The 143422-nt window shown below is 40.4% G+C and overlaps 6 protein-coding genes across 14 annotated transcripts in view; 3 read left to right on the top strand and 3 right to left on the bottom strand.

Annotated features, from left to right (window-relative positions):
* Positions 1–28012, top strand: part of mcf2la (mcf.2 cell line derived transforming sequence-like a) — a 47359-nt gene extending 19347 nt beyond the window's left edge. The window contains exons 2-33 of one of the 4 annotated variants that reach the window (XM_072397943.1): positions 2205–2288; positions 5605–5719; positions 7773–7863; positions 14439–14552; positions 14663–14779; positions 14866–15015; positions 15107–15231; positions 15343–15457; positions 15549–15668; positions 16968–17159; positions 17848–18039; positions 18151–18304; positions 18426–18478; positions 18660–18739; positions 18899–18965; positions 19078–19193; positions 19291–19360; positions 19492–19584; positions 19675–19767; positions 20171–20296; positions 20591–20812; positions 20892–20984; positions 21074–21152; positions 21233–21302; positions 21393–21499; positions 21699–21791; positions 22278–22352; positions 23076–23150; positions 23978–24087; positions 24205–24317; positions 25745–25848; positions 26031–28012. In XM_072397943.1, coding sequence (XP_072254044.1) covers positions 2205–2288; positions 5605–5719; positions 7773–7863; positions 14439–14552; positions 14663–14779; positions 14866–15015; positions 15107–15231; positions 15343–15457; positions 15549–15668; positions 16968–17159; positions 17848–18039; positions 18151–18304; positions 18426–18478; positions 18660–18739; positions 18899–18965; positions 19078–19193; positions 19291–19360; positions 19492–19584; positions 19675–19767; positions 20171–20296; positions 20591–20812; positions 20892–20984; positions 21074–21152; positions 21233–21302; positions 21393–21499; positions 21699–21791; positions 22278–22352; positions 23076–23150; positions 23978–24087; positions 24205–24317; positions 25745–25848; positions 26031–26110 — 3488 coding nt within the window. In that variant the 3' untranslated portion in view covers positions 26111–28012. The remainder of the gene's footprint in view (positions 1–2204; positions 2289–5604; positions 5720–7772; positions 7864–14438; positions 14553–14662; positions 14780–14865; positions 15016–15106; positions 15232–15342; positions 15458–15548; positions 15669–16967; positions 17160–17847; positions 18040–18150; positions 18305–18425; positions 18479–18659; positions 18740–18898; positions 18966–19077; positions 19194–19290; positions 19361–19491; positions 19585–19674; positions 19768–20170; positions 20297–20590; positions 20813–20891; positions 20985–21073; positions 21153–21232; positions 21303–21392; positions 21500–21698; positions 21792–22277; positions 22353–23075; positions 23151–23977; positions 24088–24204; positions 24318–25744; positions 25849–26030) is intronic. The other 3 variants (XM_072397940.1, XM_072397941.1, XM_072397942.1) reach the window with 3 other exon arrangements.
* Positions 28013–29101: 1089 nt separating this feature from the next.
* cab39l (calcium binding protein 39-like) lies at positions 29102–42653 on the top strand. The gene is made up of 9 exons (XM_072397939.1): positions 29102–29321; positions 35726–35856; positions 36121–36285; positions 36393–36511; positions 36595–36763; positions 37383–37442; positions 38601–38666; positions 38754–38897; positions 40143–42653. The coding sequence occupies exons 2-9, from the start codon at positions 35755–35757 to the stop codon at positions 40320–40322; spliced, it is 1005 nt and encodes a 334-aa protein (XP_072254040.1). The 5' UTR covers positions 29102–29321; positions 35726–35754; the 3' UTR covers positions 40323–42653.
* On the bottom strand, positions 42390–48815 carry cdadc1 (cytidine and dCMP deaminase domain containing 1). 2 transcript variants are annotated; one of them, XM_072397773.1, is made up of 11 exons: positions 48054–48815; positions 47492–47592; positions 47187–47370; positions 46514–46817; positions 45855–46061; positions 45674–45774; positions 45099–45148; positions 44417–44586; positions 44140–44329; positions 43939–43987; positions 42390–43756 (listed from the first exon to the last, which is right to left on the bottom strand). In XM_072397773.1, the coding sequence occupies exons 1-11, from the start codon at positions 48151–48153 to the stop codon at positions 43665–43667; spliced, it is 1548 nt and encodes a 515-aa protein (XP_072253874.1). In that variant the 5' UTR covers positions 48154–48815; the 3' UTR covers positions 42390–43664. The 2 variants fall into 2 exon arrangements, with proteins under 2 accessions (XP_072253874.1, XP_072253947.1); XM_072397846.1 differs by having other exon boundaries at positions 47187–47364; positions 48054–48813.
* Positions 48816–50600: 1785 nt separating this feature from the next.
* Positions 50601–57584, bottom strand: rcbtb1 (regulator of chromosome condensation (RCC1) and BTB (POZ) domain containing protein 1). 4 transcript variants are annotated; one of them, XM_072397431.1, is made up of 14 exons: positions 57525–57560; positions 57390–57419; positions 56177–56471; positions 55522–55672; positions 54405–54571; positions 53734–53892; positions 53543–53650; positions 53256–53398; positions 52864–52930; positions 52347–52473; positions 52074–52200; positions 51700–51851; positions 51469–51599; positions 50601–51106 (listed from the first exon to the last, which is right to left on the bottom strand). In XM_072397431.1, exons 2-14 carry the CDS (start codon positions 57404–57406, stop codon positions 50966–50968), a joined length of 1785 nt encoding a protein of 594 aa, XP_072253532.1. In that variant the 5' UTR covers positions 57407–57419; positions 57525–57560; the 3' UTR covers positions 50601–50965. The 4 variants fall into 4 exon arrangements, with proteins under 4 accessions (XP_072253532.1, XP_072253685.1, XP_072253453.1 ...); XM_072397584.1 differs by lacking the exon at positions 57390–57419 and having other exon boundaries at positions 57525–57584; XM_072397352.1 differs by lacking the exon at positions 57525–57560 and having other exon boundaries at positions 57390–57495.
* A 5313-nt stretch (positions 57585–62897) lies between these two features.
* Positions 62898–120282, top strand: LOC140319475 (fibroblast growth factor 14-like). 2 transcript variants are annotated; one of them, XM_072397159.1, is made up of 5 exons: positions 62898–64112; positions 94786–94896; positions 98716–98819; positions 112975–113173; positions 113303–120282. In XM_072397159.1, exons 1-5 carry the CDS (start codon positions 63461–63463, stop codon positions 113449–113451), a joined length of 1215 nt encoding a protein of 404 aa, XP_072253260.1. In that variant the 5' UTR covers positions 62898–63460; the 3' UTR covers positions 113452–120282. The 2 variants fall into 2 exon arrangements, with proteins under 2 accessions (XP_072253260.1, XP_072253335.1); XM_072397234.1 differs by lacking the exon at positions 62898–64112 and adding an exon at positions 85681–86360.
* A 19204-nt stretch (positions 120283–139486) lies between these two features.
* Positions 139487–143422, bottom strand: part of tubgcp3 (tubulin gamma complex component 3) — a 15553-nt gene continuing 11617 nt past the window's right edge. The window contains exons 19-23 of the mRNA XM_072397675.1: positions 142943–143074; positions 142711–142851; positions 142510–142626; positions 142320–142414; positions 139487–141805 (exon numbers count right to left, since the gene is read on the bottom strand). Coding sequence (XP_072253776.1) covers positions 141739–141805; positions 142320–142414; positions 142510–142626; positions 142711–142851; positions 142943–143074 — 552 coding nt within the window. The 3' untranslated portion in view covers positions 139487–141738. The remainder of the gene's footprint in view (positions 141806–142319; positions 142415–142509; positions 142627–142710; positions 142852–142942; positions 143075–143422) is intronic.

Here is a 143422-nt window from a genome sequence, read left to right as displayed (position 1 = left end):
ACTGAGTGTGGACTGGACATTATATTTATAGTGTGTAGTATGAGTCACTGTCTGGCCAATAGTATGCTGACACACTGTATGTAGCATTACTGAAGATCTAAGCTCTTAATCTGATGGGTTTCTTCATCATATAGAGTAGCTGCAGAGAAGCACAAAAGTGTCAGTATATGCATTTTTCAAGATTAAATAAATAAATCACATCCATTGTTTGGATAATAGTGCCTGAAAAACAATATTTATGATGGAGAATGCAAGCTGCATGATCCCTTGAAATGCTTTACAGTAGTTTGGGGCACCTGCTGAACTTAGATGACAAACACCAGATATGCTAAATATATCAACATTGTATTTGTATAAGTCTAGTAGCGTTAGGGAGTGGCTTGTGTGGCTGTGGACGTATTTACCTTTTGTTAATGTTGGATTTTAACAGGTTTCAAGTAAGGCCAGTCACACAGAAGACATGTCTGACAAGTCTTTATTATTGTGAATTCAGTCTGAGTTCTGCTTACCTAGCATTGTAAACATTTACAGTCAGAAAATGACAAAGAGATGCAAAATTGACTGGACAAAGAAGCAAAATTACAGCAAATGTGTAAAACTACAAAGTAGCACATATTGGCTGAAAAGAGATTTTGTCTTCACGGAGACAAAAAATGAAAAAAAAAGCAGATGTCCACAAGGATGCACAATTTGGCCAAAGACATTACACATTACCACAAAAGTAAGCAGAATTCCTGCAAAGAAACATCTGATTGCTTAAAATGACCAAAAAATGTATGCAAACTGAACACAAAAGGACAGAAAATGACCATAAATATATGCAAAATGAGCGCTATGTTCAAAAGGAGACACATTTGCAAAGAGAGATACAAAATTACCACAGAAAGACACAAAATTAAATTAAAAGATGCACAATCAAAAGAAGGAAGCTCATAGTGACTACAGAACAAGACCTAATGACTGCAAATTGACATGAAATGACTTTAAAGAGTGTCCCAAAGAGTTGCATTAGCTTCAAATGGACACAAAACAACCACCAAAAGACTCAACACATCTTGTCTGTTCTATACAAGTGGGAGGCTTTTTCCAAGTCTGTGTCCAGGGGCCTGTCGCCTCACAATCTGTCTGTGATTGTAATAAGGAATAAGATTTCAGCTGTCTAGTTACAGAGAAGGTTATGGGGCTTTTGAATCTGCACTGAACCCACCCTTTCATCTCTTGGGCTTTCAAACTCAAGAGAATCTCGGTGACATTTTAACTGGATGTCTTACAGTCACTCCTGTGGGATGATTTGAGGGGATGGCTCATCTTTTGAGTGTGAACAGTTTGTTTGGTTTGCACTTACATGATAATTAATGTCTCTTTCTGGCAGTTCCACCACTGTGTCTGGAAACCTTGCCACACTTGCTCACAGGACTGTCAGTGCCAGCCTTTGTCTACATGCACACACGCCTCATTGTGAGCCTCCATCATGCACACAAAGATGAGACGTTCTCAGTTTATATTCACAGATGCACATATGATTGTACACTATTGACGAACCAGTGCTTGTGTTTGGCATGCATGGGTCACACATGGCAACCAAATGAAAGGGGAGGGGGATGCTTTTTCTCTGCCTACATGTCTGAGCGGGCTAAATGAGATTACTGTAATCCAGCTAGACCAGAGAGAAGAGGAAATCCAAATGCTGTTTACTTCATCCACTCTCTACCTCACTTTCACCCCATATTCCCATTCTGCTCCACTCATTTCTCCCTTTTCCATACTTCCTTTTTACACTTACTTCCTATCCCTCTCCCATTGTTTATACCTGAGGAGGCTAAACATTTTACTGATGAATTAGACATATGAGTGCTAACTACCAAATGGGTTATGATGGATTATTGACTCCCTATCAGAATGTGGCCAGAGCACTCCCTGCTGTATGATTTCTTGTGCATATTTCTAATATTTTGTGGTCTCATCTAATCTGACCTTCTTAATGTTTGCCAGACGTCTTCATCCAACAGAATAAATGACACATTTACTTTCCATTTGCTTCAGTTGACACTGCTCAGCTCTGACTGCAATCAGCTGCCTGTAACAGCGAAGCGCTGAGATCTTCCAACAACAAGGCCACCAGCTGTGTATTATGCTAATGAGTGAAAAGGATATTTCTGTGTGCACTGAGACGTTCTAATATTTCTTTCTATTTCTTTGTCTAGATGACATCCTACAGAGAGAAGATGTTCCTCTGTGTGCAGCTGAAATTGGATCCGAACTTCAGAAACAGTTTGCCATCCTGCCAGGTTGGTTTGGTTTGTTTCTCCCCTGAGCGCAGCTCATGCACTGCTTTAAGAAGGGGTGAAGTCATACATTTAAGCAGATTGAAAAATTTAACTGAACTCCAAAAACATAAAAAATACATTGATTGATGCAATAAATCCTAATAAGTACAACATTGCAACTTTTTACATAATCATGTTTGTTTGCCTAAGCTAAAGAGGTGAAACTCAGGATGAACTAGTGACATCCAGATAGATTACATTAGATTTAACATTTCGGGTCGTCCCTGCAAAAAAATAAGTTACAAATTAAAAGGGAATTTAGTTGAAAATGGGGCAAATCAAGATTACCATAATGAAACAGCTCTACAAGCTTTAAAACTGCAGCTCTTCTGTGTGTCATTGTTTCTGTGCAGCCTTGTCCTATCAGAAGTCAGGATAAATCTGTTGAAATGTTCGCCTAATGGTAAAATGATAAAGAAATTAAATAATAAAACTGTGTGACAAGAAAACTAAAAGGACATGTAACACAGATTTGTCATCTGGACTCCAGAAATAGCTCCACATCTAAGTGCAGAGACTTAAAAGGCACTGTTTGAAAGGCTGTGGGTCTTTGGATATTTGTTTCTGTTTTTGTATGTGTTAGTCTGGATATTTTTGTCCTAAAATAATAAAATTCATGTGTACCTAACTCCTTGGTTTAAGCTTCAGTCTTAACTTAATAAACCAGTTGTTTACTAGAAAACCTAGCAAAATTACTAGTCTTGTGAAGAAAGATGACAGTATGAGGCTTTTTGCTGATGCTCATCATCCTTTTGAAAGGTCCGCTTCTGGTTCAACGTCAGAGCACCTCAAACTATCTTCAAACATTTATTGACACTGTATGACACAGAATCCCTGATTGAATTAATGTAGTTAAGCTGCCCGGCTCCTGCAGTAGTGAAGTAACCCTAAATCATAACACTTCCACTGCCGTGCATCATAGTCAGTATGAGATTCGTCTCCTGAAAAGCTGTTGTTATCCCAGAAATGTCTGCTATTACAGTTGTGTTCTTCTGTTCAGAGCACATAATTCCCAAAAGACAGAAAAACTGTGCATCTGCATTCTTTTTAGCGGATTTATAAAGTTGTGCATGCATGCGGACCTCCTTTATAAATCTACATCATTGTGAAAATGTACTCCTTTGCACAAGCCTGAATTCCTCTCCCATTTTAGGCCATGCGTAGATGCAGCCACTGCCCTAATTAGTACCTTGCATATAAAAACATTGTTTGCATCGCAAGTAAATCTGTTTTATTTTGAGCCAGCTATGTAAGATCAGATCAAACAACCCTTCAGAGGTGAAAAAAAAAAAAAAAAAAAGGTCAGATTTTAAATGTGAGGCCAAAACATGCATCAGTTCCCACAGGACATCATGTCAGGGCTACAGGTGGGGGACCGGCCACCCCTGCCTAATCTTCAACAGATTAAAGCATTTACAGTACACAGCCTTTCTAGGAGATGATCAGGAGGTCGGCAGAGAGAAATGTACAGATAAATCTCAGGATATGTGCTGTTTTCTGATACAGTCTTTGGTAACCGAAAGCAATTTATGCCAGCATTGTGCCAGAAAATCACAATGATTGGTAAATCCCTGTTCTCTTTTTAAATTCTCATTATCAAGGTCTTCCAGTCATCCTGACTCATGACTGTGATGCAGAGCTGCAGCTTTTTATAGCACCCACAATTAAGTAAGAGTACATAATGAGAAAAACACGTGTTTCTATCCTGTTCTTGTAAAATTGTTGGTTTTGCTTTATATTAAGTACATATTCGTCCTTTCTAACCACCTGTCATATGCATGATTTTTTGTGCATACACATCATTAATGCATCTGGCATCCTGTAGTTTGTCTCTGATGCTCATTTTGGACATAAGCTCTTCTTTGAGAATTGTTTTTGCCTCAGTTTGAATTCACTGGAGTGACCAGTGTTTGATATAAATGTAAAGAATGAATTTAAATCCATTTGAATGATTTTATTTTACATTGTATGGAGATCTTATAATACTTCTTGCCAAACTAATTGGTATTCACAACCTTTTTTGCATTGGCATACGTGTTAGTAACAAAGACAGCACCAGGTTCTAGATGGCTTTGACTGGGCAGGTTCCACCGTAAAGGGGTGGAATCAGTCATTGGAACTTAATCCTTCAATGCAAGTTAAATGTACTAACTTTTTTCATATTTTGTAGTTTTTTCTTTTCAGCTATATGTACTAGCTTTATCTATAGAGGCTGTTTCAAACGAGATCAATACATGTAGTCGATGGACCTGTTTATTTTAAGATTGTAAGTGATTTTTCAAGGCTTCTCATATTGAACTTCAGAGGTCTTTTTCTGTATTGTAAACATTTGAACTTTAAAAAAAAAAAAAAAAAAAATCATAAACAGTTTGTCATTACTACAGAGCACACAGCCTATCAAGCCACCACACCACATGGTTCAAGCTTCCAAAAAATCCAAAAAACATGCCTGAAAATCTCATTACTATCAAACATGATGGGATTGCCTGTGAATCCATGTGAAAAAGCACGTTTGTATGGTAACAAGTAATTTTTAAACTGTAAAACATCAAGGAAGAATCAGTCTGCGTGAAAAAGAGAGTTCAGCTTGGCCAGTTTTGGACATCTCTGTAGGAAAAGTTCCTCTTTCCTCAGTTCCCAATGACAAGCTTACTCAGACGGGAGACAGACAGACAGTCATGACCAACCACTTGCACAGAAAAGCACACAAGGCAACATAAGCATACACGTAGGACCATGTGTTGGGTTACCATGACAATCATGGCTGCTCAGTGAATAATTCATGCCAGCAATGATGTACTGTGCAACTTGACCCACCAGAGAAAGACAAGGCCAAGTGTGGGATTGCATGTGTTTGGACCCTTTTGGTTTTATAGCTGGGATACTTCCAACTATGGGTATGGGTCAGTATGTGACGGGATTTTTATGCAAGTAGAAAGTCAGGTTTGGTCCAGTTAACTTACACTATTGTCATGCAGCTCTGTTTTATTATCTGAGTCTATAATCCCAAGTTTATTCCCACAGAAAAATAATACAAAATGAAAATTAAGTCAAAGAAGAGTAACTCAAGATTAATTATAAGGAACTGGTACACTTACATCTACTGTATAATCTTTCTTACATTGTCCTGGTGACTTCTTAGAATTAGGATTCAGAGACGGTTAAGAAATTATCCATCCAGCTGTCAGCAGGTCAATAGAAAATCCACAGCACCAGGTTGACACCAAGCCTGATTGTCACCCTTGTGTGAACTGTTCCCTGACCTGTGTGTCTCTAGGGGGTCGTGGGATGAACGGCAGCCCCATCATCATCTTCCCAGAGTCCCCGGCTTTCAATGAGCTTGAAGAAGGAGAAATTCATAATGTGCTCGGCTACCTCACAAGTGTCCCCAGGTCAGTGTCACACACAAACACACATGCTCATGCACGTTTTCCACTATGTCCTTTGGTCTGGAAAGTGAAGTGAGGTGCAATACCATGTGGTGCCAACAGATGCCAGTACAATACTAAAGGGACACAAGGAAAGAGCCATAAAAGATTGAAAGAAATGCATTTAAATGAGAATGAAAGATTTTAAGACAAGAGAAAAAATATTGAGCTTGTTAAAGAAGAATTAAGATTGTATTCCTCCCATTGAAAATTTTCTGATCTTCAAGTAGATATAAATGGAATATAGACACAATTTGCAAATATTTTTTCTCATAAATGCTGCAGTGACCCTTCTGAAACAAAAGGTTTTGGTTTTTGCTTGAGGCTCTGTTGGTAGTTAATCCACACCTCCTCTCATCTATCTGTTCTTATCACACACTTTTTCTCCTTTCTCTCTATTCCTAATCACTCTCCCCTCCCTCCTTTCACCTTTCCTTTATCACTGAGCACCTCATTCCCCTCACACAAGCACGCTCTTCTACACATAATTAAGGGGAGGATAAAGCATGAGGATGCATCTGTATATCCATATGAGTGGGTCATGGCGGCTTTTTTTTGTGTAGCTCATCACCTTTTATATATAACACCCCCCTCCCCAACCCTCTGAGTCCCCTCCCTCTCTCCCCACCAGCTACTTGCACCATGCTGCCACTCAGCTGCACTCTGAGCTCTGATTGGCTATGGGCGAGCAGCAGGCTGCAGAGCTCAGCTGTAATTGGCAGGAGGTGGCTGGCGGAGGAGCAAAGAGAGGAGGAGAAGGAGGAGGGAGATGCTCTGCAAGGATGGGAACGGTCACCTCTCTCCATCTGCGAGCCACAAACACTGGATGAACACAGAAAAAGGAAGATTTAAGGATTCTTTTTGGATAACAGTGGAACATTGAAGAATTTTTGTATGTGTTTTTCTATCCTGGAATATCAAGATTTTCCTCAATTATTCAGTCACGAGGTTTGGATATTTTTTCCAGTAGATGGACTGAGGATCTGCTGTTGCAGCATTCACTCGGTACATCATCTTAGCGTCTCTGTGTGGATGTGTGCAATGATGAAAATTGGCATTTAATGACACCCAGATGGGCAAGATCAGCAGTATTTTTACGCTGGGCTCACAGTCTGTGTGTGTGTGTGCGTTTTGTTCTTGAATATTGAGCCTCAGTGTTTTTAGGTGTTAGGATACATGTCAGTTTGTCCAACAGGACCTTTGCTGAAAATGCTGCACCCCCCAGCACACACACACACACACACACACACACACACACACACACACACACACACGCACACCTATGCACAAACATTAGCTTAATGAGGCTGCTACATATGGCCCTGCCTGTGGAATGAATGGCAAGATTTTCACGAACACACTGATGCAGAGCCAAGGTTGCCATGGCAATCCTAATGATTGCAGATGACAAATGATGACTGCAGACACATCAGCAGTTGGCAGCAACATTTTAACCTTTTATTAGCACCCCTTTTGAATCACTGAACATGTATCCAATCAGAATCTCAAATTAAAGCACTAAAGACGCTCCAAAGCAATGTCAGTCAGTGAAAGCTTTAATATGTGCACTTTCAGGCATGAAAAATCTCCTCATGTGGCATAAAAATTAGGCTTTTAACATGTTTAAATCATATGAACTCTGCTGAAAATTACATAATACCTGCCACATCCCCCCGAGATCAGAGTAATGAGTGATGAAGATACATTTGAAGGTTTTTTTCAAGCTTACTATGCTCATTTGGATATCTTTTAGAGACTTACAAGAGCATGAGTCTGTAATTTGATCAAGTGGGCTCCTGTACATAGAGTCCACTGCCATGCAGGACACACATTCCCACATGCGGCATAAAGGCCCTCTGTCGGAATACTCTCTTTTCACGTGTTTTGATCTTTTTTCTAGACCCGACACTTGCAAGATGTTGACTTAAACAGTACACGCCCTCCCCTTATCTAACAGACACACACAAACCCAGAAAAGTGGTTTTCGTGGTGATAAGTGTGTGCTTTTCTCCTGCAGCGTTGCAGCATCAGGAGTGGGTTTCATCCTGGTCATCGATCGACGGCAGGACCGATGGGCCGCCGTCAAAGCCACCCTGCTTCGCATTGCAGTAAGATCCTGTTTTAACTGTGTGTGAGCTTGTGATTGTTGGACAGAGAGTGGAGAATCTGCCCCAGGTTTTTACTGGACCAGTTTGTTTGTGTGAATCATTTGCTGAAGAAATACCACTTACAACCACAAATAGCTGTTTTGGAGCGTGTGCATTAGTCTGCGTGTGTTAATGCTTGTTTTAACACAGGTCTGTGGTTGCTGTTGCTGGTGTCAGCTGTCCGTGGGTATAATTTGGTGTGTCACCACTAAGAATAATGACTGTTTTGGCATTTTTTCTGTGAGTTGGTAATTGCAGTAAGGGCTGTGTATTATTCATGAGGTGCATATTGAAGGGATATGTACTGGGAGTTCAGCAATATCTGTGTATCTTAGTTGATGTTGAAATGAAGAGGGGAGTTAAAAATAGTATATTACGCTGTAGTGGATGGTGGAGTCTAATACCCACATACATAGTACATTCACATGTTGTGAATGTACTATATATGTGGGTGTTCGTAATGAGATACACTCCTGTTGGGACAAAAAAACTATATTGAATCCTCACATTTTTAACCAGTAGTCTAATTCTGTAAATTTTTTTAACCACGAGCCTTGGATCTGTGTTCCATTAGCCTACTTTGTGGACAGTTTCAAACTTTCACTGGTGTCTTTGATACAGTGAGGGAGAGGGCTGGAAAGAGAGGGGATCAATGGATGGCTTAAAGGTGGAAGAAATTATGGTGTCTTGGCAGATTCCTCTGTGTAAACTTTGGTTATCAAATATGAATAAACATTAAAAACAAAAAAACAACAACTTTTTAATAGACTAGAGAGACAAGAAGCAAACTTATTCCATGCTCGATGTTCAACCCTTTTACTAACAAGGGATAAATAAAAGTAGACTGCAATGATAAGCTGAGGACTTAAATTAGGAAATAGTAGAAAACATATCAACTTATCAAACGAATAACTGGAATTTGACACCAGTTCCAAAAATGTCTATTTATTCCTCTGTGCTGCGGCACCTCTTATTTCAACATCACTCTGTAAGTCTTTGAAAACTGAGGCGATGGCGATGATGTTGTAATATGTGATGGATGTTGTTTGGTAGTTTGTCTGGATAGCAGCAACTGTTGCTCCAAAATGTTTGTATGCATATTTTTAGTTTCAATGGTGCCCTCACAGATATGGAAGTTACTTAAGTCAGGATTTCTAAAAAGTACATCTAAATTTTGATCAACACTTTTTCACTCTGCATTATTCCATCATATCAGAGTCCAGAGCAGGCAGCAGCATTTCTGCATTCTGGTTATGTTTTTTCTCTTTGTGTGGTTGAGTCTTAACTTGTATTTGTAGATCCAGCGTTTAACTGTGTTCAGACAATAGTGTTTAGAAATGTTCCTGAGCTCATGCTGTGACTTCCACCACAGAATTATGTCTGATGTCTGATCGTCTGAAGGCCAGTTTTCCAGTTCCTCTCTTTTACTGATATCAGTATTTGTACTAATTATGACATTCTAAATTCAGGTTTTCTCTTACATTTTTGAGTTACTCTTAAAATCTATTTGCCCAAAAACCTTCTTTGGAATGTGTTTTATACCCAATGATGTTCTCCCTGTGCTAGCTTTTTTGAGCTTTTTCTCATATATATATTAGAATTGTGACATTTTGAGCAAGAAAAGGCTGAAATAAAAGGATTTGTACATTTTAGACAACATCTCTATTTTTTTCAAACAAGGCTGTATATTATCTTTGCATTGTTAATCAGTAGCTAAGGCACATATTTATATAATCAATATAGTCAACACATTAACAGTGAATCACTGATAGTTGCAACCAAATAAGAAGCTTCTTCATTTTTTGGTGTTTTTGGTTTTTAACAGAAAATTTACAGTCTAATTGTCTAATTTAGTGAAAAACATTTTCACAAAATGATCTCTCTGGGGGACACTGAACTGTTTTACTTTGATTTTCAATGATGCTATCCATTAGATGTTTCACTGCTTCTTCTACAAATTCCTTAATTGATTTTTTTTTTCATTGTCTTCAATGCTTTTGAATACGATTTTGAATCATATTAACCAGCCCTGCCAGCAGGAGGATGGGGCTTCACCACACCCTTCACATCTGTTGTCTGGATGCTCATCTTGTATAACACCGTTTAGCATGTCCAATTTGTGCTAATTTATGCAAATGTATGCTAATTGGACACTGATTATCATTAGGCCTAATAGTTTTTCTACAGTATTTCAAAGAAACTATGCCCTCAGTGGCAGTAAGCCATTATGGGACTCTTTACTTTAGTAGCTGAAGTAATGTACTCAAAGAAAACATCTGCACACTTGAGACATTGGAATATTATAACAGCATTGAAAGGGACCCTGGTGGAAAGCATGGGTTTACTTGATTGGACAGGACGGATTAGTACTTGTCTTCTTGCTACTGGCTGTTACTGTAAAATCATGTGACACTGTGAGCAAAAGCTAATAAAGATACGAAGGAAGAGATGAGTTTTTTACCCCCTAGAAAATTATTAATGATGTAATTGGAGTCAGCATTACTATTGATGAAGAATACGTTTAGATCAGTGTCTGATTGACAAGTTATCACCATTCATTTGATGTAAATATAAATCATTAAATTAGATAGATGAGGAGATCAATACTACACTCTCAAAGCTGTCAGGGCGAGCAGCTAGTGAGCTTATTTTTGTACAACCAAGGAGAAGTATTGTTCTTCCTGTTTGTTTTACTCCAAAAGCAGCTAAATCCACCAACCACCGCCTGTGACAGATTATACATTATTTTTTATCTTCATAAAATTATAAATCCACGTTAAAACATAAATCTTGTGTCTGCAAGTTCCAACAATGTATGGAAACCATTGCTTTTCTTACACGTTTTACCTTTCTGTTCATTGCTCAGCCTTTATTCTCTCTGAATTCAACCAGCAAAAGATAATATTGATGAAACCATGATGATTTATGTCTCAACCTGAAACAACATAATTCAGAGTGGTAGTTGAGTTTATCAGCAGGGTAGCAGAAGCCTCTCTGCAGGATCTCTCCTCCTGCCTTTATCTCCTACTCTCATTACCTTTCTTCCCTCTTTTTTCCTTCCTTCCTTCCTTCCATCCATCACTTCACTCTTCTGTTCTGCTTTTGTGTTTCCACTCTCTCTATCCGTGCCCTCTGGGGTAATCCTCTTCACTTTTAAAAGGGAGTGTGTATTCCTTCTTTCAGCCATTTTTGTTTAAATGTTTCTCCTTGCAGTCTACCCTTAAAAACTGGTATAATGATGTGACAAACATAAATAAAGAAGATAATATGATTGGCTAATAAATCCAAAACAAATTGTTATTTAGAGTAAAACTTATGCAAACCAGCAGATTCAGTAGCTCGACATAGACACAATGCTACAGCTTTTATTCTCTTTCATGTTTTACGTAGAGAGAGCAGAACATTAAGTTCACAATCGTATTATAACTTAACCTGAAGGCATAAAGAGCAGGTGGGGGGAGGAGGTGCCTCATATCCTGTCCTTCTCAGGCCCCCTCACTGTTGGGGATGTCCCTGTTGGGCATGTCTGCTTTGTCCACCAGCCAATGACACTCAGTCTTACTGGAGGGTGAAGGTTGTTCATCCTCCCATGAGAAGCACTCTTCATCAAGGCCATTCAAGGGCACTTGCTGCCATTTGCTTCTCTGGCAGAAAGAATGGAAAAAATTGGCGTGGGCAGCATTGTCATGTAAAGCCAGAGATTAGAGTAAAACATGCGCACTGTGCTGCTCACAAGTCTAGTACTTTTTGTATTTCTAATACAGTTTAAATTAAGTTAAGTATTAGGCTTTCCTTCCTAAAATTAAATGAACCTCTTTAGATAATTTGGTTATATTTCCCCTGTATGTATCACTTATCAGGTTCAGTCAGTGACCAAAGAAAAGCATCGCTTCCCTGACCTAGAGAGCATAAATCCCTCTGGGTTATCACTCATGTTCATGGTGTCTTGTTCTCTATCTCATCTTTTGGTTGCTTGTCATCTGCTCCTTGTCTTTCTGCTTCAACAAAAGGCTCCAGATTTGCTGACTTTAGATACAACATTCAAATACTAGAATGTATGTCAACATGCCGTCTAGTAGAAAGTTTAAAAAGGGGAACACTTTTATCTCTGTTGCAGTCCATCTTAGCCTAATAAATAAACCGTCACTCAACTATATTGAATAATTGCTGCAGGGCGAAGAGGCAGATGGCTCTGTCATCTGCCGCAAACAAGAGGCCTGAATTCATTGCAACAAATAGTATCAGCTGAAATAGCTTGAGTGATGCTGAATTCAGGATTTAAACTGCAGTGGGATGTTCTTCATGTTCAAAAGCTGAAAGATAGGAGGGGGAGGTTTAAGCACATGAATGGAGGTGGTTTTAATATGGTGCCTGTCCAGCTCCCAGGAGAACAATGTGGATGTCATTAGAGGACATGCCAGCAGAGGTTTTCCCTGTCCACCCATCCTTCCTCCCTGCTTCCTCACCGACAGAATATGAATCAGCCCGGTCAACATTCTAATCCTTATCATTTATTAATGCATTCTTTTTATCTGTGAGAGTTGTATGCAAGCAGGTGTCCAGGGAAGCGTGTGCATATTTGCATATATCTGTGTTGGTGTGTCGGTGGGACGCACCGAGCAGCATGCACATTGTCATGTTAATGCGGGGTTACAAAGGAAACCAAGACCTCAGGGTTTATTGAATTTAATGACTTCCAGCATGAAAATATGAGATGTAATGCTCACTGAGCTTTGCTGGCGGAGGAACAACGTCAATAAAAACACTGCATTTAAAAACGAAGACACTGCATTTTCATGTTAGACATGCACTCTGACTTGTCAGCTTTTATCTTGATCTGCAAATGAAATTTGAAAGCACCAACTAACTTCAATTAGGAGGCTTGTGATGTTATTTTAAAAGTAGAATATTTCAACTTTGGGTTTATATTGAAGAACTTTCCGACCTGGCTGTTCTTCATCAACATCACAGCAAGCATAGTTTGTATTTGTGTGAGAGTGAGACAGAATTAAAGACTAGAAGAGAATAGCAGAGTTTTTTTTCTTTTTTCATGCTTGCAGATTTCTCTGTATCATCGCTCTCTGTTGCATCCTGTCATCCACTCTTTCTGCACATCTTCCTCTGTGTTTTCCAAGGAAAATGGTTTCCATGGCAATGCAGTACAGGGCATTTTGTGACCATGATGTATGCACCCCGTCCTCCTTCTAGACCATATTACAACCATGTAATGTATTTTCATAGAGAACTGATTCATTAAAACGCTTGTAGCGTATGTAATTCTGATGAATGTAGCACCAGTTACCTGATTTCATAGAGACTGGATGTTATTTCCTGACACCTGCTAGAACCAGTGTTCAAACCTAATTAAACATTAATGGAAAAAAGATATGTTATTGAAAATAACTATTTCAAAGTGACAGGAGCTCATTAACAGAAAAACCTGCCATGTCTGAGTTTTGAGAAGTGTATTGCAGCAATTAAAATGTCCTGCGCTTGTCTCACATGTCTGAGGCTGCCTCTGGTCTGGAGAGTGTGTGCACGTTTGTGTGCGTGTGTGTGTACATGTCAGCCTACAATGATTTATCACGTCTAACAGGGTGAAGCAATTCACTCAGGGTTTCAGAGGAAGCCATATCCGATAAAGTCTTTCAGCTGAGTGGCCTCTTGGGCCGTTGTTTGTCTTTGTAAAAGGCTCTGCTGGTTATCGTGGATGTAAAGAGATTAAAACTGCGGTAACTCCCAACGTAACATTACTACAATGAAATACAAAGATTTTAGACATTATAAACTAAGATTTTTATTTATTGTAAACCTTATGTCTCATACATTTACAGTACATTAAAAGCCCACTTTACTTTAGAGTGTACAAACTGTAACTTCTTTGGTAGACACTTTTATTTTTGATGTCTGTTGCAGTGACTTAATGTAAATGACTTATTAAACAGTATCTTCTATCCTAGAAGGACACACCAAACAACAAACAAACAAACAGACGTTACCTAAACGTAGACAACTGCCAAATTAAATGATTACAATAAGACATGGAAAGGATACAAAGAGATGAAAAATGAGTCATGTGAGACACATAATGCTGTGTGACACAAGTTAACTAAAATGACTGAAATCAGATACAGAATAGCTAGAATAGCTTTATTTCTTGACTGTCCGGGTTTTGTTGATAGGATAACTGCCCTTCTGAGTTTAGGGGCCAGTTTCATATCCATCCACAAGTCATGTTTCATAGGAATATGCTGACTAAGCAGATTGAATTGTGCACTGTAGAGTAAAACATGGCTCAGTATCCAAGAAACGTTGCGGTAATGACAAGATTTCTTTCTTTTTTTGCTTTTATGAATTTTTTGGGGGCACTAGACATTTGGATTTATTATTTGATAGTTTCTTGGCTCTTTATGCTCAGAAAAAATTGGTATTTCCAATTATCAACATTGGGGCAGATCGCTAATTCTTTCCACAGCTGACATACAATAGTAGCAGATGGACAAACACATTTCTGTCCCTCTCTTTTCGTCTTTCAGGGTTCATTTCCAGCGAACTTGCACTTGGTTTTGGTGTTACGTCCCACTACTTTGTTCCAGCGGACTCTCTCGGACTTACTGTTCAAGTTCAACAAGGATGAGTTCAAAATGAAGGTGCCGGTATGGCTTCTACTCTGCATGTGTTTGCACGTGTTTGGGATTACCTTAATAATAAGAAGAAAATGAATCATATAATCAACTCACTGTGTTGGTGTGTTTGTCAGGTGGTGATGCTGAGCTCAGTGACTGAGCTCCATGCGTATATCGACCCAGGGCAACTCACCACAGAACTCGGAGGCACACAGGAATACTGCCATGACAGCTGGATCTCACACCGTACTGTACGTACACCCACAATTTTTTTCTTTTTCTTTAATCGCACAATGCACCCTTTTCAAATGTATAAATTCCTTGATATTCCCCACAGGCCATTGAGGCTTTCGCTCTCATGGTGAAGACCACGGCTCAGACTCTGCAGGCATTTGGAACTGAGCTCGCAGAGACAGAGTTGCCCAACGATGCCGAGGCCACCACCAACCTGCTGCACGTGCACAATTTGAAGAAAGATAAGATGAAGGTAAAATACGCTAAACATGTGTTTAATGACAAAAACAGCTGAATGTTAGGAGATGCTGAGTATTTATTAAAATTATTCATTTAATTTCAAGGAGGACCTGCAGGTGGCGCTATCTCAAGGAAGACGCCTGTTAGACTGTATTAATGAGCCTCTACAGACAGATCCTGAGTACACCATGACACATGATGAAATGGAGAACTTAGCTACTGTACAGAGGTAGAGGAAAGGATTGATACATTCACATAGATGTTAGTTAAGCTGTCCGTGAACACATGAATGAGACTCTCTTCTCTTTTCATATGTCTCTCCTCCCCTCGTCCCCTTCAGACTCCTGGGTCAGCTTGATGAAACAGAGACAGCATTTGATGATTTCTGGGAGCGCCACAGCACCAAGCTGGAGCAGTGTTTGCAGCTCCGCCATTTTGAACATCACTTCCGTGAAGTGTGTTGAGTTTGATCACAAGCAATATTTTTCATTAATCTTCATTCCAAAATGTGAACATCAAGGTGTTACCCATCCCTGTGCTCTTTAGGTGCGAGCCCAGCTTGATGTGATGTCCGAGCGGTTGTCAAGTTTCTCTGAAGTCAGCGTAAGCCCCGCCCATGCTGAGCATGTCCTGCGAGAGCTCAGCAGCCATGAGGACAAGGCTTGTGTAAGCACTAACAAACAATAGTCCTGGTCACGTGGCTCAGAAAACACACACACTCTGACCTTTTGATGCATCCACATGCAGCTAATGATACAATCAATGCACTGATCCACCCTCCACTCACAGTGATATAAATCAAAGAGGATGTAAGAAATTCAGACGCTGATATATCAGAATTTTTTTCTTGTGAAAATTGGAAAATGTAAAGATGAGTTTTTGTTTGCGCAGAACATCATATCCATATTTTTATTAATTACTGATGCAGGATAAGTCTGTAGATCTATACAGGTCTTAAAAAAAAAACAAATAAGTCAACTGCCTTGTGTAATGTAGGAGTCTTACTCTGTCCAGCATCAAATAATGATCACTGTATTCTACATCTAGTCGAAGTTGGAGGCCTGATGATGCTTTGTTCCAACTCTGCCTACGTATGGGAATCAACTATCAGGCCATGACTTCCATTAAATCTGCAAAACTCAATCTTTTCCCTCACTTTTTGCTGTTAATAATTTGCCTTCTTTACATGTTTGTAACTTTTATGAAGGGTTAGAAAAACTAGTTTACCACTAGCTTGACAATGACATAGATTAACACCCTTTTAATATATTTTCAAGTAGAAAATTAAAAAGACAGGTTTACCCAACATTGGTACTGAATTGATGGGTCGCTGTGTAGGTATACATGCACCTAATTATCATATGGCTGGTGTCCCTAATTTTCAGAATATGCCTTTTAGTGTTCAATGTCAGGAAATGCATCTTTCCAATGGACGGACAGACACTTAACATTTATCAGAGATCACAGAGATTACCATAAGAATGAGTGCACTGCTAGCTGATTTACACATATACTCCACATATGAGGTTTTAATAGTTGTGCGTGTACGATATATGTATGCTTTTACCTGTCAGGCCTGGAGTACCGCACTTATTGCAAAATACCAGTAATTTACGATAAAAGCAGAAGTTTAACCCTCTCAAATGTTTTCTTTTAATATTTCCAGTATCCTCAGAGGCCAAGAAATAAAATGTTTTAAATATATCTCTCCTGTTTTATAGCAATTTTTAAACAAAGCCTGAAGACATAATTGGTTTTAGGCAAGTTTCCATTCTTTCATAAATACATACATTTCCTTACATACAGATTATGTATTATGGTTACTGAAAAAGTTGCATAGAAATGAAGTATGAAAAGGAAACTGATTAATATCGTCAGCCACTGATTAATGGTGTTCCATCTGGGGGCGTAAATTAACAATAGAGTGTATTATTAAGCTCATACCTCTCCATTGTGCTCCAATAGGACTTGGTGGACCTTGCCCTGTCCCTTGCTAGTGAAGGCGACAGGCTGATAGAAAATGCTCACTACGCAGAGGATTCCATCAGGCCAAAGTGCAGCGAGCTGAGAGGAGCTTGTGAGGAGATAAACTTTACTCTGAGGAGCAAGAAGAGCCTCCTGCTGAGGGCTTTGGAGCTCCACCGTGCTTTGGAGAAGGTAAGAGTGTGACTCAGGTCCCGGAAAAGTTTCTCCAAATGAAAATAAGTGGTATGTCCCTGTTGGGGCTTCTTGTTGAAAACACCCTCAAACCCAGCAATATTTAAGGTCACAGCATCAGGATGTTGAAGAGAAGAGCTTATGTCATGTACCATCAGTTACTTACAGCATGTTTACACATGCTACGAGTAACTGATGTTGATACCAACAGGATGGCCAGAAATCAGCCTCGCATAACAACCTGCCCCCTTTCTTTACACCATTTTTATATATATATATATATATGGGTTAGACTACCTTAATCAGTGAAGGGCTCTGACCCGGGTCTTAGGTACAAGTGAAACTACATTTTCAAGTGAGTTCTAAAACAGTACAGCCTGTACATGTACAATATAGATTCGACTAAATTAATTAGATGAATAATCAAAAGAAAATCGAAACAAAAAGGTCAAACTAAACAAAATACCTGCACACTCCCACCCCTCTCTACTGTGGCTTAATGGTTTGCCCAAACCAGGTGATGATCAGGCAATTCCCTTCAGCTTGAGACTTTGGGCTCATGTGTGCACTCCTTGAAAACAAAAAAATTAAGTTCCACAATGTATGTGCATTTTCACCTTAGTGAGAGGGATGGTGCATAGCACCCTCACAATCCCCTACAAGTACTAATAAGTGTTTTCCCCCACAGGCCTCTCGGTGGTGTGAGGATGGCATCTTCTTATTGGCTAGCCAGCCTGTGGACCGCTGTCAGTCTCAGGATGGAGCTGAAGCAGCTCTGCAAGAACTGGAGCGCTACCTTGATACGGCATCGCTTCACACCCTCACAGACCGCAGCGCCATCTACTGTCAGTACGAGGCAGTGCTCAACGCTCAGCTCAGGGTCAGCAAAAAGTGAATCTCATGAATTTAATGATTTGACTGAAAATGTGTTGATGGAAATTATCTTTATTTACCTACATGTAATAAAGGTTTGTTCTCCATCCTCCACCAGGACCAGATAGAGCGGGTTTTCCAGAAGCAGAGCTCTGTCCAGGAGATGTTTGAGAAGAGACGCATCAGTCTGAAGAAACTCGCCGCCAAGCAGACGAGGCCAGTCCAACCAGTAGCTCCAAGACCGGAGGTCAAGTCTCCTCTTTCCTCTCCCAGTAAGTATCAATAAATTTGTATTTGATAGAAAGATGGAGAGCAGAGTGTATCACAAAAAGAGGGCAAGTAGATTAAAGACAAGAGACAAAAGTAGATTAAGAGTGATATTTTCTTTTCCAGGTCAGGAGAGAAAAGAGAGGAGATACTCAGCAGATAGTGCCCTCTGCAAAAAGGTAAAAGCATGGTTATTGTTTGGTGAAAGGTTTTGCAGAATGACATCATTTAAAAAAAAAAAGATAGATTAGATTATGTTTCTGTATTTTTGGTGCTCAAAGTTTGGTTATATCTTAAAGACAAATCTTTGATCAAAGCTCAGTGATGTGGCTGCTGTGAGTAAAGATGTCTGGTTTCCAGGTGGAGTCTCCCATACATAATGGTGGCACAAGGCATGCTTCTCTTTCAGAAGAAGAGGAAAACCTGGCAGTACTTCGGCGGTAAGTGCTCAAAAGTCAAGGATCAGAAAGCTAATCATCTCTTAATAAACCCTGGCACCCAGATACTTCAGTTCTAAAGTAATGACTTTAAAAAGCAGCATGACAGCATTCAATCATTTCTGATGAAAGCTTAGTTTGTTTTGTTGTCGTGGTTTCCAGGCATGTGATGAACGAGCTGCTGGAGACGGAGAGAGCATATGTGGAGGAGCTCCTGTGTGTGCTGGAAGTGAGTGCTGTTATTCACTTACAGTCCAGTTAAGAGAGGCTGATCATCAGCTGAGTGCATGACCTATTCCAGTATTTAAGTTACAGCTCATTGGTTGATGTGTTGTCTGCAGGGCTATGCAGCAGAGATGGACAATCCTGCCATGGCTCCCCTCATGCCCAGCAGTCTGCTCAGCAAGAAGGACATCCTATTTGGCAACATGTCTGAAATCTACCAGTTTCATAAGAGGTATACCTAGGTGTTATTTTGGACAATTTTATGTTTCCAGACTTGTGGTCAGTTTTGTCAAATATATTTAATGTGAACACTTGTTGTTTGTCTGTAGGACATTTCTAAAGGAATTAGAAGCATACACTGACTGCCCAGAACTTGTGGGCCGCTGCTTTTTAGAACGGGTGAGTATCTCTTGCATTACTTTGTACATTATGGTCTGGACTTATTACCAAAAAGGATTTGCCTCAATAAACTGTTTCCATCAGCAAGCAGAGAACCAGCTAGCTGATTACACTTGCTGCTTTCTCTGCAGATGAAGGACCTGCAGATCTACGAGGCTTACTGTCAGAATAAACCTCGCTCTGAGAGCTTGTGGAGACAGTGCTCCGACTGTGCCTTCTTTCAGGTTGGCCTCGTGTCTCTAACAACACCCTCCTCTTCACATGGTTTACAAGAGCATTGCATTCTAGTGATGTATATTTGTTTTACAAACCAGGAGTGCCAGAAGAAGCTGGAACACAAACTTGGGTTGGACTCCTACCTCCTTAAACCTGTCCAGAGAATCACCAAGTACCAGCTACTGCTTAAAGTGAGCGCTGCACGTGTACTTAATGCATGCAGAAATTTCCAAGCCTGCTTTAAACTCATCTTGATTTAGTTCACATTCATCCTGCACACAATCCTCTAAAATAAAAGAGCTCATAGGAATGATCCTAAAAGCCTGCTATAGGCATGCATATCCCTATCCTAAATAAAGAAATGATCTAAGTATGGTGAAATATTTCAAGATATGTATCTCAAGAACTAGTAACAGAGGGAAGATGCACAAAAGTTTCATTTCTGAATGTTGTACCAAAGGGTCTGAATAAATATGGTAATGGAATATTTTAACTAAGCAACTTGCCTTTGCTTTACCGTTGCAGAGAATGATGGGTAATGTGGAGGAAGTGGACGTGTAAGACTGACTTTATTATCCACTATGATATTTTCAGGAGTTGTTGAAGTACAGTAAAGGCTGTGATGGCTGTGATGACCTACAGGAAGCTCTCTCCTCCATCCTGGGGATCCTGAAAGCTGTTAATGACTCCATGCACCTCATTGCCATCACAGGATACGAGGTCAGTGAAATTTCCCAGTGCAACTGATTCAGAGACAGGGGTAGTTGTGCATCTTGGTGGCTTGACGAAGGATAAATTGGCTCAGTAGAAACATGAATGCTAATTTCTTGAATGTATCAAGTTTTATCTTCTCCTATTTTGATGGTTTTGTTGGTGCTTGAATGCACAACTCATCCCCCCTCTATTTCAGGAAAAAATAAAAGGTCACATATGCAAGAATACATCTTTAAGATTGCTGAACGTGATGGTTGTGGCTACATTTGCAGACCATATTTAATGAATTGTTCTTTTTAGGGTAACCTGTCAGAACTGGGTCGTCTGCTGATGCAAGGCTCCTTCAGTGTGTGGACAGAGCACAAAAAAGGCCATGCCAAGGTGAAAGATCTGGCCAGGTTCAAGCCGATGCAGAGGCACTTGTTCCTGCATGAGAAGGCTCTGCTGTTCTGCAAGAGGAGGGAGGAGAATGGCGAGGGCTATGAGAAAGCTCCTTCTTACAGCTTCAAACACTCCCTGAGTGTAAGCCCATGGTGTAACATTTGAAAATGGCTCACGCGAGTGCAAAGTTTTATTAAGTTAAATGTCTCTCTTTGTTCAGATGAGTGCGGTGGGCATCACAGAGAATGCTAAAGGAGACAACAAGAAGTTTGAGATTTGGTGCAATTCCAGAGAAGAAGTTTTTATAGTCCAGGTAACATCACACAGCTTTATTTCTTTGATGCAGCACTCAATGTAACAGAGGAATAAACAAAGAAATAAATTGTTACTTTTTATATTAAGGCTCCAACACCAGAGATTAAAACAGCGTGGGTGAATGAGATCCGTAAAGTTCTGACTCGGCAGCTCAAAGCCTGCAGAGGTAGGCTTGTTTGATTGAATTTTTCCATCTTTTGAACAGCACAAACGCTTGACACTGTGGTAAACTGCTGTATGTTTCAGATGCAATCCAGCAGAAGAGCTCAGACACAGTTTCTCCAAGTCCCACCAGCAACACCTCCATCTCCCTCAGGTTGGTATCATGGACTTTATGTAAGGCTTGTTCACCCACTTATATCTCTGCTGCATTTATACTGATGTTTCTGATTTTGGTCTCTTCCAGTCCCTTCCGAAGCAGCGGTCAGAAGAACCAGAAGAAGCAGGAGGAGAAGAAGGCAGAGCCAAGCCCTACCTATGACACCAACTTGTGTTCCTCACCAAAACACAAAGGTGAATGTTTGAATCAATGCTGCATCTTCCAGCTGCTGTAGACTTTCAAGAGATTTATCTCTGTCCCACCTGAAAAGCTGCTCTGTCCACTCTCCCTAACATGGACTCCTCTTTTCTCCATTACCTTCATTGCCATGGTTCCCATGGTTTCCTGTCTTCTCCCTCCCCTGCCCCTCATTATCAAACCATTGACCCCTAGATGAAGCTGTGACCAGCCCAACCACTGACAGGTCCTCAGTGGCTAAAAAGCGTTTTACTTTGCAGGGCTTCAGCAATCTCAAGAGTCCGAAAGGTAACATTAGCAAACTTGAACGAGCTTAGTAAAACATAGTTAAAACATTTTTTTTTATAGTTTCAAAAAGTTGCATTCATTAGCTATTATTGAGTGCCTGTTAACTAGAGTAACTGATACCTGATTGAGGGGCTGATGGTGCGTTTCCAGCTTGTATGTTGGAGATAGTCTGCCTCCTGGTGGTAAAGTGCACCAATGCCACTGTTGTAAGGGCTTTTGTACTGGACACAATATCGCTTCCATGAAGTGTAAAACTTTGTCAGGCCATCATTGATGCTCCTTGCCTGAGCATAATCAATCAGCTGATCAGAATGTATTCTAAACCTGTTTTCTACCTTTTCAAAGACAGAAAGTCAAAGTTAACTCTTGTGCCTGTAAACCTCTGAGTTAAATTTTCTATAATGTGTTGAATTCTTGCGTCTCTGCTCCTGCTCCCCACCCTCACCGCTCTCTTCTTCTCCCCCCCCTCCTGCCTGCATTGCCCAGGCTCAGCTCTGAGCCCTGAGCACAGCTCCAAACGCCACACGGCCAAGAGTGACCCCACACCGTTTGGGTTCAAAGGTATATTCCTGTCCCATTAGGGTCAATTTGATTTTAAAGGCCATTGTTCACCTTCCCATCACTCACCATTAGAGTGTGCGCCAGTCTCGTGCCATCATTAAGTAGGTTTCACCTGTATCTCATGTAGAAGGATGAAACTGAATATGTGAACACTTTAACCCACCAATAGAAGCCTTGTTTTACACATTTGGAGAGAGATTTGTCCTAATATGTACAAATAATCAGTATCAGAGTATTTTCTTCATGTATTCCCTGGTCATTCTCAGCTCAACATGCATGATTAGGAATGAAATGTCTTTCTGGTGCATTCAGGTGCTTTGTGACATGTTTTTTTCATCTGAACACTGCAACTCCTATGTCCACTGCAACATGTTAACCTTCATCCACAGGTCATTGTTATCATCCTCATTTGTGAATTTCATGTTTGGTATGTTCGATATCTCTCTCTCCTTTTCATAGGGGACTATTTAGTTAAAGCATCTGGGTAAAAATGACCCATAAAGTAACAAAGAAACTCTATGAGTGCTTTACTAACACTTTCTCCTGATCAGCACGAGGAAACGATATAGATTGTGTAAAAATTGCAGCCTTGTCAGTATTCTTAGAAGCATAAAATGCAAAGAAATCCACTCGAAAGCTTCCCTTTACTGATTGACCAGCTCACCATTTGTCTACACTTCTGGCCGGCTGTCACTGATTTGCCAACTGTTTTTTCCCATTTAGAACCAGCTCCACACATCACTCTGAGCAGAGTAAAATGGATGAGTACCTCTAGTCTGTTGCAGAGCAAACGGCAAGGTACAGACCTGCTCTGAGGATCAGCCACAGTGGGTTTTTGCTGTTTTTTGTGGTGGAAATTATTGATTTTGCCATAGGTGGAGTGTAGCAAAAAATATCAACCTTTCCAAGTCATTCTGCCTTGTGTTGAGTCTTGAGAAACATTATAGAAAGATATTTAGTGAGACTCGCAATTATCCAAAAAGGGAATCCTACTCTTTTATGAAGTTTTAAGTCTCAATTCTTGGCAAATGACAGCGTCACGATAGCCGTTTCACCATAAATCAGTTATTCTCTTTTCTTCACTGGGTGTTTTTGGGTTGTTGTGTGGCCTGTCGCAGAAAACTGTCGCAGTACACGCCTTCAGCAACTAATTTCCAGCAATGTAATCTATATAAGCCGTAAAATTAATCCAAGTGATTCCAATCTTTGATCAAAATCTACTTTTATTTTATTATCAGGTATTTCCTTGCTGTGCTCTTTTTGCATCTGTTTACTACTACTCATTTTCTCTGGGAGTTTGGGCTGATCTTCGTGTTTTTCAGTGTGGATCAATTAGTCATGTTTTGACGGAAGTTGTTTTGTGCTCCTATTGGGAGATTTATGTGTGTCTGTGACATTCAGTTTGTTCCGTGACATTCAGTTTGTTCCTCACAACCATAAACACATCTTTTCTTTGATGATTATATCAAAGATCTCTCTATAGAGCTGCTTTTGAATACCTCAGAAAGCATTCTGATGTCACAGTCTGTGGGCGTGTGGTAAAGATTTGCTTCACTTTCCCTCCTTCTTTTCTTTGATTCTCTTTTTGCTATCCATAATTGACCACCTCCTCCACCCACCTACAGGCTGGAACAAAGCATCTCTCTCAGTGGATGCCTTAGAGGAGAATGATGGCTACTCCAGCGGCGAGGACCCCATGAACTCTGATACCGAGGAAGAAGTGGTAAAGAAGCTGGTGAGCCTAAGCATGAGGATTTTTACTCACAATATAAGATTTCCTATCAGTGCTTTTATTAATTTTGCTGCACTTGGTTAACAACTCACAGTGTGGTTGAAAAATTTGACCCTGTAGGCTCCAGGAAAGTACACTGTGGTAGCAGACTGCGAGAAGGCAGGATCTCAGGAGCTGTCTGTCAAGAGTGGAGACATGGTCCAGCTAATCAGGGAAGGAGAGGAGGGGCAATGGTAAAAATCTTCTTTTTTTATTTTGCCAAAAGCAATGTTTTAACATTATTATGATAGTTGTATCCAACAGATTTGACATAATTCTTATTGGCTGTAAAAATCCTTTTTCCTTAAAAGCTGGGAAGTTCTCCAAAATGGAGCAAAAGCTTTGATCCATAATTTGTTAATTAATTTGAATCTTTATTTGTTATACTAGAACAAAGAAAATGATAATCAAGGTTTTTGAGGAAAATATAAACAGATCTAGAATTTAATGCAGCAATACAGATTAAAAAAATGTTGAGAGAGCGGCAAAGGCAAACAGAGGTTTATAGAATTTACAAGTAACCTTGCTCAGGAATTTTCTATAGTTAAGAATGGTGAAGGTGTCAGGATTGGGCATAGAAACAGGCCTAGTCTTTCCAAGCAAGGATGAGTCATGGCTTACCATGTTTTTTGACAGTTTCTGTCAAAGAATCAAAGATCAATGTAAAAATCTTTTTTCCATATAAAAAACAGTAAAAAATTCATGATATTATGAAAATATTAAGGGACTCTGGGGAAGTCTCCATAGCGTGGAGGCCAAGGACAGAAGACACTGTTGGATGACCTTCGAGTGCTCATAGGGCACCTCACGAGAAGCCTTCATGCAACCACCATTAATATAGCCACATGGACTCAGAAGTACCTTGAAAAACAATTTTCACTCAACAAAGTCCACTGTTGCATCCAGAAATGTAACCTGTAATTGCGTTACACGAGTTGGAAGCCATGCATCAACTCTGTGCAGAAACACCGCTGAATCTTTTTGACATGAGCTCATCTCAGATGGACAGAAAGACATTGGACACCTGTGTTGTGGTCAGATGAGACCACATTTTAGCTGCTTTCGGGATAAACTGATGCCTCTTTGTTTTAAAGCAAAAACTGCAAAGGCACCTTTTGCTTTATAACAAAGACATATGCTACCTTCAAGGCGCCATTACCTGGGAGCACCTCAATGAATGAAAATGTCTAAAAGGAAGGGGGATTTAACACAATGGTAAACATTCCTCTTTCCTAACTTGCTTTGAATGTGGTGCTGACATTAATTTCTAGATTAGTTCTTTTTTTAGTTTATTCTGTTGTAATTCAGAAAACTTTTCTGGAAATCATGTTTGTGAAAATAAATGCAGACACTTTATGACGGGGAGTACATCCAAATGTTTCTGACACCTTACTTCATATAGCATGAAGGGTACATGCACAACATTAGGCAGACATTTTCAATGTTGTGATGAATCAGAGTAAATCTGGAAGGTAACTTGTAAGTCTAATATTTCAGACTATACGCACAGTAAAAGTCCTGCTTTTTATAGGTCAATCTTAGCATTAATGCCACCTCAAAGTCCTTTTTAAAAACGATTATGTGCCATGCCACATTGTTGAGTAAAGTTTAATCCTTACAGGTTTGTGAAGAACCTTCGCAGCAGTAAAGAGGGCTGGGTGGCAGCAGCAAACCTCCTCAGCCTCATCTCAGAGTCCAAGTCATCCCAATCTCTCAGCAGCTCGGGTAGGTTACATCAATTGGACGTATACACGTTTTGAATCTATTTAAATCTACCCTTCAGCACCCTACTGTGTGTCACGGGATGTTGCTACATTCCTCATCCATTCTTTATTGTGATTAAAGAGAATGAGTGAACAGTGGGATAATTAGGCCACTGTTGTTATTTGTGTGTGTTTGCCCTTCAGATGGCAGCGTCTCTGGAAATCTCAGCACTTCTTCCAGCTGCAGCGAGACATACACCAGCTTCTCCGACATCAAACCCTGACCTGAGATCACCGTCCAATCTCCATTGCTTTATCTAAAACTATTTCCAGGTGGAAAAAAAAGTTAAGACAGGACTGACAGGAGGACACAATCAGTGTTTTTTTTTTTATTTTGTTTCTTTAACACCACTTTGTTTGTTGGACCTTACCACCAAGGCGAGAAACCTCTTCGACTCATTCTAAAATTTCAAACTTCATTCTATTAGGGATCAATCATTCCTAATCATACACATTAAATGCATGTGATGTACCACCTCCTGCTAATCCAGCTTTAAAGATGCCAGGAGGCTAAATGTCATCAGCCTTTATTTACTGAATAGGTGTTCAGTGCCATAATGTGATTATGTAGCAAAGTGGACAGTGTTGAAGAACATCTGCACCAAATTCAACACCGCTGGTGTCGACCCATTTGAAACCCCTTCAAGCTGAGGACATTGCAGCATAGCAACATGATTCTTGTTTGGGGCACGCACAGATACTATCAGACAGGTATTTCACACGACACATCAGCTTTAGTGTCAGACATTGATTGTACACTGTGAAAAGTAGCAGGTGGCTGCAACAAGAGAAATGCTCTGTGTGTCTTGGAGCAAAGCTGAGCAGGTTGAGTGTTGCCACCTTTTTGTAAGTGACACACAAATGAGGGTGTGACAGTAGTGACACAATAAAGGTATAATCCTCCTAGATATCCTAATACAGGAAACACACTCAGATGTATCACCAACAGCGCTACCTGGTGGACACACACGCCTTGCACTTCTCTGCCTTCTGACTGGCAGCTTGGACATCTTTTGAACCTCTTTGTTTTCTAAAGAGGGATTCAATGACTCACCTCTGAACAGCTCTTCATTTACTTCTCAGGAAACCCAAGAAGTTGCGAGAGCAGGCAGGTGTGACTGCATACCTCCACGTGTTGGCTAAATGTCTTTGTGTGGGCGTATTCTTGAGTGTGTGTGTGTGCGTTTCAGAACAAATCCACCACACCAGAAAATGCATCGACACACAGACACAAGACCTTTTAGTTACCTTATAAAGCTGCTTTCCAGCTTTGTGGGATCATAAAAACAGTCTTCAAATCTAAATTTTCTGCATATGTGTTTGTTTTTGTGTCACTGTGCTCACCTATATTTGGTCTGCACAAAAGCGAGCTTTGTCCTCTCCCTCTGCTCTCAGCCCCATTCAGGCATGTGACAGTGGCCACTTTTCTACATGCAGGCCCAGCCAGGGCCCAGACCTGCTCAACATGTTTGCACCTCCAGCCTGAAAGTATCATTTGTTAACCTAACAACAAAATGTAGCTGATCGCAATCGAGTAAAAGAAAAAAGAATTGAAATAAATAGTGATAGAAGTCTGACTTTTTGTGGGATTTACACAACAGGGGTTGGTGAGTATACACACCTCTGAAGAACCCACTGCTGTTATGAACACTGAATGACACATTTTCTCTTCCGTGTTTTCTAAGAGTAAACATGCTTTTTATATACCAAGGTTTCTACTTTATCCACAGGGCGCTGTAAAACACTCTTCCTTTTTTTATCAGCCAGGAAAGTGCAGGACACTTTGAACTAAAACCAACCCCACCTGTTTATGACTTACGACCCATCAGCAAGCCCCACAATGCCACTTTAGTTTGTTGAATTGGAGCTTGGCTCTATTCACTGTCCTCCCTGTAAAGATGAAGAAAAAAGGAAAAAGATAGTTTGCAGGCCTTTCAGTGTCAAAACTGTGCGTTTCTGGTCTTATGTGTTCATAAATGTTACACTTGTATAAATGTCTTCTCTATACCTCACACTGTTTTCCTCAAGAGCATGTAAACTGTTTAGAGGATCATGGTTTTTGTGAGTCTCCTTGTCTCATCATCACTCTTTGTGGCATGTTATTCGCAGTTTAAATTTGAAACCTTCTAAACAAGGCAAGTATTTTCTACCTGTTGTAATATTGTGAGAGTTTATTTTCTGCCCTCTTAAGAAAGCTGACATGGGCACTAAACTTGTCAGTGTTTGATCGTGGTCACACAATAAAGCTTACTGAGTTATTTGTACTTTTTCGACTAAGGCAGGAGAAATGAGAAAGGGTTATATTTTTTTGTTTCTGTTTATGCAGCACATTGCAGCAACCACTGTCTTTATTTTCTTACTGTATATCTACTGAGTATGGTGGTGAAATTAAATATTATAATGAGACATGTCTGTATATTTGTAAATATGTAATTCTGACTTGTATGTAAAATGAAAAGCAGCTTTAATAAAGTCTGAGATGGTTTCTTCTACAGGATTTTGCCTTTATTGTGGGGAATTTAAACAATTGTATTTATTATCAGTCACATTTCTAATTAAAAAAAAAAAAAAAACTAAAAAAAAACGTGGAATTATTTCTCACAGAATCACTTGTTTATTTTGATGCGGATGCGTGATTTCAACCACGTGGTTTCTCGCCTCCAATGGGCCTTTACAGTTTAGACTGTTAGGAGTTGGCCTGGGGTGCGTTCAAATAAGTTCGCTGTCTGACCTTAACCTCATATCGCCTTTTAATGTCCTTGCTGGTTGACGAAGAACGTAAAATAAAAAAGTTAAAGTTGTCTTCACTAATAAGTATGATGAAAAGTATTTCACTCAAATTTAATCTGATAAACACAACACACTAATGCCGCAGGAAAGGTGGTAAGGAGGAATTTTAGTGAGAGGATGTGAACGAGATTCAGCTGCGGCTGGAAAGATACAGATTTGTCAAGTGAGCGAGAATGAGTCTTAGTCTTACCGGAAGTTGAGTTTTTTTGCACAGTAAAAAACGTTAGGCCTTGGTAACATCTGGTAACCATACGAGTGGGGAAATATTTTAATTGACGAACAACTTTAATCAAATTACTATTGGTATGGTTATTTCAATTGGCGCTCCAACAGTGGTTCCCCGTTTCAGCCCCGAAATATGGATTCCACTCGATTTTAATACGGAGGTTTACACCGGAAATCCTCGCCTTGGTTCGTTGTTGGAAGAACTTGGCGGAACACTGGAGAGCGACCAGATGGAATTCTGCACTGCCTTCTTAACAGATTCCTCACATTTTGAATTGTATCGCACACATTTTTAGCTGACTTTCCTGCTAACAAACAACCCTGGCGTGAACACAGACGCCTTCCTGTGAGGTTCGGCTGCGCTGTGAACTGGGACAGAAGCGGTGAAGACATTTTAAAGACAGCAAACATCTTCTCACTGTAAGTATCGTTCGTAGCTAATACTGTCGAAGAGCAATAGCTTCCAGTTAACCTTATGGTTCGATATTACTGCCCTTGAGAGTCTTCGTAACTTCGCCAGGGGTTGACACGTAGAAATGTCAGTTATGCTAATACTTGAGACCCCCTGCCAGGAGTTGTTTCTGCAATGATGCAGACAACTGTGGTTAGCTTTGGAAATCTGTCAAACAAAAAAGGGAGTTTGGCCGGAGGCGAGAGGGGTGTAGCCTTGTTAAATCACATTGTCTGGGATACTTAATGCGGCCTTATGCGTTGTTTGTGTCCGTTTGCGTTATTAGCTCATATTCTTCTCAATACTGTCGTTCGTGGGATCTTTAATTCTTCAGCAGCACATACACAGTGAGTGTATTTTGTTTTTGTTTTTTTCCCCCCCTCTCTTATGTTACTTTAGACGACCAGCATCAGGCTATCCTGAGAGAAGACTGTTCCGTTTCCGGTAAAGGCTTTCAAAACAAAAGCTTTTCAAAATGTACGTGTCGTGTAGCAATAGTATTTATGCAATTATCGAAGAAAATACTAAACGTTTTCAGTCTACATCTTTTAGATATGAGAGTTACAGTTACAGTCTTCTAAACGGATAAAGATACCTTTTAGAATTAAACGTGCATATGCACTATGTTAGTGATTATCAAATGGCACCTTTTTATGTTTGGGAATTTGCTAAACTGTTTATTTTTTTATTTTTTACGTTTTTAAAAAACGAAGTGGAAGAAACGAAAATAAATCAGAGGTTCATTGCCAATGAAAATAATCAGTCAGTTGAAGCCCTACACTGAATTTTGTGTGGCCATTGCTTTTTACTTTTTAAAAGACCTGTGAATGCATCAGTAGTGATATGAGCTAGACTTAAAAATTGATTTTACACTTGTTTTGCACTTGGTTTTAGTTTTAGTCAGTGATTTTGTTATCCTAGCCCATCCCACAGAGACAAACGAGACAATAAACAAAAGATGCAAATTTGATTCAGTTGTTTTGTTGGAAATATTGCAAAATAAATTTTGACGGAATGTGATCATCACACATAATTTATAATTTAATGTATATAATTTCTCTCAGTAACCAACAAACTTGATTTCAAAATGTTTTTTTTTTGGTTAACTAACAATCACTGCTGCTTGTAGCGACCATGTGTTAAGCTTTTAATTTGAATGTAAAATGATAATATATCCTGTGTTCCTGCGGTTATCTCAGATATTACCTTCATAGGAGAATCAGGGTAGAATACAGTAGGCTTTCATATCCTTGTAGGTTAGGCCTGTCTGACACTATATAAGAATATTAGCCGTAGTGACTCTGCACACAGCTTCTCCAACCTGCTGACTCACTTAAACTAGTGACCGTCTGTGTAACCAGATAAAGCTCTTGTACTTTATTTTGCTGTGCCAGCTCGCTGTTGAAGGACATAGATAATGGAACACATTACCTCTCAGTAGTAATTACTTAATGGGGTCATTGAATACTATGTAACTATGCATTTTAGCCATTTCTGTTAACTTGTCTTTCAGCTACAGACTTTTGTGTACTTTTGTTTGTTCATTTGACCAATCAAATACCTACGTTAGGATTAAAAGGTGCCTGGAACAGAAAAACATGATTTGGAAAGAAAAATCTGTCTGTGAGAGTCGACTATGGACACAGGAACTCAAGATATTAGCTGTAATTGTTTGTCTAGGTTTGCTGAATCTAGGTATACTTATGTACAAAATGTTCCACTGCCATGATGATGATTGTTGAAGCAACAAGTATTGGTTAGACTAAAGCAGCTAAAAGCACAGAGCTGTAACTGAATTTAAATAGAGGTGAGGCTGTGCTTCAGTGATGCGCATCAAATGCAGGTAAGCATCTCTCTGCATAGACATTTTTTGTTTGGGTAGTATTGTTTTTCTTCAAAGCGAAAAAAAGAACAGGCTTCGTCACATTATTGTCATTGCCAAAAATGAGCCAGTGGCAAAAATAAAGCAGAATTTACAGCAAACTGGTGTTTTGAGGACCTAAAAAAATCTTTCTGATTTTACCATTGCCGAAAAGCTCTCAGCTCCTGAAGGTTCTACGCTTGGCAGGGAACAACATGTACGTTGCTGTGCTGTAATTTAAAAGATTCTGCAGATTTTTGTCAGTTTTATTGTAGTTTACTGACGGTAATAATCTAGACTGAACGAGTGGGTGAAATATGCTTGTTACTCCCTGCCCAATACCTAAATTACTGTTCTGAGTCTTTACTGGAAAGCTACAGGAAGACATGTTTCTGCTCTAATTAAAAGGCAGTACATTCTTGCAGTTGTTAAACAACCTGGTAAGGTTTTAATGAAGTGTCAATCACCACGAGTGCTCAAACTACACTCACTGTTCCGGGTATTTATCTGCTTACACACCTCACATGGGGAGTTACACGTACATGTGATAAAGAATGTGGGACAGGAGTCTATTACTTCTGGTGCCTTTTACTTAGGAGCTATGAGTTTCTGCGATTCTCTCGCGTCCTTATGTGACCCCTGTTTTTTTATTAAAAGTCCTGAAATGACCCAACTTGTATTCCCAACTACTCCACACGAATGACATCTACAGTTCACTATCTCAACATCTCTCCAGCTCCTGCCTTGGATCGCTATCTTAGAATGTCATTGATTAGTCATCAGAGCCACTCGCTATCATGCAGTTAGTTTCAGTGGATATTACTGTCTGATGCTGCGATAGGTGACTGTGCTGTTTGATGATGACTGTGTTAGTCATTGGTCTGAATACGAAATTACATTAATAAATAAGAAATCTGTACTTTCATATTCTGAATGAGGAATGAACTTTAAATATGACAAATGTAATCTGCAGAGAAACGGTAATGTTTAAGTCCAAAAGCACAGGATGAATACAGTAGAAGGGCTTATCTATAACAGCCAGGCTAAAAAATATGCATGAACAGAGACACTGATGCATGCTTTATAGGACGGCCTGAGTTTCATGAAGTATGCCATCGGTTATGCTGGTAAAGTTGAATGTTGCAGGTGCTTCCTTGTAACTCTCTGCTTTGACGTTGAGCCTATATGCCAGCAGCGGAGGCCTTGCTCACACATAATCCAGGAGAAATCTGCTTACAGCTTAAATGTGTCGTCATTTTCTGCAACATGTACGCTGGGGTCAAGGGAACCGTCTGCAACTTTGGACAGCGAGGCTTCTGTCAAGTCCCAGCAGTGAGACTGTCTATGTACCTTAAAATGTCACAAGACAGGCAGCACCCTCACTGAAAATTCCTGTTTTGTTATGCTCAGAAGAATTAAAAGATTCAATATCTTCCGTAGACGTCTGATGGCCTCTCAGCATGTGGTATGAGATGAAATGGAAGCTAAACATGTAGTGAAATCAAACTTTGCAGAGTCGAGGCTCCAACATGGAAGAATTTATTACTTAATATTTGTATTATTATAATTTCTCTTTGGGATTGATACAGCTTTTTTCCACTTGATTTTTATCTCATAGTAGAATTTTATGAGCCATCATCTCAATTTTTTGCCATTTTAAATGACAAATCGAGGGACTGATGGTATGTTTTTGTTTTTCATCTGCTTGATCTTTTATGAATGAATCGCAATAGATTTTAACGCACCGTGTTGATGAGTGTATTTATTTTCAAATGAATGGTTTAAACATGTCACCCTGACATTTATCATTATTGACCAACAAGACGCCTGACATCAGAGCTGAAATCATCCACATTACTGTAGGCTTATTCTATTTTATGAAGATTACACCTTAAATAATACATTTGGGGCAACGTTGAAGCCCTCTGGTTCGATTATAGTTGAAGAGAGCAGCTAGCGGAGTGCGTTCAGGCCCAGCGAGCACCGGATTAATTCCATTACATAACATTTAGTCTGTTTAAGTTGGCAACAACTGGAAATGAAGGTTTCACAGTAACCAGCTGCTTAAGCTTTCCAGGGCTTAAGGACTTGTTATTAGGTGATTAAAATGGATCGTTTGGACATAATTCTTTACTAATTATTAACATTTAGAACAAAGCCAGACTGGAAATATTGAACTTCAGGGGCCAGATGAATAAAGCTGTGGGCACTGCCTTATTATTCAATATATTTTTAGGGATTTCTTTCATTTGTTACTCTTCTTTTTTTCTGTATAGGTTTTCTAAAGATGGTGCCCTTTTAAAAGCTGTACTTTTAACTCGCCTTTGACTGTGGAGTTGACATACCGTACTGGCAGAGATGCGTAATATGTGGAAAATGTGTCATTGCATTATCAACATTCAGCATCAGAGGTGTGTTTATAAGCTGTTGATACACCTGGTTCATCCCCTGTGTTTGGTGTGTTGTTTTTTTTATGCTTAAATGAGTCACAGGTCAGTGTTAGGCTGGAAAACATCCCTCTGAAAATGTTTGGTACAAGAACCGAATTGAGAATGAGTGCAATTTTGTGCAATTTGCTTCTTGTTGACTGCACATTGGAACTTTTCTTCATGTTGAGGGGCATCTCGCTTGTGATTTTGTGTGTCAAACAAACCTGTTGCTCAGCCAGGAGATACACCAGCGTGATTACAACCTAAAAGTCAGCCCTTTATGCCCAAACTAAAAGTCTGAACACTGAGGCTGCATTGAGAGAAGTGAATCCACTCAGCTGAGATTTTGTCTTTGTCCGGTGAAAAACTTGTGATTCTAATTTGTTTGCTTCTAGCGTCTTTAGCATTTCTACTAACTTTGTGAAATTTGATTCATGAGCATCATTTGATCCTATTTGGGCAACAGTACAGTATCGCTGGGTTTCAGTGCCATATACTGGGGTAATCGGATCATTCTTGCTTTTCACCGTACAGATAAACATAAAGACGGACCTTCTCGTGCAGTTTTCATTCTTAAACCACGTTTCCAGCTGTCTGGTAGTGCTTCTGTCCTCCCGGTGGTAATCGTGTTACTTTGGCTCTCGGGAAGCTGGACTTTGAGCTCATGTGCACGTTAAAACCAGCAGCTTGTGTCCAGTCTTAGTTAAGGCACGATTTGACTTATTTATGTTGAGTACTTGCCCTTATTAAGCAGCGACTGAGGAAGCAGGGAAATGAGGGAATTTAGAGGGAGCGGAAGTTGCCGAAATTAGTTTAAGCTTAAAGGATGGAGGGAGTGGAGGGAGTGCAGCAGATATGGATGGAGTGGATTGAAAGTGGGAGTTGGGGTGAAAGGGGGGAGGTTAATGCCCTTTTGCATTCCCAGAGGAGGATTAGCAGTCACAAGTTCCCTGGCTGTTCCTGACCTGACCTGCATTGTGAAGGCGACCACTTCCTCCTGAATCCTTTTCATATGTTCATGGACTCAGCAGCCAGAAACTTAGTGATAGATAGAATAATAATTTGTAAGTTTCTCTTGACATTTGAACTAAAGAAAAAACCTGCAGTTGCCAGCTAGATCTTTTTTAAATGCTGCAACAAAATACGAGATGTATAGATGTAGATCTTGACATTCTGGCAGTACGAGGGCAAAAAAACAACTGGAGTCGGCAGATATTATGATAATGTAATCTACGATAAGCCAGTACAGCCTGCCTGACTCCAGAAGGAGTCCGTACTGCCTCTCAGCTGATCCAGGCTCAAGATCTGAATCAAAGTGTAGTGAAGCTTCTGTTTGAGTTACCCCCCCGAAATCACCTCAAAGTCTTGAGTCACATGCGGTATGATATTACTGATATGCTAAAACTAATGTTTTAGTCCTGACTCAAAGACAGCTAATAGTTGGACATTGTATATGGAAAGAAGCATTATTGACTCTGTTTACCTAAAAAATAATCCTGAAAATAGAATTCAAGGCAAATTCAATCTGCTGGTTCCACTGTGATTATCTGAGACTGTAGTGTCAAGAGGCCTGTGCTCACATCGAGTTGAGATGACAGCGGAATGTGTCTCCGAGGTGTAATCCTGAAACACTAAGACACACACGCATGCATTCCTATTTCTCTCTCAGCAGCCTTTTGTTCGGTTGTCTTACCAGGTTGATGGAGACGGAGGAGTGTTAAAGGCAGTGAGACAGTCTGCCTCACAGAAACCACCGATGAGCCATCATCAGGCCCATATCCACACACGTTAAATTTGATTTAACAGTGCAAAAATAGTGGACTTGTGTCAGTGGAAATGTGCTCTTTTTAGATTAAATATAATTAGAAAGGAGTATATGTGTCACCAGGCAGGTTCACCTTAAGCTGTATAATGTCCATTTCACTATAAAATGATCACATTTAAAGCACGCTAATGTGAGAAATCCAAATTTGTGTGATTCGGGATAGCGTGTCATTAACTGTCTATAGGCCGTCTTGGCACATCCTTTCCCTCTAAAAGAGTCCAGCTTTGCACTGACTGCACCTTTTTTTGTGTTTCGCAGGTCCCAAGGCGTCTGTGTGTGTATTCATCATGCCGCTGTTTGGTAAATCGCACAAGAGTCCCACAGACATCGTCAGGACCCTGAAGGAAAACCTGGCCATCCTGGTCAAACATGATAAGAAGACAGATAAGGTAGGAAAGACCAGTGTCCTCCTGTGTGTATCTGTAAATGTCTTGGTGTCCCGGGGCCCAAGGGTGACAGCCGGCTGTGAAATTAGAACATGGAACAGCCTGGCCCTGTCATCTCCTGACACTTCACTGTCAAGATATTTTACTCTCTCACACACACATGCACACATAGAAACAACTCCGTGCACCTCCACGTTGTGCCCTCTAAAAGCCCGTTTACCCACTTGCCTCCTCAGATCATTGCAACTCTTCTTCTCTGTTCTCCAGGCATCTGAGGAGGTGTCAAAGTGCTTGGTGTCCATGAAGGAGATTTTGTATGGGAGCAACGATAAGGAGCCGCACACTGAGACTGTGGCCCAGCTGGCCCAGGAGCTGTACAACAGCGGCCTACTGATAGCACTGGTGGAAAACCTGCAGGTCATTGACTTTGAGGTAAGAAGAAATCCAAGAGACATATAAAAGGGAATGCTGCAGTGCGGTTGGAAAAAGTGATAAACTGCAGAATTGAACGATTCCGTTTGAACTCTGTTTCCTTCCAGGGGAAAAAGGACGTGTGTCAGATCTTTAACAACATCCTGAGGAGGCAGATCGGGACGAGGAGCCCCACTGTCGAATACTTCTGCTCCCACCAAGAGGTCCTCTTCATACTGCTGAAGGGGTGAGACGGGCACATACTGTTACTGTACTGTTAACCGCGTACAGAGGATGGTGATGCAATATGCTTTCTCTGTGTGTTTAAAGATACGAGACGCCCCAGGTCGCACTCAACTGTGGGATCATGCTGAGGGAGTGCATCCGCCACGAGCCACTCGGCAAAATAGTTCTTCATTCTGATCATTTCCACAGCTTCTTCAACTACGTGGAGATGTCTACTTTCGACATCGCCTCTGACGCCTTCGCTACCTTTAAGGTACCTGCATTGTTTTGGGTCTGAGCCGTTGAGTCACACCAGAATTACCCGCACTACGCCTACTCATCTGACTTTGTCTAATGTCGGCTTTTAAAAGCAGATATGTGTTTACACTGAGTCGTGTCTTATGTCAGTATCACTTGTTTTTCCCTAGATAAAGTTGGGTATTTTAAGTATTAAGCAGTGGGCAAATTTGGGTGGGTTTTAATTTTATTGATGTATTTATTAAGTGGAAATTATGAAACAAAAGTGAATCATGATCACGTGTTTCATTCTCAATCCTGTTCAGGGTTTTTGTTCTTTACTACATGCTTCAGACTTGGTTTTATTTTCAAATAACATGCAGTTTCTCCTGGTGTTACCTCACCTAACGCTCCCAGATAATTAAACAGACATTCTTATTTCCAAACGTCTACAAATGTTCAGTATGTCTGCAAAATTTCATGACTGTTGCAGTTCATTCTAAACCGCAGCTGTCGTTCATTTTCCATTGGATTGAGTTGGAATTTCTAACAAACATCCACAAAAGCCAGAAGATAACGAGTCCCTGAACGTTTGTCACTGAATGTCTCTCATTATGAACTGTATCATCTGAAATGCAATCTGTTTTTGTTCATAGGATCTTCTGACGAGACACAAAGTGCTTGTTGCCGAGTACCTCGAACAGAACTACGACGCTGTGAGTGATCTGACTTGCTAATGCTTTGGTTCCTCTGCAGCTCTTTCCCAAAGAGGAGTAGTTTGGAAAGCGGTCTGTGGACGACTGTAAGAGCTGCTGGACATGTTGATGCCAGTTTGCTTTTGATTTCCTCACATCTGCCACGACACACGTGGATCATCATCTCATCAGTCATGATTTGGAAACATAAACACAGTTCTCTATAGGAGTCTGAATAAGGACAAATGCACAGATGCATAACTAGATGATGACTACATGAGTCACTGCAGTGCTCAATAGTCCAGCCATGTCACACACAGGCCTTCACAAGGCTTTTGACAAATACACTTACAGAACTGAGAAAAGTCCATTTTAATATCAGTGTCTCCAGATACAAAGCTGTGCTTATGCTGCCTGCTTCCCTGGGCAGAGGGACCCTTTCACTCTGAGGGCCTCCAGGGGACTCGGCTGCAAGAGCCCCTGACAGAAAGGCCTTCTTCAGCAGCCATATTAACGGACATCTGTATGTTTCAGGACAAGTTGCAATGGACTCAATAGAGTCGATGCGGCTGAGCCAAAATACATTTCTTCGAGTAGTTCCTGGTGCAGTTCCAGACAGAGTTACAGCCACACAGGTTAGCCTAAAAAGCCGTGCGATATATTAAACATAATCTTATCATAATGGTACTTAATTATGTAAATTTAAACGCCTTTTACTCAGGATCTAGAGCCTTCATTTAGGATCATGTAGTTAAAGAATTTAATCCCACAGCTCAGGGACAAAGTTGCTAAGAGACATTAAACAAACAAACGCAAAACAAAAATCCATTTTGACATTAGTCACTAATGCCAAGACAAGGATCCAAAGGTCACACTGGCATGAAAACTCAAGGGCATGTTTGGACAGATTGAACATGGTTCCAGGAGAGTCTGGTTTCTGTTTGAAAGTTTGAAGAAGGTGGAGTAACAACTGAACAACTCCCGATTCATGCACTTCCTGTTTGTGATACGTTTAGCTTGGACTCTCCAGGCAGCTCGAGATGCTCACCGTAGTTTTCTTATAGGCAAATGGTCGAGTATCCTAGACGCAGCAATGAGTTGAACAACAAGCAAAAAGTCTCAAAGTCGGTCTCAGTCCGTTTCTAATTGCTAACAGGAGTGTTTGTCGTTTCATTGCAGGTGTTTGCAGATTATGAGAAGCTGCTGCACTCTGAGAACTACGTCACCAAGCGGCAGTCTCTGAAGGTTTGACTCTGATTTGTACATTCATTTGCACTAGACTTCTTTTAAACAGGTTCCTCGTCACAGTGTTGCAAATCATTTCTCCTCCAGCTTCTGGGCGAGCTATTATTGGACAGACATAACTTCACAGTGATGACGCGCTACATCAGCAAGCCTGAGAATCTCAAGTTAATGATGAATCTGCTCAGAGACAAGAGTCCCAACATCCAGTTTGAGGCCTTCCATGTCTTCAAGGTAAGAACAGCGTCCGTGCATTGAATTAGAGACACATAGACAGGGGTGCACACAAGATTTTCGGTCTTGTCTTGTCTCAGGGGAGAACTTAGGGTTGTTGCTTGGTCCTCGCATTTTACATGCATTTTTTCCTTAACCCACTTCATGGGAGGAACAAAATCGAGGGATCCGTGGATAATGTAAATGTCTGTTCTTTAAACCTATGCAATTTTCTAATAACATGACTGTGTTTCAAGCTCTGAAAACTAAATGTGCCAATATTTCTAACACCAAAAACCAAATGAAATGACAGCTTTTTAAGCACTCACAAGAGTTACTATTTTAAAGCACTGAAGGTTCTGTAGGATCCTACATTCTGTCGTCACCATCATCGCATCAGTTGCTTGAACTACTTTGTGGTGCTCTCTGCTATTGGCATGCTTATCAAAGCTGGATGCCTGTATAAACAGCATATTCTGCACCACATCTCTCATTTGCATTCATCATTTGTAAGAAGCCAGCTGACCTCCTGCAACCACTTTTCCTAGAACACATGCTTCTTTTGCCGTTCAGATTCAGTCCGGAGATTTCTTTGGAGGTGGAGGAACGTCAAAGTAATCGCTTAATGGAGCTTGCTTCTTTGACGACGTTCTAAAACAGTGGCTCATAGGCCTATCCTGCGCTACAGATTACAAAATGTTGGGTACGCAAAATGAGCGTTCCAACATTTCATTTGACGTGCATTTTTTGTTTTGGTCGCGCATGAGCACCACTTATGTGCACTGGAGACTTTCTTCATCCCGCTTCCGCTGAATTTCTGTCCACTCCCGCCCGCACCCGCAAAACTTTGAGAATTTCTGCCCGCACAATAATAAAAATGCATTGATTTGGTGTCTTCTCCCGTCCCAAATTGTTTTTATTTAGTTATTTTCTTAGTAAAGGCTGTAAGTAAAGACTGTTTCACATTCTATTCTCCTCTTCTGTATTTTATTTATTTTTCGCAAGGCTTCAGTGTTTTTTTTAAAAGAATTTTTAGTTTCTACCGCCCGCTCCCGCGATATTTGAGTTGGCGGGCCCCAATCCCAATGCAGCCCTCTAATGTGCACTTCTGCAAATAGATGCTCCTTGATGTCAGATGGACAGTTTGTGTATTTTTCTTCCTCAGTGGTTTTGTGGATGTAGTTAATCTCTGGATTGAATAACCTACTGGCATCTTAGCGAACTATCCCCGACAATCGCTGAATTCCTCTTTCTTTCCTCGTTCAGGTGTTCGTTGCGAACCCCAACAAGACGCAGCCTATCATCGACATTCTGCTCAAGAACCAGACCAAACTAATTGACTTCCTGAGCAACTTTCAGAAGGATCGCACAGACGACGAGCAGTTTAACGACGAGAAGACCTACCTAATCAAACAGATCAGGGATCTGAAGAAACCGGCCTCCTAGAGAAGCATCCTTCCCTTCCCTTGACCCCAACTTTTTAATCAACAGGAAGACATAGAAAAAGAAAAGAAAAAAAAAATCACATTAACAATAATGGTTATTCTATTTAAAAAAACAAAAAAAAACTTCAAGACATTATCGCCTTTTTTCCATCTTCGTTGGTTTATTAAAAACTTGTGCAAGAGTAGCTCTTAATCACTGAACTTTCTTTTGTATTTTTTTCTATAAAATCTACCCTTTTTTTTCTTCATTTGTAGCATGTAGAGCCACAACCACGTCGTGTTGGAGGCAGCTGATTTACTTTGTTAGGAGAACCAGCGGTTAAAAAAGCTTTGGCCAAAATGGTCCAATGGCTGATGTTTTTTTTTTTGCAGTTTCAGTCAGCATTTGCAGACCCTCTTGTTAGCCGCCGCCTCTGAGTTTACTTGTAACTTTTTAAATGAAGTAGCTGCCGATTAGTAAAATTATGAAGACCTTTTTTCTTTATTTTCTTTTCCTGGCACGTGTTCTCAGCTCGAAGTCTTGTTCTTGGTGACGGGCGAAAGCGTTTGCAAAAAGTCAAGACTTGTAGCCAAACATCTTGTTTTCCGTCGTATTGCCAAAGCCGATATATTTCTGTTTCTCTAAATACAATCTGAAATGCCATCGTGTCTCCACGGCAACTTTCTCCTCCCGCTTTACCTCTAAAGTGAGCAGTTGATTATTGGTGATGCGGCACACCTGATGAGTTTGCCAGCTCAACGAGGGGAAAGCTGAGCGTCAACCTGTGACATTTTAAGAAATCAGTCAGCTTTAGAGAGAGAACTTTTCCGTCACCGTTGACCAAAAATTGCCAACAAAACTTAATAATTGCAAGCATGTTTTACGAATCTTCAAAATGAAGGGCCTTTATTTTGGTTAAATTGTGACACTGGGCCGCTATCGGTACATTAAGCTTCAACTATGCTGATCACTGGTTCTCGGCTGGTGGCTAAAAGCACTTTCTGTATGATAAAATAATACGATCAAACATTTTAAGCTGATCAGTTTTCACACTGCTTGATTTTGTTTTTGTTTTATATATATATATATATATATATATAGAGAGAGAGAGAGAGTTTAATTTCTTGCCATGTACAGTTTATGGTTTGTACGCCTGAAGTGAGTGCCATTATGAGTGAGAACATGGACAGGAGGCACCTTGCTGTGTGAGGAGAAGCAGCGATAAAGATGGCTGTTTTTGTGTTTTTGTTTCACTCCTTTTCTTTCTGTACTGTAACGTGCATTTTGATCCGATTTGATTCCGATGTTGGTTTTAGGAAGGACGTAGTCGAAGATTCAGAGGTGCCTTTTTTGTTTAGGTGCGTTTTCCCTTCTTTTTCACTTCTGTTTGTATTTACCGTATCTTTCTAGGGGGAGCTTAATTGTTATGTTGATGAAAATATGCTCTAGATAGAACATATTTGTTTGATTAAGCGGTGAACCTCTTAACTCACTATATTTGAGTTACGCTGTCATTTTTGAAGTGTTTGAAACTTTTTTCTTGCCATAGTTTAACACGAAGTAGTGCCGGTTCAACATGTGAAGTGTAAACTGTCCACCACAAACTCATTTAAACTCGCAGAATGAAGCCAAAATCAAAGGACTTATTGGTGAAATGGGACTGTGAAGATCCACGTGGAGTTAAATGACCAGAAAATGGGTGAAAACAGTGCACAGAAAGCACAGCTTAAGCAGGGTCAGCTGTTCTTTAAATTTGACTTGCAAAGTAAATATGAGCACATCTTTTTTTTTTTTTTTTTCCCCAAAAAGAAAAACAATTTACTTTCTAAACAATATTTGATTTCCCTCCACAAAGCTTTGAGCTTTCCTCTAGATTAAGTTGTAATTAAACGATCTTGAACTAGAATTTAATCTTTAAGTGAAAAGCATAAAAGTAAACTTCAAATTCTGGTTCAACAGTTGCGTAAGAAAAGAAAGAAAAAGTGAACCCAAATAGAAATAAAGTCAGTCGCGGGGAAAGTAAATTGACCTCATTAATAGTAAACTTGTGAATTGCTACTCTGCAAAGTGGGAGAAAACATGTATTCTCCATGCTCGTCTTTCCCTTGACAAATAAATGTACCACCAGCTAGTTTGGACACTTTAAAGCTGTGACAGTGTTATAACATGAGATGCAAATGTAAAAAAAAAAAAATCAACCAGCTTTACATCTATATAGTCCATTGACACAAACTCAAATGAGCAATTTTGGTCAATAAAAACTTCCCGGAATCCTTTGTGAAAGCAGACACCTTGTTTTCCATGTTGATGCTATTGTACCACACTCACTACAAATAAAAGGATGGGAAAGCATTGCTTGTGTGCGCTCATTTGTTCACGTTTACAGAACGCTCGTGTACTAATACAGATGTAGTTTTTTTATTTAAAAAATGAAATGCTTTTTGTTTTTCTTGCATCTTGTTATTGTGTTTCTGGATAAGAAAGTTACAGGACTGTTTTAACAGCTTGTTGCAACAACAGGAAAATATACAGACAAAAGACAAACTGAACGGATGATTTATAGAAAATCAAAGCTGGAATTTAATTCTTCATCATTATGGATAAATCTTTTCTTTTGATGACACCAAAGTGAGCTGCTACATGGAGAATCACTCTTTATCTGAGCTTGTGATTAAAGGTAGCTTCCATCTTTGCTTCTCCGTCTGCGACAATGTTCGGTCCAAATAATGAAGGTGCGAGGGAAAAGGATGTAAGAAGTAAACATCACATTCTACTTAAGTTAAGTGCAATTTCGCTTCGATCCGGATAGCGTTAAAATGGAACACTTTGTAATATACTTCTACAGTTTGAAAGACTTGACCTTCAAATATTCTCACAGCAACAACCTGCAAGAACAAATAAAATAATTCCCAGACGCTGCAGCATCTGCAGCGGCACCTGGAAGTCTCTCACCAGACGATACTTTCAGTAAGTCCAACTCAGTCCTCATTTAGATAGAAAAATAAATCAAACATCTGTGTATTACAGCTAATATCACTACTTTAAATATATTGTTTTTGTCATATCCCTATTTCTTGCTTTAGCTCCTTATATTTTTAAATTGTCCATGCTTTTTTTTTTTTTTTAACCCTCTATCCTTTCTTAGAGGTGTCCCTTTAAAATGTGCCGTCTTGTCTCTCCAACCCATGTGCAGATATAAATGAACTTGTAAAAGACACCGATTAGTGAAATCACTTGTGGCAGAGGTTTGATAATCAGGGCAGAAATTAATAACATTTCGCTGCGGTGCAGCAACTAAAAAGATGTTTCTCTGGTGTTTTTTTTGTTTTTCTTCCCCCATATATGGATTTGTCCATTCATCCATCAACAGCTGACAGAAGGCGAGTCGCTGCACGGCTTTTTGTTTCTGTAGCTCTCCTGCTCACTCTGCCTGCTGCGCTTCCCAATGCAACCGTCTGCAACAAAAATAGATTTTTATTTCTAAACAAATATAGAGCCCCACTTGTGCCAACATGGGTCTTATCTTCCCGTGTGTTGGTCATGTGATACCCCTCATAAACAGAGCCCAGGATTCAGAATCGTGGAATCTTTTGTGACATTTTAAACAGCACATGAAGGATAATGAAGAGCAACTTACTGGCAATGGGAGGAGAAGGCACTGAGGAAGCTGGGGGGCTCATTTGCCACTGTGAGAAGAAAAATGTCAGACTTTTCAATATAGAGGAACCTTTGGACATATCTAAGTCTAATCAGGTTTGTTTAAATGCATCAGCAGAAAGACATCCCAAAGCCAACGCACCAGAGACAGAAAAGAAGACCGAAAATAACGTGCACTCACTATGAACTTGCTGATATCTTTCAGGCTGCTGAATCTCAGGTAGGAAATGTCCCCCTTATCCTTGTCCCTGTCCAGGTCTGAGGTGTAGATGTGTGTGATTCCAGCTCCTCTGATCAGAGGGACACACTCGTCACACGGACATTTGGTTACAAACAACATGGTGGCCTCCTCCGGTTTGATATCTCGCATCCTAAAAGCATCACAGGAACATCTAAGTACAGCGCAGGTGTCTTTTCATCGCTGCCATGCTTGACCGTGTACATGAGCAGGTTCTGACCTGAAGGTGAGGGCGTTCTGTTCTGCGTGGACGATGTATCTGTATTTGCGTCTCTGGCGGTCCTTCTGCTTGCTGTCCATTTGGGGGTATTCTGCATATTTTGAGCCTGCGGGATAAGCGTTGAACCCACAGCCCACCAGATGCAGGCACCCAGTTCCACTACAGCCAGCCTGGGACAAAAGAGCAGTTCAAAGCACTTCATCAACTATGACAAAAATCTAACCGTGTCTTGGATGTAGCTTTATGTTGAATAAATGTTTGCTGAACAAATGTTGCACCTAAAACAATGATTGGTTTTTGGATTGGAAAATGCGGAACATTAAAGAGCAGCATGGCAGCTGACCCTGTCAATGAAGGAGATCACAATTATTCTAATTTTCAGTCAGAACCATCATACCAAGAAAAATAACTGGGGATTTGTCACAAACTGTTAGCACAAACAGCCCACTGTATCCACCCACACACACACAAAACAAAAAACGTCAGTTCGTTAATACAGTCAACCAGAATCTAATCTATTTAATCCCATTTTGACTTTAAAAACCCTCTGCAAGAGGCAGATATCATTTTTGTCCTTTTAACCCCTCTGGAACCATCACACAGAGGGTAACGTCTCATCTCAATGAGGAACAAAATGTTATTCTTTTTCAATTCAATTCAAAGGGCAGAAAGGCAAGCTTACCAACTTTCCTTTGGCCCAGATGACAGCACCCACTCCCACCTTTGGGTCCTCTGGAATGAAAATGACAACTTTTTTTTTTTACATTGTATGGATGCATTGTATGCATTTCAACTGTAAGCCTATCACTCAGGAAAACATCCTACAGGCACGTGTCTGTTGCCTCCTGCGGATATTCACGCAAAGCTATTAAATGCGGTCTTTGGTTCTTTTAATCTAATAGTAATTATCAGGCTTTTTATCAGTCTGATCATTTCATAGTGACATAATCTAATCTTAACAGTAATAGGACCTTTATACAATCTAACAAAAACTAAACAGGCAACCTTTGCCCAACTTGATGAACACATTATGACTCATTATTTACTCTATCTGGTTAATATAATTCAGTTGTGTTTTTGTCTAATTTTTAATCACAGGTTATTTTTCAGCTTATATAGATGCAGTTTAGTATTTGTAACAAGAAGTATTTGATCCCACATTGTTCCCTCTGATATTCATCAGAATATGATCTGCTCTGCTACATTCAGCTCTAGTCTTTGGAGTTCTTTAATGACAGACAGATAAACCAAACACACCTGTCCTATAGGCCAGAAGCCTAGCCTGGATGACGCAGTGGCGAGCCACCTCTTGGGACACTTCCTCATCATGAGGAGGCAGTGAGGTTGCCAACTGTTCTCTGCATCACAGAGACAACATAATCAGCAACAAATAGCTGTGGTTGCAGTACATTCACATCTACATAGAAAATAAATGAACCTGTAGAAACCACAGTTTCTCTGTGGAACCCCAGCAGCCACTGCAGCGAGAACCTCCACCAGTTCCCTCATGTTGTGTCTCAGGTTGGAGAAGTAAGGCTCCGCACAGAAATTCTCCAGGCCCATGTGGGTCAAAATGTCCTTGTGCTGCTGACACGTTCCGACCAGGAACTGACTGGAGAAATCTTTCAGGTGCCTTCCGCGTTCGCTGTAAAGCACAAATACACACTATCCTGTTTGTCTCACATCAACTGAAACGCAGTCCATGAGTCATCGGATTTTTAAACCAATTTTACAAAATGACTTAATGATCAAAAACCAGATTGCAAGATTCTGTGTTGATGAACATGCCCACTGCAATAAGCTGTACAACCAGCATCTAGGGGTTTCTAGTGTTGTTTCTAGTGTTATCTTTTGCCTCGTGTACAGGCTCCTATCCACTGATGGATGAATGGGACAAAAACATCCCATAAGTCCTCATTTGTATATGCATACAACACAAACGAAGTCATTAAAAGAAGCAATGGTTAGGATTTAGGACCTAGCGTTGAAGTTGCAAGATCCACCTTAAATCTAGTTGTATTTAATGCTCACGAGCATCTACTTATGTACTCTCATAGTTATCTGAAAGTACAAAGATATGCAGGTACAATAGAGTACCTGTTGAAGAGTTCCTCTCGGTTCAGTAAACGGTCATAATAAACCATTTTCTCCATGAAATCACAATCTCGAGATGTCTCGTAAACAAACTGGCCCAGGCCAGGTGCCAGCGGCTGCAGTTGCACAAAGATGTGAGGACGGCTGTTAGATTTCAGCTGTTCTGTTGCAATCGCGTCCAGCGCAGCTTCTTTTGTGATGGCGTGAGGCGGGCTGTGGGAGATGGAGTTTGGATGGTTTGTCAACGTGGGCTTCAGCATGCTGATCTCAGGGGCTCCGGGCCAGAAGGAGATCTGTCTGACTCCAGCTGAATGAGAGAAAACAACAATCAGTCAGTTTCATTTCGAAGTCAGAGACATGATTCCAAAGTTCAGTTCATTCCTCATGTACTTTAAAACCTGATAAAGTCAGCATGACAATAACGTTCCTGCAGTCTACAATAGTATGAATTACCTGAGAAACACACGTGATATATATGTATGTATATATATATAGAGTGTGTGTGTTAAGTTGCATTGGAAGCTATAAAATACTCCCACTGTGCTGAGTCAATAAAACAACATCTCATGCTTGGTCGATCATTACAGTGTCACAAAGTAACATTCTCATCCTATCTGTTTAGAAGGACTGATTCTCATTTTCTTAAAATGTTTTAATGAGTCTCATCTCTCATCACCATTGATGATCATTTTAAGGCAAGTTGCACAAGGTCTCCTCGAGAAGTAAAGCTGACAGTCCGCCAGCCGGACACCATGTTGGATGATGGCCGTTTGTCCTGCGTGGAGCTCAGCTCCTGAACAATGGAGTCCCACCACCTTGCCTTCCTGCACCACCACCAGACCCACCGCCCGGATCTGAAACTTGGCAGATTCAAAACTATTACCTCACTGGGAGCGTGGACAGGTGTGGAAGCAGAGCCTGCAACCATTTACTGTATTGTATGCAAAATTCAAAATACATGAAGTCAACTTTTATACTGACCTGGCTATTGTCATCCTCTTCATGATTCTCCTGAGGGAACAACTCCATCCACAAGCTCAACAAAGTGAACAGATTTACCTTTGATAACCTGGGGCCATGACCTGGTAAAAGATGCAACAGAGACATTGAGTGAATGAAGAGTCGGTGTCCATACCTCTGCTGGCTGATGGGAGAATATATAGTGGCTTGAGTGTTAAGGTGAGCAGTGACTGGATTTTACTTCTCAGAAGCCACTCTAGGCTGCTTCAGTGTCTTATAACTAAAGTAATAATATATCAAATCAAAGCAGCAAAAGCAGACTCTTTTCCATTTAACGCAACGTTTTCAACAAGCAGTCTTTCATTTTTCTGACGGCAAATTAACCCCCAACTGTGCAAATCATTGATACTTTATGCATGAAAGCGTGATCATGAAATCATGATCATCAACACTGATCATGCAAAAACATAATTAGGTATAAACTGTAGGAAAGACAAATATCCAATGTCGCATATATATCTAATTATTGAGCTGTTTAGTGGCATCACAAGAAAGAAGCGAAAACAACCTCCATCTGGCTCACCTTGTATTTTGCTGTCAGTCTGGGTGCTGCTGTCTCTCGTTTCCTTGCACGGCCTGGACTGGCCCGGCCCGGTCCGATCCCATTTGTCACTATTTTCCATTCAGTTCACCAGCTAGAAATGAACATATGTCGTTCCAACGTCTAAATGTAAGTGTAAATGGACGATAAACGTAGCTCAAGGAGAATAAATATTGACCCGGTTTAGTGTTAAGTTGGATGGATAACGACTTTCCCGGTTATTGCTTTCAAAATAAAGGCTTTAAAGAGGCCCAATTTAATCACTTTTAAAAAATATACTTGTATTTTTAAGGGTTTAAACAGTAACGATGTGTCCCAATGATTAGTAAAACTGTAAAAGGATCTTTACACATTACGTCATTTGCTATGAATACTTGTAGGTGTCAAGCTTGTTGCTACCAGCATAGACACGTCTCTATGACTACCAGTATTTGTTGCCACGGTTTAGCTACAGGAGAGTACCGCGTGAGCTTAGGGCTGATTTTTGAGCCACGTTTCTAGAGTAAAATAAAAACCACTTTATAAAGTTCAAGTAAGATCTTGAAATATTTTTAATTCAGGTACAAGTGTTTCGCCAATGTATTGTCAAAAGTTTTATTCAATAGAATTTGAATACTTCCGTGACAGACCCGGCTAACGAGCGCTACCTTAACAGTTTACGATCATTTCCGCAAAAAGCTCCCGTAAGACGTCGTTGGAGGGCGGGTTCAGTTGTCCGGTTGAGAGATGACCATTTAAAGGAGCAGTGTGTAATAATTATGGTGATTTATTAGCAGAAATGGAATATAATACATATAACTATGTTGTTAGTGCTATATAGTCACTCTATCAAACGAGTGGTTACGTTTTTAATGCTTATGATTTTGAGGATAATGTCAGCCAGATACAACATGTTGACTGCTAATGCTATCCCTCAAACACACTAAATACAAACGCCTTTAGCCTTTACATAGCTTATATTAGCATGTAATGCAGAACTAACAGTGACATTCACTGTAAGTTATCTTTTCACAGAATATCTATTTCTAAAATTTACCTCAGAACTTGAGGTGGTTTCACTCTATGGAAAAGACATGACACATTTGAGCGATGGATGTGTTTAGTGGTGTGTGCTGCACGCGGTCCGTATTTACTCCGAAGCATGGCGTGTTGCGTTCACGTGCAATCGGAAGTTACAGAATCTGACATAACGTTGAAACGCACTCGGAAATTACTGAATCTCACGAACAGCGGAACTTCCACACTGCTCCTTCATATGAAAACGAAACTGATGCTTTTATGTGCTTTTTTCCTTTTTTTTTAATATCAGCTTCTTCAGCACAAAACGCTAAATATAATACAGAAGAAAAATCATTCAAAAAAATAACATTTGCATCCAATGTAAACAAAGCATACTTTCATTTTGTACATTTCCTTGAGACCAACATCCTAATAACTAAATAAGAAAACAAAATAAACATAATTACAGGTATGTAACAGCTGAGGATGTGTAAAACAAATCCCAATATTAAAGCGTTATAAGTTAACCATGTGCCATTAACAGTCAACCATCAGCTTTATAAACTAATCCTAAGTAAAGAAAAGATTTTTAAAAAGCATAACAAAATTATAATACAGTGCAGAAATTTAAATTATAGCAATTTTCATGTCCTTGTTTTCATTCTAAAATTTGAGGAAAACTGCAAACCCACATTGCTTTTATAATAAACCAATGTCCCACTCTCAAGCATTAGGGTGAGCCAAGAAAAGGAAACCTAACTCAGGAAACAGAAATCAGGTTTACAGCAGATGACCCGGCCAATAAATATGTTTTCCAATCACACCCAGTGATGCAGCAGAGAGTAAAAGCAAGGACCTAAAGGGAGTTTTGAATCAACGTTCCAAATCTTGCTACACTATTTGCTTCTTTGTAATCATCACAATGGAATTAACACGTGTGAAAAAAGCAGTTATAAAAAGTTTCAAGTGGCTTTTTAGGAAGAATAAAATAAAACAAAACAAAAAAATAATATAACATGTCTTCCATACATTTTTACAACTTATTCACTTGAAATGGAAAGAAAGAGCATATAAGATAACAGCACCTCAAACATTCACCGGAGCTTTTTGAAACATTTCCTGTGCAACATCCTTTGAGTCACTTTCCTGGTCTGTGCTTCCAGATTTTTAAATGTTTTCCACCATTTGTTTACTGAACAGAGCAAGCAAATAATATATATATATATATATATATATGAACTGCCACAGAGCAGAAGCAAGGCAGAGGAAGCTCATCAAAAGATAATGAAAATGAGAATATCCAAAAACAGTTCTGAACTACCAAACTTAACAGAACAGTTACAATAACAACCGCAGCGCTGCATAGGCTATGGGTCATTGGGTATATCATGAAGATTTTAAGTAATGCATATCCTCTTTATAAATTCAACATCTTAAAGACCTACAAACTCAAAAACTGCATTTTTAAAAGAAAAGCAACACAAAAGGTGCATTTCAGTCCAGTGGCACTTGGCCGGTGTGCATCAGACTAGTGCTCTCCCAGCTTTTTGGTGCATCCCACTTTATAATAAAGTGAAGGAGGAATGTAAGAACTGGTATAGAGAAAAAAAAAAAAAAAAAAAAAACCACAAAGCTTTGTAAATTCATCTGACAAAAATGGGCCGTGAATGTGCAGAGGGGCTCCACGAATATCGACCAAAGTGCTGATTTTAAAACCACAGACAATGCAGCTTCAGTTGCAGTTTAACAACCTGCGCAGCATGCCGTGTCCCTTAGTAGGTATACAAACGCATTCCAAAAGAGGGGATCCCCTTTTGTCATGGGCTGGATCAGTAGGAATGTGACCATTTTTTGCAACAATGACGCATGTAGTTATTTTGCAAGAAAAGCACAACTCAGTTCTTGAAGGCTCCGTAGCGGCTGGCTCTGCCGATAAACTCCTTGAGCATTGCTCCGTCTATTTGCCAGAAGGCTGCTGTCTGGGTCACCTGAGTCAGATGGTTCACACAAAACCTGAAACAGAACTTCTCAAGGTCCTGGAAAAACAAAAATGTCAAACGGCTTTAGAATACAATGAGATTCAATTGGACTTAGGCAAAAAAAGTTGACAAAAGGCATAAAGTCAGATATAAAGCAAATAAAGTTGTGATGTGGGGGCAGTTTTTAACAAAGGTGGCGAATATTATACTGCTCATGCAGTTCACTGCATACACACCAGATGTCACAAAAACGTTGCCAAGAGAAGTATTACTGTCAACAAGTGGCAACTGTGTGGGGGCATGAAAGGGTGACGGATGCATATACTGCATTCAGCCAATATGAAACCAAGATAAACTAGCAGGAACAACCTTAAACCTTAACCGTGGCAAGAGTGAAGAGCGTGATTGTACAACAGTACCTCTGCATCGTATCGTATGGCAGCACACAGCAGGGTGAAGGCATTTTCCACAGTGATTCCTCTCTTGATGATATGCTGACACAAACGTTTCAGGCGGTTTTCACAGTAGGAGGTGGCCAAGTCCAACAAGCCTGCAGCCAACATAAAGACATATCATAGAAAGACACACACACCTCCATGTATTCTGATTAAATAGATCACAGTATGTAAAAGAAATGAATGCATACTAACCGATGGCATCCTCAGGTGGAAGGTCAATAGTGTCCGTGTACAGAAACTGCAGGAAGGCTTTGTAGACTGGGTACGTGAACTGGCCGATTTCGATCACTTCCTGCTGGTCCTCTACCCACTGGGAGCGAAACATTGAGCGGAAATGCTCGCACCTGCTCGTTCAAAATACACGATTCAAGTCGAATACAACACTGAGTATTGATCGGCAATAAAAACAAAAACTATCAAAAGTTGTGTAGAGCATCAAGATTTCTTTTGGCAAGAGCTACTGTATGATTGACGTGTCAATTAAAAAAAATAGAAAAAGCAGCACCTCAACAAGTTTACTTGTAAAGTTCTCAATAACATACACTGAGAAAAGCGCACACACACACCTGATCTTCAGCACAGCTTTGTGAACATGAATGCATTTGCCTTCGACGCTGAACTTGAGGTCGGATGTTTCTGGGCTGTCAAACTCTTTCCTCAGAGCCTCGGTAACCGTCATGAAATCGTCTTGATCTAGAATGAAGCAGAATGCAACAAATACTTGAGCTTTCACCACTGAATTTACTAATTAATATTGCTGTAACACTTACAATAATGATGTACTATTTCATTGTTTTTTCCTCATTCTGCGAGGGGTTGACATCCTCACTTTCTCTCACCCAAAGATATTAAGCGCCACGTCACGGAAGGAGTGGCGAAGCAGGCGAAGACGTCATCAGTGTCGGTGAATTGTGTTAGATGGGGCAGAACGATGGATTGACCCCGACACTGACCCCACATGTACACCTAAAAGATAAGTATTTCATTAAGCATTTTAAGTTTGGAGAGGCACAGACTGGTAAGAGTTAATGATCCATTCGTTTCCACAAAGACACTTTTGTCATGTCATAAAGGGAAAACAATCTTTAGTTTCAGAGTCAAGGTTTTGTATTAAACAGATAATAATTTTGATATTTGGAAGTTAAGTACACTGCTGTGCAAAAAGGAGAAAACGACGAGCCAAATACAAAAAAAGATTGTATTTCTTTGTTTTTAGGCCTGCATGAGCCTTCATGACTGGTTCAAGATCCCAGATTTAAAGCAGGAGCCCCATTTATCATTCAATTTTGTGTAAATATTTGGAAATACTGCAAAGATAAATATATATATAAAAAAAAAAAAAAAACACGTGTATACCTCCCCGCTTTGAGTCTTGGCTGCTGAGGTATGTGTTGAATGGCATGCAGCAACCTCTACAACCCTGCTGAGTGAAACATGCGTTAATATGTGGATCATTTTATTTTATCAAGTACATACTGAAACACATTGTAGATACTGCTGTATTTTGCTTTGAGTGAATGCAAAACCTCGACACACTGGAGTGAACAGTGCTCTGCCGAGGCAGTATCTGGCCAATAGTCACTGTTAATAAAACTTCTTGAGCACAATGACAACAACTTACGACCAGCGGCAGGATGTGAAGTACAGAGAGAGGAAATAAGAGCAGCAAACAGAAGGGTTCAATCAGAACGGGATGGGGGAGAACCTTGTCTGTCACCAAACACAAAAGCCTCCCATCTCCACTATACCTGTCTTTGTCAGCCATAATTCGGACAGGACTGAGGTGGTTGCTCTTGTTGCCAGTTCCAAGTTGACCATAGGTATTAGCTCCCCAGGCGTACAGCAGACCTTCATCTGTTAGTGCCAGGCAGTGTCCATATCCCGATACAATCTGAAAAGCAGAGAATGATTTAAGAGTTAATGATCCTGCAGGCAACCATTCAATCTGTTCTAATAAACACCAACCACTGCATTCCTAAGAATGATCCAGCGAGTCAGTAAAATTAAATATGCCCTTATTTTAATCAACTCTCACCTGTTGGATGCACAGCCCCTGGAGTGTGGCAAGGCGGCAAGGAGTCATCTGATTTCCATTGTTGCCAAGACCCAGCTGCCCGTTTCCATTGTAGCCCCAGCCATACACCTGAACAGACAAAACAGCACCATTTACTGTGACAAGTTCAGCCTTCCAGCTGGGCTCGGTGAGAGTAAAAATGTTATCTTTACCTCTCCATTGTCAATCAGAGCCATGGAGGAGGTCTGACCACACGTGATGCCCACTGCATGCTTGCCCTGCAGGCAGCCGGTGACTCTCCTGGGGTAGGGCTGGTTGGCTGTAGAGCCTGAACCCACCTGACCACAGTTATTATAACCCCACGCAAACACCTACAGGGTGGATGGCAATGTGGTGAGAAATTAAACAGAAATATCTTCCAGCTCCATGTAGTGCTAAAAACAAAAATCTTTACACTCTTTAAAAGAGCCACAGTCAGGACAAACTTATCCGTATTTAATTTTTGGGCTGATGTGACATCTCATCATCTGCCCATACCAATGATGTGCTGATCACAATGTGCATGCCTAGACTAATACACACTACAGTATAGTAAGTGACATTTAACAGCTCTCCCTGCTTACTAGACAAACACTCATCCTAACAAGCCTTAATTCCTTTGGGTTAAAAATAAGCTGCTCAGTGTGACACGAGCAGGGAAGGAGATGGCTGATCAGGGTATTTCAGAGACCAATTCCAAACCAAACACAAAATGCCAAACACATGCAAAGATGTTCCAATTTAAAATGTATATGTATGTATATATATATGTATGTATATAAACTATACAGACATGTTTTAATACCAAGTGTCTTATTAACTCTTAAAAGAGGAACATACAAACCTCTCCGTCCGCACTACGGGCCATGGAGTGATGTGAGCCACATGCCACCTCGACAACTTTCTTGTTCTGCAGGTTAGAAGTGATCAACGCTGGGGACAGCCCTTGGGATGTCGTGCCATTCCCCAGCTGGCTGTAGCCATTGTGGCCCCACGCAAACAGCTGTCCATCTGCAATAAATCAGAGAGTTTGAATAAAGGTAATCTGTTTTTAGCCGGGGCTCTACCACTGTTTTAAAAAGTCAAATTCAATTACTTTTAAAGCATTTAACATTTCCAGCACCTCATGTCAGTGATGAACTGCACACACCTAAACAGTACCTATAAACTCGGAATGAAAATTCCTCTTCCTCATGATATGAAATCAGATATTATTGAGCTATAAAGACTCAAATTCATGTTTTGCGACATTCTACAGAAGGGTGATAAATAAAAGGGAAACATGAAAGTTTCAGTTTTAGAAAAAAAGTTCCACCTATATTCAAAAATACTTTTTCTGTAAAAACCTGCATGTCTGGCAAATCAATTCCAATTCATTCTTCTTTGAAAAAGTGAGAGAAATGAAAACAGAGTGAGGCGGGTGATCCATCAACTCTGAAACATTTTGAATAAAAAAAAAAAAAAAGAAGAAGAATCAAAACAAAAATCCCACAGTGCTTAAAAAAATAAATAAATCTGCCATTATCTTCCTGCTGCTCATCTTGAATCCTCAAACATACAGCCTGGATAACCAGGCTTCATTGATAACCATTGGGTTATGAATGAAGGCTCTTTGAAAGTCAAACTACCAATAACTTGGGTTGGTGCAATCAATCACCGTCTCTTTGAACTGAAAATGCACAACACTGCTCTGCCACATCTTACAGAGGCCACTCCCTGTTTCTCCATCATCCCTCAATGATCTAGTTGTCAGGACGCAGGCACAGGGCTCCATCCATTAAGTAATACTGACAAGTTGCAATGAAAGTTTGTATTCATGCAAGCATAATATGTGCTGCGCATATATTTCTTCATACAATAAATGGTATGAGGGCTAATGGGAAGGGACACAAAGGGTTCAGGTATTTGAGAAAGATTTACAAACTAAATGCTTTATACAGCTAGCAGGTGTAATAACTCACCATCTGTAGACAACAGGACGTGGGGTCCACTGCCATAGCTTAGACTGAAAACCTTCTTTCCATGCAAGAAATCCAGTTTCTTTGGAACAATGATGCTCACACTGTCTCCTGTCCCAAGGCAACCACTGCAGTTCAACCCTAACACAAACATCTGGACATGAAAGAAACAGAAACACTACTTAACAGTAGACAGATAAAATGGGGAGTAACCAAGGCCTTTATAACCGATTGACATGCAATAGGATGTTGCCCTATTGCACTTCGAGTCTGTTATCACCAACAAAAAGTACAAATCTTTCACAGAAAATCTCATCTACTTAATAAGTCTGGCTATCGTTTACGCAGCTCTAAGTAAAGTGTTCATTTCTGTTTTAATTAACTCAGCACCTTACACCAGCACACACGATGCAACCGCTGTACAAACCAATAGTTTTAGGAACTCTATCCATAGTGGCATGCTATCCATGACATTGCATCATGCAACAAAGCAATTTGAAAGACAAAATGACAAAGTATATCTGCACTGACAGAAGAAACTAAAGATGAAACAGATTAGTCTAAAGACACAACAATGCTACAAATTTAAATAAATTAGGACTTCTAAAAGATGAAAGCATCTACCAACATGCAGGTGTATTGAGCACGCAATGCTCACCTCATTTCCATGTGTGATGTATATGGCTTCATTAGCAGAGGTTCCAAATACACAGGCCTGTCGGACTGTCGCTTGTTGCTCGCTGCTCAGCAGCGAGAACAGAGGCCATTTACTGACATCTACCATGGCTCCTGCAAAAGTCCTCCTTCCTTGTTGACGAGGAGGAGGAGTCAGAGGTGAAGGGGCAGAGGCGGGTGGCACAGGAGGGGGGTTGCGAGGGAAAGGGAGGATGTTAGGAGAGGAAGGTGATGCTGGTGGAGGTGAGGAGCAAGGAGCAGGACCATCCCTGCTGACACTTCGGATGAAAAATAAGAGAAGAGATGGTTGTTGAAAGAAAAAGAAAAAAAGATTATAAAATCACTGTTTTGTCCTCCATTTTTTTCTTTCCTGTGAAAAAAAATGAAAAAAGGTATATGTTGTCTCCCTTTCTTATAATCTTCTGACCAGAATTTGGAGAAATAACTCTGACTGGCTGGACAGACATATACATGTATACATGCAAAAGCAAACTTTGGTTGTTAATATAGATGTCAGAAGCATAAAACTGTCGGGATAAACTGAGTTTCTTCAACTAAGAGAAAATAGGAGCATCCCTTACAGTTACAGTCACTATAACCAGAGTGAGGGATGGCATGCAGTCAAAGCACACAATGATAGATCACACAAGTGATCTATTATCATGTAACAGGTAATGCTTCATGTGCTGGCTGGCCTTAACACGAAATAAACGTCAATACAATCTATCCCAGCTTACAAACGAACATGCCGTTCAGCTGCCAAATTCAGTACTTCTTTCCTCCCGGCGGCAGAACAAATTGTAAAATAAAACCTTTTATGATTGTTGGGAAAAATATTAAAATTTCCGCTTAGAAAAACCAGAATTGTCTATGTGTAATACAAGACTAAGTCTAATGTTGAATAAGCCAATGAGTCATTGTGTTATTTGATATGTCCTGTATTGGACAAGTAAGGAACTCTTAAATTGGTTTAAATTTGGAGTGAAGTTCAGCGTCGCGTCCTCACCATCGGAGCCAGCCAAAACACGAGCATTATGAGCGAAATAAAACTGCATAAACTAATTAAAATGCTCCTCCTTAAAAACCAATGTAAAAACTATACATATTTTTTGCCAGTCTTGTCGGGCACCGCGTCAAGCTTAAGCCGGAGTGGGCAGCTATTAGCTTGGTTGGGTGCTTTCTAGTGCTTTTCCTACCTAAAGCATCGCTCCATAACAACGAGTCAGCTGTGAACAGATGGAGATACAGAGTGCAGCGACATTTTAGCATAATATTATTATCAAAAAAACACCCCAACTTTTATAAAACATAGGACAACCGTGACAAATTACCTTAATCAAAAAGCGTTTGTCCGGTGTTTTCAATAGAAGAGACTGCCCAGTTTGTTTTCTTCTTTTATTTTAAACATCCGGCAGGCTAAGCACTTACTCATTACAACACCGCCCCCTCTGGTTATCCAGTAAACTACAACTAAAATGATATGCTTAAAATTAATTTCTGCCAACAAATTGCATTCAGTTAAGAGTTAGGGAACTGTACTATACCTCGATCAGAAGTTAAAGATAATAATAAAAAAACATCGTAAACGTATAAGAAAAAATTTAAACAGATTATGTTAATTTGGAAATCTTTTATCTTATTTGTAATGAGGAGCGGTTTGACCAATTTTTCTCTGGAGTCATTTCTAGAAAATGGAATAGTCTCCTCAGAAAAATTGATTTAGGAAAGTTGGCTGATCTAAGGTCAGTATAATTATGGCTTGAGGATTATTCAAACTTCATGATGAGCTCTATAAATGTGCAAAGACTAAGCTATTGTGATCTAACCTCTTATCAGAAAGCAACAGAGCAGCATCCAAACAGATTGTTTCAGCACGCTGTTATTTGAAAACGAAACTGGCCATCTACCAGCAGCAATTTGGACTGTCTTGTCAGACGTGTAGGCCAGAAATTGGAGCGGCCAGAAACTTGAGATCCGACGTGTGTTAGTGATGCATGTTGCCAAGGCAATCGGAGAGCAAAAAATAAATAAATTTAGTGGATGACTGACAACTAATGACCAAGATATGTATTATTGGAATTTATACTATCTTTAAGGCCAACTTGGCCTATTTAAGGCCAAAATTATAGATATTGCTTCTTTTGACTTTGATTGAGAACATGGGGGCAACACCCATTTTTTTCCTGGTCATAACCAGCTAATTAGCAGCCAACAGGTGTGAGTAATTATCTTGCCAAGTGGAAACTAGAAAACGAGGGAACTGAAACAGACTTTGTCCTCAGCTTGGCTCATGAAGTCTGAACCCATTAGGATCATTGCCTGCTGCACTATGGCCTGCTTCGGACCAGTGAATCCGGTTCAAATGAGACAGGGAGTAAGTTCCATCTGCTTCCAGTTTAATAGTGAGTGTCTGCCTCCTCAAATGCAAGACTATATCGCCACTGGCTAATTGAGAACTGTACAGTCTGCCCGCCACGCGAAGTTAGGCTTTATTAGTTGTTAACATTATTATTAACAACTAATACATTAGTACTAGTATTACACTTATAAGGTTTTCTTCGACTATGAGTGCATGTTCTGTATGGGGTCTAAAAGTTCAGTATTTTATGGATATTAGGATGATTTTTAGATACCTTTATTATACATGTACATTTCAGGGTGAGGTGCAAAAGTGGAAAAACGGCGTCAAGTTAAATAAGTTTATTTCAATGAGGAAAAAAACAATAATAGTAATAATAATAAAAAAAATGTAAAAACAAAAAAGTTTGCAGTCGCTAAATCCATCAGAGATGCATGTAGTTATCACTTATGAACAGTAGGGGGAGTATTGCTACGTGGACTTGAGCACACCATAGTCGAGGCAGATGTGTAACCGTATCTGGCTGTTTGTGTGCAGATCGAGTTGCGTTCTCTGGGTGACAAATACATGTTTGAATTCAAGATGACAATGACCCCTCTAATTTCTTTTGGATCTCACATTACATAACTTTGGTAATGAGTGCCATTCAGATTTGATTTCTTTTTGTTGTAACCAATCATATTTTTCTGTTTTGGTTACAACTTTCTCCAACTAATGTCATCGAGTGGTTTGGAATTTAACTTCTCTTGAACATAATCTGCATTGGTATGTGGAGGTCTGTAACCCTTCGTTTAAAAACCCTACATCAGATTTTCACAAAGTTCTAAAAGTGAACCTAGTGAAACAAATATGACAAAATATTCTACGTCTTCATTTGTTGAAGAAAATAATCTAGTGTAAAAGTACAAAAGTGTAAAGCACCAAAAAAAGTTTGGAAAAAGCAGTTACTTTGAATGTTAAAATAAATCTGCTATGTTTTCAGCTGAGAGAATGCTAATCGGGCATGAATAGGTGTCCAGTTGTATTCAGAGTACAGTGATCTATTAAAGTTTGATATTGAGGACAAACGCTTGGATAAGAGTCATGGCACAAACCAAGTTGATAACCGAGGAACTCAGAAAATAGACTTGGAAAAAGTTGTGAAGCTATCTCTAAAGAGTTTGGACTCCACCAATCCACATTCAGATTGTGTACAAATGGTGGAAATTCTAGATCTTTGTTGAACTCTTTAACCATCCCCATGGGGGTAACGTCTACGCAACAAAAGGCTTCTCTTATACAGGCTCATTTTAATAAGTCCACTGTCAGGTGAACACTGAATTACTGTTTTCCATGTCAGGGCAACAAGGAGAAAGCCACTGCTGTCCAAAAAAGCCATTGCAGGTTGTCTATACTTTTCGACCTGGCATTATGGCATTACTCCAAGGTAAACATTAGGACATGTGTTGGAGAACAACCCAAAGTACACAAGTTGTTCTATCAAAGAATGGCAAAAGAAGTTTGTTTTTTTAAAATGGCCCAAAAGTCGAGGTTTAACCAAAAGAAATGCAATGTTTTGTGTTGTAAACCAGTTTGCAAAGAAAAAACTCAAGTATATCAAGCCTGCATCCAGCTATCGCTCTTATGAAAGTCATTTTACCAGAATTACTGTCAGATACAGTTGTCTGCCATACATCTGAAGTTTTCACTTTAAATGCCAGGTACAAATGAACTTCAGGTCAAATCACTCAACTTTCTGGAAAAAAACAAACAAAACAAAAAACCCCTGTTCTCAGCTGTCCTGCAGTCTTGAGTCCAAGATAACTGTCCTCACACAGGTTTGTTTACTACTCCTGTAGTATATTGTGATATTGGAACTGCTCTTAGAGATGAGCACATATGGTCATTTCCTCATGGATAGCTGACAACTGTCACATTTGTATTTGTTTATCTACTTATTCTTTACATTTTGCTCACAATTTGCAATGTTTATATGAGGTCAAGGACACAGTACAGATTGCTGTCAAAGTGTAAAAAGTCAGGAAGCTGCTTCAGCTCAGAGTGAAAGAGCTACAGCTGCATGTGTGTGCAGTACAGTATCTCCATTTGTATGCAGTACACGTACTCGGCAAGCAATGACACTGGAAAAGGAAGAGGGAAAAACAAAGAAGAAAAAGTGACAGGAGTGGGGATGCAGAAAAATCATCCTGCACTGCCACTGCGGTGACTCACAGCAGCTGTTGTAGCCGATTATATTGTATGCAAAATATTTGCCACCTAAAACACATCTCTGAACTGACAGCACTTTCTAAGTTTCAGGTTTATAGGCTGCAAGCCAGAGTTGGACAATATGATTTTGACAAGTGGGCTCATACTAAGCCTGCTGATGTATTGAACTGTTGACTCTGAGAAAGGAATCCCAGCCCACCCTGCAACCAGAGAATATCATATGGCCGCCAACCAAGCCACAACTGACTGCAACACAAGTACGGTTGGAGAAAAACCTAATTGGAAATGATGATCCTGTTTTGCAAGTCTTTTTTTTTTTTTTAAATCCGTACAAATCCTGACACTTATATGGACTTATCTCAGAATAGAGATGCCCCCCCTTTATGAATCAATTCAATTTTCCCGTCAGTGTATGATGGTGTTATTAAATCTGATTTTTTGTAGGGCTCCAGTGTGTTCATATCAAGCTTTATTTTTATCAACATCACTATTATTATTTTTTAATCTAAACTGCTTCTCTTTTGAATAGTGACTTCCTTACATGTTGAAATCTTTTCTCAGGGCCCAAACCTTCATTTTATGTCAGCTCTGGAAGAGAATTTATTCATACTGCAAACATCAAAAACATTTTATGTGCATAAAAGTCCTTCTTCTTTCCTCTGTGAAAGTGCTGTTTTAGGCTTAGGTTAATAAGCTGACTGAATCAAAGGCCAACTAGTCACTAGAGAAGGGTTGGTGTGTTTTAACTCATTCCTCACCGTAAAATATTGACCGTAATGATTTATACCTTGGATGCAATCCAATTTATAGCGGGTCAGTTTGTTTGATAGGTTACTGACACTATCACTGCGGCCCAGAGAGCTCACTTGCATGTCAATAGGATAATTGAGCTGTCGGCTGATGAGATTTCCCTGGCGTGTGCTCGTCAGTGTGATGCGAGTTTGACCAGCTTGTGTGGATTCAGCACTCTGGACAGCGCCAGCACTCTGGACAGCGCCAGCAACGGCTCTGAATTAAAAACCACTGCAGCACTCTGAGCTCAGCTTCATCCTGCAGTCTACGGCCAAAACAAGACATTCAATAAAACATCATCAAGGAGCTTTTTAATTCCGCAAAACAACATCACATATGTTCAAGAAATCGAAGATTTTTTTTAACCAGAAAACAAGCTTTACAGCAGCTTGAGTATAGCTACTCAGATTAAATGCTGTTTCGTATGGTTCATATACTGTATGTCAGCAGAAGAAAACACACTCCGGTTTGAAAGGACTCCGCAACAGGTGCGCACATATATCAACAGGAAACGTGGCATTAAGCTGGCGGATTCTGAACGGAGTTTGGTGCAGAGGCAATTTTGCGGGAGCAGGAAAAAAAGGTTTCTGCTTGTTTGGTAGACTCGTTGGTGATGCCACTTCGCAGTCGCCCCCCACCTTTCCAAAATGTTGGCAGTCAGATACCGACGGTGTGGGAAACACGTGTTTGCACTAACTGGAAACTGCTTCTCCGAGCAGGGCTGCAGCATGCTGCACAAGAAGATGGGAAGTTACCCTTTTTCCTACAGAATAAAAGTAATTTTAAGAGTTAACTGCTCGGAGCTGGATTACCAAAGACAACTACACAGTTAATGGATTTACAGATAAATTCATATACTTGATATGCCTTCTTTACTTAAAACTTATATGAGCGGTTCTGTAACATGCTCATTTTATTTAAGCTGTGGCAAAAGTCCACATTTATGGAACCAATATTCTATTTGTTTAGTATTGTAATTATGTTAAATTATATTTAAGCAGTATTCAACTGATCCTTAATTACCCAAATCTTTATTTCCTTGGGGCAGATAAAAACTCACAACAAATAGTGAAGGACAAAGACTAAGGCTGTTTTATTAGGGGGAAATGAGAACTAAGATACTCCAAACCGCGTCCAAACCATGTGAAAGAATAGAACTTGTTGGCTCAATCTATTATTTTGAAAATGCGGAGCGGAACAGATTTTTTATTTTTTTTTTTGTGAGACTGCTTTCACTTTGTTGCTGGTTGGATGTCTATAGTCAATGCACCTTCTCGCACTTAACCGGCTGTCGGTCGTCTCGAGAGCTGCTTAAAAAAAAAAAAGAAAAGCTGAAGCTCTGTATAAACCAGCGGGAGGGCCACGAGGCGGACCCAGTCTGCTGAGTCTTTTCCATCTAGTTTCTGGAGTAGTCTAGGCAGCGGAGCCACATTCCAGCAGCTTCTTTTTATTGCCAAGGTGAGGAAGAGTAGGAGGAGGAGGAGGAGAGAGGAGGGGAAGAGGAGACAGACTGGCAGACAGCAGCGGTGTCTTGGCGCATTGGAGCTTATGGATTATTGAGAAGTGAAGGCCGAAGCGCGGATCAAATATTCATAAGGACTTCTTGTAGAGGAAAACAGAGTGGGATAGTGCTGAGATTCCCTGCAGTGATTCACCTGCCCGGTCCGGCGCTGCGTGCGCACACACCGATCAGAGACCAATAGCAACGCTGCTGCTGGAAAAGGATTTTGCATCCAGCGAGTGCGTGTGTGAGTGTGTGTGTTTGGAAAGAAGCCCCCTGCTGCAGTACTTTCCTGCTGAACTGGTAGAGTGATGCCACCGAGTTGCTGACGGACTCCCAGTAGTTATCCACACCCCTCCCTTCCTCCTGGACGGACGGACGCATCGACCCCTGCGATCCCCACTAATATGCAATGGTTTTTTGTGCAGAAGCCGACAGCTGCCGCGTACCGCCGACTTCACTCTAGCGCCGCCGCATGCCTGTCAGTCGCTGCCGCTCCGCTCCCCGCGCCGCGCGGCAGACGACGCCATTTGAAGAGGAGCGCTCGGGGGCTTTTTACGCCGCGGCGGCCGGGCGGCAGCAGCAGTGACTGCTCCTCCACAGCTGAAGACCACCGGCCGCTGGGGCAGCCGGACTCTGAGATCGAGGAGTGCAGCGCCGCAGCGGTTGCTCTTTTCCTGCCGCACGAGGACGACGTCGACGCGGAATACGTGCGGTTGGTGGTCTCGGAGCTTGTGGAAAAAGCGGGCGAGAATCCGGGCTTCCTGCTCTTATTCTTGTCTATGGTGCAGATTGGGGGCGCGAAGCACCGCCGAACTGAGACCAACAGCTGGCCGGCTCTGCTGGCATGCAAACAGGGGGGTGTATCAGCCCCCATGCGATGGGTGAATTTTAGGCTGCCGCATCCGGAGCGCCTCTCGTCCCCCACCTCCTCTTCCTCCTCCTTTCCCGTCTCGGCCAAATCCATGCGGTTTATTTGGAACAACATTTTCAGCAAAGGATCGCATATGCTGCAGTGTCTTTGTGGCAAGAGCCTCAAGAAAAACAAGAACCCAACTGGTGAGTTTGTTGTGAGTGTGTATCTCTCTGTGTTCTTTAATTTTGTCTGTGTACATGTATATGTGGGGGGTGAGAGAAAAATACTTTTATTAGGTGTTTTGTGCTGTGAGAGTGAGTTGTGTGTGTGTGTTGCCTCTAGAGCCTGCACTGTTCGACTGGTTGCTGGTGTTTCTCTGCAATCGCAGTTGTGCAGCAAGTGAGAGCAATACAGGGAGGGCAGTGGGGTGGGGTGGGGGTGTATAATGGAAAGAGATGGGGAGGAGGTTAACTTATTAGCACGGAATACTGACTATACAGTGGCAGTATGTGCGAGTAGAAGCGTGTGTGCAGAAGAGATGCTGCTGAAAATCAAGTCTAATGCAGCACGCAGACCTGCTCTGGCTCCAGTAACCTGCATGATTAAACAGCACATGGCCTTATTCAGAGTTCCATATAGTGCTCACTATGAGATCAAGTGAAGATGGTCCACAAGTGTTTTTCATCTGCAGACATTTCAGCCACAGTGTGGTGAAAACCAACATCTCCTCCCATGAGACTGAAGTCTGATTGTGACACCACTCAGCAGAGCTTTTCTGTGCACCTTTACCACAGTGTTTATTGCAACTTTTTCGTTCACTTGAGCTGTTTGTTGTTTACCTCAAACATCATGCTTGACACACTCAGAGGCAACATCTTATACTCCGTTTTAAGTCACCAACAGGTCCAAGCAATGCTTTCAAGAGAACGCGTGACAGAAATGGATTTGCCAACATTTTCGATTAAACTGAAATGTCTTCTTTGTTCGCCACCAGATTTTCCACTTTCTGCTCTGCGTGACAGCATAGGAGAGATTGACACTGCCATCATGAAAATAATTGTTGACATTATTGGCATATTGACATTTGAGACCCACCCACTGTAACCCACGCACAGTATTTAGGGGGCAACGAGAGTGAAGCAGTGCTTTTTTTTTTTTTGGATGGAAAGGGAAGTTGTACAAGAACATGCTTCCACTATATTTTATAAATGGGTTTTTTATTTAATTCTTTATCATTAGTTCTGCCAGACGATTTCTGACAAATGTCTGTTACCAGATTGAGATATCTGTATCTGTTGGTGTCATTTCTCTTCTTCCTTTTTACCTTTAGTTAAAAACCGGTCACTGCTTCATTTGGCACTAACAACACAACTCAGGAGGCCTGGGCAGTGCAGATGAGCTGCCACTGAAAGGGAGATTGAGACACATGATGCAGAAAGATGTGAAGTTTAAAAAGTTTTTCAAAAGTTCTGCCCCACTCTGTCCTCCTACAAAGCACCACGCAAACTAAATGAACACTTCCCTTTAGCAGATAGTAATGTAAAGTTTCCACTAAGTAGGGGCTCTCATCTGTCCACAAGTCCTTTGCAAGTTAGGAAGGGAGAACTTCTGAGTCATCAGAGAAAAGAGCCAAATTAAAAAGTATCTTAATGCTAGTATCTCTTTCCAGCGCAATATAAAAATTCTTTATCAACAAATTTTAGGGAAAAAGGTATATTTCTTTAAAAACAATAAAGCACTTTGTGCTTGGCACCAGATAAACCACAAATCTTCCAGATTAACAGTGAAAACAAACTTTGGCACAGGTGAAAGGATCAGTTTGAAGATGCAGCTGGTCAGTTGTGCTAGCTGCAAAATTCTCACAGCTCTTTTCCTTTCAGCTTACAATTTGCAGTGTCTCATGAGTGCTAATGTTATTTTTCCTCTGGGCTCTGTCTTAATTCCTTTTTTTTGTGATGCGTTTCTTTTTGCTCAGTTGATTAACTTGAAGCTTAAAGCTAGACTTGTTGGATTTATGAGAGAAAATGTGTGCTGCACTTTGATACATAAGCAGAGACTTTTACAGCAGTATTCCTAAATCACAGATGTATTTTCAACTTACCCCCAACGCACTACTACATTTGTACTGGTTAATCATAGCTAATCATACCCACCTTAAACTTTTATTGCTTTAGATTGATAATTCTCTGCAAAAAAGAGAGACGATTTTCACTACTTGATATGACCCCTCAAGTCATCGTGTCTTGGTTAAAATGACCGACTTGTTAAGCTTTCTGTCAGTATCATCTGTTGCCACGCCAACCACAGCTTGGTACAAATAATTGAAATGGAAATGACTGCAAACAGGAGCTCAGCAAAACTTGGCTTTTGCATGTGTGGTTCTGTCATGTTTGCAGATTAACTGATGAAATATTATGTCACCCACCCACATTCACAGTAACAAACACCATCTCAAAGAGACAAGTTCTAACCAGCGTCCTGCAGTTCAGCTCGTAGATTTACAGCAGCCAGCAGAGTTCAGCTGTTGCTTTATTTCTTAAAAATTAAAGATGGCATATGAACTCCATCTCTCCGCTTGTTGGTGTGTGTGTGTTTAGGTACATGTAGCATTTCATGGTGAAGGGAAGAGTAAAGGAGTTTTTGCTTACTCAGCATCTATTGATGTATTTTTATTTCTATCTTAATTACACCATTCAGTGAGCGTCCATCAGCCGAGCAGAGACACTGTCTTGGTTAGCATGTAACTACATGCATGGATGTGTGTGCTGTATGTACTGTAAGATACAAGTTGAAAGTTCTGGTTTCTTTCTTACAATGGCACACTCACTGCTGCAAGATTGCTGTGTCAGACAATGATTGATGCTGATTTAGCCGTTTGGTGGCATTTGAATCCAACCTGTGGCATCAAGGCCACAGAATAAGTTTCCACAAAATGAGATCGGTGATTGGGTTCGGTCAACTGAAAACGAATGGAGTGCGAGTATTGTCAATAGGACTTCTTCTGTTTCCTCCAGCTGATTTTAGTCATTGTTAAAAGCAATAAGGTACTGTGTTACTCAATGTTTTTCATCCCAGGTGGTGTGGCCCAGATAGAAAGATTCACCTTATATAGCACATGTAGACAACAACAAAGATGTGAGACAGGCCTCAACTCTGACAACATTCACATCCAAAACAGTTCTTTTTAGCAGTGCATATGACAACTGAAAGTACTTTGTCTGCACTGTTTGCTTTTAATTGAATTAAGTAATGACTGTTTTATGGAATGATTTTTATTTGCCTTCTTGGGATTTTATATAGCTGTAAAGCACTTTGAATTGCCTTGTGTACGAATTGTGCTCTACAAATAAACTTGCCTTGCCATTCCCATGCATGCACTGACATACACACTTACCTGCCCATAGTCTTTGGAGAATTTCCATTCGGGCATCATACTTTATATCTTATTTAAACTCTGGTGGATAGCAGTGGGGGGGGTTGTGCCACCTCAGATCTTTTTCTGAAAGTGAAAGGCTCACATACAGACTTGCACATACAATTACATTATACGATTTGTGCTTGTTTCCCTCTCTGTCAATCTTTGTTCAAAGAGGATGAGTTGACAAAACAGTGGCAGCCATGGTGATGTCTGTCCTCTGAAGTCAACCCATGGGGTTTTGGTTTGGACGTGTGTGTGAGTGTGCTTATTAGTTCATGGCCTCATTGTCCAAACACACTGAGTCTGCAGAAAGACAGATGACTTTGCTGGTCTGATCTACTCTTGCCATGAATTCATCATGTACGGCACACGGCACAAGAAAAACTGTACAGTCACACAGTTCATCTCATCTGGCTGGGAAGAGAAAAACAAAAGTTAAAACTTTGCCTTACGTGCCAGCATTTCTTATATGATGCTCAAAGAGGTACATTTACAAGATTTTTGTTTGTCTTTTATGCACAAGCTAGTCATTTAGGGAGACTCACCATAGCCACATTATAAACTAATATACAATGCTGTCTCCAGAAAGGTTCAAATGGTCGTAAAATACTGTCAAAGATACAGTTTGTTGCTGAATACATACATGGAGGTTAAACATGACATATATATAAAATGCCTACATTAAGCAGCTACATTAAACAGGAAAGGGAAAAACGTTTTTTTTTAAACTGCAGTTGGTGGTCCCTTCGGTCCCCAAACACTTAGTCAACTAATACGGTGATGCAATACAGTGGTAAACATGCCCATTTTGCAATGAAATTTCTCAATTATTCCCTTGCCTCTGTGCTACTTTCTGTTAAACATAGGGTTTAAACTATATGCAAAGCATTGGCTTTTGTTTTAAGTTAGATTTTAGTTGCAGTTCAAAGCTTGACATCGATGCACAGCTCCTCTAAAACATGAACAAAATAGACTGCACTAAGAAAACAGTCTGTCAGACACTTGTGTTAAAACACTGACATTTAAAATAAATTGTTATTCTAATTGATTTGACAGAACAGACTTTTTTTGAGGGAGCTGTCAGAGGGTCAAATCAAAAGAATATATTAGAAAATGTATCTTAAAAAACATCGTTAGAGATATATTTGAACCTGACATGTAATGTAATTGTTTTTTTGTTTTTTTTACTGGCGAGCTTGTATCCAAACAGCTGGCGAAAGATAAGCTTTCATAAAGTTGCTTATGCCAGTCAAGTGTCATACTATCCGAATTCTTAAAAAAAAAATGGGACGCTCTTTTGAGATGTCTCGCTGTTTTTCATGAAATTGGATAAATTAATTACATTTTTGTCGTTCAGCGTGTGATAGGTTTTCTTTTTTATTTTGGAGAAGAAAGCTATTGGTTTGTGAGGTTTGCAAATCTGTGTTTTTATTCACATTTTTTTCTGCATACCAACTTTTTTTGGAATTGGGTTTTATTATGTTTGTTTTTTTTTGTCTCTTTTACTGTCCTGAAATGCAAATTGATGGATGAAGTCCGAACTAATCATTGCACGTGGAACAATTTTACACACTGTGATAGCAGAACTTGTGACGGCACCATCAGTGTCAATAGGTGCGTTTCCATCAGCCTGTTTAGATGCGCATCGAGAAGTATCGCATCGGAAAATTATGATGGAAATGCCATAATTCGAATTAAAATTAGATTCGCACAAATGAAAATACGCTCGCTGGAGCCGGGTTTTGGTTGATTCGAAAGGGATGGAAACCGCTGTGTTCGCATCAAGTTTGACTTAACGCACTTTCACCCCAACTGCTTCCGGTGTTTACGGCTCACTCACAAGACAACAAACATGGCGCACAACGGAAGGTTTGTGTGGACGGAGGAAGTAGTTGTGGCGTTTTTTACTTTAATTAAGGAGAAACAAATAACCGCTATCATTGACAGTAAACAGCAGAGAAATGGCAGCATGCCCCATTTTTGGTTCTCTGGTTTTAGAAGACAGTCCAGGTATAGAGTTAGATAAAATGAGTTATTGCAGAGTGTCCAATGAATAGTAAACAAAAGAAGGAAAGAAAAAAACCATGAATGTTCAGTGGTGGAAACACTATCATTTTGAAATTTCAGCAGAAAAGTGGGCGTGTGTTTGTGTATGGACATGTGTGTGTTTGGACAGCTCTAGCTCCAGGTATCTGCCATGAGAAGGTAAGTGCTGAGTGCTATTTTTCCAAGTGCACTTAGAAAACAGCAGGGCATCAAAGGCTCCACTGAGAAGTGTTTTCACAGACTGACTGATAAGAAGCGGAGAGACACTTGACGACAAAACTGTTTTTTTTTTTCCTGACTGCGTCATGAGTCTCCAGATTCAGGTGTTTGTCCTTCTGTGTCACTTTTCCCTCCCATGTGTATTGTTTGCATTGTGTTCCCTCCCTGTGTGGGGGTGGGTGTGGCTGTTGCTCTGCTCTGGCAGGTTCCCCGGGTGAAGCTTTCTCCCATCAGTTCATCAGCCCTCAGCATATCTACCCCAGTCTTACCTCCACTCGTGCCAGATCGTCGTGTTAACCACAGTCGTATATCCGGCCATTACCTTGTAGCAATTCTAATGCTGATCTTGTTGGCTTGTTTAAGCAACTTATCTATGTTTTTTTTTTAGAAAACTTGTTGGAACAACCGGCAAATACGAATTCAAACACCGATCAGACTTTTGCCAGTAGTAAGACCTCTGTGATCTATCGCCTACTGAGCCACGCCTGCACCCTCACAGTCCCGGTGTGTATGTCGACTGATTAATATCTGCCCAGAAGAAAGGAATTCCCTTCAAACCACTAGATCATTCCATTTCAGCTAATGCTCTGGATGGATGAGTAAAGGCTCAAGGAACGCATTCCACGGACCCAGTTAAAATCGATCTGTCAGGATATCATTTTGAAATAATTCAGATGAATCTGATCTCCTCTCTCTAGTTCTCAGTCATCCCTGGCTTTCATTCCATAATCCCCACATAAACTGGGGAACTGGATCTGTCTGTCACTGGGGGACTAAATGCCATCTTAGCCATTTCAGATCCACATAACTGCCTTCTGAAATCAAAAAGGAAGAGACTACTATACCTGACTTTTCCTCTGCTCCACATAAATATTATGACTGAGCAGGAGCGTTTTGGACTTGGCAAGTCCAAAGCGCTTTCTCTTCCCCATTACCCAGCAGCTGTTTTCACAATCCATCCAAACCAGAAAAAATAGTCATGGAGAAATGTATCAGCACGTCTTTAAACTCTGGCATGCAGGCGTGGCATCTTCTTCCCCATTAAATGCCGGTTTCTTCTTTGTGAGCAAGAAAGACGAAACCCTTCGTCTATGCATTGATTTCTGGGGTTTGAACAAGATCAGTCCATGATAAATACCCATTACCTCTCACTGACTTAGCTATTGATGCCCTTCAGGATTCCACGGTCTTTACCAGGTTGGATGTAAGAAATGCATTTCATCTAATCCGTATCAAACCGGGAGATAAGTGGAACACAGCCTTCAACACACCCATGGCACACTTTGCGTCTTTGGTCATGCCTCTCGGTCTCACAAATGCTCCACCAGGTTTTCAAGGTCCATTTAACGGTCTCCTCTGTGATTTCCTTAAGCATTTTGTTTTTGTATACCTAGACGACATATTGATTTTATCCAAGAACCTGTCCCAACACATCATCCACATCTGTCAAGTGTTACAAAGGTTACTGGAGAACCAGCTGTTCGTGAAAGCAGAGAAGTGTGAGCTCCACACTGAGCCGGGGACATTTCTGTGAGCGGGCAGATGGAGACCGATTCTGAACAGGTAAAAGCAGTGGTTGAGTGACTTCAACGCTTCACTGGATTCACTAACTTCTACAGGCGATTCATCAAAAACTTTGCTCCAAGTACTTGCTGGAGGGGACAGAATTACCTTTTATAGTTTGAACTGGCTGCATAGCAAGAGCACCTTAGTATTTGGTTGTAGTGCTGTTCTACTGATGGATGAGGCTGGAGAAAGTGCTTAAAGTATAGTATACAAGCATATTTGTAACTACTGAAATAGCTAAAAATGTAAACGTGAAAACTGAGCAGCTCACATTTTTTGATGGGCTCTCACTCTGTAGCTTTTCTTAGCACCTCTTCTCTATATCTCTGCTCTCCACTTCTTCTTTGTTCTTCCTTTCACTCACACACACTTGAGTTGACTTTTAGTCTTGCCTTGTCTGTGTTAACCTTTCGCCCGATGACAGCCCTGCATGACATAATCGCCATATCTATGTGCATGTGTTGATGTGTTTTCACATCTGAGGCCCCACCAGGGGAGGCCAGATGATTTAAGAGAGGGTTTTTCCAAGGAGGGCAATGGATCGCTCTTCACATGTTTGCATCTCTGTGTGTGTGTGTGTGTGCGTGCGCCATGGACTTTGATTTCATACTCAAGGTAGCAGAGAGGAGGATTAAGGCTGCTTTGGGTAAAGTTGAAGCAGGTAAGGTGCCCTTTACTTACAACAGATGTGAGCTTGTAGTATTTTCAAGGAGATAGTTGAGCAAAGAACTGAGGAATGACCCACAATCACCAGCATTACTTCCAAATATGATCACTAAAAACAATACAGTGACAGAAATAATCTTCCTGCAATGCTATAATATAATCATACAAATGTGGTTATCAGATATAGACTATTTGCTACATTTTTCTTTGGTTTTATCAGCATTTTCCTAACACATTTAGCCCTTTTAAATACAGAGGTGCAGCTTACATCTCACATTAGCTGATGTTAACATTGGCTACTTCTGTCACGACTTTGACATTAAACGTCTCGCTGTGTAATGATGGGCGCAGTTGACACTGTTGATTTGCTCACAAATGCTTTTAAGGAGGAAGGATGGATGCTGTCCCGCCCACCCACTCTAATGTTTAGTGTTAGAAGTTCAAAATAGATGATTAAGAGTTACTCATTTTTGGTAGTCATGGCCTTCTGTTCCGGTCATGTTACATGGACACTGCTCTACACAAGCTTGGGGAATCATTGCCGTTTCACAATCTACAACCGCAGGTTGGGACATTTCTCGGTCTTGGAAATGTGGACGAACGTACCCATTGCATGTTTTTCCTTATGAAGCTGTGCTGTGGTTGAACTGGGCTGATAACAAGCCTCTCCTCTTTAGGCATGAGGGCATTGCCTTGATTAGTTCCAAACAGAATTTCAGATTTTGAGAGCTTAAAGATCTCGTTAATTCATTTTTTTTTTTCAAACTGGTTGCTTGTTCTCTGATTTCTCTGAATCAATGTATGATATTTGTAGAGAAATTATTCAGAAAGTTGCTGCCCACCCAGGTTTTCAGGGTTGTGAACTTTCCCCATATTTGGTACTGAAAGACTCCGGGTCTGGTCGGATATTTCTGCTCGGAACTGTTTTTCTTTGGAACCTTCCTAACTGAGTGAAATGATCTGGAAGTATCTAAGTAATAGCCAATATAAGAGCCATTTGAATTAATCAAACACTAAAGAAAGGAGCTCCAATGCTTCCTTGATTATCTCCTTTAGCATCGGATACACTGGACCATCCTTCATGAGAGAAAGGACATAATTCCATCCCACAATTCCTTGCAGCCACAACCTTTATAATGATGCTTGATTATTTTCACCCAGTCGTACTTACTGTGATTCATGTGGCTAAAATGGAGGACAAGATGATGAGTATGCATAGCCTGAGGTAACACCATGTTTCACTTTTTGAAATAGCTTTTTTTTTAGTTTTGAAGTTGTATTCTATATCATCTTAATATATTGTAGGTGATAATTTCAGTGTAACAAAGTGAAAAGATTGCATTTGATGAAATCTTTAAAGCACTTTTTCTAGAATATTTATTGAACGTCTATGTTTTCAGTGCTGTAGACCCATGTCACAGCTTAGTGTAAGTGTGGTCGACCCCACGGTTAAGGAAAAGGACTCAGAAAAAGGCGACAGGAGGTCATTTTTGTTTTTACCATTTCACCGGACCCTCAGCCTCTCTAAGATTCCTTTTTATCTTTTTTTTTTTTTCAGTATCCAATCATGTTCCTGGTCGGCTGCCATTCGTCCCAGTTAGCTGTGACATGTTCCAGCAGATGTTTTCTTTGAACATTACACAGACTTTCCTGTCTTTCGATGCCTTTGTCAAAACAGTCTTTGTAGCAAGTTGCTGGCATTGCATAAATAACAATCTTTAAAAAAAGAACAAACTATCGGTTTTAACACTCAAGAGTTTTAAAATTGTCCTATTTTCAATAAAACATAGGGTTTGAATGTCAGTTCATGATCGCTGTGATTCCACAGCCCAACACAAGCGTCTTTACTCTTTACACACCTCATAATTTTGGACCGAGAGTACACATAACAAACTGACAAGTATTTGATAAGTTAGGCGTCACTCTATAGCGTCTGTCTGGAGGACTCTTACATAGCTGTCACTGGTATGTGTGTGTGTGTGTGTGTGTGTGTGGCAAACAGATGAGGTCAGCTGCTCATCCGTTGCTTCCTAAATAAGTAGCATCAGCTCTTACTGAAAGCAAATCTTTTGAAGAGTAAGCTTCACTTAGCTGTAAACCCACCTAATGTCTTGGAGTCATTAGACATTGCAAAATAAGAATCTGAAGGTGGAGGGGGGGTATTGTGCTGCAGTTTGGATTGGATTGACTCCCGTGTTGAAGTTTCTCAGGCTGAATGGAATCCTCTAATGTTGTTGAACTCTTCATATTGTCCGGATTACTGTGCACAGAGACATGCACATACTTCTATCCAAGCATTTCCTTTAATGCAGCACTGTGGCAGCAGAACCAGGGTCAAACACATTAGTGACAGGTGTTTGTGGTGTTACTGTTGGCCTCAGAAGTGTGTGTTCACACATCTTGAGCTTAAAGAACACTGCCTTCATATTCAGCCTATTGACATTGATGCTGTTTCCAGCAAAGCTCACATTGAATTGTTACTTAAAGAGGGAAGAGAAGAGCTGCAGTGTGCAGTCATCTAAAAGGTTTTAATTGTACATAATCATGTTGTTTATTTACATTTTAAAACTGCAAGATTTCTTTTGCTTTTTCTTTTTGTCCAACAGGACTTAAAATCACACAACAATGTAAACGTCCTCTTCTATTACTTCTCCTACATTTAATCTGAGAATGTTTTGCAACAAAATGTTGTGAGAAATGACAACTTTTCACACACAGTGGCTGAAATGAAGGCTCTGCCCCACACAGCATGTGTGTGACTGTGGGTGGTTCTGAGAACGCTTGCTTTGTTCAGCTTTGAATGCTTTTGAATGTCATGTTGTATTAACTACCTACGCTCTTTGCGTCTCTTTTTCAAGTTTTGTGTTTTACTTTGTCCCACACTGAAACATTTGACAGCAAACTTAAAAACTGCTGCAAAAGAAAAAAAGAGGCATCGCTCCAAATGGCATCAAACCAAACCTTAATGCCCATCTTGAGGAAACAGTGGAACAGACATTTAAAGGCTAAGTCTGTTTTTCATCTTTTAACAAAAACCGTTTGTGTTCACGCTGAAATTAAGCCAAGCGAAGTTGCCACAACCTTCCGTAGCACACTAAACAGAAAATACTACACCATATTAGGTACTTTTTTCTTCTACCACACAACAGACACACAAAACATACAGTTTCAGAAAAACTGTTGTTTTTGTCTTCTGGTTTAGTTGGGTTGGTCTCGGTTTTATTGTATTTTTTTGCTTTTGTTTTAGTCCTGTTCTGTGTTCTCTTGTCAACTTTTCTTCCTGTTTTTTGTTTATTCCTAATTTTACTCTCCGCCCTTGCCTCACATCAGGTCTCCGTTTCTGATTACTTCCCTCAGTATATATTCTTGTCATTCCTGCTGGTTTCCATCACTTGTGCCTACCCCGCTGGATTGTTTTTCCATTTCTGTTGACTTTGTTTTTTTTATTGTCTACTTTTGGTTCGGTAAGTTATAAAACTTTACTTTTTTGTCCTTCGCCTGCTGCCTGTTACCTTCCACCATGGAGCGTGAGGGCCACTGTAATAACAGCATTGCTCACAATGACCCTGTTACAAACAACAACCTTCCTGAGATGTGATTTATTACAGAAAGACCAGGGAGGTCACAGTGACAGAAACACCTTAGAGCCACATGAGAAAAATCACTGTCCTCGCTCATTAAAGAGGAGGAGCTGTGGGCTGGCAGCATGGTTCAGCTGAGATCAGAAGAGTGCAGTTATTGAAGAAACATTCGGATTTTGACCCAGATCACTGCAACACAAACACAGTTGGACAGGGAGGAAATAAATTAGCATTGACAGATGCATTGGATTTTTCTGACATTGGTCCAGCCTAGTTTGTTCAGTCATGTCATTCTGAAGCTCTCCACTGGACTGCTCTGTTTGCACTAAATTGAGTTGTACATTAGTATTTTGTCATCAACTGGCCAAAGAGTTTAGCTTATAACATGTTGTTCCTAAAGTAATGTTAAATAATGATAAGAACACAGAGTGTTGATATGCAACTTAAGCAATGGAAAAAAGGTGACATGTAGCTGGGATGAACGCTTCAGAAGGAAAAGATAGATTCAGAGTTAATGTCAGCTGAGAGAAGAGACTGTGAAAGCTTGGGCCAGTTTACGTAGCCTGGGGGTCTCAGGGGAACTAAATGGGCTGCTGAACGTCAGCCCATCACTAACCTAAACCTTAAACAGGATAGCCTTCTAGACTCAGTTGTTTAAATCTACCCAAGTCTGTTAACGCACTTAAGTGCAAAGTTCTCCTTTTCAGGTGTCAAAAAACACGAGCAAAAGTAGTGTTTTTATGACGAGTCAACATTGTTTTTCTCACTTTCAAGCTGAGATTGTTTCCCAACTTTGAATCTGACCCATTTGTAACTTCATCATTTATTCAGACTGACACAAGGCAAATTAGAGAGCTGTCATGGATTACTTGGTTATTGTCATAACCAATATACTTGGCTACATAACCAAGCTAACAGAAACGATGCTGCTCATGCCTTCACACACTCTTGTACATGCTTTCCAGATTGCAGCTGAATTCAAGTGAGCAGCTCTCAGATGCAAAAGTCAGTCATGTAATGCACATTAGGTAGATCTGGATAATGGAAAGGAGATGGGCTGGTGCACTACAGATTGAGAGGATCAAACATGTAAACTGTATAGTGGAGTAGTAGTATAAGTAGGTTTTTGTTTTGTTTTAAGTCTTTGACCTGTTATTTTGCCGTCTTTTTAATTCTTTCTCCCTGACTCAGAACCCACATGTGGAACTTACTGTATATTGAGGGAAACTGAGCTGTCGGTGTGAAGAACATTTTTTCTTTCTGTGCATTTAGTTTTCACATTTTTCCTAGCATTTTTTTCTTTGAGCCCTCAGCATCTCGAGAATTGTCTCTTCTGTTCCCAAAGCATCCAGCATCTCCTTCAGTCTCCCACTGTAGTTCTGAGGTTTTGAGGAAGGATGCGGAGCAATTATGTAACCGTTCTGATGTAGAACTGAATCTTTTTTTTCTTTTCAGTTGTTTTTGTGTTAAATTGTAGATTACTGTAGCCTCATCCTGCTTCAGTGACATGACTGTCCCTTCCCAACAAAATTACATTCAGGCACTGATGATACTAAGGGACAAAGTTTTTCTAGAGTTTTGTCCCATTCTTCCTTCAAATCTTAAATTCTGCAACAGTACTGGGCTGTTTTTTTTTTTTTTTTTTGGTGATTCGTTTCAAAGTTTTTCACACATTCTCTGTTGGGGACAAGTCAGGGCTTCAGGTTAATGGACTGCATTTATATAGAGCTTTGCCAGTCTTGTTCACCACTTAAAGCACTTTCAGGCTACAAGCAGAATTCACACACTTGTGCAGCACTTCCTCGTCTATACAGGAGGCAAAGTGAGGTTCAGTGTCTTGCCAAAGGACACTTTAGCGTGTGCACTGAGGAGGCGAGGGATCAACCCAAGTCAACACCACATCCTACATTAGGCTTTTGGGCACCATATACTTTAAATTGGCATCTGTGCATGTAACTCCATATCATACTGCTTGAGAAAGTTTCCCACTATAATCCTTTTCCTGTGTGGTTATATCGGCTGTTGATGATCACGATGTTTGCCTTCTGGGGGATCAAAGGTGATCAGTATCCAGCTTCAACTTTTGCCTTTTCCCTTTTACACACTGAAATTTCCTTTTAATTGTTAATTAATACTTTTCACTCAGAGTAAAAATTCAATTAATCCTTGAAGGGAACAACGTTTTAAACAGTTTTTCACTGTATATCCTTGGGCCATCTTTGTCCCTAAAAGACTGGGCCTTTCAGCCTTTGTACTAAATCGTGGTTACAATCACCGACTGACATCAACGGTTTGAAATAACTTTTTATTTTCTTTACCTAATTCCAAGCCTTATTTTTTTTCTTGTTTGGAATGTCATGCACATTCTGTGTTGATATAACCAAATCAAATTAATCAAGTAATTAATTATATCTTTTTTTTTTTTAAATTTACGTTTTCCATCTCAACTGTTTCTGAAATGAGGGTTGCAGATCCCTGGATATCTCCATAACGACAGTGTTTCCTCTTGAGCAGTGAGCGTAGGTGTTTGGGGAGAAAAAACTGGCTTGAGACTATCAGAACATTTCATGATATTATGCGCTGTGGAGGGCAAAGTATTCCTGCATTCCATCAAAAAAATAAAACGTGGCAAAACCCCAACATGGTTTTTAAAACACTCGGTAGCTCTGGGGAAATGGCAAGACCAACACAAATCGACGTGCACTGACGTTTTTGTTTCACACTTCAAAGTACCGACAACACCAGAGGTTTTATAGCAGAACATTTTTTAATATATCCCCTTTAATTCAAATGCAACAAACTTAATTTATCCCTGGGGGGTAATTAATGAGGCACATAGATCAGACAATGACATGCGATGCAAGACATTCAACGTCAAATAAAATAATAATAAGATAAAATAAGTAGTAAGGTGTGAGATATGTGTATGTATGAGTGTAAAGTCTACTTTATGCTTCTCCGTAATGTTGACGGCGTTGACGTGACGCCGTCATTGAGCATTCGAAGTTCTGTGTCAAGGGAACGCGTTGCTCTGCAATTCACCATGCCGCTACAGGTGTTTGGCTGTGTGTTTGTGTGGTTTCAGGGGTTATAGCTGAATCCTTGCTTTTTCTTCTGGTCACAGTTAACAACAGTAAACAGACAACTGAGGTGGAGCAGCTGTATTTGCAGTTGGAGCTTATCAATATTGAAGAACAAATACTTAAATTGCAAATGTTGAAGCGCAGGCGACAGCGAAGACGTTTGCGGGGGTGGTCTGTGCGACCGACCGAGGCTGGGAACGGGGGAATTTACAACACTGGTTCACCCACTGAGGGACCCAGATGAACAAATACACTTTCGATACTTTCCAATGTCAACGGCCCGATTTGACGAGCTTCTTCGCCATGTACAGCCATTAAGACCGGAAAAAGCAACTGCCGGAAGTTACGTTCTGAGCGGACCAATCCCAGCCCTTACGGTCCGCGTCAACACGACATGTAGTTAGGATTTTTTTGGAGGTGCATGTCAGGCTACAGCGTAGGGGTCCACGTCGACGCCGTAGCTACAGAGAAGCATAAACTACGCTTAAGGAGGGGGGTTAAGAGTTTAGGAGCTTTTCCCCTGTCCTGTGTTCATAAACCGCGGGCAGAGTCCTGAGGGGCAATCCCTTGAAATGTCCCTGAAGGCTAGACATGAAGCATGAACATGCTCTTTTCTCAGATTGCAAACTGTATGACTCTACTTATTGTATTTTCAAGCAAAAGTTCTAAAGTCTCACTTTAAACTTATGATGAAACTTTAGATTCAAATGTTTGGTGGAAAAAAGATTAAACGACTCATAATGATAACTTTTTTTTGCTGTTGCCAGGTTACAAGGACTGGCTCACCAAGCATGTTTGTGATAACGAATCTTACTTTAGCATTCCAGTTCACAGACTTCTTTTATCTGGTCGCTTCATGTAAAGTTAGGGTATCTGAGATGCAAGAGACAGCAGACGGATTGAAGAAAAGAGTGAAGGGAGGTGCGAATGAATAATTCAGTCTCCCCATTCCCTTTTTCCTCCTCCCTGCTGACTTGGTGATGATACAAAGATAGATGAGGGGAGGATGAGAGAAGGGGGAGAGGAGAATAGGAAACAAGGAGGATAGCATTCAGATGAGAGGATGCAGGAGGAAAAGACCGTCTCAGAGGCTGTTGTGATGGTCATGTTTAATGAAATTTAAGAATTTGTGCCTTTATCTGCGTGTGATATTCAGTAACTGTATGTCTGTCTGTATGAGAGCGGAAGAGAAGCAAACCCGCAGCCAGAGCAGAAACATTTATATCACTGAAGCCAGATGTGTGTGTGTCTGATTGTGTGCCAATCCTCTCAGCATTCAGCAGGTGTTCAGTCCCTCCTTTTGGAGACCCACCTGCGTCACTAATCACTAGTTACCAAGGTAACAGTGGACTTCCCCGTCTCTGTGCCTCTGCGAGTGTGTGTGTGTGTGTGTGTGAGCCTGGGCGGGTGTCTGAGCGTGAAGTATGACTCATCCTGCTCACTTCAGAGAGGCATTCCTCACACTCCTGTCTGGGGAACACCCACCCACATCTGTTACCTCCCTGCATGCATCTCCTTCCTATCGCTTCATCACCCACCCATTACCAACTCTTTTCTCTTCAACTTTGCAGACACATACAGATGTAAATAGCTGCTTTATTCATCCGATTATGACGGGTAAATGTAATTTTTCTCTTTCGTGAAGATTTGAAAATTGTTCAACATAAACAACCATAGTCTCCTTGATTCTCCAGACAAAGAATAGAGTGCCACCCACATGTTTTAATGTATAGTGTTTGCTGGGAATTGCTGGAACTTTATTCATAAAATGTACTTGATTATAGTTTCATAGTTGTTTTAATTGTTTGCAAATTTTCCACCTGAACTTAAAGCCTTAAACTGAAAGCCTGCAACACAGTTCAGAAAGTTTGGACAAGGTGAGTTTAGGTCTAATAAAAGTGATTGTTATTCCAACCCAATGATTTCTATCATGATACAAAAGCAGTTTCAATGATTATAGTTGTCCATCTTATGTCAGACTGCACGAAAAGAACTGCCATCCATAGCTTATAGAAGCACGGTATATAAGTTACTGTGTAAAACCTTTTCAAAGCACTAAACCCTAAATGCACAACATAGTATATTGTGTACACAATAAAAAAAAAAACGCATAGTGGAATGCAAACTTTTGGGCACTCCATGCTGAAATATCTACTGCTTTGAGTAGCAAGGACAAGGTGACCTGATTTTCTGAAGGCATGGAATTAATTATGAAACATTTTGTTTAATATTTCAAGCAACAACTTTTTATTTCCTTCATTTTTTTTTTTACAGCTTGAAAATACCTGAAACAGAGACGGAGTCAAAGCAAAGTTCGACAACCCTGGATTAGAACTTGTAAATGCCTTTTGTTGCCGGCAAAGACTTCTTATTCTTTTTTTTTTGGGGGGGGGGGGATTTTCTGCAAAAGGCTTTTGGTTTAGTGAGTCTGTGCTGCCTCTAAGGCATTTAAAAAGTCTATTGACTAATTTTCTTGCTGAAGTTTATGTTGTGAGAGCTATCATGAAACTGTAACCTTTTGCCTAATATACCTCCTATAAGAATTCTTAGGTGTGCTTGGGGTCATTGTCTTCTTTTCATCTTCAGCTTTTTACAGACAGTTTGAAGTTTTCGTTTTTTAATTCATTCTTCCTGCTGAGATCCTGTGATACTGGTTGCAACAGAAGCAAAAAATTGATCGTGATTGAGCCTGCTCGCATCACAGCTGCAAGATTTTCTTCTCATGAAATTCTGCACTTTTAGTGCTTCAAACATCCCTTTGTTTATTGCATCTGTAAAGCTCGACTTTACTTTGGAAGGGCTGTGGTTTACACGGTCGTGCAGTTGTTCAAAAGAACTTTTAAGTATTATATTAAAATATACTTTTTAAGTATTCGAGTATCTTGAAAGTACAGAATCCTGTTGAGTAGTTCAGCTATATTTTTTCCCTTAGTACTTTTCCCAATAAGTCTTCCAAGCAGTCTTTCTGGTTTCATGCCTGAACTTTGCAATCCCTCTTTTGATAGTTGGTTGGTAAAATACCTTTCTTTCCTTGTTGTGTTGTTGCACTAGAGGGGCATTTGAGTAGCATAACTGCAGACACACTGTTGGGGGAAATTAGCCCTAAACCTCCTTCTTTCGGCACTGCACTGATGATTGACTGTTTGACTTGTATGAAATGTCCATAACAACTTCTGTGTTATCGGCACCTGAAATGTTTTGTATAATTTCAAACACACAGCCAGCTGGCCTCCTTGTGACTTATTTCTATTACTGTACTTTTCTGCAGTCATGCAAAACCTTCGAGATATATGCTGGTCTCTACGTTGCAGATTGTCATTATTGAGTTTTGATATAAAAAAAAAATTTAACAAGCTCATTGAAGTTCCAAACGACTGATGTTCTGTAACACCATCAAGCACATGATGAGACAGCAAACAGGAAGAGATTTTTACTAAATTATAAGACCTGCTTAGTATTGGTCTAGAATCATGTTTCTACATCCACTTTTTAAATATAGTTTGACAAAGATTGAACTTGCTTAACATTTAAAAAAAAAACATTGTTTATTCAGTCTTTGTTAGAGTTGGAAAACACTGCAAATACACTAAATAAGAAAGGGTCAAGAGAAATAATCTATAAGGAGTTCTAATGTAAAAATGTCTTTTCTTTGTTATAGCAAGAATTGAACGAAGTAGATGTGGTGGGAAAATGAGAGTGGAGAGGGCCATTCCCCTTTGTCGTCTGTAGAGGGCGCTGTTGCCCCTGCGCAGACCTGCTTTTAAACAAAGCATATAGAAAATCTTCAATAATAATTCAATAGAGAAGTGTGAGGGAGTGTTGGCTGAGTGATACAAGCATTGCTGTTCTCACTCATGCACAGCATTGCATATTTCAGTGTTTTGTGTGCGTTTTCTTCACTTTTGTCTGTTTTCCTTCAAACCGCATTCCCCGAAGCATGAAGATTTGGGATGGGCAGAGATTTTCTTTTGAGGGGGTGGATGGTGGGATAAGTGGATTGGGGGGTGAAAAGTAGTGCAACGAATTTCCCTTTTGAAGTTTAATAGCTGTGCCTCGCCTTTCTGGGGTGTTATAAAAAGCAGCCAAAGAGCTGAATTTTAATGTAAATGTAGCCTTTCATTTATTCATAACTCCTTCACTTGGACTGACCTGGATAAAAATATGTACACATCCCCTCCTCACATACACAAGTGTGCGCTGAAATGCAGATTTCTCTGTGCTGTCTTTTATTTATTTATTTTTTGCAGTCTAGGAGAAAGACGAGCAAGAAAAGATGTATTCAAATGTCGGTGCAAATGTGTGAATGGCCTCAGAGTAAAGAACGAACTAAAGGCTGGAACCCTGGAGAAGATTCCATAGTTTGCTCCTTAAATAGGACAAAAGATGCTGGAGGACAACTTGCATCTGTTGTTGTGCCTGTATTAGTCTTTGAGCTGAAAATCTAGAGCAAAACATTGTTGTAGGTCAATGCTGTGAAATAAGGGAATGCTTTTAGTTTTTAAGTATAACAACCAAAAAAGCTATTCAGAACTTCATTTAATTTTTACAGCATTTGCTTAAGGAGTTTCCACAGCCACTCAGGCTCTTATCTTATTGGCTCTATTCGTGTACAAATGAATTTAATGAAGGTGAGCTGCTTCTGTGTACTTATGTACTTTTACCTGTTCGTGCTTTCATCAGTGAACTGCTGTTCACATCATTCTCTTAGAGATGCTTTGCTGCCACCTAGTGGAAATTAGTACAGCCATACATTATCTCTTCTGTTATACCATGGAAAAACACACACACACACACAAAGGAAGAGAAAGAGTAGTCTCTGAAAAAGATGTTTGCTGGGTCTGAATCATGCATATTTCAGCTCAGGAGCTTCTCAAGTCATTGAGCCTCACAATATCTGACCATAGTTTTTTAATCACATCTGCTTCACCTAATACCGTCAAGTCAAACTTTTGGATTCACACAACGTTGATTTAAAATCTCCCAGGCATGACAAGCACTTGAATAGTATTTTTTTTTACATATTTCTAAAATCAAATAATGACTGAAAGTTAATGCTGGTGATTGAGTGTAAATAATGGGCAACACCAAATTATCTGCTGTCACTTAGCCCAACAATCATAGGGTTAAAGCATCTATTCATATCGGGATCACAAGGCTTCGCCCCTGCAGGAAAATGGTGTTGATTTGCACATTGGATGACAATCAACCTATTAGACTGCGAGGAAGCTCATATGCAAAGTTGACATTTGGGAATGGCACTGGTGGTTCATCCCCTTGGGAGCATGAACTTTATAGGTTATAAGGTTATACCTTCAGTGCATAAGCAGAAACACAAGGGAATTCTTGCATGTATTATGAATCTCAATTTAAACTTACACTGGATCGTGAACAGATATATTCAATTATATATATAAATCACTCATTGTTTGGAGAGAATCGGGTCCATTTGATTGATTACGTTTGTTTAAATGTTTGACACTAACTTTCTCCATTTATAGTAAAGACACCAAGCTTAAATAAGGGTTTGGCTAGTTTTCCCCTGCAAAAAAAAAACTAATTTCAAGGCTTTTTGTGTCCAGCTGGGTCCCAGTTCAGCTTTCTTTTTTTTTTTTTTCTGGAGAGATGGCTGACCTACATGCAGCAAAAAAAAACCAAAAAAAACAAAAACAATTCATGCTGGCCTTTGAAATTAAGGAACAATTTGACTCAGAAAATCACTTTATAAAAATCATATTTATCTAACTGCATATGTAATATAATACATGATAACATGTTGATGCAGCCCTTACAGCACAGTGCATTTAATTTCTTATGGCTTCCATTCAAGAGTGACCTCAACATTCCATTGCTACAAAAGCAGAGTTACACCTATTACTGCCCTACATCATTCGGGAAATGTGAGCGCAGTGGACTCGGTCATGAGATATAAGCTTACAGCTGGAAACCTGGACCTGAAAGATAGAAGCACGTGTTCAGGCGAAAAACCAGACATGTGAGGCTGCGCCGCAGCTAATCAGCCCATCAATTGAGCCCACCTCTTGCATTTTTAAACCGTTTATTCAGACAGCTCTTCCTGAGCTGAATACAGAGAGTAGGAACATGTAAGGTGAGGGACTGAGTGGAGCAGGTTTCACTGTCTGTGCTCTACCTTTGTGGACACCTGATGAAACAATGGTCCTGAAAGCACAAAGATGCCCTATCTGTGCAACTGAAAGCTAAAAAGAGATGATGTGCAACATTTTGTGTATTGCTTTGGGTTCGTTTTTGTTAAATTTTGATGGTTTTGTCTTATGTTCTGGTCATATAGCATATTCTTATAATCATTCAGTACATCTTTAAGGTCATTTTGATCCACACTCGGGTTAAGTTTTGTCTCACATTGGTCGTTTCTCTGTTGTTCTGAATGAGTCCAAGACATGCCCCTGGTTAAATATTAAGGCCATCAAAGTTTTTTAAAAAAAAAAAATATCTGCAACACCCTCACAAACACGCAGAATTAACCCAGGGATAATAGATCTATCATATTTATCCATTATAAAAAGAATATTCCACAGGTTAGAAGGAACTACGTAACACGCACACACACACACACACACACCTTCATAGCTGGGAGTAACTGGTTGTTTTTTTTTTTTTTTTTGCGCGTGGTTCTGGCAACTGTGTGGCTCGATGTTGCGCACATCTGCCAGAACCAACATCCCGGCAACATCCGGTCACTTCTTTCAAAGTAATAAACATTAGCTTGAAAATGATTGATATAATTTGAAATATTACTTTCTCTTTACCTTAACTGTCGTGTTTAGCCTGTGTATTATCTAGAAAACACTGTTCTAAAAGTTTCACATTTAGGTCCAGTCAGACTTGTGTGCCAGCGAATAAGAAACTGAGGTTTTTATTCAGAAGCGACATGAACCAGAATTGCCTGTTTCAGAAGGAAATTGTTTTAATGAGATAATCATCGGCTTAAAAGAAGAAAAATATAATGACTAACTTTCAACAGCAGTGCCATAACCTGCGCTATGTTCAACTGTCGCGAGCTGAAATTCTGTCCAGAATATTGCTCCATTGACGTGCATAATCCAGTAAAAACCCCTAAATCCTGTCGAGCTTTAATTTTGAAAAACAAACCACCGTTTTTCCGGTGATGCTCTGAGTGACGAGCGCTAATTTCATGCAGCTGGAGCGACTCGCAGTGGCACGCGCGCCTCGCGCTTCAGTCAGCGGAGTACAAACGGACGTTTTAGAGAGGAGGACATAACTGCCTTCTGAGACATTTCAGCCTTTTTTTTCCGGTTTTTGTTTGTGTCGCCTGTTGACTATGGGGACACAAACTGACAGACGGGGTCCGGGGAAATCGGCTGGAGGAGCCGTTCAGTGACAGCTGTTGTTATCTGACTGACAGGCAGACCGGTGAAACGTGACGGACAGGTAAACCGCTGTGCGTTTCCGATCTATGGCCCGAACAAGAACGATAACAGTCAATATGTTGTAACGTGAAGTGTTTATTTTGGACTTTACCGTGCTGTGGCTGAAGTATGGGGCTGTTGTAGCCGGGAAAGCGGAGATTGGAGGTTTGTGTCTGGTTTTGTCTGCGCTCCGTCCCCTCCGGTGGACATTGAAGAGACTGGAGACAGGGACGGAGACAGGGCTGTTTTTTAATCGGCTGTTTCGGTGGAGACATGGCAGCGGCTATCGCCAGCGGTTTGATCCGGCAGAAGCGACAGGCAAGGGAGCAACACGCCCACCGACCGACTGCTCACCGGCGGCGGAAGAGCCCCGGTAAGAAGCAGGGGCTGTGCAACGGGAACCTGGTCGACATCTTCTCCAAAGTCCGGATATTTGGCCTGAAGAAGAGGAGGCTAAGGAGGCAAGGTGTGGGGGCAAAATGGGGGGCTCACACGCACATGCATACACTCTCAGTTGCGGGCGCGCAAATCTATTGATGCGCGCGCGCTTCCACACACATGCAGAAACGCACACTTTTACGCACAGCCAACAGCTCGCGCACAGTCTAGTTTGCATTCACGCCCTGGCTGTTGCAGGCATATACACTCGCGCACACACGTGCATTAACACAGACTGACAGACCCGTCCTGTCTTTGCTCTCCGTGGTGACACGCGCGCACACACTGTCATGTCTTGTAATGCCCTATGGTTCAGTAGTTTCCAGGTACATCCATTATTGAAGCCACAGATTAGACTGTCTAGCCCCCCCTCCCCGTGTCTGCCTCTGTGTGGATCTCCACATCACACTCTAATTTTCAGCTCATAATTCAAAGTGGCCAGACTTTAACACAAGCGAACATTTCAGACAGAAACACAATGACAGCAACAATCTAACTCTTTCCTTTTGTGCTGAAATTGCACTCTCTCCTTGTGATTCTGTTTTTTCTTTTGGAATAAAAACCGGATGCAGATTTTAGTTGCTGAAGAGATGGAAAAAAAAAAAAGATCAAGTTTTCCACCATTTAGATCTCAAGTCCCTCTCAAAACCAAATTAACATCATTGTTAAATCAAGGGACGGATCTTGCCATCAGAGCAATGAGACATGATTGCACATACTGTTGGAGTGAATGCAGATTAATGAGAATGTTGTGATTGTGTGCTATAGAAAGCGTTCAACTGCAGAGAGATAAGTGCTGTTGTAATCAATTGATTGTGTGAGGAACCAGCAGGTGATGGTGTACGAAGGATGGAGGGGAGGGGATGAAAGGAGGGGAGAAGGCAGCAGGAAATGAGAGGAGGTGAGTTAGGAGAGATAGAGGCGAGGCAAACGTGAGGAGTCATGTTGATATGAGTTGGTTTTCACTGGTTTGGTCTGGTGAGTGACGGGAATGTTTGGCATTCCAGATGCTCCCTTCTTTCCCCCTCATCTTTTCTTTCGGTACTCTTTCTTATCATAGTTTTTTTTCTCTCTGAATCCCCTTCCCCTCCTTTCTTCTTCTTCCCCCTACATTTTACCTTTCCACCTCCTCTCTTTGTTCCAGCTTTCTCTCACCTATCTCTGTCTTCTGGCCTCCTTCCATCTTAATGTCCTATTTAGCATCAGTTCCTCTAAATTTCCCTTTCCCCATCTTTTGTCACATTTCTTCTCCTCTTCCCCATCTCCTCACAGTACCATCCTGCTTTCTCTCCATTCTAATCCTCTTCCACCTTAGGTCTTTCCCTCCTTCCATTTTCCCTCCCTTTTTAGAGCAGACGTTGGCTTCCTCTCCTTTCCTCCCCTCTCCCGCACTTTCTCTGTATTTTTGTCACCTTCGTTCCTCCTTTGACACCTTCTCATTCCTGCTCTGTGGCTGATCACCCTCCCCCTCAATCCTCCCTTCCAACCGCACGTTTTCCTCCCTCCTTCCAGCTTCGTTTGACTTTTTTCCTCTCTTTTTCATCTCTCCCTTCTTTCTCATACCTCCTCCTTCCAGCTCTCCCTCGTCTGTGTTCTCAGCTGTGAGAGCTGGTGGTGAAAGCTTGGCAGCATCTACAGTTTCTGTGCTGTGTGTGTGTGTGTGTGTGTGTGAGGGAGAAAGACAGGGATTTGCCAACATCCCCTACTGTCTTCCAGAGGTTTTATGAAGGAGAGATTCACAGACCTGACTCCAACTGATCTGAAGCCTTCATTACTCGATCAAAGATGGAGTTCAATGCAAAATTTGCATACAAGCTGGAGTTCAGCTTACTTGGAGCCACAGAAACCTTTTCCTTAAAACATATTAGTGCACTTCTGATAAGTGGGAACTCCTTCTCGTCCACATTTGTGTATGCTTTCTTTATTAGTGGTCAGACATCTGAGCAGACAAGGCATTTGACTCGTGTGGGAGGATTTAATCTAAAACAAGAACTGCTTACTTTGTCTCTGGAGGAATTGATTAAAACATGATACGACCTTCTGGCCAAATTTAAATATAATCACTACCCCTCAAAATGTTGTCCTTTTGGTAGCTTTATTTGGAAATGTATTTTGCAGCTTTAAGAAATTCCTGTGAGCTGAGTCACAACATCAGCCGGGAGAGGTATTCTGATATTGCATGTCCTCTCTCAAGCTGTGATACATTCATATCAGACAGGGTTTTAAGGATACCGACAGATTAATTAATGCTGATTTCTATACATTTAACATTAAATGTCTGCATGTAACAGATTACATCTGTGTGTATATATAAGGATGAGATGCAACAGAATAACATTTGCAGCAGTTTCTTCAGACTGTGCGTCACACAAATAAGGATGGTGAGATTGAAACTGACTGGCTTAGCGTCTCTTTAGCGGCAGTGTCGTCTGATTTCTGTTCCGACATGCAGATGCAGGGGAGATTAATTGTTATTTTGAGACATACCGACATGTGTAACCTAATGCTTTAAAATATAGACTTATTCATCACAAGAGGAAACAAGAGAAGGTGTGAAACATTTTCATTAACAATTAATACGTCAATAATGTTAAAATAACTGCTTCCTCCAGCCTGAGGTGATTACCTGTCCTGTTAGTTAGTTTGTGAAATAGATTAATTTAGCCATGCACACGCACACACATTTATAGACGAATGGATAAGATGATGAAAACGCGCTACTGGGGCAGAGCACGTTAGACAGTTCTTTATTTTTAAAAATGACCTGTGCTGAGACAAAATATTTCTTCTCAAAACACAAATTGAAACGAAGAATATTTTGCACAAAAATCTGAAATCCAGTCTCAGTCGCATGATCTCATTGAACTTCTGCTTCTCTTTAGCTCGTGAAATTATGTCAAAATAGAACAGGCACATTAACATTGACTTTTGGCCACATTCTGCTTCGAACAAGGCTGTGATCTGAATGAATTAATAAGACATAATTCAGTTTTTCTCTGTGTGACAGTTAAAAAAGATGATGTAAAAAAATAAATAAAAGGAGCATCACAGCTGTGGCACACTCAGTTGGTAAGTTCAAGTAACCCCGTGTCTTGTTTTTGAGCACCGTAACAAGGAGCATGAGGTTAACTGCTAGTTAGCTTCTGTGGCTGGGAAGGGTGCTGAACTGAACAGCTCTTTGAAGCCACAAACATGATTATAAACCCTGCTTAGTGAGAGTGAGAGCTGAAATGAGAACTCACCACAGAGATGTCAGAGGGCATAGAAATCAAGTCGCTGCCTCCCTTCATTAGGAGACCATTACACTTATTAAGGGACCTGCTAAGGACACCCCAGTGAAAAATTGCAGAATTAAGATACGGCATAAAGAAATGATGCAGAAATTCAATATTATTTCAATCTGCAAGTCCCCCAGCAGGTAAAACTCTCACCTGGCATTTACCAGGACTGTTTTTCCCAGCTGACCTCTGATCACCTGCACGTCTCCTGGGAAAATGAGTCGGAGGCTAACGAAAAGACAGTTTGGCTGCTCTGTTTCCATGCCACAACATGAGCCCTGACCCCAGGGAGAAAATGGAATCGCTCTTAATAAAATGGCTTTCCACAGATCAGACCGGCTTCACAGTATTAGGAAAACATGCAATATCATTGTTGAATAGTGTGCTAATAATATGACTTGTGATATAAACAAATACTTCAATATATGGAGCTAATCTCGGCTGTATTATTAAAGTTGACGTTCTTCCTCTGCACCTGTGCATGCTGGTTAGTTGAATAGCGTGCACAAAAGCAGAACTGCCTGTCAGTGGAATACAGCTCTCCTTAATAGACCTTGTGTGATATTTACAATTTGCGTGTTGATATTGTGATAATGAAACATTTTTGATATATAGTGCAGCCCCAACCAACACCATTGTTACTGATGGATGGAATCCAGGGAGATTAATTGTTGCAGTTGCTTCCATTTTTCTATACGTCTGTGACAAGCTGGTTGTCTGCACAGGCTGCTCTGTATGCTTTCTGATCAATGCATTGCAATAAGCATAATCAATAGACGACATCAGTGTTTGGCTTCACAAAAGTGTTCTGAAGTCAAGGCTGGAAAAGCCTCTGAAAACAAGTACAGAATAAAACCCAAAGACAAAGCGACGCCCGCTTGCACAGGATTGAATTCCAACGTCTCGCGAGGATGAATCCAGTTTAAGGATCTTTTTTAGATGCATATAAATCGGTCCTTTTTAGCACGGCATGTTTCTCTAATGACATCTCAAGCCGCTCAAATGAGGATGAATTGAGCGCGTTCATTTCCTGCACATGAATTCCTCACTTTGGTGCTTTTGTGTGGTGAGGTGCTGCATGTGTGTGTGTGTAAAAGAGAAGCTCATCTGTGCCTTACTTGTAGGAGACATTGGTATTTTATATGGTGTTTAGCTCTGCATGTAGACTCAGACTGGAGCGAACTAATAGACAAAATGACATGTCGAATCCTGCATGACAGACTGATCGTCTGACTGATTGAATCATATCGCATTAGGGTGAAAATGCAATAGTGTGTGTGTGGGATGGGGGAATACCTTTTCTCTGGAACAGTCTGGAATCACGAGACTGTTGCCATGGCAACGCGAGAATGGGGAATTTCCCCCGGTAACAGACTGGACGCGGAAATACTGGGAAGAGTGGGAATATCACCTTGATGACAGCACGAGCATCACAGCGGCAGGGGTTGGGTTGGAACATGGGAAAATGGAAACGCAGGTGGCTGTTAGGTGGATGAAGAGACGTATAAATAGATGATGAGTAGATGAAGCAAGACCTTTTTTCTTGGTCCATTACTGCAGGCAATTAAAGCCTCAAAAGGTGTCATTGTTGGTGTTTGCGTCATAGCACTATAACAAGGACTTTTTTTCCAGCTATTTTCTTTTAGTTTTCTTATTTCCTTTTAGCGACTTATCGTTATACTATTTGTTGTTTGGTGATTTGTAACCGAATCTTATTGGATGTAGACTGAATTCCTAAATTTGCAAAGTTAACACAAAGTCCAGAATTCTTTTATAGAAGAAAGTTTGTTTCTTTGGCATAAAAAACATAAAGTCTCCCTCATTCGGAAAAAAAATAAACGTAAAATATTTAAACTGTTTTAAAAATGCATTGGATGACTGATGAATGATTGGATGAGATGATGAATAAAAAGGGAAGAAAACACCCATCTGAATATTTTCCTTATGATTTATCCTTTTACTGTTGAGTGATTAGATTTTGGAAACTCACCAAAAACCTTTTGACGAGGAGGGAAAAAAGTTCTGTAAACCGCACATGAGCTGTTTACTTCTGTGAAAAACACAGGAAACTAATTGCAGATAGAGAGCCAGAACGCTACTTTGTGTTTTATCGCCACAATGTGCAGTTATAGATGTGAGCTTAACGTCCTTTAAGAAAAACCTGTTATTAAATGAGCCGCAAAGCCTACAAAATTCCTGTCGATTAGATCTCAACACCAGTCAGGAAATGTGTTTTGATATTAAACACTGCACTTTCTTCTGTTTCCCTATCAGATGGGGCTGTAGGCAAACAGAGACGGATGTATGAATGCAAAGCCTGACTAGAGGGTACACTTTCTGTGCCTCCAGCTTTAATTCTAATTCCAAAATACATTTTACAAACTTTATTATTAATATAGTTTTCTTGATATCAAACTAGAAAAAGATAGGAAACGGTAAATTGCATTTCTAGCAGCTTTGTGAGACGATGCGTCACACAGAGGAGGATAAAGAGACTGAAAATGTGACTGATCTTAGTCTGCATGCAGCAGGAAGTGTGTTCGGATTTAGGTCTTGGCATATTATTTATTATGAAGCAGCAGGAATACCACAACTATAAGTTGGAAAGATATTTACAAGATGAACGATAATATGTGCTGTAACAGAAAAAAATGCAGTTGCATTGAGGGGCGTTTGCAGTTATTGTCTTTGTCGTCTTTATATGTGTGCTGCCTGTATATAATCAAGCAAGAATTTGTACTGATGGCACCACATGACTAAGTAGTACGCTGGGAATCTTTGCAGTTCAAGCACTGCTTTCAAGCTTCACGGTTACCTTCTACTTCCCTGCTGCACAAGATGGATCCTTCACAGAGACGGAAAACACCCCTGCCCCTGTCTCTCTCTCTCTCTCTCTCACACACACACACACACACATGCACCTGAAAAACTGGGTCAGTCTTTGCTTTTTTTTCTGTCTCTGTGCATTAGGGTATACCATCACAGATTCACACCGTGTCTCTCACATACACACTCAAAGGGGATCCCCAGCCTTCTTATAACTGCAGAGTCACTGGTGTGTGTTTTATGGAGGGATAACGGGTGTGGTCGCATGCAACCGAGTACATGTGTGTGGCCAGTTTTACCAACCAATGGCAATATGTGTGTAGGCACGGGGTTAATGTGTAATTCTTCTTGCTGTCCTTCTCCATCTGAACTGAAGCTGTTTCGGTCATTTTGTTATTTAAGTCATTTCTGGTTTGACTGCAAGACGCGAGAGCCAAATGGCGAGAAGCAACTGGGACCACGGTTTAATTGTAGCAACACGAAAAGTAAATGAAAATAAAAATCGGCATTGGCACAGCATCAGATCTGTTATGATGCAAACATCTGCTGTTCAGTCATTGCAAATCGGTCAAAAATGAAACCATCTGTGGCTTTAATCAGTATTTAGGTACACCATAGTTGTACATGAGCTCTAAAATGTTTTAAGGACTGCGATGACATGAAATGTTGAAATACTTGAGAACGTCCAGGTAGTCTTTGCATTGACATAGTGGCTGCTGCAGTATTTCGCATTGGAAGCAGGTTTTTGCTTGCTTAAGCAACCCCCTAATTTTTTTTATATACTACCAGTAAACTGTAATTAGGTGCAATGATTTATCAGAAATGCAAACATAAATGGAAATGCAGTATATGACAAAAGAACAGAGTTTGCACAATTTTGTTAAGCTTGAATGTCAATCCTGAACCCTCTGAGATAAGCTTTCTGTCATTTCTTTAAGGAGTCTTCAGGAATAGTTTTCCAGGCTTCTTGAAGGACATCCCAAAGCTCTTCTTTAGATGTTGGCAGCCTGTTGTTCACTTCTGTCAAGATGATCCCACACTGCTTCAATAATGTTGATGACCAAGATTCATCCCTCCATAAGACCTGTTGCCACTGATTTTCAGTCTTGTTCTTGTGTCATTTGGCATAGCTCAGCCTTTTCTCCCAGATAGCCACCCTTCCATGGAGAACATCAACCTCAGAAAACTGTTCATCTGCTGGAGATAGTTTTTAGGCCTTATACCGGGTTAGGTGCCTTTTCCATGCTGAAATTGTTCAAACATTATCATTAATTGGTTTAACAAACAAAGAAAAAGACAAATTCGCTGAAATGATCAGTTACAAGGACTGTGTGGAAAATGAGTGAACAAGCAGCCAATTTCCAAAGAAAAGACCTTCAGAAAGCCTGGACAAATATTTCTCAAGACCATTTTAAAAGATTACAAGAAAGTCTGGCTTCATGGAGGCAGAACATAAGGACATGAGGGATGATCAAAGACTTTTACTTCACTACACTCTCTCCTGGAAACAGGGGTTTGACTATATTGTGAGTATCATGTAAGAATATTGCTGTTTCACTTTCATTTGACAACAACACAACAGGGTTTTGTTGCCGCACCAAAATGACATGATAAAGGGAACAAACAGTTCCTGTAACTGCATTTTCTATGCAAGCGTGTGTGTTTGGGTGCGTGCGTTGTAGCAGTATCTGTTTAGATTTTTTCTAATGTCATAATTAATGAAGATGTGTTCATCAGTTTAACCATGGAACTGGTATATCACTGGAACCTTGAGTTATTTAGAAAAACGGCTTAACATGAGAAACCATTCCATGGAAGGATTGTCAGAAATGTTTTGATATCTAGAATCATACATATAACTCAATATATTGGGCAGTCATGAGGAGAACAGCACTGCATGAGAGTTCATACAAAGCTACTGTAAGACTGCACTTTACCATCAAAGCTTCTGAAATAATTGATCAATGTTATTGAAGTGGAACAATGATCACGAAGGACGGATTAGTTCAGGATTCCTGTAATGGATTGGATATGCTTGACTAGATTCTCCAAAGGAAATCCCTCAGGATGTAAGAAGTTACATGTGGTCACATTGTGCTTCCTTAAAACTATTCTTTCACAAAGGTGCCCTCCAGGACGTGCGCGGGAATTGAGTTCAGAGGATAAAATTGTGCATAAATTACCAACTAATGTGAAAACCAGCAAAACTTATTTCAAGTTCTGTCTCGTTTGGGTTTGACTTTGAAATGTAAGGCTTGTAGAACATAAAGCACGGTCCATATGATCATATAGATCAGTGTTTCTCAACTGTTCTTCTTTCTGTCTTTTGTCTGTGTTTGTGGCATGTAGAACCACAGCTGAAGGGCATAGTGACCAGGTTGTTCTGCAGGCAGGGCTTCTATCTCCAGATGGGCCAGGATGGAAGTCTGGACGGGACCAAAGATGACAGCACCAACTCCTGTTAGTAGACACACACACACACACACACACACAGCAGCTTATACGTCAAAATGGGTTGTGACAAAACAAGTTTTCTATTATAGAAGCATCAATGTCAAGGGGCAGGGCTCGTCACTGGATGCTTTTAGATCACAGGGTCAGGTCTGTTATTGATGGCTGCTCTCCTACATGCATGTCTAAACCACATGTTCAACAGCACGTTGCTGGCAATGCATGAATGTGAGGCTCAGCAACAAGTGATGCAAGAAGAAACACTGAAGAGAGAAAGAAAACAACCATGAGGAGACTTGCAGGCAAAGAAACTAATTTCCGTCATGGCAAAGTAAAATCTTTGAAAGTCTCTCCCAAGGCCTCGAAGTTTTCAGTGATACCCGACTGTTTCAGTACTCATCTGAAGGTCAAGTCACATCTCTTTCTTATTTTGAAAATGAAATACCAGAGGGAGGGAATGAAACCCATTGACCTGCAAATCCTAGTTGTCACAAATATTTGAAAAGCTCTATGAATTAAATCTGAAGTGGCCAAAATTACGCAGGTAAAGTTGCACTGATCTGAATGACAGGTTTTTAACTGTCAGTATTAACTGAAATTTGATTGGGACTATGTGGTTATTATGGCTCCATTTGGAAATTTTTAGAGAGCAGACCAACTGTTAAACTGAAAGCAACAAGTGCCTCCTCAGAGGATTTAGTATGATGGCTCCATTTATTGGACTTCTGCGCCCACCACAGCCCTCAGGAAGGAGCTGCAGATGGTTAATTTATTAAAAGTGGCATATTTTTATTTATTTTTGTCTTTTTGCAATTTTTAGAATAACTAAACTAAGAGAAAATCAAATGCTAATCAGTAATGGCACTGGTCCACAGAGTCCTCTCCACCTTGGCTCAGCTGTCTGATATCTGCAATCAGCCTGTTTATACTCTATTTGTTAACTCTGATGTATATATATATTTTTTCTTGTTGCTTTTTGGCAAATCTTCCCTCTGTTTTTTAATTTTCCACCACAGCTCAGTACATAGATTAAACAGAATTTGCTCACACTTGTTGCTATGTTACATACCCCGCCTCTGCCCAGTTTCTGCTCGGGCAGGTGCCAGCCCCCGTCGACCCTGCACAGGATTCAACAGGTACAGAGAGCAGGTACTGAGAATGGATGGACCACACCGCTGACATTTACTCCACCATTTAAACCATCGCCTCTAATCAGCTTTTTCATATATTTGATTTAATAAAAGCTGTGCAGGAACTTGATTATGGTTTATTATGAAAAAGATCTTTAATTTCGAATATTGGAAATCTTGGTTTAAGAAATCTCAAAACACATCTAAATATGTCTGTCTAGAAGTCAGTCATCACTGGGTTGACCTCTTTTAGTTTCCAAAACTGTTTAGAAAATAACATGTTCACTTTTTGAGAAAAGTGTGAAAGTGAAGAGATGTTCCAATATAACTAGTTAAAAGTGAAATCTGTGGATCATCCAGAATATGGGACATTGTTTTAGGAACAACACAACTCTCTGGCGTCAGAAATCTCAGAGGTGAGTACTTCGATGCCAGGCCTCAAAAACTAACAACATGAACCAAGAGAATCTATTTAAGTTGGAGCCACGGGCTGCGACAGCTAATCAAAAAGAAGCCGCTGAAGCCCAAGACAGCTGCATCATCAACAACACATGGAAACATCCACAGAATGATGTTTAACAGATAAAGTGAGTCAGGAGCCACAGGATACAGGATAAAAGAGAGATCATCCTTTTCCAAATGGAAGCAGGCTTTATAAACTAACAGAGGAAGAATCAAACAGAAAAGCTTGTACCACACAGAGCTCAGAAAAACCCCCAATGAAGACATTTACTAACATTTTTAAATCCCTTCCATTTTAGACTTTATGTTCTATGTTGCTGCTGCCGTCTGCATGATCATTGTAGAATCTTTTGTTCTGGTTTACGTAGTATTTGCATTTCTCATAGTTGTCATTGTGATGTTTATTGTAATTTTTGTAAACTGACCAGCTGACTTGTTCAAACAACATTTCATTCCACCTGTAAATGGTGGAAATAGGCGGCAAAACCTATTTCATGTCTCAATGTAAAGCACTTTGGCTTCCCCTGTGGTTTTTAAATGTGCTATATAAATAAAGTTAAACTGAACTGTAAATGGCTGAAGTGAGAATAAACTTGACTTTAGTTCATTTGACATGATATGCAAAAAAAATACAGATGCTGTTTGAAGAATGAAGCATGGACAGACATCAAAGGGTTAGGGTAGAGTCATTATTTTGTAATTTACTAAATTCACTAATGAGTCTGTTGTTGGTCCTTCTGAAAATAATTCCATAATTATGTAGATGTTAGTCCTCAAAATGAGGTGTTTCACCTAATGAGGGGGTTTCATCACTCTTCAGTTCCATCCTCTTGTCTTAAAGGCTCAGTGTGTAGGATTTAATAATCATTTAATCATATTGTAGCCAAGTGAATGATGATAAAGGGACAGTGGTCGTCCAAATGCTGATGAAAATTAGTCTTCTCTGGGCCGCTGTATTAATATGATGGAGCAACCTGGGAGAGAGCCAGGAGGAGGACACGACACATCTTCAGATGCAAATTCTGCTTCCAAGATAACGAAAACACAACAGTTACTACCTTCAACTTTAAGAAACGTAGATGGTGATGACAATGTGCCAAATTTTAGACATCAAAACATCTGTCCGAATCAGTTTTCATACAGCACGTAAAGAACTTTTCTCAAATTGAATCTCTAAATTGAAATACTGTCGGCTTAGTAACAGCCTATAGGTTTGTTTCTGCCATAACAGCTCAGCTGTCTGCAGGCAAATCAATAACCGTGTCATTGATTAGAGGTCCACAGGTTAAAGGGACATCATTGCCGCTGACCTCGGTGAGGGAACATACCCGTTTTGTTCAGTCTTATCTGAGGTGACGTCAAAACATCGATATCCATTTCAGTGTTGCCACCGCTGCGTGTATACGCCTAAAATAATTCATACAATCGTGCTAAAGCCTGAACCTAAAGATTTCCCTCCCTTTGATCAGAACATGGTTAACTTTAAACCGTAATCTTAGGGTAAAATGCATGCAGTTATCTTTCATATTGACAATCCAACCTGAACCAAGAACTGTAGATGCATTTAAATGCTTTTCCTGAACAAGCCTTACTGAACAAGAATTCTTTGTTCAACATGTCAGTCATCAGCTAATGTTTTTCACTTGTTTTTGGTCTTTCTTTTACAAATATGGCCTCTGCTTTCGTCAAAAAATTAAAATAAAAAAGCTGATCCCTCCTAATTGGGACAGATCTAATGTAACACAAGTACAGTACGGTTGCGACACCAGCATTGACTTTTGAATTAGCAGCCCAAGGCTATGAGCTGTCTTATGTTTTACCATCACTGACTGCTGTTCTTTAGACCTGACCTCAAGGAGCTGGGAGTCGATCTGTGTCTTTTTAAAAAAAAAAAAAAAGTAGACAAGAAAGGGCAGATATTAAAATGTCAAGAATACCATGGTTCAGATATGCTCGAGTCCTGTTCACATTATGGAAACTTGGAAAAACTTGATCCTGTCCGGTGTGAGCGTCACACACTCTGTTCCTACATGATTATTTCCTGCAGGGATTTGTTTGTGCTTGAAAACAATATTGTTCATCTATAGATTATCATCAGAATTTCCTTTCTTTTTGAGGCCCAGCTGCCTCTGCCCCTCAACAACAAAACCAATCCAACAGAGCAACTGACATTTTAATTGTCGGAGCTCATATATCTACAAATAAACTTGGTTTGTTTCTTTCTTTCCATCCTCAGCTCTGTTTAACTTAATTCCTGTGGGTCTGAGAGTCGTGGCCATCCAATCAGTCAAGACAGGTCTCTACATTGCCATGAATGGAGAGGGTCACCTCTACTCCTCGGTGAGCACACACACACACACACACACATACACACACACACGCAGCTACATACATGGACATCAGAATCACAAACAGTTGAAGGTGTCCATGAGATGCTCGTTTTAGAGCTTCAGCTCTGCTTTTTGAGAGTCAAACTGAACCTCATCCTTCTCTCAGGTCTTTCCTTTTTAAAACTATGGAGTCCCGAAATTGTAGGACTCACTTGCAAATGATGTTTTTTTCCAGGTGTTTTGGTTTCGATGCGCTGCAATCCCTTCAGGGATTTTAATTAGAGACAAATGGAAATATCGGTCTCAGTTTATCCACGAGGGTAATCAGTTGGCTATAAAGTGCTAACCAAGTGCCTCAGGATGACTGGTCTGTAGACAATTATATTTAAAGAATTTTATGTGCTTTCAAAGAGGAGGTGGTTTTTAAGGTTTTCGAAGAAGGCCTGAAAATACTGATCGCTTCATTATTATTTCATATTCTTGTTTTTTTACCATTGGATATTTGAATAATAAAACCCCCAAAGCTCTGTGCTCATTGTGACAGATTCAAATAGCTTGTTTGATCTAATTTGTAATCCAAAACTAGAAAAGATTTACTGTACGAGACCAAGAAACCCACCAAATATTACAACCCTGAGACGACTAATTGCTAAATCTTTTAATCCCTCTTCAAATTGTTGCTTTTGTTGTTGATTTTCTGTGATTTGAGGCTTGTCAAGAATATACCAAGAGAAATGGATCCGTTAATACAACATTCTTCAGATAAAATAGCTGCATTCTCATTCAGCTGTTTGGATGATTTTAGCATAGGTTGATGAGTCTGTCTGAACAGGTTACCTGGGACTGTTTGAAGGACAATCCACTGAGAAGAATTAGGCAAATGGATCACATGCCTAATTTGGTCAGTGTGGTTACAGAGATGTTAGCTAAATACACAGTATATGTATTTATCCATCACAATTTGCGGAGCTCCAGCCGATGAATTTTTCAAAATAGTTAGATAAACAGGAATATAGGATATTTTTGGGACAGAGGGTTATAAATTAGTGGAAGGAAAAGGAGTAACAGAGATTAATTAGATGTCAGTGAGACATGCCAGTCTAATTACGAACAAATGTGAACTCAGGAAAATAAATTATTACATTATTTGATAATGTTGTATTTTAGTGTCTTTTTGAGAAGCATCTCCCTGAATATGATCTATTCTGGAAAAGAAACGACAGGAAATTACATAAGTTGTGAATTAAAATGAACAAAATAAGGATGAAAAGTCAAATGAATGAAAACCTGCTTGAGTGATTTAAGTAATGTGGCGACAGTGAGGACGATATGGAAGACATGAAATTTCTGATAAAAGAAGAAGAGGAGGTGAAGAGCAAGTGGAGCGGAGGAGAACAGAGGGGAAGCGAGGGAGACATTTGAGCAGAATATGAATTATTTCAATGCTGACTCTACACAGAGAGTTCACACTCCTCCCCTGATGTCCCTTCTTCTGACATCATCCCTCCTTCCTCCCTGCTTCACTTCTTTTTCTGGTGGAGAAGACAAGAGGAGACAGAAAGTAATGGGAGGAGAAGAGGTGATGGATGGGACAGAAGAAAAAGGTGGATGGGAGGGGAGAGGAGGTGAAAAGAGTGAATTGAAAGGCAGAGGTGAGAGGAATAAAGGTGAAGTCGGAGCAAGAGAAGAAGGAGAAGACTTGGAGATGTGGTAGAAGAGAAGAAGGTGATGAGGGGGGTGAAAGAGAAAGGTTCCAGGCAGTTGAAAGAAAAAACAGGAAAGACAAAAGACAGATGAGGAAAAAGATGGAAAAGACGGGTTATAAATCGTAAACAAAAGTGTAAAAAAAAAAAACAATGTTTGAAGTGAAGTTTGAAGGAGAGAAAAAGATGGCATAAAGTAAAGAGAAAATATAGTCAGACCAGGGAGTTGGAAAAAGTAGGAGACAGAACAGGAGACAACAGAGAAGAAAAAATGTTTGTTGACAAGGGGATAAGAGGAAGAGAAAAGAGTAATTGGGAAGAGGAGGAACGCAGCTATGTGCTGCTCTGCTGCACTTTCTCAGCCTGTCGCTGAAAGTCACAGATGCATGAGGGCTTCCTTTAAATAATTGAAGAAGGGGACTCCCCCCCTACACACACAGTAGAAGTCCCCTCCAAAGCTGCATACAGGCAAAGTGAGGATGTTTGATCATGTTCCAGCTCCGGGACTGATGTGCAGGCAGCTCCATGATAAGAAATGCATAAATTATAAACAGCAGGTCTAATTTATCCTGATGTCAGCACTGCTTGATGTTTAATTGGCTGCTGCAAAGGTCCTGGCAGGTAAGGATGGTGGCACCAGCCTGTAGAGATGCTCATTAAAGATTACTAGGCCACCATCACAACTACAGTTGCCTTTCTCTTGTTTCGAACCAAAGAGCTTCAACTTTATTCATTTTTTAAATTCACATCATATGAAGTGCTGTTTTTTTTTAGTTTTTTTTTTTACACTTTGTATTATTTTTTCCTCCACCCAAGCTAGGCATGGTGGAGGTGACAGGAAGTCGATATAAATCAGACTCCAGTGCCTTTACCGTCAGAGAAACATGGTGTGCTTGTCAGCAGTCTTTTCTGTAACATGTTCAAGATACAACACATTTTCCACTTTGGAAAATAGTTTTGTGTTTGGTAGCTGATGTCAGTATTACTTTATGCAGCTGCTGTCTATCTTTCCTTTCTGCAGGTTTAGATCACTTGTTTTTGATGAGCCGTGAAGCATTAAGCTCGCCCAAAACTGAACTAAATGTTCAAACGTCGGAGCACAAACAAAAAGTTTAAAGTTCCTGTAGAAAACGCATTCTGTGCAGCACTGTAATTATTACAACAAGGACACCATGTATTAATAACGTTATGCAAATTTTTCTGTAATTATGATTATGATTAGTTTTTTTGTATCCGTATATCTGAGTATTCGGAGCACAGTGAGCTCAGTTTTGTCTGGATTCACAGGACTTGATGCAGTCCAAACCCTGGATGAATGGCTCTCATTTTCTTCCTATAAACCAAGTTGAATATTAATTGCGTTTATATATTTTGATGCATTCTTACTTTGAGATGTCGTGACGAATATTTTTCATTTCCACATCTCCAAAAATATTACAGAAAATGAGAAATAAAATTATTAAGGATCTGCTGGGGCTGCAGCTTATTATTTCTATCACCAGATCACCCCCACCCCCACCCACCCAAATTCAGTCTCTAATGTGTCATAAACGGTATTAAAAAAAAAAAGAAAAAAAAAGCTGCTGCTACCCTACCTTTCTATCAAAAATGAAAATGTGGAACTTTGCCTTGTGTCTCACATTCTCTTTGCAGCAGAAGTAGTTGCATATTGTCTCTAAATTCATGCTGCTCTGCTCTCAAAGTGATTCTTTATCCTCTTATTGGAAAGTGTTAATGATATGCTGCAAACTTAGTTATACACGGTAGGTTTTATTAATCCCAGATTTCCAGCATCTGGCAGTGTGCGGTGACTGTGCACGTACATGCGTTGGTTTTTGGTGTGCGTGCGCTCCACCTAACAGATGGCACCGTGCGCGACGAGCTGCTATGTGATAATTATGAAGCATGCCGGGGAAAGTGGGGAAAAAAGTGCTGATGAGTTTAGGACTGTGCGTGCGAATGGAACTGAGTGACGAGGGCGTGCACGAGGCGCACATTTGGTGTGCTGTGTTTGTGTGTGTGTCGCGGTTGCTGGGTGGGTGTAGGTGTGAGGATGCCAGCTGAGAGGTGAAAGAGGAAATTGAGTTTTTCAGCGAAGTCACTGCACATGTCCTGAAACACACCACTATTACCGCTACTCCTGCTGTTACTCCTTCTAGTGCCAGCATTCAAGTAATATGTGAGAGAGGAGAGACAATATTACTTTAGGGATAAGGGTGAATTAAAATTATTTTCAGCAGCCTTTCCTGTTGAGAATAACATTTGCAGCACAACGGTTACATAATGCAATAACTGAACTTTGAGGCACTTTTAAAAAGTATTTTCATATCTCTTCAAACTTGTCTTTTTCCTCTGAGACCGTTTTAAGGAAGAATTTATGCAGCCTATGAGATGTGGTCAAACAGCAGGCTCAAGTACAGCAGCGACGCCTTGAAATCTTTTGATTTTTCTAAATAGGAATTGTGCTGACTGTCCGCCAGCCAACATTAGTGATGGAAATGTATTCCTATATTCCAACCTCAGCGAGTCGATCTCATTCTTCCTCATCTTGCCATTCTTCTTATTTAACAAATACTTTACCTCCACCCTTTTCTCTGCAGCACACAGTATCACACTTACTTCGCTTTAAAACATCAAGTTGGGCCCCACATGTTGGGAAAAGTTGAGCTGTTTTAATTTTCTATGATGTCTTTGAAATGTTTTTATTTCTCGAATTTGACTGTGTGAATTTGCTTCTTTTTCATGTCGTTTCATAGCCTGCATCTAGCTGAAAATCAACCAAGGCAAAAGCACACTTCCTGGTTTAGATCTGAGTTGTCATTGGTGCAGAGAGCTGTTAACACCTCCACAAAAAACAAGTCTATTGCTGCGACATGCCACTACAACACACCTGCAACACATTAATTTAAGACGATAAACAGCTGTAATCATAGACAAACTGCTTTAATACTTACTGCTCCAATAATGGGGAGGTTATCATTTTAAGTTTAATTAAGTCATAAGTTGTTTTGTTGTTTTTTGCTTGAGGTGCAGCAAATTTACAATTACTTCACAATGTTTGTTCTTCGTGTGAGAAATGTGTGGGACTCTCCAGTGAAACGTGAGCACTGTTTAGGTCTCAGTAGGGACGGAGCCCTCCAAAGTGTCTGACCCTAGAAAGGCCCCTGATACGGTTTAAATTAAATTATTCACAATTCGTGATACTTTTTTTTTTTGTGGAAATAAGGCTGCTTTTAATGCTTGAGCTAGGATGATAAATGGTTTCATCATCCAATCAGATATTTCAAAGATACTGAAATACGCTTTGATTTTCCAGAACCTGGGGTAAGCATTTTCAGATGTCTTGTGGCCTGAATCCAAAGTCATGTGGTTTACTGTTTTATGACAAAGAATAGCATGAAACGCTCTAATCAGTGAGCATGAAAATTACTGAAACAATTGTAGGTAAACGGTGGCAGAGTATTACTCTGTTAGACTACTTATTGATTCATCAGCTCTTGGTTTCAGCTCCGTTTTATTCAGGACGCTGTTCAAAGCTTCACGCAGAGACCTTACAACCTTTTGTACACTGTGGATCTGTCTCTTCCCATCCCCACACAGCTCCAACCTGTCTGGGCTGCCGCATGTTTTCTTGGAACAGGATGTTTTCGACAAACATGGGGGTGTGTGGTCTGAGTGCGCCTGCATGTGTGTCTGCCGCACGTCTGTGTACGTGGGCGTGTATTTCCATTCATAACACAGTCAGTGCAGCACTCAGACAGAGCGAGTCCTGTGATGTCTACAGCCAAAGAGATGAGAAGGGAGAGGAGAGGCAGAGAATAGATGTTAGCCATGTGAGTCATGACACACACACACGCTCTTTCTGGTAACTAGAGAATTAAACGAGTTACTTGTGAGCTGTTGAGCTTCTTCAAAGACACCACTCTGTGAATCCTGATGTTGAAGTAGCACAAGACAGACCTCACACCTCAAACAGGAGGCGTGAACATTTTGACAAACATATTATCCACTGATTCAGCCACTGCTGATGCATATGTAGATTTTCCCAGCCTTCCTCCAACAAATTGGCATCCTTCATTCATCAGAAACTCTCATCGAGCTGATCTAGTTATAGATAAAGATATACAGAAAATCGAAGGAAAACAAAGTTAAAACCTGCAGGAGACAGATTGGATTAACTTGTGTCACACTGCGATGCATCAGTTAATTTGGCAACCAAGCAGAAAAACGTCATCAGCTCGGGCCATAAGCAAAACAACAACCTGTCATGAATAACGCAGATGCCTCTGTGCCTGCAAGGTTTTCAAGTTAAAACAACAAAGCCGAGGAAATCCTACCTGGACCTCACATCTTTCAGGAAAAAGAGATCCAAAGCAGAGGATTCAGAGGCTAATTAGATATGGTGAGGATGCAGTTGGCCTGATGAGACCCTAAATTGGTCCTTACATGCCTACTCACCTAAACCTCCAGTTCATGTGAGGAATTTTCTTGAAAGAAACGGCTTGCAAAAATTGTAAAGTTAAAATTTGAATACATGTTGATGAATGATGAATTTTAGCTGGTGGAGCTGGAATTTCATGTTTTTCTCTCTAAACTTTATCAATTATTCTTTTCACTTGGTAGAGCTGAAACTTGTACTGAGCAGCCACAAAACTCTAAGCATAATTTATAACTAAGTGATGCGAAGTAGTTAAATTGAAGACATTTCATATCTATTTAGAAGAGTAATCAATCTTTGAAGAGTTTAGATCCTTCTCTAGATTTTTTGTTTTGACCCGTTACAGAGACAGCACAGGCATACAACACGCAGCTCCATGATAAACCTGTTTATAAGTAGCTGCTGTTTTATGAACAAATGTAAAAAAACAACTCATCAAAAATGAATTTATATATAAGCCCTAAAGACAGCTTTCTTGAAATATTTAAATACTCAAATGATATTCATTTTAATTTTCAATGAATATCAGGCTGCTGAAAGATCTTCAAATGTTTTCTTGACAACATCGCAGTTGACGGCGTATCCATTCTGATCCGTGTGAAAACCCAGGCCAGTCTTCTGGAAAAGCTTTGCAGTCTGTTTCTAGAAACCAAAAATCTGTGCTGTGTGTGTACATTTTGGACTGTTCCATACGTAGGTATCGTCTGTCTTTGAAACGCATTTCAAGAGAAACGGAGTATGATTTGGACCTATTCTGACTGTGGTTTCAGGTCACCATATGAGTCATCAGTCACCTCACAAATACAGTGAAGCTAAGTTTGTGGCAGGCAAAAGAGGAGAGGTGGAGCGTGGACAAACTCTTCAATTTTAGTGTGGATCGAGATCATAATATTTGAAACTGCAAGATAGAGCACGTGTCTTGATGAAGAACTGCACCCTCTAAGTGTTTAGTCTAGGTTACATATTATAGGTCAGAATATAATCTATCTATCATGGCATCATCACAAAGAGCACAGACAGACAGTTTATTTAGCTTCTCCACTTGGTGCATAACATGAAACGCCGGAGTTCTTCTACATATAAAAACCAAGATATGGACACATTAACCTTGGACTGGGTCTTTGATATTTTACTGAAGACCTTCCCCAACAGGTCGGTAAAGAAGCACCTGTGCTGTGAGTTGCAGCCTGAGCGCACCTGAACCAATAAAGAAGCAGACATTTTCATCACATAGTAATTGAATCAGGTGTGTGCAGATCTGAAGTGTTTGAGGAACACTGTGGCGCTCATCAGATGCTGAGAGTAACAGTGGTTTCAGAGCCAGATTTATGCTGCAATTCTAGCTTGCCTCGGCAGCAGGACGCCCTTTCAAGTCTCCTCTCGAACCACACGCTCTCGTCACTCTTTTGTTTTCTTATGCCAGCACTTTTCTTTCCACTCCTCCTCCTCTTCCTTCTTCTCTGTGGGCTTCTTTTCTTTAGAATGATTTGTTTACCCACAATTCTCCTGGGTAATTAGTACTGTGATAATAACTGGTGTTGGAAACAAACACCCACTCATTGAACAGTGCGCACAAACAGACTCACACAAAAATGCATATGCTTACACACGGGGATGGAAACGACTTCCATTTGGTCACATTAACCATCGTTAGAAGGAGAGTGGCAGCACCTCCTAAGATGAGGAACACACAGGGACAACGTGCCTCTATTTTTGTAATTAGCTAAACAACATTTTCAATGTTGTTCTAACAACATTGGTTAACAAACTAATTACCTTTGATTAATGAATCTCGCTGTGTTATGATGGTTATGTTGCGTTACTTTTTGCTCTGATTCCATGTAAATTGCAATCAAAAGCAGCTCATGATTAGTGAAAACAAGGTATCGCTGTTTTCAAAGAACTAAATCCATTAGAAAACTAATTAAAAAAGAAATTACAGTTAAAAAATGATAATTTATTATGAAAAACCATTAGGAAGGATGGATTGGTCAATAATGTGGGCTACGATGCTTCACTTCTCAATCAGCAGCCACCTTTGTGTTCTCTCAACAGTGACTGCAGTCCTTAACTTAACTACATGTCTAAATCCAACAAAATCTCGTCTCTAGTGGTCAGTAATTACCACATTAAATGTAACAGCTTTGTGCGTTGGCCAGTAACACGAACAACACATCAGTAAACAAGCAAATTGGCCATTTTGGAAGGCAGTGAGGGTCATTTAGAAATGAGGATTTGTTGCATGTTTTGGTATCTTCATACATTTACTACCTCAACATTGAATGTGCATGTCAGCATGCTCAACTAATGAGGTCAGATTTGACCGTTTCTGCCATCATATCATAATTAGCAACCCACATCATACTTTAATTGTGTCCTTTAATTATGGTTATGGTACATTCTTTATTTGCTTAATTCAGAGCAGTGGTGGGGAAAGCTTTAGCGCGTCTCCCTACTGAATAGTCGACTGCTGCTGTGTAATTACGAGGTGATGTTTACTTTTTTAATTCATTTTGATGGTTAAAATTTAATCCCTGCAACAGCGGTGAAAATGGTTTTATTAGATGTGTCACTGAATAGGAGGTGACGGAAACCTTCAGCATTCAGAGAGTCAACGATCTGGGAGGAGAAAACACACGCAGCTCAAGCCGATCGCATGCTGTCCATGTGTTGCTTTCTGTGTTGTAACATTTTTTGCGGAAGTGCAAAGTCAGCTGTGGCACAGCAGGAAGCCACAACTGGTCAAGTAGAAATCTAGCTTTCCTCGGCCAATCAATCAAGCTGCCTGTGATGAAATCTTGAAGTGCGAACTTGGTGCAGCCGTTCCAAAGCCCTCCTGATCAGTGGGCCTCCGAGTTCAATTGAGGCTGCTCATTCAGCTCCCTTCAACAACCCGTGTTCCCGATTGTCTGTGGATCAGAGGCTTTGGTAAATTACAGAAAGAGGCCACAGAAAATAAGCAAAAGCAGTAATTTTTCATAATAAATTACTGTTGGACTGTGAATGTCCTTCGACTGGAAAGTTTCTGTAGTGGCCAGCTATAGGCAGCTAGTTGCCAGGTTGTATTAGTGCTGTGATGTGCCAAGATGTGAAATGGCTTTTCCCACCCTGTTTTTGAATTCCTTATTTTTAGGTCTTTAATTGACCAGGGACAGCATGCTGTCTGTATCAATTTAGGCTGCTTTGGAGCAGGATGTCTAACATGCTAATGGGCTCTTCTGTCTGATTGTAGCTGGTTGGCAAATAGTTTGGTATGACGTGTGTGTGTGTGCATGCAAGTGTAATTCCAAAAGATAACAATGTTCATGCATGTGTGCAGTGTGTGCACTCAATCTGTGCAGAGAAACGACAGAGGGGGGAAAAAAGAAGAGCGATGAGAGAAATACAAAGATAAGAGAAGGCAGGGAGGACGGGAGGGAGAGAATCCCCTGCTGTTTTTCCAATCAGGAGGCGTCGTCTTCCTCACTTGGTGATTTATTCTTTCTCCCCTCTCCTTCATGTCCCAATTTCCAACCCCTCCACACAACCAGCCCTCCATTTCTTTCATTCATCTCTCCCTGTCTTCTTTCTGTGGGCAGCTTGTGAACATAGCTATTTAGAAATGACGACAGAAACACATTCAGGCAGGCGGTGCTGTTAAAATGACTCACCTGTACGGCTGGGAGGTTTTCATCTCTACTCATTCTTACAGGTCACTTATTCTCTCAGAGTTCACTCTGGAATAGATGTTGCTGCTTCAGATGAGATATCAGAGTTCTTTTATTTTAAAAGCAGCCTTAAATGATGTATGACCTCACTGACCAACATTAATAAGCATCTGGCACCGTTCCTTGCACACCGTCAAAGACCATCCTTCTTGACAAATGAATTATGAATCCAGGGTTGCAGGTCGGGACTAAATATACATATATATTAAGTTAATTTAATCCAAGAATGAAAAATATCAAGCTCCACAGGGAGCAAGCATGCTGTTGATACCAATCAAAACTGCAGTTACTAAAGGAGAACATTTGATTCGTTAAGGTACTTTTCCTCTGTGTGTGTGCGTGTCACTGACATTGCCAATAAATAGAGCATTCATTCATTATCAGCTGTCTTGTTTTGCTGCCAACCAATAATTTAGTCGCATTTCACATCCCCACACCTCCCTCCATTCATCCCCTAGAGCCACAAGTGTGTGCTTGTGTGTGCACCACTGTGTGATCCCTCACAGCTGCCTATACCTTTAATAAGCGTGTCACTTCTATGTTAGCATGAGTGGATGTGGTGGAGCATGGGATATGGCACATTATTGTTGTTTTAAATTACCAATGCAAATCTTTATGTGTGTGTGTGTGTGTGTGCGCATCTCTCGCTCTTACAGCTCTCCGCTCAGACACACACACACATTGACCCCTCCCTCTCAGTGCTGGTTGGTTGCCACGGCTACAGTGTCGCCTCTCTTCCTCATGTTGCTATGAGACTCGGACCGACAGACCTGAGCTGAATGACAATGTGTCTGTGGCTCTGGCAGGAGGCCCACAAGAACCAATAAGAGGCAGTCTAGACAAACACTTTCCCAATCTGGGGTCGAGGGACCTCGATAGTGATTGTTTGGGTTGGCAGGAGCATTCTCAGTCATATGGGAAGCTGGTTGTTAACTCTGTTTATTTTATTTCTTCAGCAGACGTCTCTTTTTGTACATTATGGCATGCTAGATAATTATTGCAATTTCTATATTTCTTCCAAGACAGGAAGGCATTTGTTGTTCGAGGGGGAAATAAAACTGAATGCCTTGACTGATATTTTATAGTAACTGGAGTAGGGTTCAATAAAGATGTGAAGCTCGATATTTTTCAAGTATCATTTGTGACGTCAAAAGAGCTTCTCATAACAAAACCTTGTAGAATTATCTAAAGTCTTTTCAGCCTCTTTTATTACACTGTTCTTGTTTGTCTGATGGTCAAACTCTTTATCTCCGTCCGCACACATAGTTTCTCTGTCTTAGTATGCTTTACTGTACTTATTTTGCTCCCACTCCCTCTTAATAGCATATAATCATAGGATCTTCTCACTCCTGAAAGCTGAATCAAGTTTCATCTTTTAGTTACCTTGTATTAGAGCTGTGGATGAGAGTCCAGTTGGACTTGAGCCTTTTTACTCCTTGTCAATAGTGGATGCTTTGTACCCGGATCATAGATTAAGCAGAATGTTTTTTACAAGTAAATAAATCACCTAATCAACTAAAATTTTGGCTTTCCCTAGAAAGTAAATTCCCAGATATACAACAGCATCTAATCTATTTGCAGCAGAGAGCCATGAAGATGAGTTAAATATCACAGACAGAGAAGCAAAGAAACGTCAAACTTTGTTCGACATCTGTGCTTGAGAAAAGTTGACTACAGGTTTGCTACTTGCTATTTAAAACCACTTAAGCTTGAAACTAAGCGTGACATTGCTTACACATCAGTTCATAGCATCAGCTGCAGAGCTCCCTGTGGTTTTGCCATAATGTAGTCTCCACACGTTGCTCCAAACACTCCTCCCTTCACTGAAAATGAAAGATTTCCCTCGGATTACAGTTTATGCGAGACGGGGCGTCTGAGCCTGGGCCACAAACACAGTCGGTGTATTCAGGCATGCTACACGATTGTTAAGGTGTTTGGCATGCATCATCATCGTGTTTATTAAAATCACGTCACGATCAGAAGTGACACTGTGTCACTGATGGATGTTCAGCAGTAGTCCAGCATTTCTGCTGCCCCTTAAAGAATATGATCTGATATCTTAGAATTGAGACAATTTTCTGAAAAATGACCTGGTCTCACCTCTGTGTTGTTTATTGATTCAAGTAACATGAGTGTACTTACGAACTCTAGATGACATTAATGCACAATGTGAATGTGAACTCTGTACTAAACTAGTCTAAATGAATTACTATGTTGACAGTTGTGTATCTGACATTTGGGATTGTATCTTTCTACATCGGGTAGATTTAAATGGAGATGAATAAACCAATTTATGTTGTTGCCATAAAAAAACCTGTCGTTAATGGAGGATGTGCAGCTTTTACTGTGTGGCATTGTGTATTTCTGTCTCGCGTCTCTAGTTTTATTGCTCTCAAAGCTTCATGCTCTCATTCGCTCCAAAAGACTAATTCATTAAAATTTAACAGATTTTTAGGAGCAAATGTTTTGCTTTTTCACTTCTAAAGGCGGCCTGCTATAACTTCCTGTAATATGATTCAAAAGTAAGACCATTTTTAGAAATGTTTTGATGCTGGAGGGGAAAAAAAAGGGTCTGGATAATTTTTTATCAGTGGTCCATCATGGTTTCAGTCTTGTACTTTTGGTCAGAATCGAACTGAAAACTCCAAAGAAGTTAGATGAGAAAAGACTTAATGCTATTATCATTTCTGTACCACCTTAATGAAGACACGTGGCTGGGACCTAAAGTACAGAACGGTGGGAAATACTGTCCAGATCAATGCTCAAATAGTTGATCAATTTAAAGGCGACAAATTGAGAAACTATATTGATTTATTCTATTATTCATTACCTGAAAATGTAAAAATAGATGATGAAATGAGTTTGGAGCCTGACCTCCCCAGAAGAAGAGATAAGTTGCCTTTTTTATACTTCCTTGGAAACACATTCGCACACAAGGAAGAGAAGATATTTCTCCCAGTAAGAATAACACCTTGTGTCTGTGCTGAAATATGCTCTGCTGGAGGGGACAGCAGCCATGGAAAAGAGGTTTGACACATAACAGCTTAGTTGATGTGGGTGGGAAGGTGAGATCTTTTGTGTTGCTGGAATCAATCTGCTTTTCTTCTTCTTTTTAAAAAAAAAAATAAAAATCTGTTTGGTTTGTTGTACATGTTGGGGAAATGATGAAGTTGGGAGGATTACTTCAGTCACTATGTGTGGTGCTTCTCCTCTATCTCTGTGGGTGGTCTCTGGTTTGTTTTTTGCTACCAGACAAGAGAAATTACAATGGCTTTGTGCTACCCATTATGGATTGTTAAGGTATATAATATAGACTCTTTAAAGGGGCAATAAAAACTTAAACGTGACATTTGTGAATTCCATTGAACTTTCATTTAACAGATACAAGTAGAAATGAATTATTTTCAGTGTCTCTACTGTCCAACTTGATTGTATTTAGAAAATATAAACCAACTTGTTGCTAGCAACACCCTCAAAAAAAGTTTGGAGATATAAAGAAAGACAGAAATGTTTGTAGAATAAAGAAGTAACAGCATTCTGGAAGATTCTACAGTCAACAGATTAACTGCTGGCAGGTGAGGGCGTCAGCTAAAGGATAAGTCTTGACACGGACATTTTAGTCAAACCCCACCAGAGAATCCACAATACGTTCAACAAAAAAATTCTCAATGCAGCATTGTAAAGAGTTTTGGTCTTTCAAAGTCTAAAGTCTATAATGATATTATTGAGAAAAGGTTCAGGGAGGCCAAGGGTATAAACCACTGAGTCTTCAGACAGCACTTTCATGCCACTATGATCAAAATCGACTTCAGAGTACCTTGAAAAACCTTTTTCACTCAACACAGTCCTCTGCTGCATACTTAAATATAACCTGAAACTGTATAACACGAGGAGTAAGCCAACTATCAACTCAGCACAGAATTGCTGTTGAGTTTTCTGAACACGAGCTCATCTTAGATGGACAGACGGTTAAAAAAAAAAACACGTTCTGTGGTCAGATTGTTCCACGTTTTGTTTTTTTTTTTGGAAAATCTGAGTTCTGCTGCTACATGTCAATGATGAGAAAGATCAACCAGGCTGCTATGAAAGAAATGTGCAAGAGCTAGCAACAGTGTTCATGGTCTGGATGACTTCATGTGTGTGAGGGTACCATTGACATCCTGTTTTTTGAGCAAGTTGCTGGCATCAAATTTTAAATTTTTTCCACTTTCTGAATACAATGCGGTTTGAGGACACTGAAAATAATTTATATGGACTTAGATTAAACAAATCTATCATCTTGTCAATGTGTCTTTCTGTTTATGTTTGTCTCCTCAGGAACTGTTTACAGCTGAGTGCAAGTTTAAGGAGTCTGTGTTTGAGAACTACTATGTGATCTACAGCTCGATGCTCTACAGACAGAAAGAGTCTGGTCGGGCCTGGTTTCTAGGCTTAAATAAAGAGGGTCAGGCTATGAAAGGCAACAGGGTCAAGAAGACCAAACCAGCTGCACACTTCCTGCCTAAACCCATAGAAGGTAACTCATTTTTTAGTCCAGGTTTTGAAAGTGTTTACAGATATTTGTATATATTTCTTCCTCTTTCTTGTAGTTTCATCTGATGTTCTCCATTGATGTGTCCTTTCATTCTCTTCTCCACCCATCTAGTTGCCATGTACCGGGAGCCATCGTTGCACGATGTAGGAGAGGCGGTGCCTAAACTCGCAGGGGGCCCGCCTTCCAAAAGCACAACCTGTGAGCCCGTGGTCATGAATGGCGGCAAACCAGTCAGCAAACCCAACAAGGAGGAGACATAACCTCACCCCTCATTTCAACCTCCCTCCAGGCCAGGAAAAGCCACAGAGTCGCCCCACTGCTGCGCTCTCAAAAACAAAACTGCAACAACAGGTAACAAAACAAACAACAGCGACAAGTTCTGACTGGACAGCAGTGGGGCCGCACGCCATGCCTCACCTCACCTCTCCCAAATGGACTGTGTTGTTGGGGCTGTGCCAGTGGGACTGCTCTGCAGCTGGTGGTGGGAAAAGAAGATGGTAAAGTCACGCCGCTGTCAGACATGTTTCTGGACTGGGATGGTGGCATGCCTTCATATGTGAGACAGAAGGACTTTTAAAGAATATAAACAATACAAACAAAAAGCTGAAAAAAATGTCACGCTCACACTTATTATTTTTGAATCCGTGAGAATGATGCTCCTTTTCCCCTCGCCTGATAGTACCGTTTCCTGTTTCCAGGTATGCTTGCTTGCTGGACGCCTCAGACACACATGCACATGAACTCCACTCGAAATCGACCACTCGGATTCGATCTTGGGGTAGATTAAAAGCATCAGCAAACGTTGGGTGAAGAGACCGCTTTAAACACCAGACACTGATGATTCACAGTAAGCTTAGTCATCGATCAATTAACATTTAGAACAGGATGTTCTGGACTAAACTTACAATAAAATTGGAAAGAGCTCAGCACATTACAAACAAGGTAAACACACCCACTAACGTCTCCCTCATTGTGATCACTCGCTGTATATCTTATAAAGAGTGTCAGTCAGTATTTGAGACCATAAAGCTTCAAGCATGACATATCCTTTATCGCTTTGTTAATTATTCTGCAAACACAAAGCTACATTCTTTTACACCTTCAAACGTAATTGCAGCTCTTTCCTCTTTCTCTTCTTTTGAGTCCTTTGATTCCCACACAGTTTACACAAGTGTAGCTCAGGAAAGGACAAGATCAGTCGACAGATGAAGAGAACTGGAAAGATTCCCACAAATTTCCCACAAAATTTGTAGCAACGAGGTGAGAATCTGAGGCATGCTGTGTCCGAGCAGCACGGTGCTGTAGCAGTCAGTGTTTACACAGAGTAGCAGATATAGTAGACCAGGGTTTAGCATGATCAAATGGTGTTCTCAGTAATGAGAGCCCCCTTTGTTCTTGTTGCCTTCCTAATTACTTGAAAAGGAGTGAGGGTTTTAGTGAGCTGGGAAAGAGATGCTAAAGCCACTTTGTGTAGAGTTCAGTCATCTCTGACTTGATGAACCAGTGATCCTTTCAAAAACTGACGTGTGGTCGGTGTGTACGTCTGACTTAGATAATTGAAGTCGTCACTGGTACATCCAGTTCCTGTAAACCTTGAGCCAGTCTAAATAGGATTAATTGCAGTCCAGATTTGTTGCTGAAGATCATTTGTAGTATTCAGCTTGTCTAGAAAATTTAAAGCAGAAAGGAATCTGCTTTTTTTTTGTCACATCACAGAAAAACGTTTAGTTAACCCCTCACCTGAACGTAAATGATAAAAACTGTAATCAAGTAAATAAAATTAGGGTTCAAAATCATAAAATAAAATGAGCAGTTCTCTCTGGTCTGAGATGCTGGGGGCATGTCCACTGAAGAACCTGATGAAGAGATCTCAGGAGTCCTAATGAACCGTACTTAAGGGGTAAACAGAGGGGAGTTTGTATTAACTAAGCCCTAACGGCTTATATGTGAGATCACAAATGCACACTTCAGACATTAGATATTTGGTGACTACAGCTGTGGACAAGGTTATCTACATTGTCAAATTGTTAAGAATTGTGCGTTTTCACGGCGGGGAATGTCCTGCCCAGGATTCGCCGAGATATCGGCAGGGCTTGATCACACCAGCAGGGGCAGGAGAGACTAAACCTGGTGGTTGGTGGGATGAATCGAACCTGGTCCTTTCTTTTTCAGATAAAAGTTTTTAAAAGTACCAGGTGAAAAATGAGGCGGGTGGTGGCGTTAATCCTTAGCTCTCTATCACTGCAGGTCAGCATAAAATCAACACAGAGTATCCACTGTTTGTAGTCACTCTAGACACTTTGGTTGTCAGAGTCTGTACGCAGCGGTCTGACCACTGAAGTGCCTCACTGGCTCTTAACAAAATTAATCCACTGAGCGAAACTCCGGTACGTATGTGTACATCCTGTTCTGTAACAACCACGGTACAAGATGGATAACTTAGCCCTTCAATCTGACTGCCTAAAACTGATTGTCTGAGTTGGTGTGTTGCCAGTTCTGCAGTGCTGCTGCATTACTGCTTAACTATTCACAAAATGAATCAATTTCTTCTTTATCTCATTATGCCTCTGCATATAAAGTAGACAGCCCAAGCTCTGCTAATTCTGGCATCCAAGGATGCTGCATTTCTGTAACAGAAACGGGACAGACAGCTAGCTAGTTGTCATATGCACAGTTATATGGCAAAGTTAATGCATTCTCATCAGACTATAATGTTATAGGGGGTGCGGTTGGCTTTTGCTTGCCTTAGATATTCGCTCCACTTTGGCCCTCCTGCGTCATGGAACTCTGATTTTAGACCTGCCCTTAAAATCCTAAACTGAAAATTGAGGAAAAACTGTTTAGCAGTCAAACTTAACAATTTACATACATCATTCTCAGTCTTGTAAGAGGTTTCAAACAGCCACAACAAAACCAAGAATAACCAAAGATTACAAATTATAATTATAATGTAAGTAATTAGCACATAAGCATAAGGTACATACACACACACACACACACACACACATATATATATATATATATGTATAAAATCAAAATATGACATTTTTAGACTGTTACTGCCTCAATGCCTCAAAGTGAACATTTCATGTGTAGTTTCTCAACATGGAGCTAATTCCAACCTCCTTCTGTGCAGTTTTCTGCTGTGTTGTTAGATTATGAATGGGGGAAAAAAAGAACAGCATTCCTCAGCACAAGTCACTTTATGAGATTTTCCCACTTTTTACTCTCTACGTGTCATATTGGATCATCTTAACTTATTGGACTGGCATCACCCTTTGAAATGATTCTTTTTCAGAAAAGTTTTTTTTTTGTTCTTTATTGAAAATCATTATCTGAAAATTAACCATAGTGACCATGTTGTGGTCTAAAGGTAGAAATTAATGCTATTTGAAATTTGAAAGTAAAAGTAGCTTAAAGTCAACTTACAATTCTTTAACAAATATGGTTGATGGTTATTTTCCCCCTATCTTTGTATATCTAAGTACATTTACACATAGTGGCTTAAAATCAGGCTGAACGTTGGCCTATAAAACCTGTAACTTGAGGGCGTAACAAATGGGGTTTCTGTCGAGTTCAATGGAAAGCACCAAAAACACATCGTATCCATTGATTTCAGTGTTGACTAAAACTGTCATGAAACAAAGGTTTGTGAGAATCGTGAAGAATTTAAGGTAGGAAACGTCGTGCCACGCTCTCACTGTGAAAGTCAATCTGTTCCGAGATCAGACTGTCTGTTTACTGTTCTTTCTTTGACCGCGAGACAATGAACTCCTCCAGAAGATCGCTGCTACTCCGTCATATCGCTGAGCAGATATTTGTACTGTGATCCCACACTTCAAATTAGTGTCAGTGACAAAGAGGCAGACACACAAAAATGTGTAAATTCAGTAAGGCTCAGGAAGACAGTGCGTCTGCTTTTAAGTGATAATAGACAGAAACTGTGCATCTCTCTTGCTCTGAATCCCTGTTTTGGGGCTAAATGACTTCTTTGAATTTTAATCAGATGTTTGAAACACTGTCCTGTTTGCTGAAGATTAATGACCTCCGCTGATGTTGCCACAACTACAAAGGAACAACAAGACAAAGCAGCCTGCTACTGACAAAAAAAATCAAGGCTGTGTGATTCATGCTCAACATCAAACGAGCACCAGCCCAAATCTGCAGCATCCCCAGCTTCAGCAACAGGTTTATGTGCTGCACATCAAGAGTTGTCTCTCTCTGTCATAGGTAGGCTGTTAGAAAGTATACAGTATTTCTAATTGACATTTCCGAGATTTCTCTCACATATACACAACATTTTTCTCTCCTTCCTTGATCTCATTAGCTGTTTCTTGTATTCGTGTACAAATTTGTGTGTGGCTGACCAGCACACAGGACTACTTGTTCAGGCTAACATAGTCGCAGATGTTATCTTTTGGCCTTTAATAGCTGACTTGAAAGAAAAAACACAAATTACAAGCCAGTTTTTTTTTACATTTCTGCTCACCATACTGTGATCTTGATACTGAAAACTCTACAAGTACACAAAAAAAATGTGTTAGTGCTCTTGGACCATGAGAGACATATTCACAAATGATTACAAGCGATGTGAGTGCCTCTCGTCCTGAGTCAGGGTCAAGATGTGAGATCCAGGGTGGCTGGAGTTCTTCAACTTCAGCTCTGCTCTGTCTAATGTTACATTCGATGATGTTAATGAGAAAGACGTCTGGTGTTGTGCTCGTCTCACGTCAAAGAAATGTGGATGTAACATTTATTTATTAACTGTTGTGCCGCACGTAGGGGCAAAAAAAAAGAGATAAAAGATAAAATAAGCCCTGACAATCAGGTATGTGAACATCCCTTTTTCATTCTAATGTATCTTGTGTTGTCTCAGCTGCCCGTGTCTAAGCAGTAACTTATCAGGAAGCCACTGTAGAAAGTGATGCTTTTGTACAAATGTTTCGGGGATATAGTTGGTAACAAGGCTCCAGGATAGCAACTGCTTCCAATGAGTCATTTTAATTTGTCGTACACTGCTGGCAGAAGGGGGAAAAAAATCAACTTAGCAAAGCAACCAAATCTCTCTCCAGTCAAAGAGGCTCACAGTTAGGTTCACAGTAGGTTTCCCATCATGTGAAAAGAAATTTTAAAGATCTGTGAGATATGCTTGAAATTAATGATAGATGAGGGAAAATGGCCTGGTTTCCTGGTTACTGACCAGAGATATTCTACAATGGTGTTTCCAGGCTGGTAATCATAGCTCCTGGTTCAAACAACGACGGTACAATTACTGTCGGCGTCTCCTGAGAGATTTCTCTCCACTGCTGGTTAGCCAGGTACCAAGGCTACAATTATATAATATCTTGCAGCGAGCTCTGAGCGAAGCTGATTTATTTAGAAGTGAGCGATCACATCAACCAGGGTCACTTTCAATTTCAACACACATGTATGCTCTCGTGGCAGGTACACATGTAGCCTTCTTAGTTTGCCCGGCGTGACCTGTGGCTCTGAATCAGAAGTCAGGGGCACAAAATGGATGCAAGACTAGGCATATTAAGACAAAAAAGGCTTTGGTGACCTGACCACTGCAGTGCAGGTGCACTTTAGAGTCACAGGGACATGTAATGGTTAGCACTCATGATGTAGCTTGTCTCCCTCAGGTTTTCTTATTTTTTTTCCTCCTCTGCTTTATTCCCCTTTCAAAAGACTGCCTTATTACATCTGAATCTGAAACGAGACAGCTCTGTCCTCCCAGCTGTTTCTTTCTCCGAGCACTCTCATCCCACGCACACACACTCAGAGCAGACACACTCCTCATCCTATTTTACTTTTCAATTATCCTTTGATCCCCAATCTTCTGTTCACTGGAACTATGCTAGGTTTCACTCTCTGCTCATTGTGTAATCTTGCAGCCAGAGAACCTATTCCCTCTTTCACAACCCCTTTCTCCTCCTCCTCCTTCTCTCTCCGTTTGGACTGTTTCCCACTTGTTGCATGGTTTTTAAAAGAGGAAAGACTATGGGGGCCAATGCATGTGGTAATGTAGGAAAACAAAACAAACATTTGCAGCAAAGCACCAGAACATAGCATTTGGCTCATTCCTGGTATTGGTCTGCAAAGGTAGAGATGCTCTATTTTTTCTTCACAAATCCATTAAAACAAGTTTGGTTCTTAGTGGTAACGGAACTATTTGCAAGGATCTGTTGTTTTGGAAACATAATCCAACATTGCAACAACAAAGCAAAGCGAGAATGAATCAAAATAACTTCATATTACTAACATGGTTGTCTAACTAATGCATGTCTAATAGAATGAAATGCATCAGCATTTATTTCTGTTGATTGAGAGCAGAACTTACAAAATGCATGAAGAAGCAACTTTTTAAAATCCTTGTCTTCATTTAACAATGATTAGAGTTCAGGACGTTGTGTAGGAGCAAGGTCAAATCTGTTCCTCGTTATATAACACGATGGATGGTGACGCAGGTAGACTTTTTAGATCTTTTTAGACCCAAGAATAGTTTAGAAGGTCTTTCCAGTTAAAGTGGAAGATTGTGGTGTGGGTGTTGATTTTTCGCTGCTTTGTAAGGACTTTAACTGAAAGGAGCTCTTGTGGCCCAAAAGAATCCTGACTCTGTTACCAAGTACCTACCTGATTTTGGTTTCTTAAGACACAAAGATGAGTTCCCTCCATCAAGAGGGACTGTATTTTCAACAATCTTCCTTCGACGACGAGTGCGTAACATATCCAGATGTTGTCCGTGATACAGGGTATGACAGTCTTGCGACAGGGCTTGTGGACATGAGGGTCTAGATTGATGATATATATGTGTTAATAATTTCAAACTAGCATGAACACAAAGTAATGATTAAATAGACTAAACCACTGAGGGTTGTATCCTCCCCCTTCAAACCATGTCAGCTATGAGCCAAAAGCCAAATGTGACTGGTGCCAAACTTAAAGGAGAATAATCTGTCTGTCAGTAAATGTACAGTTACCTTTACATATATATTATGCAAACAGAGTTTGTCTGCACTGTACAGTTTGTGTCCAATCCATTGTATACACAAAGAAAACAATGATATTGAATAAAGGATTTATAGAAATGAGGTGTGGCTGGGCTAATTTATTTAATCCAATCAACATATTAGATAATATATACTACATAATACCCAGAATTAAGTATTTGTTGTACACATTTGTTGTTGGCAGAGATTGAAGAACTTCTGTGTTGTTGTACACACAGAATATCAGAGATTGTGGAAGAAACTAACAGAAAGAGAAAGATGCTATTAATAAAACCAAAAACTATCTGCTGCTTCAGTTCCAAGGACAGCAGCATTGATTTATCAGCAAACAGCAATTTAGCTGATGATATTTCAAAGTGATGGGCTTTAGATTCTAAGGTACATAAACCTTGGTCAGATAAAGGATCAATAAGTCAGGCAGAGTAGACAAACACATTCAAGCAAACAAACTCTCTGCTCACACACTGACTCTGCTTTCTGTGGTAGGTGGAAGCAGAATCTTAAATCTGTCCTTAAAGCTGTTCAAAATGATCAAACACACAGTCTTACACAGCTGATTCCCCCTTCATGAAAGTCCATTATTTGTGTTGACCTAAGACCAGGCTGCTTTAAAGTCGGCAACAGAAAAGTCAGGTTTTTCTCTATAAAAAGAAAGAGGACTGATTGCGAAGCAACATGAGTTCAGTTTTATCTGCAAAACCCACGACCAGAAAGGTTGGGAAATGTTCTATGATGCAATAAACACTTTTATCTGTAATCTGTCAATTAGTTTGGACATTTATCCAACAGAGAAGTACAAAGGAAAAGGTCTTAACTGACCAACTTTTTGAATTTAAAATATGAAGCTCGTAATTCACTTATAGGCCTGCGACATGTTTGCCACTGTGTTACATAATCTTGAGTCCATTTTTCCTAAATGCAGGATTTCCACTGCTCAACATGACCATGGCTGCTGTTGTCTGACTCTGCTTTTCATGACAGCCACACGGTTTGTAAGTCATGCAAAATGAGGTCTGGCGTTGTCCCCTGAAATAACCGGGGACGTCCTGGAAGAAAACAGGAAAGCACCACACTGATGGGAGCAAATGTCTCTTACTGATGATTTTCTGGTGGAATGTAGCATAAAGTGGTGAGCCACGGCCCGGCCTTGCTTTGAAACATCCAGTTGATGCTTTTTATTTATTTATTTATATATATTTTTTTATAAATGCTTTTATATCCTATCCTGACACCCTCACCTGTCACCGGTTAATAAGCCGTTAACAAAATCTCCAGAACACTGTTACTTTTCTGTTCTTTTAACTTTTCTCTCTTTCTTTGTCTATGAAGTCTTTTTCTCGTTCAAATGTTAAACTTGCTCAAATTTTCTAATATACAATGAAGTCGTTCACAGAAGGGGAAAAAAGCAGAAAAACGTTTTCAGCATATTTTAGAAAAGTCTGACTTCTCTGGCTTGTAAGTGCAAAGGAGGTGATGATGTCATGAGTCAAGAGGGACGCACATACACACTCTCGGGTAGATGGGTTTTGATGTGTAGATGTGCAGTGAGGTGCGAGAAACACAAGAACAGAGAAGAGAACATTATGCACAAGAATTTATTCTTAATCAAATTACAGCAAACAAACAAGTGACAAACCAGGAGACTCAGGGGACCCCCTTCCTTTACCTTGCTGCAAATCCACCTTTTAACACGGAGACACACAGAGGGAAACATCATCAGTCAGCTTCCACAGAGCAGAGCAAGATGGAAGCACGTAACTGTATCATTCCCAGATCTTTGTGTTGTATCCTGTTACATTAAAATAATTTTGCATGCACCCAGCAGACGAAATTGATCTGCTTTACACCTCGTTTAAAGCATGCACCTATATAAAGATGCCAGCTGTAATTCTGTCTTGAATCACACATTAGCTGCCGTATAACATAATCTTTTTACTTAAATTTGTTTAAATGTCTTTATTATGCTCTTTGTAAACAGTTGTGTCTTTGAGGGGGGGTGAATTCAGCTGAGCTTGTTTTAATGTATTGTTTTGCATCATTCATTGACACGAAAACCAAGGTCACAAGTCTAACCAGATCATCTCGTGTTGTTTTATATGGAGGAGTTGTTGATTTGACTCATGGGATGAACTAGAAATGAGGGAAGCAATTCAGAGGTGTGGAAACGAGTCTGTCAACAAAGCCTGAGAAATGTTGTAAATCACCTGCTGTTGCCTTGAATCCATGATTTTACCTTTAATTTCCTTTTCATTTAACTAATGCAGATATGACTGATCAAAATGTTGGCTTTCGGTTCACAAAGCAACATGTTTGGTGTGCAGTGAGGTGCGAGAAACACAAGAACAGAGAAGAGAACATTATGCACAAGAATTTATTCTTAATCAAATTACAGCAAACAAACAAGTGACAAACCAGGAGACTCAGGGGACCCCCTTCCTTTACCTTGCTGCAAATCCACCTTTTAACACGGAGACACACAGAGGGAAACATCATCAGTCAGCTTCCACAGAGCAGAGCAAGATGGAAGCACCATTAAACAGCCCCACTATCAGGCAGATATGTACAGCCGGAGAGACAGATTGGCAGCTTGACAGGCAGGAAGAAACACTCATCACACACACCCACACTGCTTTGCCTGGCCTCCTCTAAATGACAGGTGAACCAGCAAATACTGTAATTAGGTGGATATGATTAAAATTTGCATATGTAAATGTAATATAAATGAAGTGTACTCTGAAGAGAAACACAGTATTTAATTAGTGAGGAGGGGAATATGTAGAACTGAGAGAAACTGCTCTCAAACAAAATCTCTCTAATGCAAGTTTCATTAATTTACCAAAGTCAGGAAATACTCTCAGGATTTTTACGCCTTTCTGCTCTTCTTTGTCTCTTCAGCACATTTTTTTCCATCAATTCCCGTACAGTCTCATACACTACCATCATATTGAGATCAGAGGCTTAATATATCCAATAATAAATCCAATTAATAAATTCCAGTTTGAACTTTTATACTTTGCACTGCACTGTTAGATTAATCATGCTGCAGATAAAGTGAATTAGACCAGTTTAATATGAGTAAAGAGATTTGAAGAATAGATCCAGGTGCTCCATGTTTGCGTGTCTGAATGGCTTAAATGGTTACCGTGTGGACATTTGATAAAGAGTTTCTCTGCCTGTAAAATATTCTTTTAAAGTCTTGTAAGAATAAGATAGTATCTTGGCAAGTTATTTCCTTAAATTGTATCTTTCCCAGATAAGTCTTTTAACCCTTTCTTATCACCTGCCTCTCCAGGATGATCAACCTCAGTGAAATTAAGTGATCACCACAATCATGCAGTGTATCTTAACAGGATTTACTGTATTATTTACAGCCAGATTGCTTTGAAGATGGAAAGAGAACATACACATCTTGAGGTGTCAGTTTTATGTCTTTATATCTGCATTGTTTTCACGATTGGGGGTTTTATTTGAATTTGGCTAACATAAGCCAAGAGGATGTAATGCTTGAGGCAATATATAGATCGTACAATCATTTCGTGAAAGCACTACAGTCTGTGAGCTTCTGACATGAAGATTGACGCTTTGTAAAGGGTTGAAATACAGCCCCGTATTTTTCCTTCAATTAAACATGATTCACACCTTAATATCTATTTTTGGCAGTTGTCTCAAAAAAGAAAAGAAAGGAGGATAAAGGCTGTAATTTACACAGGCCCTGTGATGCAGAACAACAGCAGCATCACAAAAAAAGACACAGAGAATTTTATGAAAAAGGTTTTCTGAAAAGCGTTTTTTGTAACTGTGAATATCTGTTTTAATGTTTCTTTCTGTTTCTGGTTTGGTGCCAGCATGTTCCCTGTTTTGACAGAACAACTTAAGCTTCGTGTTATGTTACACACACATATTTTACTTACAAATTCTCAAATCCACCTTCTCAGACAGAAAACACACGAAACCACCTCATGGTTGAAAAGTACCATTTGCTCACCAATCATTCTCAACTGAAAAATACACTGACTGCTTCAAGCATCAGCTGTAGCTCCAGATGTGTACAGCCTTTACACGACCGCGTGTGATGTACTGTGCAGGGAATGAGAGGTTTGAACAGCACTACAAAATGGCTGACTCACTAGATAGTGGACTACATTGTGCAGGAGTGGACAAATCAAACACAACATCTGTACTGTTGTGACTAGCTTTCCAGCAGTGAATCCTTGTGGTTTTACTGGTAAGTGTATGATGTCAGCTTTTCCCCAGTTTTTGTTCGGCTTCAAACTCTTCAGGTGTGGTTCTGCCCTGAACATTGAACCCTAAACCTTTTGATGTGTCTTTCTATTGACGTAGAAAGACACAGACAAAGCATGTAAATGACATGATGTACAAACGGACTGCTAGTTTTACACAATTACATGAAATCATTTTGCTTTTACTCTTGTGTTTTGTACCTCAGGGCCATCATAATTGTGAGAGTATTCTCACTGTATTAATTTTCATCAGTATTACAGTAAATATCTAAAGGAATAAAAAGGGAACTTTGTGACTTAGGCTCCACCAGCGCGACTCAACCCGTGAGATCCCTCTGGCCCCCTAAAACTGCATTATTCACAAAGCGACATCCCTCAACAGTAATCTCTCATTAAAAAGCAGCCAATTGTAGCCAGAAAGCAAAATTACATTTTGTTATCACATGGCACAAAATGTTTCCATTTTCTGCCTTTTTTGGTTAATTTCATTAAAATAGTATCGAGCTGAGATTTTTGGTGTCCTATCTGCCACAAATGCACAACCACACACACCCACACACATAAACGGGATGCCCATGCTGCAGTGCGTTTGAGGTGGCATTGAGAGCTTGCTTGAGAGCCTGTCTCTGTCTGCCTCATTATCATCAAAGACAACAGGCACTCCAGTTCACACACACATTTATGCACATACACACAGCGGATGGTTTTCATAGTAATCATGGCCAATTCAAGCTGCAATGTCCCTCATTGCTACTGTCACATGAAACCTTGCATCTCCAATCTGACAAGAGATGTGAAACAAGAGGGCCACATCTAATTTTAACCCCCCTCTCCCCAAGAAGTTTTTGCACAGCAGCATCATGCCCATAGAAACCAGGCTGCTTACAGTCACTCAGATTTCCACTCTTTGATTTCCATTTGACTGACATCTTTTTTTTTTTGTTCCTCTCTTCAGGCTCTGATACAACGTCCAGACTCAAACTTCCTCAAACTAAGAATTTAACATGAAGCTAAGAGGTCAGTTTTGTCAGGGAGACGCTTGTCACAGAGTTGTTTTCACTCGTTCTTCACTTGGCTTTCTTCCTGACCTTGACCTCATTTCTCTTCAGTTCGTTTAAGATTGCCTTTCTCCAACCTCTCACATTTTCTTCTCCACCTGTCATATCACCTTCTTTCACCATATGCCTCCTTCTATCCTCCCTTTTCATGACAAAAAAAGAAGGGTTAGTGAAGAAAGGATGAGATTGAGGACACAGTTTACATTCATATGATTATGGACAGCCAAATCTAAACCCAAATAATTAAACTAATCATAAACAATCCATTAGTCCTTAGGCAAGACCCCCTTACCCTATCTGCCTACCTGTAAGTCGCTTTGGATAAAAGCATCTGCCAAATACATAAACATAAACATGAGCAACACTAGTCCTGACAACGTTGGTGTTTGTACAGCAAAAGATCGCAAAGAGGTAACAAATATTACACAGTTTGAATACTGATTAGCCAATCAGAGCCTACTTCTGCCTGGCACCACAGATACTCGTTGGCTGCTATGGCAACCAATAAAGCATCACAGGAAAGGGGATTGTAGAGCTACCTCTGTAATGATGTTGGAATGAAGAGATCTTTGGAGGAAGGAAATTATAAAACTGAGAATAGTTCAGGTTTGAGTGATCTGTGTATTGGTTACCATGGAAATTGCTGTAAACTGTAGGTAGCTGTTTAATTGTATTTGGCAACTATTCTCTTGTGATGGATAATTTATAATTGGAAATTAAATAAAAGCTGCACAGAAAACTGCTGTCAGCAGTCGATCGAATACATGTAATATTGAAGCTGTTGCTCATGGTGACGAACACACACACACAAAAGAAAAGCAGTTCCCCTCAGGTCTACAAAGAATTGTCATCATGTTTGAGCTCTGTGTTTTGGCTGAAAAGCCTGGAGCTTTTATATTCTCATTTACTTTAACGGCACATGAGGTGTTGCCGTGGAGCACTGCGGGCAGTTGTTTTTTATTGAAAAACTTTAAAAAGTTGATGTTTACAACCAGCTTTGCACCAAATAGTAGACAGATGTTATTTTGGAGGGTGACAGTATGTCAGTTTGTTTTAGCTCATTCTCACCTACAGCCATGTGTGACATTTCCCGGAACAAGAAGCTTTAGATTTCCTTCAGTCCACTGAGAGCTAGTAAAAAGTTTGGTTGAATATGGTGCAAAATTATAGTTTAAAGCAGAGTTATTAGTTTTGCAAATGCTGACGTTGTTCCCTGGTGAAGGCAGTCTCAGATTGTGTCATCAGCTTGATGGATGACCAAAATTCATGCTCTGATATTGAACTTCAACTGCAGCGCAATAAATATGGGAACTGAAGCAACAAATGTGCGGCAAAACCATTTAAATTGGTTTGAATTCTTCATAATTTCAGATCACATGCTGCTGAATAGGAAAATTAATTTTCACTTCATAAATGGGATATTCACTGCAGCGTGTTGATAAGTGCTTGAATCTGCTCCTGATTTTAGCCTGGACAGAGGCTTGGAAACGTAGTCTCTGACACACTTTCATGACATTGACACATTTCATTATCTGAGAGGCTCTGAAAGAGAGAAAAGAGAACAAAATTACAGACACAGACAGCCTTTGTCTCGCTGCTTTGGCAATATTGTTTTCAACTGTCATGCAAATTAGGAGCAGCGAACTGAGAAAAACAGAAAGAGATAATGAAAATTATTATTCCATATGGAAGCAAACAAAAATGGGACTGCACACTGAATGTGACCTCTGCTATAAAAGGTAAATGTGACTTTTCAGCATAATTTGACTTGCTTTTCCTCTGTTCACTGCAGGAAATGTGATTCAAAGTGGAACGTTTCCTTTATGTCGAGATGCCCCCAGTATTCTGCACATGTACAGTACATTATAACACCCAACTGCTTTATCTCACTGATATATTTACACATCCAATTCCAAAGATTTAGGCTTCTCCACACACGCCCCGTCCATGCTGGTGCTGGTGCAAACACACGCTCAAAAGCAGTGAGTCATCGGGAGATTTTCACAGCAATCACGTCCACTTCAAGCGTCACTTCTCATCTCTCTGGAGCGGCATCATGTTGAGCTTGACCAGTGCTCAGAAGCCAAATAGCAGTCTTCCAAAAACAGATTTAAGTGAACATAGTGTTAAACTGCTGTTGTGAAATGATGTTGCAGTAAATTTAATCTCGAAATGTTCTCGGCACACTCAAGTATTTCAATTCTTTGCTCGTTTAGATGCCTGAGACTCACATGACTATTACGTTCAAAGACACAAAGGCACTTTGTGAACTTACTGTATTAAAAGAAAATGCCTAGATATCATGTATTTGTGTGTTGTTGTAGAATATTGACAAAAATCTCTGTAATTCTAACCATTTTGACTGAGAACACTGTGGCCAGTGGCGACTAAACCACAGCAATATGATTTACAGAGGAAAACTGCAGGAATTTTGCATCTCATGTTGTCATTATAAGAGTCTGACATCATTATGGAAAGGATCTCTACTAAAGTCTGACTCAAGTGGAAGCACGGCACTGAAATCTTGTGGGAGGTGAGTGGTTGCAGGAAGACAACAGTCCACATGTGGGTGAGAGCAGATGCAGTCTGCCCTGAGAACCGACCACCCATTAGTGCGGCGAGTTGTGGCACAAACAGACATAACGTCCTGTCGTTAGAGCACACCTTGCAGACAATCACGCTTGCATTGATTATTTCCACTGGGCTGACTGCTGCCACTCTAACAGGAGAAGAAATCCTACATGAAAGTGCCTTTTCTGAAAAAGCTGTTTCGAGAGTGGAGCGATTCGCTGCAGAGTAATTTCGCTCTCTCAAGTTCACCAACCTCAGGCTGTTGCACCTCTGTCCTCCTCCTCCTCTCCTCATTCTCCACAGTTTCATATATTCAAATTCAGTAGATTCAAATGCCCATTCAAATGGTTTAAAAGCAGATAAATCTTCAAACTTGCCATGGAGAAATAGCACTTCTTCTATATCTGAAACTACAGCTAAAATAACAGCTCAGAATCAGTGCTGCCTCCCTGATTGTTATCATCTCATAATACCAATGTAAATAATATATTCTATGGAAGTGTTGCTTCAAATGCAAAACTACAAAAAGGTTAAAGCATACTTTTACTGGCCAGTGCAGCTGCCCAATGACATTGAATTGAGTTAAAGTTTATCCATGTCTGTTTGGAGATGATCGGGTGTCTCACAGTACAAACAGTGCATTAGTTCGAACAAAAGTGAGGAAATTTTCTTTTTTAAGAACACAAGAGTATGCACCAGCTTTATGTTGAGATATCTGTGTGTGAGTAATGTTATTAAACAGGCAGATGGGGCAAACAGAGAAAAGGAGAAGTGGATTATTACAAGATCTTGAAGGGCACCTCAGCAGGTTTAATATTGAAGTGAGGAAGAAGCATTCAATATCAGAATTCATAAATATTGCATTTCATTTGAATGGGATTTCCCGGACAGGCTCTCATCTGACAAACACACACAGATGTCCTTTTAAAATGTGGAATATTCAAATCCTCTGTTATTGAGCTGCTTCATCAGCTCTCAGCTTACTAATAAGAGTCTTGTACTCATTCGACTTTGAGTGCTTTAAAGTCTGCAAAGTCTCTAGTGGATCTTATTCATGGCCTGCTTAATTTCTAAACCAATAACATCTGGAACACGTGTGTGTACTAGTTGTTTATTGTAGGACTCCTCTGTTTTCATTTGCATTTTTTTCCTTGAGTTTATGAATATTTCAACACATTAAAAAGCCAAATTAATTCACATTTTGCAAGCATGTTGTTGTGAAAAGCTGAAGTGAAACAGAAAAGTTCCAAGGGGATGAAAGCCTGATTAGAAACTTAACTGACACCTAGAATAATGCAAAATACAAAAATATACACCAGACAGCTCGTTCCAAATCTGAAAACTGAATATCTCATGTTATTATTTCTATTTTGAGCAGCATTTAATAAACTTATATCCCCCCACCACAAGTCCAAGACCTTTGCCAGTCAAATGTCATCAGCTTGCTGGGAGTCCTGCTGAGTGGCCTATTGGTACACGGCTGTAACTGTAGCAGGATCCAGACGGCTGAACGAGCAGGGGTCAGCACTTGGGTTCAGCCACAGAACAGTTTATTGGGACTGGTCACCAAGAGGAGGACAATAGTGGGAACTCAGTTAATGTTTGTTTTATTACATCTCTTTTAATTAATTCAAGAATTAAATTAATAGACTGTATCTGAGGTCGGGTGTTGTTTTGCAATTAGTGAGTGAATCAGAATTTCAGCAGCTTTTGTTGACAATTTGTTAACCATGAATGAATGTGTGTTCTGAAAGATAAATTACTACCTGAGGACTTTTCAAAATGCTGTCTCGACTATTGTGGCTAAATGAGTTCAGCTCGGCATTTTCTGTTTCTGAAGGTTGAGATAATAAGAGAAAACCTATCTCATTGCAGTCTCCTCTGCACCAATAGGCATTCACCACACGAATAAAAAAGACGAGCAGGTTACAGTTTGGTCAAAAAGATCCCACAGGTAACTCTGCATGTTGGTTCATTCACAAAACAACTCCACCGTGGCAGGTAGCGGCCATATCGAGTGCTTTTTTTTTAATCCCCCGTTTTCAGAGGGCAGCTTTGAAGCCATAGCTCTGTGGTTGGAGAGAGGGGGAGACAGATCTTCCTTTGGATATTTCTGAGATAGGCAGCTTTATTTTCGTCTGCCTCTTTGCAGGTGCAGAATGGGGAAAAATGGACTGGAGCAGAGGGCGAAGAGAGTGAGCTAGACGGGGAGATCAATGCCTGACTGCAGCACAAACAGCAAGAAAAATAAAGTGTTTTTCTTTGCCGTGCAGTAGGCGTGCAGGTTTGGTGACCTTGGAAACTGGTGATAGAGTATGACATTTGATTAGTGTTTGTGCTTGTGAGTGTGTGTCTCATTTAGAGGAGGTCAAGATGTCCAAACAGACTTACAGATGCACATTTAAAAAAGCCCCCCCAAAATAAAAGCTGACCTCTCCTGTTTCTGCTATATTTATTCACACAATAACCCCTCTTGTTTGGAAGAGCTTTTTAGTCTGATGAGTCAGACAGTTTTGTCAGTTAATCATAGTGTGAAACACATTGGGCTTTTCAACAATTTCACCCGTGGGTGCAGCCGCCACTCAGCAATTTCAGCCATTCGCAGAAGGTAATTGTCCACGTGTGTGCCGGCAGCTGTTGAGGCAATTACTCTGAATTGTTAGGAGAAAAAAAAAAAGAAATAAACTTTGTTAAGCTGCTCCAGTTGGCATTTTGTAACCGTTCGCTTAAAACTGGCATGACAATAAGATCCTCTTTAAATCCTACCTATAAAAGTTTTTATTTATCAAGACATTATACAAAATTTCCTAATCCTTATCAGGTCTTAAAATTAGGTAAATGCAACCTCAGACAAACAACAAAACATAATATATTGAACTGTGATCTTATTTATTTAACAAAAACTAAGCCAGACTCTACGTCTTCAAAGTAAGTTAAAGGGTAAGTAGCAGTCAGACGATGCTAATCAAATGCACTTAATCAGTGTGAGCACCTGGTTTGGAGCATTCAGGTGTGTGTTAACTGTTATCTTTGGCCAGGTAATGCCACACCTTGAGTGTTTTGTGTGCTGCTATAAGGAAAAGTTGGAATATAAAAACAAAACAAACAGGGCAGATCAGCACAAATGCATTTTGCTTGATTTTTGCCTAATAATGACAGGGTTTTGTATGCCGGTGTCGCTGTTCATCTGAAGTTGTATTTTCTGTTTTTTATTTTAAGACATGTAGGGACCAGATTGTTCTTCTATTATGTTCTGATTTGTAAACCATGGAAAGGAACCTTCGCTTTCACATGGCTGTAAAACTATTCGGCAAAAGAAGAAACGCCAATGCGACACAATCGACTAATTATCTGACTGACCTGGACCAATCTGGAGAGCTGGTTTCAGGCCGTACCACAGGCTGCACACTGGATTAAGGGGGACTCCATAGGTGACGACCAAAGAGGACACCGCTGTTTACAGAAAAGATTGTAGAAAATGCAAAAAATAACGTTTATAAAAGCTTTCATGGTTGACCCACAGTTATTTGGAGGTTCTATCATGCTGTTTGGCTGCTTTGCTTCCTCCCTCTAGTGCTGGGGGCGCTGAAAATATCGAAGGAATGACGAGGTCAGAAGATTATAAAGGCATTTTCAGGGTCAGAAAACTAGGTTTGAAGTAAAGGTACAATGATCTAAGAGCACAAGAAGCGAGCTGATAGTTGCAAACGTTTATGAGCTTGAACACATTGAGATTTAGCTCAGTAACATGCCAACATTTGCTGTACAGAACTGAACCCAAGGCACAGCAGTAAGGGTGGAAATGTAATTAATGTACTGTAATTCCCGAAAGCTGAGACAATGATGTTTTTGCCTTGATTCATTTTCTTTATTAACAAATGATTAACATACTATAAGTGTTTCCTCAACTTTTGTCACATGCCATCTAGTAACTCCGGTGCGGCTCATACAAAAGTTGAAATTGAAGGTTATTTCTTAAAATACCCTGAAAATGTACTGTAAGTGTGCATAAGTGTCATCCACCATGCAGAATAAGACGGTGTGGAAGCAATGAAACTGTAACATGCTTGCTGATTTTCATTAGTTAAAATGTGAAAACCCAGCCGCTTCAAACCACATTCCTCTGTCTGGCTCTCCTTCTGCTGTGCTGTCTGTCAGCAGAGGAGACATTGGTGGCATTTCCAGTCCACCGACAGCTTCTCCCACCAGGCCTCATGACTGACGGTGGAAGTCTTGTGCATGAGAATGAATGCCAGTGCCCCAATAAACGATTCTCTCCTCATCCTTTAATGTGTCCATGAATCCATTTGACCATCACAGCTGAATAAACATCTTTCGAGCTTGTGTGAAATGACTCTGATGGCATGTCTGCAGATGTTTGTTCGCCCAGGACTTCTGCAGGTCTACTGCAATAAATCTCATCAAATGTTTTATGAGATGCCAGCCGTAGTGGTATGGATATCCACAGTCAGTCAGGCATAAGAATGCTGTGAAATTACAACTGAAAATGCAACGGAAATGGTAGAGGATATTGCGTTGACACATTTGATCGATGCTTGCACAAAGACTCTTGAGACATGATGCCCATTTTCCTGCCATCACTGACACCCTCTCTCCCAGTCTAATTCATGACCTTTTGGAGCGTAACACACCTGCTGAGTACAGAAAGTGATTGGTCCATTGCATTTCGTCAGGAATGTTTAAGCAGTGAAACAGCATCATCATCATATGTACACACACTTTAAACCACAGGCAGCAAACAGGAGTGAGAATGTCACAGGTGCTCCCTCTATAGGATAAGAGAACAAATCCAACCAAAGTGAGGATTTGTAACACACAGATCAAGACAAGGACTTTTCAAAGGTGTGAGGATGATATGAGTCTGTGTCCCAAATTGTTACACTAATTATAACATGTTTTAAAAACAGGCAGTGGAAACTAAACTATATCATTGTTTCAATTATACATTAAGAAGTAAAACAGGAACATAAGGACGATTATATGATTTATCATAGAGATTTATTTTCTATTCATGCCACTCACAAGGCCACTCAGGTACTGTAAATAGGTGTTTTAGTAGAATATGAAACAATTAGTTTCCTCTTTGCCATTGCTATGCTCATTCTGTACTTTATTTTGTAAGCCAGTGTCCTGCTGTGTGTTGCTTCCTGTCCTCGTGTTTTTGTACCTCCTTTTTGATTGCTTGATCTGGTTCACCTGTGCCTTATTGCTCTCTCCATCTAGTATGTCTGCCTTTTTTCTATAGTTTCCTTTTCTTTTCTCCTTTCATAAATTGCATTTTCAGCCCAGAGCTTACCTGCAGTTCTTGCATTACTAGATTTTTTTAAAAGTCCTTTTCAGTAGTTTCTTTGGACAATACTTGACTGGATGAATTCCTATGTTGGACTTCCCAGCTGCTTTTTTAAGCTGTTGCAGAGCTTACTTCTGTTTATACCTGAAGTAAGTTACTGTTTGTGTAATTTATTCCATGTTCTGTGCATCTTGGCCAGCATTGCTGAATCGTGACCAGGTAAGGTGACCGTGCCACCTGACCAAGAACATGCACCCAGCGGGCATTTTCTTGATTCTGTTCCTGAGTCAGCTTGATACCATGAAAGCTGCTTTCCAGCCAACCCATCGGTTGACACACAATGAGCCTGATCATAATTTGATCCCGCCTAGGAGTTCTTCATTCCTCTGGGACTTGCCTTGCCACAACACTTCTTCTTCAATGGATGAAGAGGCTCCTGAAGATGTCATTCTTCTGTATACACTGTGAAGATGGTCCTGCCACCGACTTTACTATACGGCCCAGTCCCCCTGCAACAGCTCACCCACACCAGGTCCAAGCGGGAGCCACAGTCAGACAACGTACCTGCTGTCTCTAAGAATGTTTTTAGGATCTGAGTTCGAGACTAAACCCCAGAGTCGGCCTTCTCATTTGTTCCTGAACCAATCCCTGGATCTGAGTCAACTGACAGATGAACTTCCCTGTCCCTGAATCCAAGTCAGCGGCCACAAAAACTTGGGAATTGTCATTACCTCCCCTGATCCCACTGTCATTTCCCCTCGGACCAGCAGCTGAGTGGGCTGATATCGCCACAGTCCCCGAGTGAGACATTGTCAAGCCCATGTTAGAGTTATCTATCCCTGCTGACTATCAAGCAGGTCTAAAGAAGGGCCTTGGGGTTTCCGTACTCAACCTCTTTGGATGGCTTTCCAGTTGATCTGTAGCACCACTCCTCCCAGCCTTTGGACTCCCGGTGGCTTCAGTTTTTGGTAAGTTAAATTGAGCTGCCTTTTTGTTTTATTCTTCATTCCTTGTGTATCAGTCTGAAATGAGATTCCTCCCAGTTATTTCTAAGACTATCAAGTAGCCAGTTCATGTGTTAAACTAGAATTTTTTTTTTTTGAGTCACTTTCAAATGATTATGGCAATGATAATAATAACATAGTAAAAACTCTATCCTTGCACGTAGGTCTTATTTATCTTAAATAAGGTCTTAATATCTCTCGCATGTTCCCATAACTCAGATATTTGAATGTCTAAATTCAACTGTGGCAACCCAGCAACTTGTATTCATTAGAACTTGTACCTCACCTGTACACAGGTACAAAAAGAGCATCCCTCATTTTAATATCAGCTGTTCAATGAAACAAAGTGGTTTCAGAGGCCAGATTTGAACTTAGCACTGGTGAGATGCATGAAACAATCAACCATGGCAGAATGTAAAAGTATCTGTAGCCTGAACTTGCTGTACATTGTGGCTGTGAACATAACTTGACAGCTTCCAGCCAAGACTGCAGTGTCATGTCTCTATGCAGCGTGCTGATGAACTGCCCTGCTGTCTTGTGGACTCTTTCACAACTGAAAATAATTTGGAACTGCATGTTGTCTTTCTCCTGTGTTGAATATCTTCCAGAGATATGGCTTTAAATACAATTTGGGGAAAATGTTCTCGAAAAGGTTCTTCCAGTTATCTGATAGAAGATAATGTGGTTTTAATAACTGAAGCAAAAAAATCTTTTGAATCTTGTTTATCAGTCTTTTCGCCCACATTTTTGATGACCATGAGGAGGACGGGAGGACTGAGACACAGTCCAATGTATAGATGTATAGATGGGATACAAAGCAAAGCTGTCAAATATTGTGCAGGAGTCAGGTAATACAGAGGTGAGAGAAAGCAACCCTGTTGGAACATCAAGAAATCCCGCTGATTTGTAGTAAGCTCACCTGCCTGAGTTCTTCCAAATAGAAAGCAGCTGAGAGAAAAGAGAAGAAAGATGAAAAAAAAAGCCGCAAGCTCAGAGCAATAAGTGCTGATATGTTCTCTTCTTCTTAAAGACGTGAACTTTTCCTATCTTTAAGATTTATCTCTCCAGCCTCCCCCGTTTTGTTTTAGTCATCCACTCAAATGGTAGAATCTATAAACACTGACACGTCCACACATCAAGAAAGCAACATGCCAAAACAAGGAGGACCCAACAGCAGGTTAATTGGTGACCAGAAGATGCCTGTGTATTATTTGTAGGATGTTTTCAGTTGTACTTCCGTTGTCTTGAAATATTTCCCTGCCATCTGTTTTGTACATTTAGTTTGGTTTGACTTTAGAACATGAATCTTGGCATCATAATCAAATGTAACAAGTTCCTCGGATAATTAGACAGTCATAATGAAAATGACTTTTACTTGGGGAACCGCTTCATAAGGTGAAAGTTTCAGAAAATCCCTGCATCCACAGCCGAGGGTACTTTTCACACCTTCTTCTGTCTCTGGGCAAAACTATCCGACTTAACTATAACCTGCTGGTCCAATTAGCCTAATTAAAATCTGACAAATGCAAATACCCAATTAATTCTGCCTTCTGTTCTCAAGATTCTTGTTAGAGCAAACTGTGAACGAAGTCGGTGGAGGTCTCAGATGCAAGGAGCGTTTTTCAAACCATGGCCTTCAAAGAACAGAAATCGAACATTGCAGCTGGTATGTTGGTTGTGTGCCTGTGCTTTCTGCATTGTGGTAGATATGTTTACATCAAACTGTGAGACCTGTGAGTCCAGCTGGCAGTCATCACAGACAAAGGGGATGAGAAGGAGTGACAAAAATGTATCTTTTGATAAGATTCTCTCAAATACACCTGCTGCCAGAAATGCCAGTAAATGTCAGCTGTCTGTTCGTGGCTTGACAACACACAGACACATTCTGTTTTTCCTGGTTTCACCTTAAAACACAGTTGGAAGGTCAAACAGTGGAAGATTGGGGCCTTGAGTCAGTCACAGGGAACTGAACCGTCTCCGTCTTTCACAGTGAATCTAATGGGGAACAGTAAAAGGACACAGTGGCTGGCAGATCATTTTTCAGCTTGCATTCATGAATTTTCAGCAAGGCTAATGCATGAAGGGATTTGACAATTTGACAGCTGGTCGAGTCACTTTGTTTCTCTGGGTCAAACGCATGCCAGTCTTCTGGCTCTGCAACTGCATGAACGCCTTACTTCAAATCTTAGCAGTTTTATTTAACAACTTTCACAATATTTTCAGGGAACTGTGTTCGTTAACTTCAAGAATGTTAAAAAAACAAAAAAACAAGCAGTTTTGTAACCTAATTACACCTGCCTGAAAGAGTTAGTTCTAATGAGCCCAGAAATTAACATTAGAGGGCACCTAATACATTACCTTTACTGTGGCGGGAAAAGCTGAGAGACATGGGAGTACAGAGGTTTTAATGTTAGGTGCCGCTTATCTTTTTTGTTAATTTACCTGTTGGAAGAACAGATAATTTCTTTCTTTATTAAGCACATTAACATACCTGCTTCTGAGCCTTTTCTGTGAATGACAGGTGAGTATTAGCTTAGCATAGTAGGTTAGCAACAAGCTGTTTTGTTATCTTTTTACATGTTCAAGAGGGGTTTCATAAAAGACATTAGCTTATTGTAAAGTCATAGGCAGTTCCTGAAGGAGTGTGGTTATTTGGTTTCATGTCATTGGTTAGGTTATATTCCAACATCAGCCCTGTCTCACAAAATGACATGAGGCTACAGACGGCATCTGTTCAGCTTGGCTTCGCATGATGTGGAAGTATTGGTAAATGGATAGCTAACTCTTTTCAAATGTAGTGCAACAATGGTTTGTGGTTAAGTTCCTCATTCGAGAAAAGATTATATTTCTAAATATGTAATGTGAGCTGCTTTTTAACCGTCGTCTAGATGCTACTCATGACGTCGGCCTTTCAGCTTTGCAAATGGCAGACTACACATTTAAATATTTCTTTAGGATTGGTCAACATTATTTGGAAAAGCCCATTTTACTTGGTGTGGTACAGTTTCACACCAAATGAGTGAAGGAGCATTATTTTTCAGTTTCAGAGGGACAGTAATGAACAATTGGCGTGTACTTAATTTTAAACTAGTCCTGTCACAAACATTATGTTGTAGCTGTGGATTTATTTATTTATTTTATTTTTTCTATACAATCAATACCATTCACCTGTACAGAAAAAGTCCCATTTTGACTTTCTTTTTTCTCTTTCCATCGCAATCGGCACTTTCTTTATATTTGCAGATGGCATGAATGGAATTGCTTGTTCTTCTTGTGGCTACGCCTCTTATATTCACTTATGAGAAGGATATGACCTGTTTTGGACATAGTGCATTGTATATTTGTCCTTGTAAACGGACAATATGCCCTGTGCAAATTTTGTTTATAAAATTCAGAAGGCAAACTGAAACATATTTTCTGCTATAGTTCTATTTAATGCGAATTAAGAGCTTATATGGTCAACATTAACAGGCATATGATAATGACAATAGTGACATAAATAAATTAAAAAAAAACATTGTCATACAAGTAATTATCAGCTACAATTTTATCCCTGTGACAGACCTTCTTGTTTCACAGTGTGAAAAGATCCTAAATTTGTCTTGTTAGGCAGAAAATCTAGAATTTTGACTTAATCAAATCAAGTAGCCCAAGTTTTTTTTACATCAAAGATGACATCAAACAGTTACCAAAAACTCCTAAAATTCTCGTATTTCCAATAAAACCACCAGGCACATGACCTGAGTATCTTCGTTGCTAACCTCGGTCCTGGCAGGAAGTTCTGTCACCTCTGAGGGGCCGTGAGCCCTCAGGCTGGTGAAGCTGCAGATGTGCCTGCTGGAGGCATACAGCTGGACTGTTTGCCAGCTATCAGTGAGGGTTCACTGCACCGGGGCACTGAGATAGAAAAGAAGGCAGCCTTCACACATAGAAAATAAACAAATATACTGTAGCTTCAGCAAGCTTCTTCCTTTTTTTTTTTTTTATTAATTTAAACGACATGTCAGCAGTAGAGTCACTGACAAACAGTTCTATACTATTGGATAAATCACATTCAGCCACAGTAATGAAGGATAGAGAGGGAAGAAAAAAAGATTTGAAGATCCAAGCTGTTCCAGTTCGGTGGTCAAGCCTCTCAGCCTCTCTGTACTCTGGCCTCCTAAACAGACCATTTTCTCAAAGTGTTATCTGGAAAGATGAGAGGCTGGGCTGAGGGAAGAGATGGCTCTCTGAACAAGTAAACAGATGTCTACACATAAAATACCAGAGTTTGCACTTTTTCACAAACGGCAAAAGAATCCAAGCTGAAAGAATCGTTTTTTTTGAGAACGAAACGAAAGCTGACGTGTAATTTCTGCTGGCTGAAAGAGGCCATGTGGCAAAACGTGGGGCTGAAGAGCATTTTTCAGCTGTGGCCACACATGAATTGTTTGGATAGCTCAGACATGTGATGTTTATAGATGGGACATTGAAATGAGCACTTTTTGTATACACTAAGGCATCTAAAGCCACCATGAGACAGAAGGCCTGATGGTGGAAGCTGAGAAAGAGAGACTATACCTCCCTCTAGTGGTTCTCCCTCCAGATTGTTTCATGGCTGCTGAAGCAAGTTTTCACTACTTTGTATCAACTCTAGAATATTTTTTCAACATCTTTCCATAAACTGCTGAACCAGTCTTGGTGAAACTGACTAAGAACCAACTATAAACTTGATATTGAGTCTGTAGAGTTGTTAAGGCCGTTAATTTTGAATAAAAAATAAATCAACAGATCAGAAAAATAATAAAAATAAAAAATACCTGGTTTGTGTTGTAGTAATGTTGTTCCAGTTAGGAGTAGCAGGCTACTTGGGTTCGGAGTCTGAGCAATTTGCACATTCACAAAGCCGCGAAGAGCTGCCGACTGGATTAACCCGAACAGCATGAAGGGAAACGTGTTTGATATTTCAGCATCTTGGCCTCTCCAGACAAAGCCTTCAGTATTAAGTCTGTCTGGTCAGTTATTACCTCCTGAAAAACTGCCAGAAGGTGGCAGCAGGATCAAGCAAATGAAACCCAGACACAGGATGGAAGAGAAAAATTAAACCACAACACAGGTTCATAAAAAACAAACATTTTATTAAAGAAATGGGACGGTTTGCATCCCCATTTTCTATATATTATGTGCTGTACAATATAGAGACAGAAACGGACAGTGAGCGAGTGCCGACCCAGGTACAGTTTGGAGTTTAAAGTAATATCACGCACTGATGTCTTGACACGTTTAGGAATTCATTGTCAGAAAGCAGTTAAGTGGCCTACGGACCAAATGCAGCACCAATTGTTTCACTGACAAAAAAAAAATGTTTTAAAAAATTTTAAAATGAAAGAAGGTCAAACCTAAGATCATCACAGCACACACACCTACGGGAAGAAGCTTTAGTCGGTGAGTCGATGTCTGTTTGAACTTAATATAAAATGCTGCGATGAAAAAAAAACCCCAATAACATGTAGTTTAGGCCACAGAAGTAGTTATTTTATCATGGAATAGCCCTGCGTAAAAAAAGCTAAACTTAAGGTCGAAAGTAAAATAGTTCACTATTATTAATTCTTTTAGCCCGTGTATTTAAGCCACTTTATTTACTACTTTAAACAACTACTTTTAACGTCCCTGTTGCTGAGCTTCTACAAGGTGAGATGATTATCAAAACGTGACCAGTTCCTGTAAAATTCCCACCTCGTTGCTCGTGTTTTGGTTGTTAATCGTTTTGAAAATGCTAATACACTTGAAGGAAATACTGCCGCTTTGATGGCAACTTCTACCCAAATTACCAACAACTTCAGAGTTTATCGCGGTCCTAAAACAGAGCAGAACAGGAAGAAAATTCTCTGGTTTCGGCTTTTCAAATCAAGAAATGTTGTATTTCCATTCTGAAATGATGCAAGTTTGCCAAATGCAGTCTTTAAATACAGTTTCTCATGTAGCCGACCTCACTGAAACACAGTACTCACACTCGTTTTCTTCTTCATGACTCCCAAATACGCTCGCCTCAGAAAATAAAAGGCCCCAAGTAAACATTTCTCACAAATAATCGTTTAAACATGGACTTTCACGTAGAAATATGAACACTTTTCTCTTCCTTTTGAAGAAACATCTGAGCAGTTATAGTTCCTGTGGTTTATGAGACGAGATATGAGGTTGTTGTGGTTGTTGTGAGGATTGTGTTCTCTAAAATCAGACGGACAGAAAAGCTCATACTGTGAACTGAGCTGGGAAACAAAGAAAAGCACATTCAAATCGCAATGAAGTCGACCCTTAATGACATCCTCAAAGAGCCGATGGTCAGTTAAGGGGTCGTCCTATTAGTCTGAAGTCAGATTTGTTTAAGACGGCCGACAGTTGCCAAACTATCTGCATGAAACTTAAACAACCGTTAACATCTGGTGTAAAGTAAGCTTGCTTTTTTCATGCATCATCACCTGTATGATTGTGATCGAGCTGACCTGAACTTTAAAAAATAAAAACTACCCTGAATTTTAAGTAGAAGGGAGTGAAGAACTGGGGTTAGACCAACACTGATGTTAAAATTATCAAACGCACACCGAAGACTTGCCTCGTTGTCAGTTTTAGCGCTGAAAATGTGTAGGTTTTCTCCCATCTTAATGAGAACAAAACTCCAGCATTAACACTCACCTTTTGAATAATCGCACTAAAAATGATTACAACTTATCATTTTAATAACTTCCAACAAGTACAAAATTGAAAAGAAATGCACATCAGACACATATCGGTCTAACCCAAGTGAGAGGATGGAAAGCCAGAGGTGCTGATGTCTAAAAACTCATATACACATACATACATCTGCATACACACTATGTACAAACATCATGTGTATTGGACTAAATTTGGCAACCACACTGAGAAAAAAAGGTTTTGTTGTTTTTTTTTTTTCCCCTCATGAATAAGGCATGCCATGTAAGTTGGCCCTGTGTGACGTGGAGAGCTCAGTGTGCCGCCGCCGCCTCCTCGCACACGCGTGGACACCCCCCCCCCAAAAAAATCTGTTCATATTTTGCCAAATTCTCGCTGCACGCCGACCTACCAGCGCGCGTTTCGACTACTCTGCGCTTCTGCAAAGCTTTGAAAAGTTCTGGACTTGATTCATTTGTGTGATCGCGCTCGGCCGACTTCCCTTGAGCCGTCTGATGTGATGTCATCACTTGGCGACCGCCGGAGCCGTGTCAGATTGCTCCTCCAAGGCATGACATCATGTCGACGTGAAGCGTGTAAAGTCTGCTGTTCGGCTCGGCTGCGTGAGGTCACACCCTGCGCTCGGATGGGAAGCGTGGTCCGTCTGCTCTGTTGCTGTCACGTCAGATGTTTGACAGTCGTCGCCCTCGGGTGGCGCCTAACGAGGCTCGCAGCCTCGGCTCTCTGGCCCTGTGGAGTTGAAACTTGTTGAGAAACCCAGCGACGGAAACAAATGCAGCTATGCTACTTTCCACATACTATTTAGACTGGCTCTACGGCGTGGTTTATACTTTTCAACACCACTCATGATCATTTCTACCTAATAGGTTTGCTTTTGCTCTACAAGCCCTTTGACCTCACCTGGCTCTTGGCTCCTCTGTCCGTTGGTTAAAAAAAGAAAAGATAATTTGAGCAAATATCGCTGATGTTCAACATAAATTCCACCAGATTAACTGGTTCCGACTGGTGTTGCACTAATTTTTCCTGGTCACATTTGCAGAATCCCCATTTGACTGGATATCAATTTGGTCTGACAACAGTTTCAGGAGAAGCACATTTTAGTTGATAGTATAAAAGATATTTAAAAAAAAAAAATCTCCCTTTTCTCAGTTCTAACCTGACAAGTCCTGAGTTTAATACAAATATCTGTGTCCAATTTTCACTGTTTCGGATGTTGTGCTTTTTGGAGCTTTGAAAGACGAACCTGTAGTGCTCATTGAAGTCAAGTCTGAAACTCAGGAAGCGCAGACTCTCGTCCGTACTGGTCATCAGCAGCACCAGGAACTGCTGGACGATGCTCTGAGAAGGAGCAGGGGGAGAGGGAAAAAAACAGATGTGACTCTCTCGCGGGAGATGTGAGGCAAAGCTCTGCAAGATAAGGCTCAAGCCGGTACCTGATAGAAGTGGGTGAGGATTCGAAGCTGGGAACGCATCTTTGGTACAGAATCCTGGAACTCCTGAATTCGCCTCTTCTCCTCTGCTTCCTGCTCTGCGGTCACTCCCCACTCACCCTGAATCGGCAGACGAATTTTAATTCAGATGGGGTATTGTCACACACCATCTGCAGCTCAGAAGCCACGTCCTCAACTCCCTACCTCCTCCTCTCTCTGTCGCTTCATCTCTTCGTACTGCAGTCGGAGGGTGAGCTCCTCCAGCGCCGAGCGGTAGAGGGAGTCCTGGGCGCTCTGGAACTCTATTATCTGGTCAAATATGGCCCTCAGCTGGTTCAAAAGAGACTGCCGGACCGATAAAAAGCAGAAGTGAAGAATATGTGTGCGTTAAGCAAAAAATGTGAATAAGAAAAAAAAAAAAAAAGCAGTGCGTTACCCTGCTGTTATTGTCCAGCAGGCATCTGGAGATGATGGTGTCCAGGAAGACATCGTGGGCAGCGATGATGTGGTCGAGGTCCTGAGCCTGCTGCACTTTGTTCCACAGCTCATCCCACGAGCACTCCAACACCTACACCAACCGTAACAGACAGGTTAGGACGAGTGTTTGGGAGTAATATTGTAGTTTTATAAGATATAACAAACTTAAAACTGGCTGAGAGGAGGAAAAAAAACAAACTATCTATATTATTAAGATACAGGTCAAAAAGCAAAAACAATAAAAATCTGTTCAGGAAAAATGACATTAGCTTGTTCCCTCTTCTTCTGCAGTTCTGATTGGGAATTAACGCCACCTACTGCTCATCTTCGAGCCTGTGGTCGTATAAATCTGAACCGTGCAGTGTTGCTTTCAGCAGACAAAATGGACTGCCACTCTCTCTGTAATTGCTACTTTTCGCTGATGCTTTACAGCCCGTGA

The sequence above is a fragment of the Leuresthes tenuis genome, unplaced genomic scaffold, assembly GCF_036924035.1.
Source record: "Leuresthes tenuis unplaced genomic scaffold, fLeuTen1.0.hap1 SCAF_1, whole genome shotgun sequence".
Classification (NCBI taxonomy): domain Eukaryota; kingdom Metazoa; phylum Chordata; class Actinopteri; order Atheriniformes; family Atherinopsidae; genus Leuresthes; species Leuresthes tenuis.
This window is presented reverse-complemented; position numbering and strand designations above follow the sequence as displayed.

Excerpts from the sequence above, each read along its gene's own strand:
- cab39l (XM_072397939.1), top strand. The coding sequence starts at position 35,755 with ATGCCGCTGTTTGGTAAATCGCACAAGAGTCCCACAGACATCGTCAGG. Across the intron at positions 35,857-36,120 it reads ATGATAAGAAGACAGATAAG|GCATCTGAGGAGGTGTCAAA; the intron begins GTAGGAAAGACC and ends TCTGTTCTCCAG. Across the intron at positions 36,286-36,392 it reads TGCAGGTCATTGACTTTGAG|GGGAAAAAGGACGTGTGTCA; the intron begins GTAAGAAGAAAT and ends GTTTCCTTCCAG.
- cdadc1 (XM_072397773.1), bottom strand. The coding sequence starts at position 48,153 with ATGGAAAATAGTGACAAATGGGATCGGACCGGGCCGGGCCAGTCCAGG. Across the intron at positions 47,593-48,053 it reads GACTGACAGCAAAATACAAG|GTCATGGCCCCAGGTTATCA; the intron begins GTGAGCCAGATG and ends ATCTTTTACCAG. Across the intron at positions 43,988-44,139 it reads AAGATATCAGCAAGTTCATA|TGGCAAATGAGCCCCCCAGC; the intron begins GTGAGTGCACGT and ends TTCTTCTCACAG.
- rcbtb1 (XM_072397431.1), bottom strand. Across the intron at positions 55,673-56,176 it reads ACATCACACATGGAAATGAG|ATGTTTGTGTTAGGGTTGAA; the intron begins GTGAGCATTGCG and ends TTTCATGTCCAG. Across the intron at positions 54,572-55,521 it reads CGTCCTGTTGTCTACAGATG|ATGGACAGCTGTTTGCGTGG; the intron begins GTGAGTTATTAC and ends GATTTATTGCAG.
- LOC140319475 (XM_072397159.1), top strand. The coding sequence starts at position 63,461 with ATGCAATGGTTTTTTGTGCAGAAGCCGACAGCTGCCGCGTACCGCCGA. Across the intron at positions 94,897-98,715 it reads AGATGACAGCACCAACTCCT|CTCTGTTTAACTTAATTCCT; the intron begins GTTAGTAGACAC and ends TTCCATCCTCAG. Across the intron at positions 98,820-112,974 it reads AGGGTCACCTCTACTCCTCG|GAACTGTTTACAGCTGAGTG; the intron begins GTGAGCACACAC and ends TTGTCTCCTCAG.